A 144179-nucleotide genomic window follows, 5' to 3' on the forward strand; every position below is an offset into this window, starting at 1 on the left:
AGGCTGCAATTACCCACAATGTTTTTTAGTTTTGTTTTTTTAAACAATTAAAATCAACTTTTTCTTGTGGTTGTAAATGTGAAATAACAGTGAGAGCCATGATGACATCACAATGCACATGACATCATAGACATGACAGCTGGAGTAGAATGTATGAAGCTCTGCACCAGAGCCATCTTGTGTCACTAGGATCTGACAGCTGGAAGGGGACGAGTCCAGGTAGGGAGCACATTACTTTTAAGCTTTGGTATACTTATAGCGTATCCCCCGGATTTATCATGGATCTCCAGAAACACTCTGTAATAAGACATTTTCAGGACCACCCCTTACCTAAATGAGGAGTCACTGATGATCTGTTGATATTAACAAGTATGGCAGCTAAACCCCCAGCAATGAGCTGCTATATTGCTGGGGAAGCAGCGTTTTCCATGCCCCCTATAGCAGGAGGATGACAATGTGATGATACATATTTGTTGGGGGTCTTCCAGCTCTTTGCACTGCCCGCCCACTATGGCAGACTACAATGGCGCTCGCCCCCTATGTCACCCCTATGCTCTAGTAAGGCATGTAGATAGGGGGGGCTCAAGTTGGGACATCTTTATGGGGCTCCATTTTTGGATCGTTTCGCCATTGACGTGGTAGAATTACAGCACTTTGTAACAGAAATTTAGTAGCGTATGCCATCATTCTCTGTTGTCAGCTCTTTTGCTCCTGTGAATTCGGGGGGACATTGGAGTTGTAGTTTGGGTGGTCAGGACTGGCAGTATGGGGTCCTGGGTGTTATTTTAGTACATAGAGCAGTAGGTAATATAGATAAAATAAAAGGCTCCTTTTAAATGTGCGTCATAGAATTATAAAATGAGGTCGGGGTTTTGTCTTTTTATTGAATTAATTTTTTGTTGATGTTGTAAACTGGATCCATAAAAAGCAGTGAGAGTTTTAATGACATCACCGGGCGCGTGACATCATCGACATTCCATGACATCACAGATGAAATAGAATGTGCACATTTCTAAACCGGAATCATTTTATGTCTTTAACCCCGGACAGCTTGAAGGAGACTGGTCCAGGTAAGCGTCTCTTCACACAATCTTGGGGTCCTGTTTACACATCATGTAGCTGGGGGTGTCTGTGGTGAAGTTCAGCACTGCACCATTTTGCCCCCCAAAAAATCAGAGCCAACACGTCTGTGTCATGTGCTTATTGCTGTGATTGTCAAGGTGATGCCTTTAGGGATGGCTGACACTGCTGAGTAGCCGGCATATAACTCGGATGAGTATAGCACTCACTCCAATGTTATACTATGGGGCAGTGCCAACTAGTGTTTATTTTCTCATGCCAAGTCGGCATGAGAAAAAAATTGCTGCATGCTGCAATTGGCAGAGTATATCAGACGACGCGCCCATACAAGTCTATGGATACGTGAAAAACATCGGACTGCACTCAGATGTCATCTGAGTGCAGTCCAATATACGCCGGCTGACTCACACAATTGAGAAGATGGAGAAATTAAATGCTCCATCTTCTCCACACCTGTGATCCGAATCTCGCATGCGAGAGAATTGGATCACAAACACAATATTGTTGATATTTTCCATTGAAGTAAGGCCCCCCTAAGGCGAAGGTCTGGACAGTAAGAAACCCTTCCAGTGTCAATGACCACCTAATGGTTCAAAAATATCTACCCCACTTTTTGCTATAAAGTGTAGATTGAGCGTCCCAGAATGCCAAAGGGGATCCAGAAACCAGAATATTTAATACCTTATTTCAATCAGACTTCACCAATCTTTTTTTTTTTTGGTTTGTCCCATAGGGCGGAACGTTAAGTCGTCTGAAGAAACGCAGTGAGAAGGCATTCGTCTTGACTAGCGGAGAGGTTACTCCTTTTCTACAGGAGTCTGACAGGTAAGTGGACATTTTAACTCATCCATCAATTCCTCCCCTTGTACATTTATTGCAGAATTGCCGTTTTAATCACCCAAAAAGCACATTGACCGGATATTTAACCAACTCACCACTTAGTTCAATCTAGCAATTTTAGGACTTCAATCCTGAAATACTTATTGGGTATAATGGCTTCACTGACTTAATTTCTAATATGTCCATTTTCCAACTTCAACCAAGAGGATATGCTGGTCTTGGAATATTTTCACTAGAACCGGTATAACTATGTCCATCATGCTCCTCCAGTTAGGAGGATAGACTGGGACATTGATGGTTTATCAGCCCCACACTGGCGAATCCAGATCCAACTTCCATTAGGAGGGCAGACTGGTATATGGTGGGGAAAAGAAGTAGTTAATACACTGCCGATTTTGCAAGTTTTCCCACCTACAATGAATGGAGAGGTCTGTAATTTTTATCGTAGGTCACTTCACCTGTGAGAGACCAAGTTTAAAAATAAAATCCAGAAAAATCACATTGTATGATTAACATTACATAATTCATTTGCATTTTATTGCATGAAATAAGTATTTGATACAATAGAAAAATAGAACTTAATATTTGGTACAGAAACCTTTGTTTGCAATTACAGAGGTCAGACGTTTCCTGTAGTTCTTGACCAGGTTTGCACGCACTGCAGCAGGGATTTTGGCCCTCTCCTCCATACGGATCTTCTCCAGATCTTTCAAGTTTCGGGGCTGTTGCTGGGCAATATTGAGTTTCAGCTCCCTCCAAAGCTTTTCTACTGGGATCAGGTCTGGAGACTGGCTAGACCACTACAGGACCTTGAAATGCTTCTTATCGAGCCACGCCTTAGGTTGCCCTGGCTGTGTGTTTCGGATCATTGTCATCCTGGAAGACCCAACCACAACCCATCTTCAACGTGCTTACTGAGGGAAGGAAGATACATGACCCCATCCATCCTCCCTTCAATACATTGCAGTCGTCCTGTCCCCTTTGCAAAAAAAAGCACCTCCGAAGTATGAGGTTTCCCCCGCCATGCTTCATGGTTGGGAGAGTGTTCTTGGGGTTGTACTCATCCTTCTTCTTCCTCCAAACAAGGTGAGTGGAGTGGACACCAAAAAGTTCTATTTTGATCTCATCTGACCACATGACCTTCTCCCATGCCTCCTCTGGATCATCCAGATGGTTATTGACAACTTCAAACAGGCCTGGATATGTGCTGGGGTGAGCACTGGACCTTGTGTGCCCTGCAGGATTTTAATCCATGATAGCGTAGTGTGTAACTAATGGTAATGTTTTAGACTGTGGTGCCAGCTCTATTTAGGTCATTGACCAGGTCCTCCCATGTAGTTCTGGGCTGATTCCTGACGTTTCTCAGAATCATCCTTACCCCACGAGGCGAGATCTTGCATGGAGCCCCAGACCGAGGAAGACTTAGTCATCTTGTGTTTCTTCCATTTTCTAATAATTGCGCCAACAGTTGTTGGCGTCTCGTGAAGCTGCTTGCTTATTGTCCTGTAGCCCATCCCAGCCTTGTGTCTTTTATACAGGTAATAAGTTCAAACAAGTGCAATTAATACAGGTAATGAGTGCAGAGTAGGAGGGCTTCTTAAAGAAAAGCTAACAAGTATGTGAGAGCCAGAATTCTTGCTGGTTGGTAGGTGATCAAATACTTATTTCATGCAATAAAATGCAATTTAATTATTTAAAAATCATATAATGTGATTTTCTGATTTTTAGATTTTGTCTCTCACAGATGAAGTGACCTACGATAAAAATGACAGACCTCTACACTCTTTGTAGGTAGGAAAACTTGCAAAATCGGCAGTGTATCAAATACTTATTTTCTCCACTGTAGTGCTGTCCAACATGACACCATCAAGCTCATCTTACCACTCCATACCAGGAGGGTAGATTGGGTCATTAACAGTTTAATCACTTTGTGTCCACAAGGCCATCTCTTCCAACTAGGAGCCTTAACTGGACTTACAGTGGTTTTATTCAGCTTATTGCAGCCATGTCCAGCTTGCACCTCCAACAAGGAGAGTAAACTGAAATGTAGATGTTTATCAGCTTAAATGCTGAGCAGTCCATCCTATGACACCGGACCAGGAGGAGCAGCTGGACTTACACTGGTTTTGCTCAGCTCAGCCATACCCAACTTACAAATCCAACTTAAAGGATAACCTGGAAACTAAATGGTTAACCAACTTAAACGCCAACCAGTCCAATTTATGACTCCAGACCCCGAATATTAATTGAACTTACAATGATTTCATGTGTCTTATGACCAGTGGTGTAACTAGAGTCTGAATATATATATCCCGAATATGTCCCCCATTCTGCCGCTGTTCTTTATTGTATAAAAAAAAAACTAAGCCATTATACTCACCAGGGGTGTACATTCAAGTCATGGGGCTCCAGAGCTTAAGTATAACGCACTCCCCATAGTCCTTCATATAGTATAATGCATCCCATAGTCCTCCATATAGTATAATGCATCCCATTCTCCTCTATATAATATACTGTACAGCCCATAGTCGTCCATAAAGTATAATGCACAGCTCCTAGTCATACATGTAGTATAATGCACCCCATAGTTTTCAATAAAGTATAAAGCACCTCCACAGTCATACATAGTAGTATAATGCACCACATCATAATATATAGCAGTATAATTCACCCCCATAGTCATATATGGTAATATAATGTACCTCCATAGTCATATAAAGTAGTGTAATGCACCCCATAGTCATATATAGTAGTATAATGCACCTCCATAGTCATATATAGCAGTATAATGCACCCCCATCGTCATATATAGCAGTGTAATGCACCCCATCGTCATATATAGCAGTATAATGCAAGCCATAGTCCTATATAGCAGTATAATGCACCCCCAGTCATATATAGTAGTATAATGCACCCCATAGACATGTACAGTAGTATAATGCATCCTCATAGTCATATATAGTAGTATAATACACTTCATAGTCATCCATAGAAGTATAATGCACCCCCATCGTCACATAAAGCAGTATAATGCACTCCATAGTCATATAAGGCAGTATAATGTACCCCCATATAGTTTATATAGTAGTATAATGCACCCCATAGTCATATATAGCAGTATATTGCACCTCCTGGTCATATATAGTTGTATAATGTACCCCCATAGTCATATATAATAGTATACTGCACCCCCATAGTCATATACACTAGTATAAAGCATCCCATAGTCATATATAGTAGTATAAAGCACCCCATAGTCATATATAGTAGTATAAAGCACCCCATAGTCATTTATAGTAGTATAAAGAACCCCATAGTCATTTATAGCAGTATAATGTACCCCCATAGTCATATATAGTAGTATAATGCACCCCACTGTCATATCAGTATAATGCACCCCCATAGTCATATATAGTAGTATAATGCACCCACATAGTCATATATAGTAGTATAATACACCTTTATAGTCATATACAGAAGTATAATGCACCCCTATAGTCATCCGTAGTAGTATAATACAACCCCAATAGTCATCCGTAGTAGTATAATACAACCCCCATAGTCATATATAGTAGTGTAATGCACCTCCATAGTCATAAATAGTAGTATAATGCACCACCATAGTCATAAATGGTAGTAAAATGCACCCTATAGTCATATATAGCACTATATTGCACTTCAGTCATATATAGCAGTATAATGTACCCCCATAGTCATATAAAGCAGTATAATGTACATCATAGTCATATATAGCAGTATAATGCACCCTTATAGCCATATATAGTAGTATAGTATACCCCATATTCATATATAGTAGTATAATGTACCCCATAGTCATATAGCAGTATAATGCACCCCGTAGTCATATATAGTAGTATAAAGCACCTCATAGTCATATATAGTGTTACGGGTCCGGGGGGTGGAACCTCTGTGCTATGGTGCAAGGAGGGACCCAGAGGGGCGTAACTAAGTATCAACCCGGACCGACCCTGGTCGTACGGCGGCTAACGACTCCGTGACCAGGGAGGGACCGAGCCGAGGGACCAGGTGCTACTCTAGGGATGACCTTGTAAGGGAGCAGGTGACCTTCACGGTACAGATGGCAGGGACTGACCGGAATAGCAGGTAGGCACAGCAGGCAGGCTGGCGAGCAGGAGTCTCTAGGTGGGCTGGCAGGTGGTCACGGCAAGTGACAGCAGGAGTCTCTAGGTGGTCACGGCAAGTGACGGCAGGAGTCTCTAGGTGGGCTGGCAAGTGGTCACGGCAAGTGACGGCAGGAGCCTCCAGGAAGGCACGGCAGGTAACAGGCAGGTCACAGGCAAGTGCTCCCAGGTGAGCGGGCTGACAGGCACGGCAGGTACCAGGCAGGCAACAGGCAAGTGCTCCCAGGTGAGCGGGCTGGCAGGCACGGCAGGTAACAGACTGGTAGTCAGGCTAGCAGCGGGACCTGAGGGCTGAAGCAGAAGTCAGAAACACTGTGCAACAACTTTTGCTCGGGCACCTCCATTTTGGAGGAGGTGCCTTATATATGGGAGGACCCTCGGCTATTGGCCGAGGACTCCTTAGGACGGCGCACGCGGCCCCTTTAAGAGGGAGGGAGCGAGCGCGCCCTAAGCACAGTGCCCGGGGAGCTGCGCGCGCCGGCTGCAGGAAGAGGAGCGCTGGTGAACGCAGAGCGGGGAGCGAGGAGGTGAATGGGACGGCGTCTCTGCCTAGCAGGGGGCAGAGACGCCGATGCTACATATAGTAGTATGGCAACTTATTTAAAATAAATATTTAAATACTCTACCCACCTTCCCTTCACTCCCGCTCCGCAAGTCCTGTTGTGAAGCAGGCAGCTGACTTCGGCCTGTGACGGGAGTGCATGACGTTACTGCCATGCGCCCCGTGATGTGCTGGCCTATGATTGGCCGACAGAATGCATTGTCGCTAAAGGACCCAATAGGTATGTCCACAGCAATACACTTCAACTGGATGTGCGTAGGAGGACACACATCTAATTAAAGGTTCTGCTGGTGTCGGCAGGCCCCTGATCCTCCGGGCCTTTGTGACTTGCTGCGACCGCAGTCGTTACTCCCCTACTAATCACAACCATGACCAACTTCAACTAGAAGGATAACTGGGACATAAATATTTTGCTAAGTAAAATGTCGACCAGTCCATTCTGAGACTCCCGACATCAGACTTAAAATAGCTTCATTCTGTTTAAAGCAACCATTTACACCTCCTACCAACAAGAGGCCAAACTGGGACATGGATAGCACATTGAACAGGTCTGCCTTTAACATCTAAGTATGAGGGATGGACTGGAAATTTGTTGGCCTCACCAGCTACCCTCAGGACTGTACTTTATTAAGGCACCTCCTTGTTGTTTGATAGGATCAGCCGTTATCACCCGGAAGTCATTCTTACCAATATCAGCAGAATTGCTAGTTAATGAAGCATTGAGACAGTAAAGAAAAGAAGCCTACAAACCACAATCGGCTGACATACCACTGAAAGTAGCCCGGGGCGGGCGGGCGGGCCCCACAGTCCGGACCCGGGGCGGGCGGGCCCCACAGTCAGGACACGGGGCTGGCTGGCCCCACATTCAGGACACGGGGCGGGCGGGGGGCCCCACAGTCAGGACACGGGACGGGCGGGGGGCCCCACAGTCAGGACACGGGGTGGGCAGGGGGCCCCACAGTCCGGATGCGGGGCTAGTCCCGGGGCAGGCAGCCCCACAGTCCAGGCTCTGGGCTAGACCCGGGGCCAGCCGGCCCCACAGTCCAGACCTGGGGCGGGCGGGGGGCCCCACAGTCCAGGCTCGGGCGGACGGGCCCCACAGTCCAGGCTCGGGGTGGATAGGCCCCACAGTTCACGCTCGGGCCCCACAGTCCACGCTCGGGGCGGACGGGCCCCACAGTCCAGGCTCAGGGCGGACGGGCCCCACCGTCCAGGCCCGGGGCAGACAGGCTCCCCTTTCCCACTCGGGGCGGGCATGTCCCACAGTCCAGGCTCGGGGCGGGCGTGCCCCACAGTCCAGACACAGGGCTAGTCCTGGGGCAGGTGGCCCCACAGTCCAGACCTGGGGCTAGACCCGGGGCAGGCGGCCCCAAGTACGGACACGGGGCGGATGGGCCCCACAGTCTGGACTCGGGGCGGGCGAGCCCTACAGTCTGAAAACGGGGCGGGCGGGCCCCACAGTCAGGACACGGGGCGGGCGGGCCCCACAGTTAGGACACGGGGCGGGCGGGCCCCACAGTCAGGACACGGGGCGGGCGGGCCCCACAGTCAGGACACAGGGCGGGCGGGCCCCACAGTCAGGACACGGGGAGGGCGGGCTCCACAGTCAGGACATGGGGCGGGCGGGCCCCACAGTCCGAACACAGGGCTAATCCCGGGGCATGCGGCCCCACAGTCCAGACCTGGGGCTAGACCCGGGGCAGACGGCCCACAGTCCGGACACGGGGTGGACGGGCCCCACAGTCCGGACACGGAGCAGGCATGCCCCACAGTCCAGACCTGGGGCTAGACCCGGAGAACGCGGCCCACAGTCCGGACACGGGGTGGACGGTCCCCACAGTCCGGACACGGGGGAAGCCACAGTCCAGACATATGGCGGACGGGCCGCACAGTCCAGGCTCGGGGCGGACGGGCCCCACAGTCCGGACACGGGGCTAGTCCCGGGGCAGGCGGCCCCACAGTCCAGACCTGAGGCTAGACCAGGGGCAGGCGGCCCCACAGTCCAGACCTGGGGCAGGCGGCCCCACATTCCAGACTCGGGGCGAGCGGGGGGCCCCACAGTCCGTACCCGGGGCGGACGGGCCCCACAGTCCAGGCTCGGGGCGGACGGGCCCCACAGTCCGGACACGGGGCTAGTCCCGGGGCAGGCGGCCCCAAAGTCCGGATACGGGGCGGATGAGACCCACAGTCTGGACACGGGGCGGGCGAGCCCCACAGTCAGGACACGGGACGGACGGGCCCCACAGTCCGGACACGGGGCTAGTCCCGGGGCAGGCGGCCCCAAAGTCCGGACACGGGGCGGATGAGCCCCACAGTCTGGACACGGGGCGGGCGAGCCCCACAGTCAGGACACGGGGCGGGTGGGACCCACAGTCAGGACACAGTGCGGACGGGCCCCACAGTCAGGACACGGGGCGGGCGGGCCCCACAGTCAGGACACGGGGCGGGCGGGCCCCACAGTCAGGACACGGGGCGGGCGGGCCCCACAGTCAGTACACGGGGCGGGCGGGCCCCACAGTCAGGACACGGGGCGGGCCCCACAGTCAGGACACGGGGCGGGTGGGCCCCGGGTGGGCCCCACAGTCAGGACATGGGGCGGGTGCAGTCAGGACATGGGGCGGGCGGGCCCCACAGTCAGTACACGGGGCGGGCGGGCCCCACAGTCAGGACACGGGGCGGGCCCCACAGTCAGGACACGGGGCGGGTGGGCCCCACAGTCAGGACATGGGGCGGGCGGGCCCCACAGTCAGGACATGGGGCGGGCGGGCCCCACAGTCAGGAAATGGGGCGGGTGGGCCCCACTGTCAGGACATGGGGCGGGCGGGCTCCACAGTCAGGACATGGGGCGGGCGGGCTCCACAGTCAGGACATGGGGCTAGACCCGGGACAGGCGGCCCATAGTCCAGACACGGGGTGGACGGGCCCCATAGTCCGGACACGGGGCGGGCATGCCCCATAGTCCAGACTTGGGGCTAGACCCGGGGCAGGCGGCCCCACAGTCCAGACCTGAGGCTAGACCCGGGGCAGGCGGTCCCATATTCTAGACACGGGGTGGACGGGCCTCACAGACCTGACATGGGGCGGACATGCCCCACAGTCCAGACCTGGGGCTAGACCCGGGGCAGGCGACCCACAGTCCGGACACGGGGTGGACGGGCCCCACAGTCCGTACACGGGTTGGACGGGCCCCACAGTCCGGACACGGGGTGGACGGGACCCTCAGTCAGGACACGGGGCGGGCGGGCCCCACAGTCAGGACACGGGGCGGGCGGGCCCCACAGTCAGGACATGGGGCGGGCGGGCCCCACAGTCAGGACATGGGGCGGGCGGGCCCGCCGGGCCACAAAGTCAGGACATGGGACGGGCGGGCCCAACAGTCAGGACATGGGGCGGGCGGGCCCCCCACAGTCAGGACATGGGGCGGGCGGGCTCCAGTCAGGACATGGGGCGGGCGGGCCCCACAGTCAGGACACGGGGTGGGCGGGCCCCACAGTCCAGACCTGGGGCTAGACCCGGGGCAGGCGGCCCATAGTCCAGACACGTGGTGGACGGGCCCCACAGTCCGGACACGGGGCGGGCATGCCCCATAGTCCAGACCTGGGGCTAGACCCGGGGCAGGCGGCCCCACAGTCCAGACCTGAGGCTAGACCCGGGGCAGGCGGTCCCATATTCTAGACACGGGGTGGACGGGCCTCACAGACCTGACATGGGGCGGACATGCCCCACAGTCCAGACCTGGGGCTAGACCCGGGGCAGGCGACCCACAGTCCGGACACGGGGTGGACGGGCCCAACTGTCCGGACACGGGGTGGACGGGCCCCACAGTCCGGACACGGGGTGGACGGGCCCCACAGTCCGGACACGGGGTGGACGGGCCCCGCAGTCCGGACACGGGGTGGACGGGCCCCGCAGTCCGGACACGGGGTGGACGGGCCCCGCAGTCCGGACCCGGGGTGGACGGGCCCCGCAGTCCGGACACGGGGCGGACGGGCCCCGCAGTCCGGACACGGGGCGGACGGGCCCCGCAGTCCGGACAGGGGGCGGACGGGCCCCGCAGTCCGGACACGGGGCGGACGGGCCTCCCAGTCCGGACACGGGGCTAGTCCCGGGGCAGGCGGCCCCAAAGCCCGGACACGGATGAGCCCCACAGTCTGGACACGGGGCGGGCGAGCCCCACAGTCAGGACACGGGGCGGGTGGGACCCACAGTCAGGACACAGTGCGGACGGGCCCCACAGTCAGGACACAGGGCGGGCCCCACAGTCAGGACACGGGGCGGGCGAGCCCCACAGTCAGGACACGGGGCGGGCGGGACCCACAGTCAGGACACGGGGCTGACGGTCCCCACAGTCAGGACACGGGGCGGGCGGGCCCCACAGTCAGGACATGGGGCGGGCGGGCCCCAGGCGGGCCCCACAGTCAGGACATGGGGGGGGCGGGCCCCACAGTCAGGACATGGGGCGGGCGGGCCCCACAGTCAGGACATGGGGCGGGCCCATGGGCCCCCCCCCACAGTCAGGACATGGGGCGGGCGGGCCCCACAGTCAGGACATGGGGCGGGCGGGCTCCACAGTCAGGACATGGGGCGGGCGGGCTGCACAGTCAGGACATGGGGCGGGCGGGCCCCACAGTCAGGACACGGGGCGGGCGGGCCACACAGTCCAGACCTGGGGCTAGACCCGGGGCAGGCGGCCCATAGTCCAGACACGGGGTGGACGGGCCCCACAGTCCGGACACGGGGCGGGCATGCCCCATAGTCCAGACCTAGGGCTAGACCCGGGGCAGGCAGCCCCACAGTCCAGACCTGAGGCTAGACCCGGGGCAGGCGGTCCCATATTCTAGACACGGGGTGGACGGGCCTCAGAGACCTGACATGGGGCGGACATGCCCCACAGTCCAGACCTGGGGCTAGACCCGGGGCAGGCGACCCACAGTCCGGACACGGGGTGGACGGGCCCCACAGTCCGGACACGGGGTGGACGGGCCCCACAGTCTGGACCCGGGGTGGACGGGCCCCACAGTCCGGACACGGGGCGGACGGGCCCCACAGTCCGGACACGGGGCGGACGGGCCCCACAGTCCAGGCTCGGGGCGGACGGGCCTCACAGTCCGGACATGGGGCTAGTCCCGGGGCAGGCGGCCCCAAAGTCCGGACACGGGGCGGATAAGCCCCACAGTCTGGACACGGGGCGGGCGAGCCCCACAGTCAGAACACGGGGCGGGTGGGACCCACAGTCAGGACACGGGGCGGGCGAGCCCCACAGTCAGGACACGGGGCGGGACCCACAGTCAGGACACGGGGCGGGCGGGACCCACAGTCAGGACACGGGGCGGGCGGTCCCCACAGTCAGGACACGGGGCGGGCGGGCCCCACAGTCAGGACATGGGGCGGGCGGGCCCCAGGCGGGCCCCACAGTCAGGACATGGGGGGGCGGGCCCCACAGTCAGGACATGGGGCGGGCGGGCCCCACAGTCAGGACATGGGGCGGGCCCATGGGCCCCCCCCCACAGTCAGGACATGGGGCGGGCGGGCTCCACAGTCAGGACATGGGGCGGGCGGGCTGCACAGTCAGGACATGGAGCGGGCAGGCCCCACAGTCAGGACACGGGGCGGGCGGGCCACACAGTCCAGACCTGGGGCTAGACCCGGGGCAGGCGGCCCATAGTCCAGACACGGGGTGGACGGGCCCCACAGTCCGGACACGGGGCGGGCATGCCCCATAGTCCAGACCTAGGGCTAGACCCGGGGCAGGCGGCCCCACAGTCCAGACCTGGGGCTAGACCCGGGGCAGGCGACCCACAGTCCGGACACGGGGTGGACGGGCCCCACAGTCCGGACACGGGGTGGACGGGTCCCACAGTCTGGACCCGGGGTGGACGGGCCCCACAGTCCGGACACGGGGCGGACGGGCCCCACAGTCCGGACACGGGGCGGACGGGCCCCACAGTCCGGACACGGGGCGGACGGGCCCCACAGTCCGGACACGGGGCGGACGGGCCCCACAGTCCGGACACGGGGCGGACGGGCCCCACAGTCCGGACACGGGGCGGACGGGCCCCACAGTCCGGACACGGGGCGGACGGGCCTCACAGTCCGGACACGGGGCGGACGGGCCCCACAGTCCGGACACGGGGCGGACGGGCCCCACAGTCCGGACACGGGGCGGACGGGCCCCACAGTCCGGACACGGGGCGGACGGGCCCCACAGTCCGGGCTCGGGGCGGACGGGCCTCACAGTCCGGACACGGGGCTAGTCCCGGGGCAGGCGGCCCCAAAGTCCGGACACGGGGCGGATGAGCCCCACAGTCTGGACACGGGGCGGGCGAGCCCCACAGTCAGAACACGGGGCGGGTGGGACCCACAGTCAGGACACAGGGCGGACGGGCCCCACAGTCAGGACACCGTGCGGGCGAGCCCCACAGTCAGGACACGGGGCGGGCGGGACCCACAGTCAGGACACGGGGCGGGCGGGCCCCACAGTCAGGACACGGGGCGGGCGGGCCCCACAGTCAGGACATGGGGCGGGCGGGCCCCACAGTCAGGACATGGGGCGGGCGGGCTCCACAGTCAGGACATGGGGCGGGCGGGCTCCACAGTCAGGACATGGGGCGGGCGGGCTCCACAGTCAGGACATGGGGCGGGCCGGCTGCACAGTCAGGACATGGGGCGGGCGGGCCCCACAGTCCAGACCTGGGGCTAGACCCGGGGCAGGCGGCCCATAGTCCAGACACGGGGTGGACGGGCCCCACAGTCCGGACACGGGGCGGGCATGCCCCATAGTCCAGACCTAGGGCTAGACCCAGGGCAGGCGGCCCCACAGTCCAGACCTGAGGCTAGACCCGGGGCAGGCGGTCCCATATTCTAGACACGGGGTGGACGGACCTCACAGACCTGACATGGGGCGGACATGCCCCACAGTCCAGACCTGGGGCTAGACCCGGGGCAGGCGACCCACAGTCCGGACACGGGGTGGACGGGCCCCACAATCCGGACACGGGGCGGACGGGCCCCACTGTCCGGACACGGGGCGGACGGGCCCCACAGTCCGGACACGGGGCGGACGGGCCACACAGTCCAGGCTCGGGGCGATCGGGCCTCACAGTCCGGACACAGGGCTAGTCCCGGGGCAGGCGGCCCCAAAGTCCGGACACGGGGCGGATGAGCCCCACAGTCTGGACACGGGGCGGGCGAGCCCCACAGTCAGGACACGGGGCGGGGGGGACCCACAGTCAGGACACAGGGCGGACGGGCCCCACAGTCAGGACACAGGGCGGGCCCCACAGTCAAGACACGGGGCGGGCGAGCCCCACAGTCAGGACACGGGGCGGGCGGGACCCACAGTCAGGACACGGGGCGGGCGGGTCCCACAGTCAGGACACGGGGTGGGCGGGCCCCACAGTCAGGACACGGGGCGGTCGGGCCCCACAGTCAGGACATGGGGCGGGCGGGTGGGCCCCACAGTCAGGACATGGGGCGTTCGGGCCCCACAGTCAGGACATGGGGCGGGCGGGCTCCACAGTCAGGACATGGTGCGGGCGGGCCCCAGGCAGGCCCCACAGTCAGGACATGGGGGGGGTGGCCCCACAGTCAGGACATGGGGCGGGCGGGCCCCACAGTCAGGACATGGGGCGGGCGGGCCCCACAGTCAGGACATGGGGCGGGCGGGCTCCACAGTCACGACATGGGGCGGGCGGGCTCCACAGTCAGGACACGGGGCGGGCGGGTCCCACAGTCCAGACCTGTGGCTAGACCCGGGGCAGGCGGCCCATAGTCCAGACACGGGGTGGACGGGCCCCACAGTCCGGACACGGGGCGGGCATGCCCCATAGTCCAGACCTAGGGCTAGACCCGGGGCAGGCGGCCCCACAGTCCAGACCTGAGGCTAGACCCGGGGCAGGCGGTCCCATATTCTAGACACGGGGTGGACGGGCCTCAGAGACTTGACATGGGGCGGACATGCCCCACAGTCCAGACCTGGGGCTAGACCCGGGGCAGGCGACCCACAGTCCGGACACGGGGTGGACGGGCCCCACAGTCCGGACACGGGGTGGACGGGCCCCACAGTCCGGACACGGGGCGGACGGGCCCCACAGTCCGGACACGGGGCGGACGGGCCCCACAGTCCGGACACGGGGCGGACGGGCCCCACAGTCCGGACACGGGGCGGACGGGCCCCACAGTCCGGACACGGGGCGGACGGGCCCCACAGTCCAGGCTCGGGGCGGACGGGCCTCACAGTCCGGACACGGGGCTAGTCCCGGGGCAGGCGGCCCCAAAGTCCGGACACGGGGCGGATGAGCCCCACAGTCTGGACACGGGGCGGGCGAGCCCCACAGTCAGGACACGGGGCGGGTGGGACCCACAGTCAGGACACAGGGCGGACGGGCCCCACAGTCAGGACACGGGGCGGGCGAGCCCCACAGTCAGGACACGGGGCGGGCGGGACCCACAGTCAGGACACGGGGCGGGCGGGCCCCACAGTCAGGACACGGGGCGGGGCCCCACAGTCAGGACACGGGGCGGGTGGGCCCCACAGTCAGGACATGGGGCGGGTGGGCCCCACAGTCAGGACATGGGGCGGGCGGGCCCCACAGTCAGGACATGGGGCGGGCGGGATGGGGCGGGCGGGCCCCACAGTCAGGACATGGGGCGGGCGGGCTCCACAGTCAGGACATGGGGCGGGCCGGCTGCACAGTCAGGACATGGGGCGGGCGGGCCCCACAGTCAGGACACGGGGCGGGCGGGCCCCACAGTCCAGACCTGTGGCTAGACCCGGGGCAGGCGGCCCATAGTCCAGACACGGAGTGGACGGGCCCCACAGTCCGGACACGGAGCGGGCATGACCCATAGTCCAGACCTAGGGCTAGACCCGGGGCAGGCGGCCCCACAGTCCAGACCTGAGGCTAGACCCGGGGCAGGCGGTCCCATATTCTAGACACGGGGTGGACGGGCCTCAGAGACCTGACATGGGGCGGACATGCCCCACAGTCCAGACCTGGGGCTAGTCCCGGGGCAGGCGACCCACAGTCCGGACACGGGGTGGACGGGCCCCACAGTCCGGACCCGGGGTGGACGGGCCCCACAGTCCGGACCCGGGGTGGATGGGCCCCACAGTCCGGACCCGGGGTGGATGGGCCCCACAGTCCGGACACGGGGCGGACGGGCCCCACAGTCCGGACACGGGGCGGACGGGCCCCACAGTCCAGGCTCGGGGCGGACGGGCCTCACAGTCCGGACACGGGGCTAGTCCCGGGGCAGGCGGCCCCAAAGTCCGGACACGGGGCGGATGAGCCCCACAGTCTGGACACGGGGCGGGCGAGCCCCACAGTCAGGACACGGGGCGGGTGGGCCCCACAGTCAGGACACGGGGCGGGCGTGCCCCACAGTCAGGACACCGGGCGGGCGGGACCCACAGTCAGGACACCGGGCGGGCGGGCCCCACAGTCAGGACACGGGGCGGGCGGGCCCCACAGTCAGGACACGGGGCGGGCGGGCCCCACAGTCAGGACATGGGGGGGGCGGGCCCCACAGTCAGGACATGGGGCGGGCGGGCCCCACAGTCAGGACATGGGGCGGACGGGATGGGGCGGGCGGTCCCCACAGTCAGGACATGGGGCGGGCGGGCTCCACAGTCAGGACATGGGGCGGGCCGGCTTCACAGTCCAGACCTGGGGCTAGACCCGGGGCAGGCGGCCCATAGTCCAGACACGGGGTGGACGGGCCCCACAGTCCGGACACGGGGCGGGCATGCCCCATAGTCCAGACCTAGGGTTAGAACCGGGGCAGGCGGCCCCACAGTCCAGACCTGAGGCTAGACCCGGGGCAGGCGGTCCCATATTCTAGACACGGGGTGGACGGGCCTCACAGACCTGACATGGGGCGGACATGCCCCACAGTCCAGACCTGGGGCTAGACCCGGGGCAGGCGACCCACAGTCCGGACACGGGGTGGACGGGCCCCACAGTCCGGACACGGGGTGGACGGGCCCCACTGTCCGGACACGGGGTGGACGGGCCCCACAGTCCGGACACGGGGTGGACGGGCCCCACAGTCCGGACACGGGGTGGACGGGCCCCACAGTCCGGACACGGGCGGACGGGCCCCACAGTCCGGACACGGGGCGGACGGGCCCCACAGCCGGACACGGGGCGGACGGGCCCCACAGTCCGGACACGGGGCGGACGGGCCCCACAGTCCAGGCTCGGGGCGATCGGGCCTCACAGTCCGGACACAGGGCTAGTCCCGGGGCAGGCGGCCCCAAAGTCAGGACACGGGGCGGATGAGCCCCACAGTCTGGACACGGGGCGGGCGAGCCCCACAGTCAGGACACGGGGCGGGCGGGCCCCACAGTCCAGACCTGGGGCTAGACCAGGGGCAGGCGGCCCATAGTCCAGACACGGGGTGGACGGGCCCCACAGTCCGGACACGGGGCGGGCATGCCCCATAGTCCAGACCTAGGGCTAGACCCGGGGCAGGCGGTCCCATATTCTAGACACGGGGTGGACGGGCCTCACAGACCTGACATGGGGCGGACATGCCCCACAGTCCAGACCTGGGGCTAGACCCGGGGCAGGCGACCCACACTCCGGACACGGGGTGGACGGGCCCCACAGTCCGGACACGGGGTGGACGGGCCCCACAGTCCGGACACGGGGTGGACGGGCCCCACAGTCTGGACACGGGGTGGACGGGCCCCACAGTCCGGACACGGGGCGGACGGGCCCCACAGTCCGGACACGGGGCGGACGGGCCCCACAGTCCAGGCTCGGGGCGATCGGGCCCCACAGTCCGGACACAGGGCTAGTCCCGGGGCAGGCGGCCCCAAAGTCCGGACACGGGGCGGACGGGCCCCACAGTCCAGGCTCGGGGCCATCGGGCCTCACAGTCCGGACACAGGGCTAGTCCCGGGGCAGGCGGCCCCAAAGTCCGGACACGGGGCGGATGAGCCCCACAGTCCGGACACGGGGCGGGCGAGCCCCACAGTCCGGACACGGGGCGGGCGAGCCCCACAGTCAGGACACTGGGCGGGCGGGACCCACAGTCAGGACACGGGGCGGACGGGCCAAACAGTCAGGACACAGGGCGGGCCCCACAGTCAGGACACGGGGAGGGCGAGCCCCACAGTCAGGACACGGGGCGGGCGGAACCCACAGTCAGGACACGGGGCGGGCGGCCCCACAGTCAGGACACGGGGTGGGCGGGCCCCACAGTCAGGACACGGGGCGGGCGGGCCCCACATGGGGCGGTCGGGCCCCACAGTCAGGACATGGGGCGGGCGGGCTCCACAGTCAGGACATGGGGCGGGCGGGCTGCACAGTCAGGACATGGGGCGGGCGGGGCGGGCGGGCCCCACAGTCCAGACCTGGGGCTAGACCCGGGGCAGACGGCCCATAGTCCAGACGCGGGGTGGACGGGCCCCACAGTCCGGACACGGGGCGGGCATGCTCCATAGTCCAGACCTGGGGCTAGACCCGGGGCTGGCGGCCCCACAGTCCAGACCTGAGGCTAGACCCGGGGCAGGCGGTCCCATATTCTAGACATGGGGTGGACGGGCCTCACAGACCTGACACGGGGTCGACGGGCCCCACAGTCCGGACACGGGGCGGACGGGCCCCACAGTCCGGACACGGGGCGGACGGGCCCCACAGTCCGGACACGGGGCGGACGGGCCCCACAGTCCGGACACGGGGCGGACGGGCCCCACAGTACGGACACGGGGCGGACGGGCCCCCAGTCCAGGCTCGGGGCGGACGGGCCTCACAGTCCGGACACGGGGCTAGTCCCGGGGCAGGCGGCCCCAAAGTCCGGACACGGGGCGGATGAGCCCCACAGTCAGGACACAGGGCGGGCGGGACCCACAGTCAGGACACAGGGCGGACGGGCCCCACAGTCAGGACACAGGGCGGGCCCCACAGTCAGGACATTGGGCGGGCGGGCTCCACAGTCAGGATACAGGGCGGGCAGGCCCCACAGTCCGGACACAGGGCTAATCCCGGGGCAGGTGGCCCCACAGTCCAGACTTGGGGCTAGACCCGGGGCAGGCGGCCCACAGTCCAGACACGGGGTGGACGGGCCCCACAGTCCAGATACGGGGCGGGCATGCCCCATAGTCAAGACCTGGGGCTAGACCCGGGGCAGGCGGCCCCACAGTCCAGACCTGAGGCTAGACCTGGGGCAGGCGGCCCCACATTCTAGACACTGGGTGGACGGGCCCCACAGTCCGGATACGGGGCGGGCATGACCCATAGTCAAGACCTGGGGCTAGACCCGGGGCAGGCGGCCCCACAGTCCAGACCTGAGGCTAGACCCGGGGCAGGCGGCCCCACATTCTAGACACAGGGTGGACGGGCCCCACAGTCCTGACACGGGGCGGACATGCCCCACAGTCCAGACCTGGGGCTAGACCCGGGGTAGGCTGCCCCACAGTCCGGACACGGGGCGGACGGGCCCCACAGTCCAGGCTCGGGGCGATCGGGCCTCACAGTCCGGACACAGGGCTAGTCCCGGGGCAGGCGGCCCCAAAGTCCGGACACGTGGCGGATGAGCCCCACAGTCCGGACACGGGGCGGGCGAGCCCCACAGTCAGGACACGGGGCGGGCGAGCCCCACAGTCAGGACACGGGGCGGGCGGGACCCACAGTCAGGACACGGGGCGGACGGGCCCCACAGTCAGGACACGGGGCGGGCCCCACAGTCAGGACACGGGGCGGGCGAGCCCCACAGTCAGGACACGGGGCGGGCGAGCCCCACAGTCAGGACACGGGGCGGGCGGGACCCACAGTCAGGACACGGGGCGGGCGGGACCCACAGTCAGGACACGGGGCGGGCGGACCCCACAGTCAGGACACGGGGTGGGCGGGCCCCACAGTCAGGACACGGGGCGGGCGGGCCCCACAGTCAGGACATGGGGCGGGCGGGTGGGCCCCACAGTCAGGACATGGGGCGGGCGGGTGGGCCCCACAGTCAGGACATGGGGCGGGCGGGCCCCACAGTCAGGACATGGGGCGGGCGGGCTCCACAGTCAGGACATGGGGCGGGCTGCACAGTCAGGACATGGGGCGGGCGGGCGCCACAGTCCAGACCTGGGGCTAGACCCGGGGCAGGCGGCCCATAGTCCAGACACGGGGTGGACGGGCCCCACAGTCCGGACACGGGGCGGGCATGCTCCATAGTCCAGACCTGGGGCTAGACCCGGGGCTGGCGGCCCCACAGTCCAGACCTGAGGCTAGACCCGGGGCAGGCGGTCCCATATTCTAGACACGGGGTGGACGGGCCTCACAGACCTGACATGGGGCGGACATGCCCCACAGTCCAGACCTGGGGCTAGACCCGGGGCAGGCGACTCACAGTCCGGACACGGGGTGGACGGGCCCCACAGTCCGGACACGGGGTGGACGGGCCCCACAGTCCGGACACGGGGTGGACGGGCCTCACAGTCCGGACACGGGGCGGACTGGCCCCAGAGTCCGGACACGGGGCGGACGGGCCCCACAGTCCGGACACGGGGCGGACGGGCCCCACAGTCCGGACACGGGGCGGACGGGCCCCACAGTCCGGACACGGGGCGGACGGGCCCCACAGTCCAGGCTCGGGGCGGACGGGCCTCACAGTCCGGACACGGGGCTAGTCCCGGGGCAGGCGGCCCCAAAGTCCGGACACGGGGCGGATGAGCCCCACAGTCTGGACACGGGGCTGGCGAGCCCCACAGTCAGGACACGTGGTGGGCGGGACCCACAGTCAGGACACAGGGCGGACGGGCCCCACAGTCAGGACACGGGGCGGGCGAGCCCCACAGTCAGGACACGGGGCGGGCGGGACCCACAGTCAGGAAACGGGGCAGGCGGGCCCCACAGTCAGGACACGGGGTGGGTGGGCCCCACAGTCAGGACATGGGGCGGGCGGGGGCGGGCGGGCCCCACTGTCAGGACATGGGGCGGGCGGGCCCCACAGTCAGGACATGAGGCAGGTGGGCCCCACAGTCAGGACATGGGGTGGGCGGGCCCCACAGTCAGGACACGGGGCGGGCGGGCCCCACAGTCAGGACACGGGGCGGGCGGGCCCCACAGTCAGGACACGGGGCGGGCGGGCCCCACAGTCAGGACACGGGGCGGGCGGGCCCCACAGTCAGGACACGGGGCGGGCGGGCCCCACAGTCAGGACATGGGGCGGGCGGGCCCCACAGTCAGGACATGGGGCGGGCGGGCCCCACAGTCAGGACATGGGGCGGGCGGGCTGCACAGTCAGGACATGAGGCGGGCGGGCCCCACAGTCAGAACACGGGGCGGGCGGGCCCCACAGTCCAGACCTGGGGCTAGACCCGGGGAAGGCGGCCCATAGTCCAGACACGGGGTGGACGGGCCCCACAGTCCGGACACGGGGCGGGCATGCCCCATAGTCCAGACCTGGGGCTAGACCCGGGGCAGGCGGCCCCACAGTCCAGGCCTGAGGCTAGACCCGGGGCAGGCGGTCCCATATTCTAGACACGGGGTGGACGGGCCTCACAGACCTGACATGGGGCGGACATGCCCCACAGTCCAGACCTGGGGCTAGACCCGGGGCAGGCGACCCACAGTCCGGACACGGGGTGAACGGGCCCCAAAGTCCGGACACGGGGTGAACGGGCCCCAAAGTCCGGACACGGGGTGGACGGGCCCCACTGTCCGGACACGGGGTGGACGGGCCCCACTGTCCGGACATGGGGCGGACGGGCCCCACAGTCCGGACACGGGGCGGACGGGCCCCACAGTCCAGGCTCGGGGCGGACGGGCCTCACAGTCCGGCCACGGGGCTAGTCCCTGGGCAGGCGGCCGCAAAGTCCGGACACGGGGCGGATGAGCCCCACAGTCTGGACACGGGGCGGGCGTGCCCCACAGTCAGGACACGGGGTGGGCGGGACCCACAGTCAGGACACAGGGCGGACGGGCCCCACAGTCAGGACACGGGGTGGGCGGGACCCACAGTCAGGACACAGGGCGGACGGGCCCCACAGTCAGGACACAGGGCGGGCCCCACAGTCAGGACACGGGGCGGGCCCCACAGTCAGGACACGGGGCGGGCGAGCCCCACAGTCAGGACACGGGGCGGGCGAGCCCCACAGTCAGGACACGGGGCGGGGGGGACCCACAGTCAGGACACGGGGCGGGCGGGCCCCACAGTCAGGACACGGGGCGGACGGGCCCCACAGTCAGGACACGGGGCGGACGGGCCCCACAGTCCGGACACGGGGCGGACGGGCCCCACAGTCCGGACACGGGGCGGACGGGCCCCACAGTCCGGACACGGGGCGGACGGGCCCCACAGTCCGGACACGGGGCGGACGGGCCTCACAGTCCGGACACGGGGCTAGTCCCGGGGCAGGCGGCCTCAAAGTCCGGACACGGGGCGGATGAGCCCCACAGTCAGGACATGGGGCGGGCGGGACCCACAGTCAGGACACAGGGCGGACGGGCCCCACAGTCAGGACACAGGGCAGGCCCCACAGTCAGGACATTGGGCGGACGGGCTCCACAGTCAGGATACAGGACGGGCAGGCCCCACAGTCCGGACACAGGGCTAATCCCGGGGCAGGTGGCCCCACAGTCCAGACCTGGGGCTAGACCCGGGGCAGGCGGCCCACAGTCCAGACACGGGGTGGACGGGCCCCAAAGTCCAGATACGGGGCGGGCATGCCCCATAGTCAAGACCTGGGGCTAAACCCGGGGCTGGCGGCCCCACAGTCCAGACCTGAGGCTAGACCCGGGGCAGGCGGCCCCACATTCTAGACACTGGGTGGACGGGCCCCACAGTCCGGATACGGGGCGGGCATGACCCATAGTCAAGACCTGGGGCTAGACCCGGGGCAGCCGGCCCGACAGTCCAGACCTGAGGCTAGACCCGGGGCAGGCGGCCCCACATTCTAGACAAAGGGTGGACGGGCCCCACAGTCCTGACACGGAGCGGACATGCCCCACAGTCCAGACCTAGGGCTAGACCCGGGGTAGGCTGCCCCACAGTCCGGACACGGGGTGGACGGGCCCCACAGTCCGGACACGGGGTGGACGAGCCCCACAGTCCGGACACGGGGTGGACGGGCCCCACAGTCCGGACACGGGGCGGACGGGCCCCACAGTCCGGACACGGGGCGGACGGGCCCCACAGTCCGGACACGGGGCGGACGGGCCCCACAGTCCGGACACGGGGCGGACGGGCCCCACAGTCCGGACACGGGGCGGACGGGCCCCACAGTCCGGACACGGGGCGGACGGGCCCCACAGTCCGGACACGGGGCGGACGGGCCCCACAGTCCGGACACGGGGCGGACGGGCCCCACAGTCCGGACACGGGGCGGACGGGCCCCACAGTCCGGACACGGGGCGGACGGGCCCCACAGTCCGGACACGGGGCGGACGGGCCCCACAGTCCGGACACGGGGCGGTCGGGCCCCACAGTCCGGACACGGGGCGGACGGGCCCCACAGTTCGGACACGGGGCTAGTCCCGGGACAGACGGCCCCAAAGTCCGGACACGGGGCGGATGAGCCCCACAGTCTGGACACAGGGCGGGCGAGCCCCACAGTCAGGACACGGGGCGGGCGGGACCCACAGTCAGGACACAGGGCGGACGGGCCCCACAGTCAGGACACAGGGCGGGCCCCACAGTCAGGACATTGGGCGGGCGGGCTCCACAGTCAGGATACAGGGCGGGCAGGCCCCACAGTCCGGACACAGGGCTAATCCCGGGGCAGGTGGCCCCACAGTCCAGACCTGGGGCTAGACCCGGGGCAGGCGGCCCACAGTCCAGACACGGGGTGGACGGGCCCCACAGTCCAGATACGGGGCGGGCATGCCCCATAGTCAAGACTTGGGGCTAAACCCGGGGCTGTCGGCCCCACAGTCCAGACCTGAGGCTAGACCCAGGGCAGGCAGCCCCACATTCTAGACACGGGGTGGACGGGCCCCACAGTCCGGATACGGGGCGGGCATGCCCCATAGTCAAGACCTGGGCTAGACCCGGGGCAGGCGGCCCCACAGTCCAGACCTGAGGCTAGACCCGGGGCAGGCGGCCCCACATTCTAGACACAGGGTGGACGGGCCCCACAGTCAGGACACAGGGCGGGCCCCACAGTCAGGACACGGGGCGGGCCCCACAGTCAGGACACGGGGCGGGCGAGCCCCACAGTCAGGACACGGGGCGGGGGGGACCCACAGTCAGGACACGGGGCGGACGGGCCCCACAGTCAGGACACGGGGCGGACGGGCCCCACAGTCAGGACATGGGGCGGGCGGGCCCCACAGTCAGGACATGTGGCGGGTGGGCCCCACAGTCAGGACATGGGGCGGGCGGGCCCCACAGTCAGGACATGGGGCGGGCGGGCTCCACAGTCTGGACATGGGGCGGGCAGGCTGCACAGTCAGGACATGGGGCTTGCGACAGTCCAGACCTGGGGCTAGACCCGGGGCAGGCGGCCCATAGTCCAGACACGGGGTGGACGGGCCCCACAGTCCGGACACGGGGCGGGCATGCCCCATAGTCCAGACCTGGGGCTAGACTCGGGGCAGGCGGCCCCACAGTCCAGACCTGAGGCTAGACCCAGGGCAGGCGGTCCCATATTCTAGACACGGGGTGGACGGGCCTCACAGACCTGACATGGGGCGGACATGCCCCACAGTCCAGACCTGGGGCTAGACCCGGGGCAGGCGACCCACAGTCCGGACACGGAGTGGACGGGCCCCACAGTCCGGACACGGGGTGGACGGGCCCCACAGTCCAGACACGGGGTGGACGGGCCCCACAGTCCGGACACGGGTTGGACGGGCCCCACAGTCCGGACACGGGGCGGACGGGCCCCACAGTCCGGACACGGGGCGGACGGGCCCCACAGTCCGGACACGGGGCGGACGGGCCCCACAGTCCGGACACGGGGCGGACGGGCCCCACAGTCCGGACACGGGGCGGACGGGCCTCACAGTCCGGACACGGGTCGGACGGGCCCCACAGTCCGGACACGGGGCGGACGGGCCCCCAGTCCAGGCTCGGGGCGGACGGGCCTCACAGTCCGGACACGGGGCTAGTCCCGGGGCAGGCGGCCTCAAAGTCCGGACACGGGGCGGATGAGCCCCACAGTCAGGACATGGGGCGGGCGGGACCCACAGTCAGGACACAGGGCGGACGGGCCCCACAGTCAGGACAGAGGGCAGGCCCCACAGTCAGGACATTGGGCGGACGGGCTCCACAGTCAGGATACAGGACGGGCAGGCCCCACAGTCCGGACACAGGGCTAATCCCGGGGCAGGTGGCCCCACAGTCCAGACCTGGGGCTAGACCCGGGGCAGGCGGCCCACAGTCCAGACACGGGGTGGACGGGCCCCAAAGTCCAGATACGGGGCGGGCATGCCCCATAGTCAAGACCTGGGGCTAAACCCGGGGCTGGCGGCCCCACAGTCCAGACCTGAGGCTAGACCCGGGGCAGGCGGCCCCACATTCTAGACACTGGGTGGACGGGCCCCACAGTCCGGATACGGGGCGGGCATGACCCATAGTCAAGACCTGGGGCTAGACCCGGGGCAGCCGGCCCCACAGTCCAGACCTGAGGCTAGACCCGGGGCAGGCGGCCCCACATTCTAGACAAAGGGTGGACGGGCCCCACAGTCCTGACACGGAGCGGACATGCCCCACAGTCCAGACCTGGGGCTAGACCCGGGGTAGGCTGCCCCACAGTCCGGACACGGGGTGGACGGGCCCCACAGTCCGGACACGGGGTGGACGAGCCCCACAGTCCGGATATGGGGTGGACGGGCCCCACAGTCCGGACACGGGGCGGACAGGCCCCACAGTCCGGACACGGGGCGGACGGGCCCCACAGTCCGGACACGGGGCGGACGGGCCCCACAGTCCGGACACGGGGCGGACGGGCCCCACAGTCCGGACACGGGGCGGACGGGCCCCACAGTCCGGACACGGGGCGGACGGGCCCCACAGTCCGGACACGGGGCGGACGGGCCCCACAGTCCGGACACGGGGCGGACGGGCCCCACAGTCCGGACACGGGGCGGACGGGCCCCACAGTCCGGACACGGGGCGGTCGGGCCCCACAGTCCGGACACGGGGCGGACGGGCCCCACAGTTCGGACACGGGGCTAGTCCCGGGACAGACGGCCCCAAAGTCCGGACACGGGGCGGATGAGCCCCACAGTCTGGACACAGGGCGGGCGAGCCCCACAGTCTGGACACAGGGCGGGCGAGCCCCACAGTCAGGACACGGGGCGGGCGGGACCAACAGTCAGGACACAGGGCGGACGGGCCCCACAGTCAGGACACAGGGCGGGCCCCACAGTCAGGACATTGGGCGGGCGGGCTCCACAGTCAGGATACAGGGCGGGCAGGCCCCACAGTCCGGACACAGGGCTAATCCCGGGGCAGGTGGCCCCACAGTCCAGACCTGGGGCTAGACCCGGGGCAGGCGGCCCACAGTCCAGACACGGGGTGGACGGGCCCCACAGTCCAGATACGGGGCGGGCATGCCCCATAGTCAAGACTTGGGGCTAAACCCGGGGCTGTCGGCCCCACAGTCCAGACCTGAGGCTAGACCCAGGGCAGGCAGCCCCACATTCTAGACACGGGGTGGACGGGCCCCACAGTCCGGATACGGGGCGGGCATGCCCCATAGTCAAGACCTGGGCTAGACCCGGGGCAGGCGGCCCCACAGTCCAGACCTGAGGCTAGACCCGGGGCAGGCGGCCCCACATTCTAGACACAGGGTGGACGGGCCCCACAGTCCTGACACGGGGCGGACATGCCCCACAGTCCAGACCTGGGGCTAGACCCGGAGTAGGCTGCCCCAAAGTCCGGACACGGGGTGTACGAGCCCCACAGTCCGGACACGGGGCGGCCACAGTCCAGACATAGGGTGGGCGGGCGCCACAGTCCAGGCTCGGGGCTAAACCCGGGGAAGCCGGCCCCACATTTCAGACCCGGGGCGGGGGGCCACACAGTCCAGGCTCGGGGCGGATGGGCCCCACAGTCCAGGCTCGGGGCGGATGGGCCCCACAGTATTGGCTCGGGGCGAACGGGCCCCACAGTCCAGGCTCGGGGCGGACGAGCTCCACAGTCCAGACCTGAGGCTCGGCCCGGGGCAGGCGGCCCCACAGTCCAAATACGGGGTGGACGGGCCCCACAGTCCTGACACGGGGCGGACATGCCCCACAGTCCAGACCTGGGGCTAGACCCGGGGTAGGCTGCCCCAAAGTCCAGACACGGGGTGACGAGCCCCACAGTCCGGACACGGGGCGGCCACAGTCCAGACATAGGGTGGGCGGGCCCCACAGTCCAGGCTCGGGGCTAAACCCGGGGAAGCCGGCCCCACATTTCAGACCCGGGGCGGGGGGCCACACAGTCCAGGCTCGGGGCGGATGGGCCCCACAGTCCAGACTCGGGGCGGATGGGCCCCACAGTATTGGCTCGGAGCGAACGGGCCCCACAGTCCACGCTCGAGGCAGACGGGCCCCACAGTCCACGCTTGGAGCGGACGCGCCCCACAGTCCAGACTCTGGGCGGACGGGCCCCACAGTCCAGGCTCGGGGCGGGCGGGCCCATAGTTACGACACGGGGCGGGCGGGCCCCACAGTCCATACACGGGGCTAGTCCCAGGGCAGGCGGCCCCACAGTCCGGACACGGGGCGGACAGGCCCCACAGTTCTGACACGGGGCGGGCATGCCCCACAGTCCTGACCTGCGGCTAGAGCCGGGGCAGGCGGCCCCACAGTCCGGACACGGGGTGGACGGGCCCCACAGTCCGGACACGGGGTGGCCATAGTACGGACATAGGGCGGGCGGGCCCCACAGTCAGGACACGGGGCGGGCGGGCTCCACAGTCAGGACACGGGGCGGGCAAGCCCCACAGTCCGGACACTGAGCTAATCCCGGGGCAGGCGGCTTCACAGTCCAGACCTGGGGCTAGACCCGGGGCAGACGGCCCACAGTCCGGACACGGGGTGGACGGGCCCCACAGTCCGGACACAGAGCAGGCATGCCCCACAGTCCAGACCTGGGGCTAGACCCGGAGCACGCGGCCCACAGTCCGGACACGGGGTGGATGGTCCCCACAGTCCGGACACCGGGGGAGCCACAGTCCGGACATATGGCGGACGGGCCCCACAGTCCAGGCTCGGGGCGGACGGGCCCCACAGTCCGGACACGGGGCTAGTCCCGGGGCAGGCGGCCCCACAGTCCAGACCTGAGGCTAGACCAGCGGCAGGCGGCCCCACAGTCCAGACACGGGGTGGACGGGCCCCACAGTCCTGACATGGGGTGGACATGCCCCACAGTCCAGACACGGGGCAGGCGGCCCCACAGTCCAGACTCGGGGCGAGCGTGGGGCCCCACAGTCCGTACCCGGTGCGGGCGGGGGGCCCCACAGTCCAGGCTCAGGGCGGACGGGCCCCACAGTCCAGGCTCGGGGCGGACGGGCCCCACAGTCCGGACACGGGGCTAGTCCCGGGGCAGGCGGCCCCACAGTCCAGACCTGAGGCTAGACCAGGGGCAGGCGGCCCCACAGTTCTGACACGGGGCGGGCATGCCCCACAGTCCTGACCTGCGGCTAGAGCCGGGGCAGGCGGCCCCACAGTCCGGACACGGGGTGGACGGGCCCCACAGTCCTGACATGGGGCGGACATGCCCCACAGTCCAGACCCGGGGCAGGCGGCCCCACAGTCCAGACTCGGGGCGAGCGGGGGGCCCCACAGTCCGTACCCGGTGCGGGCGGGGGGCCCCACAGTCCAGGCTCAGGGCGAACGGGCCCCACAGTCCAGGCTCGGGGCGGACGGGCCCCACAGTCCGGACACGGGGCTAGTCCCGGGGCAGGCGGCCCCACAGTCCAGACCTGAGGCTAGACCAGGGGCAGGCGGCCCCACAGTCCAGACACGGGGTGGACGGGCCCCACAGTCCTGACATGGGGCGGATATGCCCCACAGTCCAGACCCGGGGCAGGCTTCCCCACAGTCCAGACTCGGGGCGAGCGGGGGGCCCCACAGTCCGTACCCGGGGCGGGCGGGGGGCCCCACGGTCCGTACCCGGGGCTGGCGGGGGGCCCCACAGTCCAGACCTGAGGCTAGACTCGGGGCGGGCGGCCCCACCGTCCGGACCTGGGGCAGGCGGGGGGCCCCACAGTCCAGACCTGGGGCTAGACCTGATGCAGGCGGCCCCACAGTCCGGACACGGGGCGGATGGGCCCATAGTCCGGACACTGGGCGGCCGCAGTCCGGATATAGGGCGGCCGGGCCCCACAGTCCAGGCTCGGGGCTAGACCCGAGACGGACGGGCCCCACAGTCCAAGCTTGGGGCGGGCGTGCCCCACAGACCGGAAACGGGGCTAGACCCGGGGCAGGCGGCCCCAAAGTCCAGACACGGGGCGGATGAGCCCCACAGTCTGGACACGGGGCGGATGAGCCCCACAGTCAGGACACGGGGCGGGCGAGCCCCACAGTCAGGACACGGGGCGGGCGAGCCCCACAGTCAGGACACGGGGCGGGCGAGCCCCACAGTCAGGACATGGGGCGGGCGGACACGGGGTGGACCCCACAGTCAGGACACGGGGCGGGCGGGCCCCACAGTCAGGACATGGGGCGGGCGGGCCCCACAGTCAGGACATGGGGCGGGCGGCCCCACAGTCAGGACATGGGGCGGGCGGACCCCACAGTCAGGACATGGGGCGGGCGGACCCCACAGGCAGGACATGGGGCGGGGGGCCCCACAGTCCAGACCTGGGGCTAGACTCGGGGCGGGCGGCCCCACCGTCCGGACCTGGGGCGGGCGGGGGGCCCCACCGTCCGGACCTGGGGCTAGACCCGATGCAGGCGGCCCCACAGTCCGGACACGGGTCGGACGGGCCCATAGTTCGGACACTGGGCGGCCGCAGTCCGGATATAGGGCGGCCGGGCCCCACAGTCCAGGCTCGGGGCTAGACCCGGGACGGACGGGCCTCACAGTTCAAGCTTGGGGCGGGCGTGCCCCACAGACCGGAAACGGGGCTAGACCCGGGGCAGGCGGCCCCAAAGTCCTGACACGGGGCGGATGAGCCCAACAGTCTGGACACGGGGCGGATGAGCCCCACAGTCTGGACACGGGGCGGATGAGCCCCACAGTCTGGACACGGGGCGGGCGAGCCCCACAGTCTGGACACGGGGCGGGCGAGCCCCACAGTCAGGACACGGGGCGGGCGAGCCCCACAGTCAGAACACAGGGCGGGTGAGCCCCACAGTCAGGAAACGGGGCGGGCGGACACGGGGTGGACCCCACAGTCAGGACACGGGGCGGGCGGGCCCCACAGTCAGGACATGGGGCGGGCGGACCCCACAGTCAGAACATGGGGCCCGCCCCTCATTCAGGACAAGGGGCGGGCGGGCTCCACAGTCAGGATATAGGGCGGGCGGGCGGCCCGCCCCACAGTCAGGACATGGGGCGGGCGGGCCCCACAGTCAGGACATGGGGCGCACAGTCAGGACATGGGGCGGGCAGTCAGGACATGGGGCGGGCGGGCCCCACAGTCAGGACATGGGGCGGGCGGGCCCCACAGTCAGGACATGGGGCGGGCGGGCCCCACAGTCAGGACACGGGGCGGGCGGGCCCCACAGTCCAGACCTTGGTCTAGACCCCGGGGCAGGCGGCCCACAGTCCGGACACGGGGTGAACGGGCCCCACAGTCCGGACACGGGGTGGACGGGCCCCACAGTCCGGACACGGGGTGGAAGGGCCCCACAGTCCGGACACGGGGTGGACGGGCCCCACAGTCCGGACACGGGGTGGACGGACCCACAGTCCGGACACGGGGTGGACAGGCCCCACATTCCGGACATGGGGTGGACGGGCCCCACATTCCGGACACGGGGTGGACGGGCCCCACAGTCCGGACACGTGGTGGACGGGCCCCACAGTCCGGACACTGGGTGGACGGGCCCCACAGTCCGGACACGGGGAGGACGGGCCCCACAGTCCGGACACGGGGAGGACGGGCCCCACAGTCCAGACCTGGGGCTAGACCTGATGCAGGCGGCCCCACAGTCCGGACACGGGGCGGACGGGCCCATAGTCCGGACACTGGGCGGCCGCAGTCCGGATATAGGGCGGCCGGGCCCCACAGTCCAGGCTCGGGGCTAGACCCGAGACGGACGGGCCCCACAGTCCAAGCTTGGGGCGGGCGTGCCCCACAGACCGGAAACGGGGCTAGACCCGGGGCAGGCGGCCCCAAAGTCCAGACACGGGGCGGATGAGCCCCACAGTCTGGACACGGGGCGGGCGAGCCCCACAGTCAGGACACGGGGCGGGCGACCCCACAGTCAGGACACGGGGCGGGCGAGCCCCACAGTCAGGACACGGGGCGGGCGGACACGGGGTGGACCCCACAGTCAGGACACGGGGCGGGCGGGCCCCACAGTCAGGACATGGGGCGGGCGGGCCCCACAGTCAGGACATGGGGCGGGCGGCCCCACAGTCAGGACATGGGGCGGGCGGACCCCACAGTCAGGACATGGGGCGGGCGGACCCCACAGTCAGGACATGGGGCGGGGGGCCCCACAGTCCAGACCTGGGGCTAGACTCGGGGCGGGCGGCCCCACCGTCCGGACCTGGGGCGGGCGGGGGGCCCCACCGTCCAGACCTGGGGCTAGACCCGATGCAGGCGGCCCCACAGTCCGGACACGGGTCGGACGGGCCCATAGTTCGGACACTGGGCGGCCGCAGTCCGGATATAGGGCGGCCGGGCCCCACAGTCCAGGCTCGGGGCTAGACCTAGACCCGAGCTGGACGGGGCCTCACAGTTCAAGCTTGGGGCGGGCGTGCCCCACTGACCGGAAACGGGGCTAGACCCGGGCAGGCGGCCCCAAAGTCCAGACACGGGGCGGATGAGCCCCACAGTCTGGACACGGGGCGGGCGAGCCCCACAGTCAGGACACGGGGCGGGCGACCCCACAGTCAGGACACGGGGCGGGCGAGCCCCACAGTCAGGACACGGGGCGGGCGGACACGGGGTGGACCCCACAGTCAGGACACGGGGCGGGCGGGCCCCACAGTCAGGACATGGGGCGGGCGGGCCCCACAGTCAGGACATGGGGCGGGCGGCCCCACAGTCAGGACATGGGGCGGGCGGACCCCACAGTCAGGACATGGGGCGGGCGGACCCCACAGTCAGGACATGGGGCGGGGGGCCCCACAGTCCAGACCTGGGGCTAGACTCGGGGCGGGCGGCCCCACCGTCCGGACCTGGGGCGGGCGGGGGGCCCCACCGTCCAGACCTGGGGGCTAGACCCGATGCAGGCGGCCCCACAGTCCGGACACGGGTCGGACGGGCCCATAGTTCGGACACTGGGCGGCCGCAGTCCGGATATAGGGCGGCCGGGCCCCACAGTCCAGGCTCGGGGCTAGACCCGGGACGGACGGGCCTCACAGTTCAAGCTTGGGGCGGGCGTGCCCCACTGACCGGAAACGGGGCTAGACCCGGGCAGGCGGCCCCAAAGTCCTGACACGGGGCGGATGAGCCCAACAGTCTGGACACGGGGCGGATGAGCCCCACAGTCTGGACACGGGGCGGATGAGCCCCACAGTCTGGACACGGGGCGGGCGAGCCCCACAGTCTGGACACGGGGCGGGCGAGCCCCACAGTCAGGACACGGGGCGGGCGAGCCCCACAGTCAGAACACAGGGCGGGTGAGCCCCACAGTCAGGAAACGGGGCGGGCGGACACGGGGTGGACCCCACAGTCAGGACACGGGGCGGGCGGGCCCCACAGTCAGGACATGGGGCGGGCGGACCCCACAGTCAGAACATGAGGCCCGCCCCTCATTCAGGACAAGGGGCGGGCGGGCTCCACAGTCAGGATATAGGGCGGGCGGGCGGCCCGCCCCACAGTCAGGACATGGGGCGGGCGGGCCCCACAGTCAGGACATGGGGCGGGCGGGCCCCACAGTCAGGACATGGGGCGGACAGTCAGGACATGGGGCGGGCGGGCCCCACAGTCAGGACATGGGGCGGGCGGGCCCCACAGTCAGGACATGGGGCGGGCGGGCCCCACAGTCAGGACACGGGGCGGGCGGGCCCCACAGTCCAGACCTTGGTCTAGACCCCGGGGCAGGCGGCCCACAGTCCGGACACGGGGTGAACGGGCCCCACAGTCCGGACACGGGGTGGACGGGCCCCACAGTCCGGACACGGGGTGGAAGGGCCCCACAGTCCGGACACGGGGTGGACGGGCCCCACAGTCCGGACACGGGGTGGACGGACCCACAGTCCGGACACGGGGTGGACAGGCCCCACATTCGGACATGGGGTGGACGGGCCCCACATTCCGGACACGGGGTGGACGGGCCCCACAGTCCGGACACGTGGTGGACGGGCCCCACAGTCCGGACACGGGGTGGACGGGCCCCACAGTCCGGACACGGGGAGGACGGGCCCCACAGTCCGGACACGGGGAGGACGGGCCCACAGTCCGGACACGGGGCGGACGGGCCCCACAGTCCGGACACGGGGCGGACGGGCCCCACAGTCCGGACACGGGGCGGACGGGCCCCACAGTCCGGGCTCGGGGCTCGGGGCGGACGGGCCTCACAGTCCGGACACGGGGCTAGTCCCGAGGCAGGCGGCCCCAAAGTCCGGACACGGGGCGGACGGGCCCCACAGTCCGGACACGGGGTGGACAGGCCCCACAGTCCGGACACGGGGTGGACAGGCCCCACAGTCCGGACACGGGGTGGACGGGCCCCACAGTCCGGACACGGGGCTAGTCCCGGGGCAGGCGACCCCAAAGTCCGGACACGGGCGAATGAGCCCCACAGTCTGGACACGGGGCGAATGAGCCCCACAGTCTGGACACGGGGCGGGCGAGCCCCACAGTCTGGACACGGGGCAGGCGAGCCCCACAGTCAGGACACGGGGCGGGCGGGACCCACAGTCAGGACACGGGGCGGACGGGCCCCAAAGACAAGGCTCGGGGCGGACGGGCCTCACAGTTCGGACACGGGGCTAGTCCCGGGGCAGGCGGCCCCAAAGTCCGGACACGGGGCGGACGGGCCCCACAGTCCAGACACGGGGCGGACGGGCCCCACAGTCCGGACACGGGGTGGACGGGCCCCACAGTCCGGACACGGGGCTAGTCCCGGGGCAGGCGGCCCCAAAGTCCGGACACGGGGCGAATGAGCCCCACAGTGTGGACACGGGGCGGGCGAGCCCCACAGTCTGGACACGGGGCAGGCGAGCCCCACAGTCAGGACACGGGGCGGGCGGGACCCACAGTCAGGACACGGGCGGACAGGCCCCACAGTCCAGGCTCGGGGCGGGCGGGCCCCACAGTCAGGACATGGGGCGGGCGGACCCCACAGTCAGAACATGGGGCGGGCGGGCCCTACAGTCAGGATATGGGGCGGGCGGGCTCCACAGTCCGGATATGGGGTGGGCAGTCAGGACATGGGGCGGGCGGGCCCCACAGTCAGGACACGGGGCGGGCGGGCCCCACAGTCAGGACACGGGGCGGGCGGGCCCCACAGTCAGGACACGGGGCGGGCGGGCCCTACAGTCAGGACACGGGGCGGGCGGGCGGGCCCCACAGTCCAGACCTTGGTCTAGTCCCGGGGCAGGCGGCCCACAGTCCAGACACGGGGTGGACGGGCCCACAGTCCGGACACGGGGCGGGCATGCCCCATAGTCCAGACCTGGGGCTAGACCCGGGGCAGGCGGCCCCACAGTCAGACCTGAGGCTAGACCCTTGGCAGGCGGTCCCATATTCTAGACACGGGGTGGACGGGCCTCACAGACCTGACACGGGGCGGACATGCCTCACAGTCCAGACCTGGGGCTAGACCCGGGGCAGGCGACCCACAGTCCGGACACGGGGTGGACGGGCCCCACAGTCCGGACACGGGGTGGACGGGCCCCACAGTCCGGACACGGGGTGGACGGGCCCCACAGTCCGGACACGGGTGGACGGGCCCCACAGTCCGGACACGGGGTGGACGGACCCACAGTCCGGACACGGGGTGGACGGGCCCCACAGTCCGGACACGGGGTGGACGGGCCCCACATTCCGGACACGGGGTGGACGGGCCCCACAGTCCGGACACGTGGTGGACGGGCCCCACAGTCCGGACACGGGGTGGACGGGCCCCACAGTCCGGACACGGGGCGGACGGGCCCCACAGTCCGGACACGGGGCGGACGGGCCCCACAGTCCGGACACGGGGCGGACGGGCCCCACAGTCCGGACACGCGGCGGACGGGCCCCACAGTCCGGACACGCGGCGGACGGGCCTCACAGTCCGGACACGGGGCTAGTCCCGGGGCAGGCGGCCCCAAAGTCCGGACACGGGGCGGACGGGCCCCACAGTCCGGACATGGGGTGGACGGGCCCCACAGTCCGGACACGGGGCTAGTCCCGGGGCAGGCGGCCCCAAAGTCCGGACACGGGGCGAATGAGCCCCACAGTCTGGACACGGGGCGGGCGAGCCCCACAGTCTGGACACGGGGCAGGCGAGCCCCACAGTCAGGACACGGGGCGGGCGGGACCCACAGTCAGGACACGGGGCGGACGGGCCCCACAGTCCAGGCTCGGGGCGGACGGGCCTCACAGTCCGGACACGGGGCTAGTCCCGGGGCAGGCGGCCCCAAAGTCCGGACACGGGGCGGATGAGCCCCACAGTCCGGACACGGGGCGGATGAGCCCCACAGTTTGGACACAGGGCGGCCCCCCCACAGTCAGGACACAGGGCGGGCCCCACAGTCAGGACATTGGGCGGGCTCCACAGTCAGTATACAGGGCGGGCAGGCCCCACAGTCCGGACACAGGGCTAATCCCGGGGCAGGTGGCCCCACAGTCCAGACCTGGGGCTAGACCCGGGGCAGGCGGCCCACAGTCCAGACACGGGGTGGACGGGCCCCACAGTCCGGATACGGGGCGGGCATGACCCATAGTCAAGACCTGGGGCTAGACCCGGGGCAGGCGGCCCTACAGTCCAGACCTGAGGCGAGACCCGGGGCAGGCGGCCCCACATTCTAGACACAGGGTGGACGGGCCCCCCCAGTCCTGACACGGGGCGGACATGCCCCACAGTCCAGACCTGGGGCTAGACCCGGGGTAGGCTGCCCCAAAGTCCGGACACGGGGTCTACGAGCCCCACAGTCCGGACACGGGGCGGCCACAGTCCAGACATAGGGTGGGCGGGCCCCACAGTCCAGACTCGGGGCTAAACCCGGGGAAGCCGGCCCCACATTTCAGACCCGGGGCGGGGGGCCACACAGTCCAGGCTCGGGGCGGATGGGCCCCACAGTCCAGGCTCGGGGCGGATGGGCCCCACAGTATTGGCTCGGGGCGAACGGGCCCCACAGTCCAGGCTCGGGGCGGACGGGCTCCACAGTCCAGACCTGAGGCTCGGCCCGGGGCAGGCGGCCCCACAGTCCAGATACGGGCCCCACAGTCCTGACACAGGGCGGACATGCCCCACAGTCCAGACCTGGGGCTAGACCCGGGGTAGGCTGCCCCACAGTCCGGACACGGGGCGGCCACAGTCCAGACATAGGGTGGGCCCCACAGTCCAGGCTCGGGGCTAATCCCGGGGAAGCCGGCCCCACATTTCAGACCCGGGGCGGGGGGCCACACAGTCCAGGCTCGGGGCGGATGGGCCCCACAGTCGAGACTCGGGGCGGATGGGCCCCACAGTATTGGCTCGGAGCGAACGGGCCCCACAGTCCACGCTCTGGCCCCACAGTCGACGCTCGGGGCGGACGGGCCCCACAGTCCACGCTTGGAGCGGACGGGCCCCACAGTCCAGACTCGGGGCGAACGGGCCCCACAGTCAGTTACGACACGGTGCGGACGGGCCCCACAGTCCGTACACGGGGCTAGTCCCGGGGCAGATGGCCCCACAGTCCGGACACGGGGCGGACGGGCCCCACAGTTCTGACACGGGGCGGGCATGCCCCACAGTCCTGACCTGGGGCTAGAGCCGGGGCAGGCGGCCCCACAGTCCGGACACGGGGCGGCCATAGTACGGACATAGGGCGGGCGGGCCCCACAGTCAGGACACGGGGCGGGCGGGCTCCACAGTCAGGACACGGGGCCGGTGGGCCCCACAGTCCGGACACTGAGCTAATCCCGGGGCAGGCGGCTTCACAGTCCAGACCTGAGGCTAGACCTGGGGCAGGCGGCCCACAGTCCGGACACGGGGTGGACGGGCCCCACAGTCCGGACACGGGGCGGGCCACAGTGGGGACATAAGGCGGCCGGGCCCCACAGTCCAGGCTCGGGGCTAGACCCGGGGGCAGTCGGCCCCACAGTCCAGACCCGGGGAGGGGGGCCCCACTGTCCGGACCTGGGGCAAGCGGGGGATCCCACAGTCCTGACCCGGGGCGGGCGAGGGGCCCCACAGTCTGGAATTAGGGCGGGCGGGGGGCCCCACAGTCCGGACCTGGGGCTACACCCGGGGCAGGCGGCCCCACAGTCCGGACACGTGGCGGCCGCAGTCCGGATATAGGGCGAGCTCCACAGTCTGGACTCGGGGTGGCCACAGTCCAGACATAGGGAGGGCGGGCCCTGGGTGGGCGGGCCCCGGGTGGGCGGGCCCCACAGTCCAGGTTCAGGGCTAGACCCGGGGCGGGGGGAACACACAGTCCAGGCTCGGGGCTAGACCCGGGGAAGCCGGCCCCACATTTCAGACCCGGGGCGCGGGGCCCCACAGTCCAGGCTCGGGGCGGACGGGCCCCACAGTCCAGGCTCGGGGCGGACGGGCCCCACAGTCCGGACATGGGGCTAGACCCGGGGCAGGCGGCCCCACAGTCCGGACACGGGGCGGCCGCAGTCCGGATATAGGGCGAGGCCCACAGTCTGGACTCGGGGCTGCCACAGTCCAGACATAGGGTGGGCGGGAGCCACAGTCCAGGCTCGGGGCTAGACCCGGGGCAGCCGGCCCCACATTTCAGACCAGGGGCGGGGGGCCCCACAGTCCAGGCTCGGGGCCAGACCCGGGGCAACCGGCCCCACAGTCCAGACTCGGGGCGGGCGGGGGACCCCACAGTCCGTACACGGGGCGGGCGGGCCCCACAGTCCGTACCCGGGGCTGGCGGGGGGCTCCACAGTCCAGACCTGGGGCTAGACTCGGGGCGGGCGGCCCCACCGTCCAGACCTGGGGCTAGATCCGAAGCAGACGGCCCCACAGTCCGTACACGGGGCGGACGGGCCCACACTCCAGACACGGGGCGGCCGCAGTCCGGATATAGGGCGGACGGGCCGCACAGTCCAGGCTCGGGGCTAGACCCGGGGCGGACGGGCCCCACAGCCCAGGCTCGGGGCGGACGGGCCCCACAGCCCAGGCTCGGGGCGGATGGGCCCCACAGTCCAGGCTCGGGGCGGACGGGCCCTACAACCCAGACACGGGGCGGACGGGCCCCACAGTCCAGGCTCGGGGCGAACGGGCCCCACAGTCCAGGCTCGGGGCGGACAGGCCCCACAGTCCAGACCTGAGGCTAGACCCGGGGTTGGCGGCCCCACAGTCCAGATACGGGGTGGACGGGCCCCACAGTCCAGACCTGGGGCTAGACCCGGGGTTGGCAGCCCCAAAGTCCGGACACGGGGTGGACGAGCCCCACAGTCCGGACACGGGGAGGCCACAGTCCAGACATAGGGTGGGCGGGCCCCGTGGGCGGGCCCACAGTCCAGGCTCGGGGCTAGACCCGGGGTAGCCGGCCCCACATTTCTGACCTGGGGCGGGGAGCCACACAGTCCAGGCTTGGGGCGGACGGGCCCCACTGTCCAGGCTCGGGGCGGATGGGCCCCACAGTACTGGCTCGGTGCGAACGGGCCCCACAGTCCACGCTCGGGCCCCACTGTCCATGCTCTGGATGGACGGGCCCCACAGTCCACGCTTGGAGCGGATGGGCCCCACAGTCCAGGCTCGGGGCGGACGGGCCCCACAGTCCAGGCTCGGGGCGGGCGGGCCCATAGTTACGACACGGGGTGGGCGAGCCCTACAGTCCGGACACGGGGCTAGTCCCAGGGCAGGCGGCCCCACAGTCCGGACACGGGGTGGACGGGCCCCACAGTCCGGACATAGGGCGGGCGGGCCCCACAGTCCAGGCTCGGGGCTAGACCCGGGGGCAGCTGGCCCCAAAGTCCAGACCCGGGGCGGGCGGGGGGGCCCCACAGTCCAGGCTCGGGGCGGACGGGCCCCACAGTCCAGGCTCGGGGCGGACGGGCCCCACAGTCCAGGCTCGGGGCGGACGGGCCCCACAGTCCAGGGACGGGGCGGACGGTCCCCACAGTCCAGGCTCGAGGCTGACGGGCCCCACAGTCCAGGCTCGGGGCTGACGGGCCCCACAGTCCAGGCTCGGGGCTGACGGGCCCCACAGTCCAGGCTCGGGGCGGACGGGCCCCACAGTCCACTCCCGGGCCCCACAGTCCATGCTCGGGGTGGACTGGCCCCACAGTCCAGGCTCGGGGCGGACGGGCCCCACAGTCCAGGCTCGGAGCGGATGGGCCTCCCTTTCCCGCTCGGGGCGGGCGTGCCCCACAGTCCAGGCTCGGGGCTAGTCCCGGGGCAGGTGGCCCCACAGTCGAGACCTGGGGCTAGACCCGGGGCAGGCAGCCCCAAGTCAGGACACGGGGCGGATGGGCCCCACAGTCTGGACTCGGGGCGGGCGAGCCCTACAGTCAGGACATGTGGCGGGCGGGCCCCACAGGCCGGACACGGGGCTAATCCCGGGACAGGCGGCTTCACAGTCCAGACCTGGGGCTAGACCCGGGGCAGGCGGCCCACAGTCCGGACAAGGGGTGGACGGGCCCCACAGTCCGGATACGGGGCGGGCATGCCCCACAGTCCAGACACGGAAGGGGCACAGTCCGGACATAAGGCGGGCGGGCCCCACAGTCCAGGCTCGGGGCTAGACCCGGGGGCAGTCGGCCCCACAGTCCAGACCCGGGGCAAGCGGGGGATCCCACAGTCTGGACCCGGGGCAGGCGAGGGGCCCCACAGTCTGGAATCAGGGCGGGCGGCGGGCCCCACAGTCCGGACCTGGGGCTAGACCCGGGGCAGGCGGCCCCACAGTCCGGACACGGGGCGGCCGCAGTCCGGATATAGGGCGGGCCCCACAGTCCAGGCTCGGGGCTAGACCCGGGACGGATGGGCCCCACAGTCCAGGCTCAGGGCGGACAGGCCCCTCAGTCCATCCTCGCTGCGGACGGGCCCCACAGTCCAGGCTCGGGGCGGACGGGCCCCACAGTCCAGGCTCGGGGCGGACGGGCCCCACAGTCCAGGCTCGGGGCGGACGGGCCCCACAGTCCAGGCTCGGGGCGGACGGGCCCCACAGTCCGGACACGGGGCGGACGAGCCCTACAGTCCGGACACGGGGCGGCCACAGTCCGGACATAGGGTGGGCGGGCTGCACATTCCACGTTCGGGGCTAGATCCGGGGCAACCGGCCCCACAGTCCTGACATGGGGCGGACATGCCCCACAGTCCGGACATGGGGTGGACGAGCCCTACAGTCCGGACACGGGGCGGCCACAGTCCGGACATAGGGTGGGTGGGCCGCACATTCCAGGTTCGGGGCTAGACCCGGGGCAACCGGCCCCACAGTCCGGACACGGGGCGGCCGCAGTCCGGATATAGGGCAGGCCCCACAGTCCAGGCTCGGGGCTAGACCCGGGACAGGCGGGCCCCACAATCCAGGCTCGGAGCGGACGGGCCCCGCAGTCTAGGCTCGGAGCGGACGGGCACCACATTCCAGGCTCGGAGCGGACGGGCCCCACAGTCCGGACACGGGGCTAGTACCAGGGCTGGCGGCCCCACAGTCCAGACCTGAGGCTAGACCATGGGCAGGTGGCCCCACAGTTCAGACACGGGGAGGATGGGCCCCACAGTCCTGACACGGGCTTGACATGCCCCACAGTCCAGACCTGGAGCTAGACCCGGGGCAGGCAGCCCCAAAGTCCGGACACGGGGTGGACAAGCCCCACAGTCCGGACACGGGGCGGCCACAGTCCGGACATAGGGTGGGCCCCACAGTCCAGGCTCGGGGCTAGACCCGGGGCAGCCGGTCCCACAGTTCAGACCCGGGGCGGGTGGGGGCCCCACAGTCCGTGCCCGGGGCTGACGCGGGGGCCCACAGTCCAGACCTGGGGCTAGACTTGGGGCGGGCGGGGGGCCCCACCATCCGGACCTGGGGAGGGGGGCCCCACAGTCCAGTCCAGGGGCTAGACCCAATGCAGGCAGCCCCACAGTCCGGACACGGGGTGGACGGGCCCCACAGTCCAGATGCAGTGCGGCCACAGTCCGTACATAGGGCGGGCCCCACAGTCCAGGCTCGGGGCGGACGGGCCCCACAGTCCAGGCTCGGGGCGGACGGGCCCCACAGTCCAGGCTCGGGGCGGACGGGCCCCACAGTCCAGGCTCGGGGCGGACGGGCCCCACAGTCCAGGCTCGGGGCGGACGGGCCCCACAGTCCAGGCTCGGGGCGGACGGGCCCCCCTTTCCCGCTCGGGGCGGGCGTGCCACACAGTCCAGGCTCGGGGCGTGCGGTGCCCACAGTCAGGACACGGGACGGGCGGGCTCCACAGTCAGGACACGGGGCAGGCGGGCCCCACAGTCCGGACACGGAGCTAATCCCGGGGCAGGAGGCCCCACAGTCTAGACCTGGGGCTAGACCCGGGGCAGGCGGCCCACAGTCCGGGCAGGCGGCCCACTGTCCGGACACGGGGTGGACGGGCCCCACAGTCCAGACACGGGGCGGGCATGCCCCACAGTCCAGACCTGGGGCTAGACCCGGAGCAGGCAGCCCACAGTCCGGACACGGGGTGGACGGTCCCACAGTCCGGACACGGGGGAGACCACAGTACGGACATAAGGCGGGCGGGCCCCATAGTCCAGGCTCGGGGCTAGCCCCCGGGGCAGTCGGCCCCACAGTTCAGACCCGGGGCGGGGGGCCCCACAGTCAGGACACAGGGCGGGCTGGCCCCACAGTCAGGACACTCTGCGGGCGAGCCCCACAGTAAGGACACGGGGCGAACGGGCCCCACAGTCAGGACACGGGGTGGGCGGGGGTGGGCGGGCCCATAGTTAGGACACGGTGCTAGTCCTGGGGCAGGCGGCCCAACAGTCCAGACCTGCGGCTAGACCCGGGGCTGGCGGCCGCAAAGTCCGGACACGGGTCGGACGGGCCCCACAGTCCTGACACGGGGCGGGCATGCCCCACAGTCCAGAGTTGGGGCTAGACCCAGGGCAGGCAGCCCCACAGTCCGGACACGGGGTGGACGGGCCCCACAGTACGGACACGAGGCGGCCACAGTCCGGACATAGGGCGGGCGGTCCCCACAGTCCAGGCTCGGGGCTAGACCCGGGGGCAACCGGCCCCACAGTCCAGACTCGAGGCGGACGGGCCCCACAGTCAGGACACAGTGTGGGCGGGCCCATAGTTAGGACACGGGGCGGGACCCACAGTCCGGGGACAGGGCTTGTCCCGGGGCAGGCGGCCCCACAGTCCGGACACGGGGCGGACGGGCCCCACAGTCCTGACACGGGGTGGGCATGCCCCACAGTCCAGACCTGGGGCTAGACCCGGGGCAGGCGGCCCCACAGTCCAGACATGGGGCGGCCACAGTACGGACATAGGGCGGGCGGGCCCCACAGTCTAGGCTCGGGGCTAGACCCGGGGGCAGCCGGCCCCACAGTCCAGACCCTGGGCGGACGGGGGGCCCCACAGTCCAGGCTCGGGGCGGAGAGGCCCCACAGTCCACGCTCGGGCCCCACAGTCCAATCTCGGGGTGGACGGGCCCCACAGTCCAGGCTCGGGGCGGATGGTCCCCACAGTCCAGGCTCGGGGCGGACGGGCCCCCCTTTCCCGCTCGGGTCGGGCGTGCCCCACAGTCCAGGCTCGGGGCGCGCGTGCCCCACAGTCCGGACACGGGGCTAGTCCTGGGACTGGTGGCCCCACAGTCCAGACCTGGGGCTAGACCCGGGGCAGGCGGCCCCAAAGTTCGGACTCGGGGCGGATGTGCCCCACAGTCTGGAGTTGGGGCGGGCGAGCCCCAAAGTCGGGACACGGGGCGGGCGGGCTCCACAGTCAGGACACTGGGCGGGCAGGCCCAACAGTCTGGATACGGGGTGGACGGGCCTCACAGTCAGGACACGGGGCGGGCGGGCCCATAGTTAGGACAAGGGGTGGACGGGCCCCACAGTCCTGACACGGGGTGGGCATGCCCCACAGTCCAGACCTGGGGCTAGACCCGGGGCAGGCGACCTCACAGTCCGGACATGGGGCGGCCACAGTACGGACAAAGGGCGGACGGGCCCCACTGTCCAGGCTCGGGGCGGACAGGCCCCACCTGCCAGGCTCGGGGCGGACGGGCCCCACAGTCCACGTTCTGGCCCCACAGTCCACGCTCGGGGGCGGATGGGCCCCACATTTCACGCTCGAGGCGGTCGGGCCCCACAGTCCACGCTCGGGCCCCACAGTCCAGGCCCGGGGCAGACGGGCCCCAAACTCCAGGCTCGGGGCGGACGGGCCCCACAGTCCAGGCTCGGGGCGGACGGGCCCCACAGTCCAGGCTCGGAGCGGACGGGCCCCACAGTCAAGGCTCGGGGCGGACGGGCCCCACAGTCCAGGTTCGGGGCGGACGGGCCCCACAGTCCAGGTTCGGGGCGGACGGGCCCCACAGTCCAGACACGGGGATAGTCCCGGGGCAGGCGGCCCCACAGTCCAGACCTGGGGTTAGACCCAGGGCAGGCGGCCCCAAAGTCCAGACACAGGGCGGACGGGCCCCACAGTCCAGACCCAGGGCGGGCGGCCCAACAGTCCAGACCCAGGGCGGGCGGCCCAAGAGTCCAGACCCAGGGCGGGCGGCCCAACAGTCCAGACCCGAGGCGGGCGGCCCAACAGTCCAGACCCGAGGCGAGCGGCCCACCAGTCCAGACCTGGGGCTAGACCCGGGGCAGGCGACCTCACAGTCCGGACATGGGGCGGCCACAGTACGGACAGAGGGCGGACGGGCCCCACAGTCCAGGCTCGGGGCGGACAAGCCCCACCGGCCAGGCTCGGGGCGGACGGGCCCCACAGTCCACGTTCTGGCCCCACAGTCCACGCTCGGGGGCGGATGGGCCCCACAGTTCACGCTCGAGGCGGTCGGGCCCCACAGTCCACGCTCGGGCCCCACAGTCCAGGCCCGGGGCAGACGGGCCCCAAACTCCAGGCTCGGGGCGGACGGGCCCCACAGTCCAGGCTCGGGGCGGACGGGCCCCACAGTCCAGGCTCGGAGCGGACGGGCCCCACAGTCAAGGCTTGGGGCGGACGGGCCCCACAGTCAAGGCTCGGGGCGGACGGGCCCCACAGTCCAGGCTCTGGGCGGACGGGCCCCACAGTCCAGGCTCTGGGCGGACGGGCCCCACAGTCCAGGCTTGGGGCGGACGGGCCCCACAGTCCAGACACGGGGATAGTCCCGGGGCAGGCGGCCCCACAGTCCAGACCTGGGGTTAGACCCAGGGCAGGCGGCCCCAAAGTCCAGACACAGGGCGGACGGGCCCCACAGTCCAGACCCAGGGCGGGCGGCCCAACAGTCCAGACCCAGGGCGGGCGGCCCAACAGTCCAGACCCAGGGCGGGCGGCCCAACAGTCCGGACCCAGGGCGGGCGACCCAACAGTCCAGGCCCGAGGCGGGGGGCCCAACAGTCCAGACCCAGGGCGGGCGGCCCAACAGTCCAGACCCAGGGCGGGCGGCCCAACAGTCCAGACCCAGGGCGGGCGACCCAACAGTCCAGGCCCGAGGCGGGCGGCCCAACAGTCCAGACCCAGGGCGGGCGACCCAACAGTCCAGGCCCGAGGCGGGCGGCCCAACAGTCCAGACCCGAGGCGAGCGGCCCACCAGTCCAGAACCAAGGTGGGCGGCCCAACAGTCCAGATCTGAGTCGGGCGGCCCAACAGTCCAGACCCGAGTCGGGCGGCCCAACAGTCCAGACATGGGGCCAGACCCGAGGAGGGTGGCCAATTGGTGCAACATGTGCAGTTCCACAGGGACCCAAGATGTAAAGGGGCCACCACCACCTCCTAATCAGGTCAATTGTGCATTATGATGAGCTATGCCAATATACTGATAGAGGGGAACTGTCCAGACCCGAGGCGGGCGGCCCAACTGTCCAGACCCGAAGTGGGAGGTCCAACAGTCCAGACTCAAGGCGGGAAGTCCCTCAGTCCAGACACGAAGCCAGGCCCGAGGTGGGCGGCCCAACAGTCCAGACACGGGGCCATGCCCGAGGCGGCCCGCCCAACAGTTCAGACACGGGGCTAGATATACTGTTCTGATAGAGGGGCCCTCTTCTGGCTGTGTCCGCCCCTGACGTACAGATATACAGCAATATGCAGCAGGAGAGACAAGATCCAGGGAGATATCCGATCGCCAGAACTGGGGTCAGGAAGGAATTTTTTTCCCCCCTAGGGGGTTTTCTTCGCCTTCCTCTGGATCTTTGGTTCCAGTGGCTCTCATCAGGTCTGCACTATCCGCAGCAAGTTCTGTAGTCTCTATCGGGCCTGACCTGAGAGTCATTGTGAACTTTAATTTATTAAAGGGCCAGTAATATTTTTATTACAATGTGGCTTATTGCTATTCCAATAAAAAAAATAATAATAATATATTGTGTTGTGTGTTTTATTTGTGTGGACTTCACCCTACAGAAACAATGATGAGAGTGAACGCTGACGCTCAATATTCCAGAACTAGAACCAGACTTGGCTCATCCGGCATATAATAAAGTGTCTGTCTCATCTGCTGTATACATGATGGCAGCTGCTGCAGGACCAGGGAGTATAGAGGGTGCTACATACAGGAGCATCTCACAAAATTAGAATATCATCAAAAAGTTAATTTCAGTTCTTCAATATAAAAAGTCAAAGTCATATATTATATAGAGTCATTACAAACAGAGTGATCTATTTCAAGTGTTTATTTCTGTTAATGTTGATGGTTATGGCTTACAGCCAATGAAAACACAACAGTCATTATCTCAGTAAACTTAAATAATTAACAAAAAACACCTGCAAAGGCTTCCTAAGCATTTAAAAAGTCCCTTAGTCTGTTTCAGTAGGCTCCGCAATCATGGGGAAGACTGTTGACTTGACAGATGTCCAGAAGGCAGTCATTGACACACTCCACAAGGTCCCAGAGTTCCAATTTTAATTTGTTTCATTTCATTTGTTTAGCTGCTGGAGGTCTAGTGTGAAGTTTCCACCATCAGTGATGGTTTGGGGAGCCATGTCATCTGCTGGTGTAGTTCCACTGTGTTTTATCAAGACCAAAGTCAGCGCAGCCGTCTACCAGGACATTTTAGAGCACTTCATGCTTCCCTCTGCTGACAAACTTTTGGAGATGGAAATGTCATTCTCCAGCAGGACTTGGCCCCTGTCCACACGGCCAGAAGTACCAATACCTGGTTTACACACAACAGTATCACTGTGCTTGATTGGCAGCAAACTCGCCTGACCTTAACCCCATAGAGAATCTATTATAGGGAATCTATGGGGTATTGTCAAGAGAAAGATGAGAGACACCAGACCCAACAATGCAGACGAGCTGAAGGCTTCTATCAAAGCCACCTGGGCTTCCATAACCCCTCAGCAGTGCCACAGGCTGATCGCCTCCATGCCACACCGCATTGATGCAGTAATTGATGCAAAAGGATCCCCGACCAAGTATTGAGGGCATTTACTGAATATACATTTCAGTAGGCTGAAAAAACGGATGGAGAGCACCTCCAAAAACATACGTTGATCTAATGCCTCTCGGCAAAAACATATAAAACTGAACATGAGGTTCTTAGTTTAACATTCTGATCAGACTGTATGAAGCCCACTGCCACGTCAAGGCAAACCTCATAGTGGGTCCATGCTCCTTGGAGGTGCGGTCCATGCTCCTTTTTTTTGCAATACATTTCAGTAGGCCAACATTTCCGATTTTAAAATAATTTTTCAAGCTGTTATAAAGTATTCTAATTTACTGAGATAATGACTTTTGTGTTTTCATTGGCTGTAAGCCATAATCAACATTAACAGAAATAAACACGTGAAATAGATCACTGTGTGTGTAATGACTCTATATAATATAGAAGTTTCACTTTTTGTATTGAAGAACTGAAATAAAGTAACTTTTTGATAATATTCTAGTTTTGTGAGATGCACCTGTACATAGAGCAGGTCACATATAACTCCAGCCCAAGTGACATCACCAGTGTTTTGGGGGTCGGTCTCTGTGATGGGGGCACTTATATTGTATTGGTCCTATAAAACACACTACCTGAAAGACTGATGACCAGATCACAGCAAAGCAGAATGCAGGAAACCCAGGAAAATGGCTAAATAGGTGTCACAGGGGGCAATAAGTAGCCATGGGCCCCAAGACAAAACTAGGGCCTCACTCAGAAATGAGCACAATAGCCCATTTACCAAGGCTGGCTATAGGTAGGAAAGCAGATACTTGGAGGGATTTGTGCCAAATCCACCTATTTATTAGAACGAAGAAAATAGCGTTACAGGGTCAGGATAGGGTTAAAAATCTTGTGAGTTTATTTGTAGCAAAAAATATATAAAAACATCACCATAGGTCACGATCCTAACCAGAATAATGTTTAACCGCAAATGCGTTTCCGACTTGCATCTATAGTTATTGCAATAGGATAGGAGAGATACACAATTCCAGTTAAAGGGAATCTGTCAGAAGGTTTTGCTACGTAATCCGAGATCAGCATGATGTAGGGGCAGAGAGCCTGATTCCAGCGATGTATCACTTACTAGACTGCTTGGTGCAGTTTTGATAGAATCCCTGCTTTCTCTGTTGTAAATGAAGCAGTGCTCAGAATGTTAAGCCCTGTGTAACCCCGCCCACACGGGCAGATTCCTGTGTACAAACTGCAAATCAGTGGTGGGGGCGGGGTTACACAGATTAGCCTGACTGGCCTGTACCTGAGACCTAGTCAGGCAGTGATCATCTCCTGTTGATAAAACATGGATTGTATTGAAACTACAACACACAGCCTAATAAGTGACACATCCCTGGAATCAGGATATCTTGCTCTACATCATGCTGCTCTCAGATTAAGTAGCAAAAATCTGCTGACAGATTCCCTTTAATAAAGTACATGTCCTGTTTTGTATCTCCCAGAGCAATGTCATCAGTGTCGCTCACCACCAATGCAGATGTGAGTGGTGCCGGACAACCTCTTTATGTCAAATAATTACCTGCAGAGCTGGCATCCATCTGAGGAGATGTAACATATCTGCCTGACAGGTGGGTGGAGATGAATTGGTTGATATATCCCACTCTTAGTCCACTTGGCTAAAAAGATGATTTACATCCAGGGAAGAGCGACAGAGGGGCAGGAACACAAGAAAAGCAACGCCGTATTCAGAACAGGGGCATTTACACCAGGTAAAAAATTACATCGTTATGGAAAGTGACAGGTTCTCTTTAAAGGGATTTCAGAAGACTGAGAACACCTACAACACCTGAAATGGACGACCCACATCTCTGGTTCACTCTATTATGACCGGCTATTAATGGAAAAAGTATGGAAATGGGAGCAGTCGTGTGCAGGGTCCTCACATACAAAGGTTGAAAAAAAGATGATGGGGCTGGTATCTACTATAGACAAGTTGTGGGGCCGCACATCAACTAGTCCATAAACCTCCTGCAATCAGCAGCAAACCAAAGACAAGTGCGAAGCATCATGCTCCGTGTGCATTACCTAATTCCCTATTAGTTATTAATTTGTGGGGATAATTTGGGACATTAATTTGACTGCTGGTTCTATTAGCTCAATAGGTCCACAGGAATCCTTGATTAGTTTAGGAAAGGGCATCCACTATGGTTACTGGACACATGAAGTCTCCCACAACCACGATCCCCATACACAATAGATACAAGGTAGAAAGTCTTGCCCTGTTGAACACTACACCTGACTTGAGGCCACCACCTCTTGGTTGTCCAATGTTCTTGCTTCTCTAGGGCTCTTCTCAGATATTCATTATACCAGCTCCCCAGAATACCAAAGCTAGGGTGGGTGACCGCGAGCCCTGGTGGATGTCATAACTGCGGCCACCCAGAGGCAATACTCCATAACAACAATCCCCTGAGGTGGTGTAGGATGTAAGGACCTATTCACACTACATTCAGCGCTGCATTCAGGTCTTTACACAAGGCTTACAACTGAATCCCTGAAATTCAGGATTGTGCTGTCTGAAATGAGACATCTGAAAGCAGAGCAAATGGAGCCTGAAGATTCATACTTTAGGCTCGGTTTGCCTTTGTTCAAATCAATGGAAAAAATCCCCATCTCTACATGTCTGACAGCCATTCCATTCCAGCGTCAGTTGAATTCCAACCACAGTCCACCTCATTCTACTTAATGTGCTTCTGATTGGGTGATCACCTGAACCAAATCTTATGTAACCAGGGAAAGTATAAAAAACACTGCTGTTTTCTTCACAATCCTCTTGCAATAGGACAAGCTGGATGGCAAAACAAGTGCTAGGAATAGCCCAAAAGTAATTTGAATGAAAAACTAACTTTTAACCATGCCAAAGGAGTTGAAAAGAAAAGTCTTGAGTGAGGAAAAGAAGGGCTCAATTCTGGCTTCTCTAGCAGAGGGATACAGTGAGCGTCATGTTGCCTCCATCCTTAAAATTTCAAAGACGGCAGTCTATTACAACAAGGTCAAGCAGCAGACATTGGGGACAACAAAGCTACAGACCGGCAGAGGGCGAAAGCGACTCTCCACTGACCGGGATGACCGTCATCTTATTCTAATGTCACTCAGCAACCGCAGGATGACATCAAGTGACCTACAGAAGGAATGGCAAATGGCAGCTGAGGTGAAGTGTATGGCAAGAACAGTTCATAACGGGCTCCTAGAGACCTCAAGTCATGTAAAGCTAGAAAAAAGCCTTTCATCAATGAGAAGCAAAGGAGAGCCAGGCTGAAGTTTGCCAAAGACCATAAGGATTGGACCATAGAGGACTGGAGTAAGGTAATCTTCTCTGATGAGTCTAATTTTCAGCTTTGCCCAACACCTGGTCTTCTAATGGTTAGACGGAGACCTGGAGAGGCATACAAGCCACAGTGTCTTGCACCACTGTGAAATTTGGTGGAGGATCGGTGATGATCTGGGGATGCTTCAGCAAGGCTGGAATTGGGCAGGTTAATCTTTGCAAAGGACGTATGAATCAAGCCGCATACAAGGTTATCCTTGAAAAACCACTTGCTTCCTTCTGCTCAGGCAATGTTCCCCAACTCTGAGGACTGTTTTTTCCAGCAGGACAATGCCCCATGCCACACAGCTAGGTCAATCAATGTGTGGATGAAGGAGCACCACATCAAGACCCTGTCATGGTCAGCCCAATCTCCAGACCTGAACCCCATTGAAAACCTCTGGAATATAATCAAGAGGTAGATGGATAGTCACAAGCCATCAAACAAAGAAGAACTGCTTACATTTTTGTGCCAGGAGTGGCATAAGGTCACCCAAAAGCAGTGTGAAAGACTGGTGGAAAGCAGCCAAGACACATGAAAGCTGGGATTAAAAATCATGGTTATTCCACCAAATATTGATGTCTGAACTCTTCCGGAGTTAAAACATGAGTATTGTTGTTTCTAAATGAATAAGAACTTGTTTTCTTTGCAGTATTTGAGGTCTGACAGCACTGGTTCTCTGGTTCTCTGTTTCTTTTTTATTATTTTGACGATTTCTCATTTGCTGCAAATAAATACAAAATGTTTAGCTTTGAATTTCGGAGACATGTTGTCAGTAGTTTATAGAATAAAACAACAATGTACATTTTACTCAAAAATAGACCTAGAAAGAGAAAAATCAGAGAAAATGAAAATGAGCTGTGTATATATAGATATATATAGATATATACACACACACATTATATACATACACACATATTATATACACACACATGTATATGTGGCGCCCCTGAGGGTTCGGTCACCACAGAGGTACTGCATCTCACCCAGAGCTGTGGTATCTCACTCTCAGGTAAGGAAGGAGTACAGCTCAGGACCCTAACACCTGCATTCATTACACCACACTTCAGAGGGCGGGGCGAGATTGCTCCTATGGGAGAGCACAGTCCCTGGTCCCTGGCTGGAGTGGGGGGAACCTAGTAAAGGGGTGTGGGTGGAGGACGTAGTTAAGGGGAGCACATAGAAGGAAGATATAAAAAGAGAAACCATCTTAGAAAGACAGATTAGTCTGAGGAGGAAAGTGCCAGGAGCAGAGGCTCTGTAGGAGCTCTTTTGCAGAGGCGGGCCTAGCCAGTGAGGCCCAAGGCTGAGAGGAAGAAGAGAAGGAGAGGAGAGGGAGCAGGAAGGCTCCAGGAACCAGAAGAAAGGATCCCAGGGGTACAGGCAGTGCGAGAGGCCACCCGCACGCCCGAATCTGCCGGGAGGTGGAGGGGTCAGGCTGCATACAGGGAACTGGTCCCTCAACTAGTAGAAGATTGCACGTCTTAACTAGAAACCGGAGGCTGCAGTATTTCATGTTCAGTAGCCAACATTCCATACCAGTCTCACCAGGAAGGTAGCTATATAGGACCCAGGGGACGGAACAGACGTCGCCCGCCAAGGCCCGCAGGTACTGGACTGGGACACTTGGTATGAGGTTCGGGGAGACAGCCAGAGAGAGTACACAGAAGGGGGTCCTGCTATGAACTCCGGAGTTACCTGGGGGTGGACTGAACCCCTCACTGAGTAAATGCAGCACGGCACGGGAAGTTACCTTGACGTCTGTAACTTGGACTGCAATAACCGTGAGTAAAGATCCAGAGGACTGCACCACCTTGTCTGTGTTTCTTGCAGCGCCATCACTCCCTGCACTACAACGCCCAGCGCAACCTACAACAACATCTACACTGCCCTGGAGCTAGCTCTTCCTGTGGAGAGCCACACCATCCCTGCTGCAGTAACATGAGCTTCAGAGGACGGCTCCACAGCGGACGCTCCCTTTAGCCGCAATCCACAGGTGGCGTCACAAACTTTAACATCCTACTAATATTATAAATGCGAAAGTTTGTGAGTATGTATGTCAGGAACAGGTTACTAGGGAACTACACGTCCCAGCACGGCCTGCCCGCGCCCACAGCCCGGGGGGAGTGTGAGGCTTCCTCCTGCAGGTTGCCCTGGGGCACCGGGCCGTCATTGTCCTCACACAGGGGGTCCCCGCCGCCATTGTCCCCCCACATAACACCATATAATAAAACATGCGCTCACCTGCGCCAGCTGCTGCAGCCGGGAAAGTTCCGAGCGCCTCACCTGGGCGGAGGGGAAGTGACTCACACACGGGGAGGGGCAGTAACCTGAGCGCGGCTCCATGGAGGATGCACACACTGCAGCCTGACAGCACCAGCAGCAGCGCTACACAAATGGCGTCCTCCCCTCCTGTGTGCAGCACAGCCCTGTGTGTGTGCAGCGCAGCATGTCACCCACAGCACCAGCAGGCTGCTCTCAGCTCCCACAGAGCACTGGGAATGGTTGCTATGGGTAACCGCGCCACAGCTGCTCCTCATAGACCATGTCACCCACAGCACCAGCAGGCTGCTCTCAGCTCCCACAGAGCACTGGGAATGGTTGCTATGGGTAACCGTGCCACAGCTGCTTCTCATAGACCAGTCATATACAACTGATATCGTCTGTACAGTGATCGTAATATAACTAATTAGATTGTTTTAGTATTTTGTTTGAACTTTACTAAGTACCTATTTTGTAATTAGTACTTAGAAAAATGCCGCAAAAGCGTAAGTCTAACATTTCGCAAAGCTCTAATAAAGCCCGAGCTCTGAAAATAATTAGACGTGATGAGACGTCTCAACAAGCCGAGCAACGAAGGCTTGAGCAGGCGGTGCGTTGTGCGGCACATAGAGCTGCAGAGACTCCAGAACAATCCCAAGCCCGACGTAAACGGAATGAGGAGTTTTTGGCATCTCAACGGGCTGCTGAAACTCAAGAACAGTCCCAAGCCCGACGTGAACAGCATGCGGAGTATCTGGCGTCTCAACGGGCTGCTGAAACTCAAGAACAGTCCCAAGCCCGACGTGAACAGCATGCGGAGTATCTGGCGTCTCAACGGGCTGCTGAAACTCAAGAACAGTCCCAAGCCCGACGTGAACAGCATGCGGAGTATCTGGCGTCTCAACGGGCTGCTGAAACTCCAGAACAGTCCCAAGCCCGACGTGAACAGCATGCGGAGTATCTGGCGTCTCAACGGGCTGCTGAAACTCAAGAACAGTCCCAAGCCCGACGTGAACAGCATGCGGAGTATCTGGCGTCTCAACGGGCTGCTGAAACTCCAGAACAGTCCCAAGCTCGACGTCAGCAGCAAGCGACTTACATGACGTCCCAAAGAGCCACTGAAACTTATGAAATGGCCGAATCTCGCAGACGCACTGTTGCTGAAAGGGCAGCACAGCAACGTCAAACATTTACAAGAAATACATGGATATTGTTTAATAAAGCTGCATTTGAGTACGACGAGACTCTTGATTATGAAACTCACAAGCTTATAAAAATAGAAGCAATGACCATAGATTGCAAATATTGCGGAGCTCTTAAGTGGAAAGAGGAAGCAGCAGGTATGTGTTGTTTGGGCGGGAAAGTAGCTCTTCCTTATATAGACGAGCCAGTTCAACCTTTAAAAGAGCTTTTCTCTAATGAAACTGATGAATCTCGCCTTTTTCTAAATAATATAAGAAAATACAACATGTGCTTTCATATGACGTCTTTTGGAGCAGATCAAATTGTCTCAATGCCAGGGTTTTGCCCGACCTTTACAATACAAGGACAAGTATACCACCGTATCGGTTCTTTAATTCCTACGTCCATTTCGCAACCACAATTTTTACAAGTTTATTTCATAGGTGACGAAGAAGAACAAATCAACAGGCGTACTGAGTGCGTGCAAAGCGTAGATAGAAACATAGTTAAAAAATTACAACGAGTACTTCAAGACCACAACATTTTGGTGCATGAATTTAAAACGGCTAGAGACAGAATGATCAATGACGATCATTTCAAAGTAGTGATTCATCCAGACTGTGTACCACGTGGTCAACATGAGAGACGATTCAATACCCCTACTACAAATGAAATAGCTGCTGTAATAGTTAGTAGCGAACAAACTATGTCTCGGGACATCGTTGTGCAGCCGCGCGATGGCATGCTCACTAGGGTTCCCGATACACATAGATTCTATGACGCTCTCGAGTACCCAATAATTTTTTGGAAAGGACAAGAGGGGTACAGCATTGATATTCCTCAGATAAATCCAATTACCAAACAAGCAATGCCAAGCAAAAAGGTGTCCTGCAAAGATTTTTATGCCTTTTACTTGATGGTCCGTCGCAGCGATTTTAATTTGATGCTTAAGTGTAGGCTCCTACTTCATCAGTTTCTGGTCAACATGTATGTAAAGATGGAAAGTGAGCGCTTAAGGGTCATTTCTTTAAATCAAAAAAAACTGCGCGCAGAAAATTATATTCACTTGCAAGATGCAATAAGAAATTATGCGGATTTGGATCCAAATAACTTAGGTCAGATGGTGATTCTCCCGTCATCATTTGTAAATAGCCCGAGATACCTACACGAATACACACAAGATGCGTTCACATACGTACGTAATTATGGGAGGCCTGATTTATTTATTACAATGACTTGCAACCCCGCTTGGCCAGAAATCACCAAAGAGCTTATGGCTGGTCAAAATTCAACGGACAGACAAGACTTAACAGCTCGAGTATTTAGAATAAAAGTACAGAAGTTGGTAGCTCTACTTACAAAAGGTAACATATTTGGTGATATGCAATGCTTCATGTACTCGATCGAGTGGCAAAAGCGAGGTTTGCCTCATGTGCACTTACTGCTGTGGTTAAAGGAAAAATTGCATCCGAACCAAATTGACGAAATCATATGTGCTGAGATACCAAACCCAGAAATCGATCAAAAGCTCTATGATACAGTGACAAAGAATATGATTCACGGGCCATGTGGTACATTCAATTCTTCATCGCCATGCATGAAGGAAGGAAAATGTGTAGCGCCGGCGTCCCTGCCCTCTGCTAGGCAGGGACGCTGTTCCCCTCACCCCTCTGCTCCGAGCCCGGCGTCCTCCTCCCGCTCTGCTGGCAGCGCGCGCTCCTTCCCGGACACTGTGCTTAGGGCGCGCGCGCGCTCCCTCCCTCTTAAAGGGGCCGCGCGTGCCGTCCTAAGGAGTCCCCGGCCAATGGCTGGAGGACTTCACCATATATAAGGCACCTCCTCCAAAATGGAGGTGCCCGAGCAATGTTGTTGCACTGTTCACTACTCTGCTTCAGCCCTCAGGTCCTGTTGCCAGTTACCAGCCAGTTACCTGCCAGAATCCTGCCAGTTTGCTGTCTGTTTCCTGCCTAACATTCCTCCTACCTGCTTGCTAGCCTGAGGTCCGACGGTCTGCCTTCCTACTCCTGTCAGTCTGTCTATGGACCAGCTTGCCCGCTCACCTGGGAGCGCACATCTGCTACCTGCCTGCTAGCCTACCTGGAGGCTCCGCCGTCACGTGCTGTGACCACCTGCCATTCCAGAGACTCCTGCCCGCTCACCTGGGAGCGCACATCTGCTACCTGCCTACTAGCCTACCTGGAGGCTCCGCCGTCACGTGCTGTGACCACCTGCCATTCCAGAGACTCCTGCCCGCTCACCTGGGAGCGCACACCTGCTACCTGCCTGCTAGCCTACCTGGAGGCTCCGCCGTCACGTGCTGTGACCACCTGCCATTCCAGAGACTCCTGCCCGCTCACCTGGGAGCGCACACCTGTTACCTGCCTGCTAGCCTACCTGGAGGCTCCGCCGTCACGTGCTGTGACCACCTGCCATTCCAGAGACTCTCGCTTGCTCACCTGGGAGCACACATCTACCATCTGCCTGCTAGCCTACCTGGAGGCTCTGCCATCACAGGTCGTACCTACCCTTTACCCAGAGACTGCCCCGGTCACTTGCCGTGACCTCCTGCCCGTTCATCCAGAGACTGCCCCGGTCACTTGCCGTGACCTCCTGCCCGTTCATCCAGAGACTGCCCCGGTCACTTGCCGTGACCTCCTGCCCGTTCATCCAGAGACTGCCCCGGTCACTTGCCGTGACCTCCAGCCCGTTCACTCAGAGACTGTCCCGGTCACCTGCTGTGACTGCCTGCCCGTCTTCCCTGGTCGCCACCCGCTCCCTTACAAGGACCGCCCCCTTGTATAGTAGCTCAGAGGTTCCGCCTCCCAGACCCGTTACAGTTTGCTCGGGCCATGGAACCCGGTGGCACCCAAGCTCCCTCACTCTCGGACCTGTGTCATGAACTGTCCCGTCAGAGGTCCCAACAGGAGTCCATCCTGGGTCACCTGCGGAATGTCAATTCTCGCCTGGACACTCTGACTGCTCCACCAGCAACCACCGCCAGTGCCATGACTCGCAATCCGGCAGCTCCGCTGCCCACCAATACTATGGTATCCTACCCCGGACCCCGGCTTTCTGCACCTCCTCGCTTCGGAGGCGACTCCGCTCAGGCTCGGGGCTTTATAAATCAGTGCACCCTGCACTTTGAACTCCTGTCCCACCAGTTTAACTCCGACCGGGCCAAAATTGCCTTCATCATGTCCCATCTCACCGGGGAGGCCCTGGCCTGGCTAAATCCTCTATGGGAGAGAGGAGACCCCCTGGTGTCCGACTTGCCTGCCTTTCTCACGGCTTTCCGGAAAGTCTTCGACGAACCTGGACGGAAGACCTCATCCGCATCATCTCTGCTACGCCTACGTCAGGGAAGTCTCACCGTGGGCCAATATGCCATACGGTTCCGTACCCTTGCCTCGGAGCTGGCCTGGGATAACGACGCTCTGGTATCTGTCTTCTGGGAGGGTCTGTCCGGCCGTATTAAAGATGAACTTGCCGGTCGAGACATTCCTACCACTCTCGATGACCTAATAACTCTTGCCACCCGGATTGACCTACGGTTCCAGGAGCGTGCCAAAGAAGTCACCCGTGAGAGGAGGTTTCCACGTCTAGCTCCTACTTTTCAGAAATCCATCACTCCCTCCGTTTCTCCCCAGGTACACTCTCCTGAGCCTATGCAGGTCGACCAGACCAAGATGGTCAAAACCCGTCAGGACTTACGCCGTGCCGAGGGGAGCTGCTTCTACTGTGGCAGTAAGGAGCACCGGATCCGTACCTGTCCGGAGAGGTCGGGAAACGCCTGTGTCTAGGTTCGCTCAGAGAGGTCGACCTAGACAAGAATAAATCCTCTCCATCTCTGCTGCTGTCAGTCTCAATTATCTGCGGGGAGAATCGTTTTTTCGAACTAGCCCAACTTGACTCTGGAGCGGCCGGGAATCTTATTTCACAGGCCCTGGTAGAAAAATACCGCATTCCCACCAAACCTCTGGCTATACCATTATCTGTCGCTGCTGTGGATGGGGGCCTCTTACCACGTCCCATCCAACTCATCACCGAATCCGTAACTCTGCAGGTGGGAATGCTGCATTCTGAGAGCATCTCTTTTCATGTTCTGCCTGGACTCTCTCACGCCCTCTTACTAGGTCTACCTTGGCTCCAGAGACATGCACCCGTGCTTGACTGGCAGACCGGAGAAGTCTTTCGCTGGGGACAGGACTGTCATAAGACTTGTTTGGTTCCTGTTCATCCCGCCCGTCCTTGTCCTACCCCAACTAATCTACCTGGACTTCCGATTCCCTATTGGTCATTTGCTGATGTCTTTAATAAAAAGGAGGCAGAGACATTACCCCCTCATAGACCATACGACTGTCCTATCGACCTGTTACCCGGTGCTACGCCTCCCCGTGGGCGTATTTACCCATTGTCCGCTGCGGAGACCCGGTCGATGTCCGAATATATTGAGGAGAATTTGGCCAGGGGATTCATCCGGAAATCCACCTCCCCGGCGGGAGCAGGCTTCTCTTTCGTAAAAAAGAAGGACGGCTCTCTCCGTCCCTGCATAGACTATAGAGGCCTTAACCAGATCACGGTGAAGAATAAGTACCCCCTTCCGCTCATTCCAGAATTATTTGATCGTCTGAGGGGGGCTAGAATCTTCACCAAACTGGACCTCCGTGGGGCGTACAACCTGGTCCGTATCCGTCAAGGGGATGAATGGAAGACTGCATTCAACACCCGGGACGGCCACTATGAATATCTGGTAATGCCCTTTGGTCTCTGTAACGCTCCTGCCGTCTTTCAAGAGTTGGTCAATGACATCTTCCGGGACCTTCTCTACTCCTGCGTAGTGGTGTACCTGGACGACATCTTGGTCTTCTCTCCGGATCTCCAGACTCACCGGATAGACGTTCGTCAGGTCCTGCTCAGGCTCAGGCAGAATCACCTCTTCGCTAAATATGAGAAGTGCCTCTTTGAGCAGACCTCGCTTCCGTTTTTGGGCTACATTATTTCTCAGACCGGCCTACGAATGGATCCAGAGAAACTGTCTGCCATCGAGAAATGGCCCCGACCGGAGGGGTTGAAGGCCATTCAGCGGTTCCTGGGCTTTGCCAACTACTACCGCCTCTTCATACCGCACTTCTCTTCCCGGACTGCCCCAATTTCCGCGCTCACCCGTAAGGGCACTAATCCCAGAGAGTGGCCGCCCGAAGCAGAGGAGGCCTTTCTTTCCTTAAAACAGGCCTTCTCTTCCTCCCCGGTGCTGCATCGTCCAGATGGCAACAAGCAGTTCTTCCTGGAGGTTGACGCCTCCTCCTCTGGAGCCGGAGCGGTACTTACCCAAAAATCATCTTCCGGGAGAATGATAACTTGTGGCTTCTTCTCCAAACTCTTTTCCTCTTCTGAGCGCAACTATTCCATTGGAGATCGAGAGTTATTGGCCATCAAGCTGGCATTGGAGGAGTGGCGTTACCTGCTCGAAGGGGCTCTTCACCCGGTAATAATTTGCACTGACCACAAGAACTTGGCTTACCTCCAGCATGCCCAGAGACTTAACCCGCGCCAAGCTCGGTGGTCCTTGTTTTTTGCTCGCTTTGATTTTATTCTTCATTTTCGCCCGGCTGACAAAAACATCAAGGCGGACGCCTTATCCCGATCCTTTCTGGTGTCTGATCTCGAGGAGGAACCGAAACACATCATCGATCCCGCCAGAGTAATGCAGGTGGCTCCCGTGAGTCTAAATCGTCTCCCTCCCGGTAAGACGTTCGTATCAGTACCTGATCGGGAGAAGATCCTACACTGGGGTCACTCGTCTAAACTAGCTGGCCACGCCGGTCAGAAAAAGACCCTCCAGCTTATTACCCGGCACTACTGGTGGCCTACCCTGCACAAGGACGTAATAGACTTTGTTTCTGCCTGTGTGTCCTGCGCCCGCAACAAGGTTCCGACACATCTGCCAGCCGGTCGCCTCCTTCCGCTCCCAGTACCTGCTGCCCCCTGGCAGCATATAGCAATGGACTTTATAACTGATCTCCCCGTCTCTGCCGGTTGTACGGTCATTTGGGTGGTCGCTGACCGCTTTTCCAAGATGGCTCATTTCGTTCCCCTGCCAGGCCTCCCGTCTGCACCCAAGCTGGCTAAAGACTTTATCCGCCACATCTTCCGTCTTCATGGCCTGCCCCTCCACATCGTGTCGGATCGTGGGGTACCGTTCACCTCACGCTTCTGGAGAGCCACTTGTAAACTGCTAGACGTCACCCTGGACTTCTCCTCCGCTTACCACCCACAGTCTAATGGTCAAGTGGAGCGGATCAATCAGAACCTGACCAGTTACCTCCGGCACTTTGTTAATGCCCACCATTCAGACTGGGTGGATCTCCTGCCATGGGCCGAATTTTCTTACAACAATCACGAGAGCGAATCTTCCTCCAAATCCCCGTTTTTTGTTGTCTTCGGTCAGCATCCTCGGATCCCATTTCCCGTCTCCACCTCGGTGGACAATCCGGCTGCGGAATCTCTTGTTAACAAATTTTCCTCCATATGGGAGAGTACCCGATCCGCACTCCTTCTGTCATCCGAGCGTATGAAAAGACATGCTGACAAAAAACGTCTGGATCCTCCTCAATTCCGTCCAGGGGATAAGGTCTGGCTCTCGTCCAAGTATGTCCGGCTCAAGATTCCTTCCTATAAGTTAGGGCCTCGGTTCATCGGTCCTCTGGAGGTCATCAGTCAGATCAACCCGGTGGCCTATAAATTGAAACTCCCGGCCAACTTGCGGATCCCTAACTCCTTCCATGTATCTCTCCTCAAACCTGTGGTACTTAACTCTTTTTCCAAGTCTACAGGTACGCCTCCTGCTCCGGTTTCCGCTGAAAACGAATTTGAGGTAGAGAACATTCTGGCCACCAAAAGGGTAAGAGGGAAGACCCTTTTTCTAGTAGATTGGAAGGGGTTTGGTCCTGAAGAGAGAACGTGGGAGCCCCGGGAGAACATCCATGCCCCTCTCATCCTAGCTAAATTTCTCTCTGGCCTAAAAAAGGGGGGGCCTAAAGGGGGGGGTACTGTAGCGCCGGCGTCCCTGCCCTCTGCTAGGCAGGGACGCTGTTCCCCTCACCCCTCTGCTCCGAGCCCGGCGTCCTCCTCTCGCTCTGCTGGCAGCGCGCGCTCCTTCCCGGCCACTGTGTTTAGGGCGCGCGCGCTCCCTCCCTCTTAAAGGGGCCGCGCGCGCCGTCCTAAGGAGTCCCTGGCCAATGGCCGGAGGACTTCACCATATATAAGGCACCTCCTCCAAAATGGAGGTGCCCGAGCAATGTTGTTGCACTGTTCACTACTCTGCTTCAGCCCTCAGGTCCCGTTGCCAGTTACCAGCCAGTTACCTGCCAGAATCCTGCCAGTTTGCTGTCTGTTTCCTGCCTGACATTCCTCCTACCTGCTTGCTAGCCTGAGGTCCGACGGTCTGCCTTCCTTCTCCTGTCAGTCTGTCTATGGACCAGCTTGCCCGCTCACCTGGGAGCGCACATCTGCTACCTGCCTGCTAGCCTACCTGGAGGCTCCGCCGTCACGTGCTGTGACCACCTGCCATTCCAGAGACTCCTGCCCGCTCACCTGGGAGCGCACACCTGCTACCTGCCTGCTAGCCTACCTGGAGGCTCCGCCGTCACGTGCTGTGACCACCTGCCATTCCAGAGACTCCTGCCCGCTCACCTGGGAGCGCACACCTGTTACCTGCCTGCTAGCCTACCTGGAGGCTCCTCCGTCACGTGCTGTGACCACCTGCCATTCCAGAGACTCTCGCTTGCTCACCTGGGAGCACACATCTACCATCTGCCTGCTAGCCTACCTGGAGGCTCTGCCATCACAGGTCGTACCTACCCTTTACCCAGAGACTGCCCCGGTCACTTGCCGTGACCTCCTGCCCGTTCATCCAGAGACTGCGCCGGTCACTTGCCGTGACCTCCTGCCCGTTCATCCAGAGACTGCCCCGGTCACTTGCCGTGACCTCCTGCCCGTTCATCCAGAGACTGCCCCGGTCACTTGCCGTGAGCTCCAGCCCGTTCACTCAGAGACTGTCCCGGTCACCTGCTGTGACTGCCTGCCCATCTTCCCTGGTCGCCACCCGCTCCCTTACAAGGACCGCCCCCTTGTATAGTAGCTCAGAGGTTCCGCCTCCCAGACCCGTTACAAAATGTACCAAAAAATATCCGAGGAAGCTTTTAAAAGATACTCAAACCAATGACAAAGGTTATCCTTTCTTTGTACAGGCGCAGAGCACCAGAGAATGGTGGATGCACGACGATTATAAAAACCCGTAGAGGAACACAGGAAATATTGGTGGACAATAGCTGGGTGGTCCCATATTCTCCACTCTTATCAAAAAATTTTAATTTTCATTTAAATGTAGAGTTCTGTAATACGGTACAGGCGATAAAATATATTTGTAAATATATTAATAAGGGTAGCGACAAGGCTATTTTTAACATCCGCCAGATAGGGAATGTTAACATTGACCCAAGAGATGAGGTGCAGACCTTTAGAAACGGCCGATATGTTAGTAGTAACGAAGCAACGTGGCGGATCTTAGGTCTGCCTCTGCACGATAGACACCCAACCGTCACTCATCTCGTGATTCATTTACCCAATGGCGAGAGGGTTTACTTTATGGAAAATAATTTTAGAGAGAGATTAGAAGCACCACCTAAAACTACACTAACTGCATTTTTCCTGTTGTGCCAAAGTGATACGTTTGCAAAAACATTACTTTACATTGACGTGCCTCACTACTATACTTGGAATGTGGCTCGGAAGCAATGAAAACGTCGTTTATAAGGAACACCTGTCGATGGCTGGCCAGGTGTGAAGGCAGGAGACGCTCTAGGTCGCATGTACACGGTGCACGTTAGCAATTTTGAATGTTATTGCTTGCGTATGCTGCTGAATGTAATAAGGGGTCCAACCAACTTCTCGGATTTAAAAACATTTGAAGGTCAAGAACTTGCAACTTTTCGGCAGGTGTGTGAGAAGATGGGGTTGTTGGAAGATGATAACCACTAGGATACCACCTTAGAAGAGGCCGTGCTATGTCGCTCCCCGGCGCAAATAAGAGAGCTGTTTGCCATATTGATATGCACTTGCGGTTTATCCAATCCTCTACAACTCTGGCACAAGTATAAAACTGCGTTATCAGAGGATATCATGCACAGATTTGAAAGAATGGATCACGTTAACGATGATCTCTGTTTCAATGAGGCGTTGGGGCTTATCGAGGACAAAATATTAATAATTTCTGGAAAGAAATTGTCCGATTTTAGTCTATCCTCACCGCGGCGTAGAGGAGAGCTGTCGAACGAGTTGATAAAAGAGCTAAGCTATGATACCAACCAGTTAGACGCTCACGTTTGCGAAACTGAGCCACGTTTGCTACCTGATCAAAGAGAGATTTATCACAAAATAGTAGGACGAGTTGAGAATGGTGAAGGCGGACTTTTTTTCCTTGATGCCCCGGGTGGTACAGGAAATACTTTCTTGCTTAATTTACTTTTAGCAAAAATTCGTAGCGGTCATAACGTTGCATTAGCTGTGGCTTCCTCTGGAATTGCTGCAACATTGCTAAGCGGTGGACGGATGGCACATTCAGTCTTTAAATTACCTCTTAATCTGGTGAACGAAGAAACCCCATCGTGTAATATCAGCAAGAGCAGCGCCCGTGGCCTCCTGTTGCAACAGTGCAAACTAATCGTGTGGGACGAGTGCACAATGTCACACAAACGCGCCATCGAAGCTCTTGATCGTTGTCTACAAGACTTACACAGTAAACAAACAATAATGGGTGGTGTGGTTGTTTTATTGGCTGGGGACTTTAGGCAAACTTTGCCTGTCATCGAGCGAGGCACTGCAGCAGACGAAATTAACGCATGTCTGAAATCCTCATATTTATGGACCAAAGTTGAAAAGCTGCACCTCACCACCAACATGCGTGTCCAGTTATTCAGTGATCTAGAGTCGGGCGCGTACGCTGAGAAACTGCTCGAGATCGGTGAAGGTCGAATCGAAACTGACGAAGAAGGTATGGTTCTATTCACTAACCAATTTTGTCATGTTGTGGATTCGGAAGACGCACTTATTGCTCAAGTTTTTCCAAATTTGCAACAAAACATCCACGATGAAAATTGGCTATGTGAAAGAACTATAGTAGCACCAAGAAATGAAACAGTTGCGAAAATCAATAAAATTATCTTGGACCAAGTAACCAGCGATGCAACAACCTACAACTCCATCGACACAGTCATGTCATCTGAAGACTGCACGAGCTACCCCATCGACTATCTTAACTCTTTGGAGCTATCCGGGGTCCCATCTCATAAGCTCGAATTAAAGGTCGGTATACCCGTTTTTTTAATGCCCAACTTGGACGCCCCGAGATTATGTAATGGCACTAGATTGCGAGTCACTGAACTAGGCAGGCACATTGTAAAGGCCACAATTTTAACTGGAGAAGCTAAGGGTGAAAATATTCTTATACCACGCATCCCAATAATACCCAATAACTTACCCTTTAATTTCAAACGTTTGCAGTTCCCACTTAAAGTTGCATTTTCAATGACCATCAATAAATCGCAAGCGCAAACTTTGAAGGTAGCGGGGATACATTTAGGCACGCCCTGTTTTTCCCACGGTCAGCTATACGTAGCTTGCTCACGTGTTTCTAAATCGCAAAATCTACATATTTTCGCTGAACGAAAGAAATCAAATAACATAGTTTACAGGAGTATATTGCAGTAAAAACACATAGATAAATTACCTGCAGATGTCCATTATTCCAATTACATACTAATTCTTTACTAACACGAACAATATTAAACGCAAGTAACTTCAGTCCGTCCTGTTTATTAATCAGTGTTTAGTAATCCGTTTGTGATGAAATTTGATATGGATAATTTCAAGCCTGGGGAAGGACATAGGGCTACTTTTTATAAACACACCATACAGGCGAAGATTATATAAAACTGTAAACCTGATTGACTGACACACCTAGCGGTCAACGCACAGCCGAAACCATTGAACTTAGCATCTTGAAATTTGCAGATAGGTTCTATTATAGCTTAAATGAGCACTAAGAAAGGAATTTTGATAATTCCACCCTCAAGAGTTTCCCTCTTCATATTATAGGGGTTCAAAGATTGTATGGAATCCGTCAGTTTTGAAGTTAGACATCTGAAATTTTGGATGTACGAGTAACTAAATAAGATTATTTTTTTTTACTCTTAAGATTATTTTTTTTTACTATTAAGATTTTTTTTTTTTACTATTAAAATGATCTGTCATGAAACTTAATGTGGCAGACCAAATTAAGCTAGTGTTTTAATATTTTAATAAAGGCTGTGGCCAATCTTTTATCCACCAAGTCAATGTGTCAAGCAGTATTTGTTATGCGCTGTTTCGGTAGAGAGTTAGATTAATGTGTAATGCCTTTGCAATGTATCTGTAAAAATCGAAAGCTATACTATGGCTCTGTATGGCATCTGATTTTTTTTACGCACCCAGACTTGAATGTGCGAGTCTCATCTGATTTATAGAAGAAACCAGAGCACGCTGCACTATTTTTCTCACACAAATTCAGTGAAAAAAAATGTCTCATCTGCACTGTGTCACTGAATAACAATGGTCCGAGTGTGGTCCGTTATTTCAACAGACAGCACCCGGACCAAAAATACAATCCTGTGAATGAGCCCCAATCCTGGCTAGAAATCAGACATGAATTGCAGCAGCTGCTTACTGATGGTCTCCTGGCCAATCTCCTGCCAGCTTCCAGGATTTAAACCACAGAGAGGAAGCAGTCAGCAGATTGTGTGCTGTGATGAGGGCCTTTATGAGAGGGTGTAAAGATGGCAGCTGTGATGACCAGGGTAAGTGGAAGGGCTCTGGCGGGTGCAAGGGTTAAGTTACTTGCATGTTGTCTGGTTATAGGTAAATTCCACTTTTACATTGTGCTGCTGTTTTATGAGATTTGCATTGCTGGGTTCTTCATGGTTTATGTGGAGGCATGTCATTGTATGATTTTCCAATTTTCTTTTTTTTGTCTTATTGCTGAAACTAGAACTTGGCTTCTTCACTCTTTTTAGGCCATTTAAAAAAAAAAAAAACCCTTGTTGCTTACTGAAATTCCTGCTGTGACTTTGCTGCTTGCCTACAGGACTGAATACTGGGCTAGCTGAGGCCTAACCCTGACAGCACATGTAACTCCTTTAGTGATATGGGTTAGGATTAGTGATGAGCGAGCACAAAAATGCTCGGGTCGAGCAAATTGGAATACTCAGGTGCTCGACCCGAGCAACGAGCCCAATGTAAGTCTATGGGAAACTCGAGCATTTTTCAGGCGGCTCCCCCCCGGCGGTCTGCCGAGGGCCTAAAAATTGCCCAAATCGATGGGAACAGTGCTCAAATGACATGGGGAAGACCCCTGGAAGCATTTCTGACTCCCAGGTCACTGGTGTCTACAACGTTGTCAGAGAATTACACCACTTTTACGGACTCACAATAAAACATACAAAAACAAAACCAAAATGGATTTTCCTTGGAAATATATTAAGGAACATCCTTTCCAGGGTAATGATTGTATATAAGGCAAAATAAATAACAAAAAATACTCCTCCACACCTTGGGCTATGTTCACACGTAGCGTTTTTGATGCGTTTTTGCACTTTAGCATTGCTTTCAACAAAGACAAATGCATTCACTGGGAAATGTAATTTTAACATTTTACAACCTTATCTGGCCATGTGGTGTATGACACATCATCAGACACATGCATACAGTGCTGAAAAGACATGGGAACAGCATGGGGAAGACCTCTGGAAGCATTTCTGACTCCCAGGTCACTGCCTAAAAGTGTGGCCATCATAAGTGATCCTTGGCACATGCGAAGATGCCTCCCGCCATGCACCTGTCGTTGCAGACTTGCAACAATCACTGTCCACGTCCTTGTCCCAGTGCAGCGTTCAGTTGTCCCTACCCCATTCCTTGGAATGCAAGCGCAAGTATGCAGCCACCCACCCACAGGCTGCAATACTATACTGCCAAATTTTTCACAGCTGCTTGCACTTGAAAATGTGGCCTTTTAGGCTCGTGGAGGCGGAAGCTTTTGATAACCTCATGCAGGAGGCGGCCGGGTGTCCATACTCCTCTCCCCAGCCGCCACTGTTTCTCCCGGTGTCGTCTCCTCCTTCCACAAGCACGGTTACCACAACATTACCCGTGCCCTCCCCAGTGCACTTACTGGGAAGGACCGCCTAACCACAAACACGTGGACAGGTGAATGTGGCCAGGGAAGGTACGGAGCCAGTCCACAGCTTTTTCTGCTGAGTTGTATTTCACCACAGCCATATTCTTTAGCTTGGTGAAAGGACTTGGGAAACCACATCTACCCAGCTGTCATTTCTCCCAAGAAGTCCTCTAAAGCTGCTTTCACTTGAAATGTGGCCTTTTAGGCTCGTGAAGGCGGAAGCTTTTCATAACCTCATGCCAGCAGCGGCCGGGTGTCCAAACTCGGTCCCCAGCCGCCACTGTTTCTCCCGGGGTCGTCTCCGTCTTCCACAAGCACGGGTCCCACAACATTACCCGTGCCCTCCCCAGTGCACTTACTGGGAAGGACCGCCTAACCACAAACACGTGGACAGGTGAATGTGGCCAGGGACAGTACAGAGCCAGTCCACAGCTTTTTTTGCTGAGAGCTGTATTTAGCTCGGTGAAAGGACTGGCATAGAGGGAAATCGAATTTAAAGACACATAGAGCAGGGCCACAATAAAGACAAATTCCCATAAGAAAAGAGAGAGTTTGCTATACAGTTATAGGGTATGCAGTGAGTCCAACGGCTGACCAATTTTAGGAAAAACCCCACTAAGAATTTAAAGACACATGGAGCAGGGCCACAGTAACAAGGTACTGTTAGAACCTTGCTGTTAGGTTTTTTTTCCTTTGCTGGTCACGTGACTTTGTTGGCCTATTTAATCCTGCTCCGCCCTTCTGGCTTTGCTGGACTTCATTGTATATCTACTTTCTAGCTAGCCTGTGCTCTGTATCTACTCTGTTAGTTTGCTTGGTCTACGGACCTCTATGTTCTATCTATTTTGTTTGTTCGTCTGTCTGCTACTATTTCTGTTAGGAGGTGTCCCATATTCCTCCCAGTCCTTAGTACTTGTAGGGATTCCCTCCCCACATCTATAGGTCTTCGTACAGACTAGATTAGGACTTTAGCAGGTCTGATCGCAGGATCAGGTTCCCTGTTACATCGTAGGGATTCAGCTGAGTCTTATAGTAGGGACAGATCTCCTCTCTTTCCTTAGCTTTGGTAGCAGAACATAACAGTAAGTCCAGCCTGCAAATTCTCTAAGGAAAGATTTTTCTGTTCCATCATGGTGTCGGTTCAGGATTTGGCTCATCGCCTGCAGGGACTCTCTCTGGAAGTGGCCGAGCTCCGTCAGCACGTGAGTAACTGTCCTGGAGCACATTTCTTGGAGCCTAAGGTATGTTTGCCGGATTTATTTTTTGGTGAACACCGAGAATTTTTTTCATTTAAAAATGCTTGCTTATTGTATTTTCGTTTGAGACCTAAGTCCTCTGGGGATGAATCCCAGCGCGTAGGGTTCATAATGTCACTTTTGCGCAAAGAGCCTCAGGAGTGGGCCGTTTCTTTGCAACCTAGTGATTCATGCTTCAGATCAGTGGATAGTTTTTTTTCTGCTTTGGGACTATTATATGATGATCCTGACCGTGTCGCATCAGCTGAGACTGAGTTGAGACGTCTAAAACAAGGATCGGGTAATGTGGAAAAATATTGTACACATTTTCGTCGTTGGTCCACTCAAACAGGGTGGAACGATTCTGCTCTGAAAAGTCTATTTCTTGCTGGGCTCAGTGAAAGGGTTAAAGACCTGCTAATTGCTTATCCTACACCTGAGGATTTGCAACAGGCTATGCAATTAGCTATACGGGTGGATAGAAGACTGCGTGCTAGGGTTAATGAGAGCAAATCCTCTGCTATGTCAGTTTCTGGTTATGATAATGTGTGTACTAACAGTGGTGAACCGATGGAGATTGGATCGGTGGCACCTCGCTCTCAAGAAAAAGACCGTCGTTTTTCGGAAGGCTTGTGCTTCTATTGTGGAAAATCTGGTCATTTGATTAAAGGCTGTGAGCTTCGGATGAAGAAAGAAAAAAAAATGGTCAGTCACGCCCGTATTGCCTGTTTAAATTCCAAGGGTATATTTTTAGCTGCTTCCACGATTGCTCAGGAAAAATTAATGGAATTTCGGGTGTTTGTTGATTGCGGGTCTACACTGAATGTAATTGATGGGGGATTCGTGGAAAAACTCAATTTAAAACCTGAACCTTTATCATCCCCCATTGCTGTGGTTTCTGTGGATGGCTCCCCTTTGAAGAATATTACTCTCAAGGTCAGTGAATTTCCTCTCACTATTAATGGTGTTCACCATGAGAAATTGGATTTGGTAGTGTTGAATAACTTGCCTTCTCCAGTAATATTGGGTTTGCCCTGGTTAAAATTTCACAATCCTGTACTGGATTGGTCTACCAGTGAAATTAAATCCTGGAGCCATAAATGTTATGACAAGTGTTGTAATGGGCGTATTGCAGCTTTGGATAGGGGAGAATTGCCTGTTCCTATTCAGGATTTTTGGAGAGTTTTTTCTGAGAAGGAATCGCAGGTTTTGCCTCCCCATAGAGACTATGATTGTTCTATTGAATTTGTCCCTGGAGCGACTCTTCCTAAAAGTCGTTTATTTAACCTTACTATTCCTGAGAGGAAGGCTTTGGAGGAATACATACAGACAAGTTTGGCCGCCGGTCACATTAGGCCCTCTAAGTCTCCTGTGGCGGTTGGATTTTTTTTTGTAAAAAAAAAGGACAGCGGTTTACGTCCTTGTCTGGATTTTCGTGAGATTAACAAAATTACGGTACGCAATCCTTACCCACTGCCATTGATTCCTGATCTGTTTAACCAGTTATTGGGGGCCAAGTGGTTCTCTAAAATTGACCTTAAGGGGGCATACAATCTGTTGCGCATGAAGGAGTGTGATGAATGGAAGACTGCTTTTAACACTCCTGTGGGTCATTTTGAGAATCTGGTTATGCCTTTTGGTCTTACTAATGCTCCTGCATTTTTTCAGAATCTGATTAATGACATCCTTAGACCTTTGATCGGTAAAAATGTGGTTGTGTATTTGGATGACATTTTGATTTATTCGCCAGATCTGGAGTCTCATTGGCGGAGCGTGCGTGAGGTATTACAGTTATTAATGGACAATTCGCTTTTTGCTAAGCTGGAGAAATGTGAGTTCGCTGTACAGAGAATTAGTTTTTTGGGCTACATTATCTCCAGCAAAGGTTTTGAGATGGATCCGGTTAAGGTTCAGGCTGTGCAGGAATGGCCTAGGCCTATTGGTTTGAAATCGATACAGAGGTTTTTGGGTTTCGCCAATTACTACAGAAAATTCATAAAAAATTTTTCTAGTATTGTCAAACCTCTGACTGATCTCACCAGGAAAGGTGCTGATGCGGTTCAGTGGTCTTCTGAGGCCATTGAAGCTTTTGTGTATCTCAAGGAGAGGTTCACCTCTGCTCCCATCCTTATGCAGCCTGATGTTACTAGGCCGTTTTTGGTTGAGGTTGATGCTTCCTCTGTGGGGGTTGGTGCAGTATTGTCTCAGGATAATGGGGATGGATTACATCCCTGTGCCTTTTTTTCAAAAAAATTTTCGGAGACTGAACTGAATTACGATATTGGTAATCGGGAATTATTGGCTATTAAACTCGCATTTGAACACTGGCGCCACTTCTTGGAAGGTGCGGAATTTCCCGTTCAGGTTCTTACGGATCATAAAAATCTGATATATCTTGATGCTGCCAAGCGCCTGAATGCCCGTCAGGCTAGGTGGGCACTGTTTTTCTCGCGGTTTAATTTCTCCGTTACTTACATCCCTGGTACTAAGAATGTTAAGGCGGATGCCTTATCTCGCAGTTTTTCTCCCATAGTCGGTGCTGAGAAAGAGGAAAACATTTTACAAGAAGGTGTTGTGATAGCTGCTTTAGACTCCGTTTTGGAAGATGAGATTCTTAAAGCTCAGGAGAATGCCCCATCTAACACTCCTCATGGGAGGTTGTTTGTGCCTGGGACCTTTAGGAGAGATTTGTTTGTTGAGTGTCACGAATCTCGGTTGGCAGGTCATCCCGGAATCTCTGAGACCAAGAGACTGGTGGGTCGCAGTTTTTGGTGGCCTGGATGGCAGAAGGAAGTCATTAAGTGGGTGCGCCAATGTACTATATGTGCTAGATCTAAGTCCTCACATACTCCTGCTGCGGGGTTGCTTTGTCCTTTGGAGGTCCCCAGTGCTCCTTGGACACATTTGGCTATGGACTTTATAACTGACCTTCCCCCCTCTGAGGGTTTTACTGTCATCTGGGTGGTCGTGGACCGTTTTAGCAAGATGTGTCACTTGGTTCCCTTCGTCAAACTGCCCTGCGCTAAAACTCTCGCTAAGGCCTTTGTCAAGGAAATTGTCAGACTTCATGGCGTTCCTACTGACATTGTTTCTGATAGGGGTCCTCAGTTCGTGGCTCGTTTTTGGCGTGCCTTTTGTGACAGGTTGGGAATTCATTTGTCGTTTTCGTCCGGATATCATCCTGAATCTAATGGCCAGACAGAAAGGAAAAACCAGGATGTTGAGCAGTTCTTGCGTTGTTTTGTGGCAGACAATCAAGAGGGGTGGTCTGAGTTTCTGCCACTTGCCGAATTTGCTCTGAACAATCATACATCTTCTTCTGCTGGTTGTTCGCCTTTTTTTTGTTGTTCTGGGAGACATCCGTCGTTTGGGTCGTTCTCCAAGTTGGGATCTGCCGTGCCTGAGGAGGAGAATTTTTCCGGTGATTTGGAAAGAGTTTGGACGGATGTGCGTGGTAATCTTCAGGAGGCCAACAGAAAATCTAAAGACTACTTTGATAGGAAGCGACAGGAGATTTTGTTCGCTGTTGGTGACATGGTTTGGTTGTCCTCTAGGAATCTGCGGTTGAGGATTCCTTCTAAGAAATTGGGTCCCAAGTTTGTAGGGCCCTTTAAGGTGCTTCAGGTTGTCAACCAATCTGCTGTTAGGTTGGAGGTTCCTACCTCCTGGAGAATTAATCCGGTCTTTCATGTCTCTCTGTTAAAAAAAGCTGTTGTGTCGGATGGTGACGCCTCTGCCTCTGTTCCTCCGGTGGTGGAGGACGGGGAATATGAAATTTCTCGCATCCTTGACTCTAGACGGTATAGAGGTAGTTTGCAGTATCTTGTGGCCTGGAAAGGTTTCGGACCCGAGGATAACTCTTGGGTGAGGTCAGATGATGTTTCCGCGTCCAGACTTATCAGAGCGTTTCACAGGAGATTTCCTGATAAGCCTGGTCCTAGGGGATCCGGAGGATCCTCTTAGAAGGGGGGGTACTGTTAGAACCTTGCTGTTAGGTTTTTTTTCCTTTGCTGGTCACGTGACTTTGTTGGCCTATTTAATCCTGCTCCGCCCTTCTGGCTTTGCTGGACTTCATTGTATATCTACTTTCTAGCTAGCCTGTGCTCTGTATCTACTCTGTTAGTTTGCTTGGTCTACGGACCTCTATGTTCTATCTATTTTGTTTGTTCGTCTGTCTGCTACTATTTCTGTTAGGAGGTGTCCCATATTCCTCCCAGTCCTTAGTACTTGTAGGGATTCCCTCCCCACATCTATAGGTCTTCGTACAGACTAGATTAGGACTTTAGCAGGTCTGATCGCAGGATCAGGTTCCCTGTTACATCGTAGGGATTCAGCTGAGTCTTATAGTAGGGACAGATCTCCTCTCTTTCCTTAGCTTTGGTAGCAGAACATAACAGGTACGACATGTTCCCATTAGAAAGGAGAGGGTCTGCTATACAGTTATAGGGTATACAGTGAGTCCAACGGCTGACCAGTTTTTAGGAAAAACCCCACTAAGAATTTAAAGACACACGGAGCAGGGCCATAGTAACGACAAATTCCCATTAGAAAAGAGAGAGTCTTCCATAGTGTTGGCCTATGCAGTGAATGCAAGGGCTGCCAAAAATTTGGAGGCACTTCAATGCCCCTTGGAAGAGACGTGGAGGAGGGCCTCATAAAAAAAAAATGTTTCCATTAGAAAGGAGCGGGCCTCCTATACTTGTAATGCCCATGCACTAAGTGTATGGGCTGACAAACATTTACCCCTGGGGGGTATACATGAACATACTGTATAAAAAAATTTTTTAACGGGCATCATAAACACCCTCTAAGAAAATTTTGTGGGTGTTGCATCACGGACCACGGTCACCATGGAGATATGGTGGTGGAGGATGAGGAGAAGGAGGAGGAAAAGAACAAATAGCCAAAATCAGGAAGCGTATACCCATGTGTGGGTGTGAAAAGGTGCATGGGAATACACCTCCCAAGAAAAGACACTGGATTTGAGTTTCTTATGCTGCTATCATTCGGTGTTGTTGAGAAGCCTGGCCCAATCCAGCCCTTGTTCATTTTTATAAGAGTCAGCCTGTCAGCATTTTCAGTTGACAGGCAGATCATTGATTTTTGGGCCTTCTGTGTAACTGCCAGGTACCACTGACCTAGATGCTGTACCGAAATCTCGCACATCAATCTGCTCATCTCTAGTGTCTAGCAGTGGCTGTCCCTATTGACTACACGTAAACCCTCAGTCATACTGATCATTCTATTATAATGGGAAGTCGGAAAAGATAAGTGTTGGCAGGACAAGTGTCTTGTCAATAGCCAACTCATGTCTATGGCCACCTTAGCATCCGGAAAGCCATTCTCCAACCTACCATAAAAATGGAGGATAGGTAAAGGCTGTTAGAGCCTCAGCTAAACCTCACGTAAAAGAAGTCATGTAACAGTTATTTTAAAATAATAATGTAAATAAAACACAAGTCCGGATAGATGTCATTTTCCAAAACTTTATTTAGCATTGACTTTTTAATTAAAATCATTAAAGTATAAACTCTATTTTAAATGTAAAAATAGCTGCAGGGGCAACAGTTTTTCTTCTGAAACTCCTTTGTGGTCAAGTTGTTCTGCTGTCAAAGGCCCTGCTTGTTCTTGGTCTTCCCCATCGTGCAAATTCTGAAGACCAGGATTGCTCCTCGGGGTCAGGCTTTTGTTGACCAGTCATGAGGTCAGAATGCCATGGAGATATATAGCCTTCAGTTTAGGAAAGCAAGAAGGGAATAAGATGAATGTGATGTACTGACAAGACAGAGCTAAAAAAACAATATGTATGAAATAATATGTGACGTTGCAAGTTGCACAAAAACTGGGCCACAATGACCAAAGTGCAGTAGCATTTAAGAGCTTACAAAATGCATGTTTTAAAGAGAAGCTGTCATTTGCCATTAATATGATTTTTTTTTCCAAAACAACTTCAGGGAAACAAAATCATTTAGACCAGGTAAAATATTTCCATATTTATGGCAAGTGACAGATCCTCTTTAAAGAAGAACTCCCGACAAACATATTATCTTGTAAACCTTTCTAGATACAGGGAAGGAAATAATTATTTGATTAATTGCTGTTTTTGTAAGTTTGCCCACTGACAAAGACATGAACAGTCTATAATTTTAAGGGTAGGTTAATTTTAACATTGAGAGATAGAATATCCCCCCAAAAAATCAAGAAAATCACATTGTATAAATTAGATACATTTATTTGCATTTTGCAGTGAGAAATAAGTATTTGATCCCCTACAAACCATTATGAGTTCTGGCTCCTACAGACTAGTTAGACGCTCCTAATCAACTTGTTACCTGCATTAAAGACAGCTGTCTTATATAGTCACCTGTATAAAAGACTCCAGTCCACAGACTCAATTAATCCGTCAGACTCTAACCTCTACAACATGGACAAGACCAAAGAGCTTTCTAAGGATGTCAGGGACAAGATCATAGACCTGCACAAAGCTGGAATGGGCTAAAAAAAACAAAAGTAAGACGCTGGGTAAGAAGAAGACAACTGTTGGTGCAATAGTAAGAAAATGGAAGAAGTACAAAATGACTGTCAATCGACATCGATCTGGGGCACCATGCAAAATCTCACCTCGTGGGGTAGCCTTCATCATGAGGAAGGTGAGAGATCAGCATAAAACTAGGGGAGGAGGGAACTTGTTAATGATCTCAAGGTAGCTGGGACCACAGTCACCAAGAAAACCATTGGTCGGGCGAGTACAGAGTATCTTCAGCATGCTCGGTGATATGTTTGAATCACTCCCATGTGCATGATTTGCGACTGTTTGACAGCTTTAATACATGTGAAGAATGCTTGTTTCTTAAGCATTCCTCACATGTATTAAAACTGTCAAAGAAGCACGCTGAAGATACTTGGTACTCGCCCGAGCATACTCGTCGAAAGGGTTAACTGAACATACTCGCTCATCACAAGTGCAGGCCCATCTGAAGTTCGCCAATGAACAACTGTATGATTCTGTGAGTTATTGGGAGAAGGTGCTGTGGTCAGATGAGACAAAAATTGAGCTCTTTGGTATTAACTCAACTCGCTGTTTTTGGAGGAAGAGAAATGCTGCCTATGACCCAAAGAACACCATCCCCACTGTCAAGCATGGAGGTGGAAACATTATGTTTTGGGGGTGTTTCTTTGCTAAGGGCACAGGACTACTTCACCGCATCAATGGGAGAATGGATGGAGCCATGTACCGTAAAATCCTGAGTGACAACCTCCTTCCCTCCACCAGGACATTAAAAATGGGTCGGGGCAGGGTCTTCCAGCAAGACAATGACCCAAAACATACAGCCAAGGCAACAAAGGAGTGGAGGGAGTTGAAACTCCGAGTTGCCAATCGACAGCCTCAAAATCTGAATGATTTAGAGATGATCTGCAAAGAGGAGTGGACCAAAATTCCTCCTGACATGTGCGCAACCCTCATCATCAACTACAAAAAAAGTCTGACTTCTGTGCTTGCCAACAAAGGTTTTGCCACCAAGTATTAAGTGTTGTTTTCCAGAGAAATCAAATACTTATTTCTCACTGCAAAATGCAAAGAAATTTATCTAATTTATACAATGTGATTTTCTTGATTTTTTGGGGGGATATTCTATCTCTCAATGTTAAAATTAACCTACATGCGGCCCGGCGTCTCTTTGCCACCAAAACACACGGCCTGGCATCGCGTGCCACCAGAGCACACGGCTCAACTCCCACGTGCCAACAAAACACGTAGCCTGGTTTCCGCTTGTCACCGAAGCATATGACCCAGCATCCGTATGCCACTGAAGCATATGGCCACATAATTGAATGTCACTGAAACATATGGCCCCGTGTCCATGTGCCACCAAAGTACATGGACCAACATCCACATGCCACCGAAGCTCATTGACCGACATCTGCCTGACACCGAAGCACATGGCTAAATGTTTGCAGCACAGTTAAATCCACTGATAGAGAATATAATGTCATGCTATGGGTCATCTATGTACGTATATAAGAATATGACAAGCTATCAACATATGAAATTATAACCAAACTGTAGATAATAATACAACCGCTAACATACAGTATGTTATCAGAAAATGAATTACTGGAGAGCTTACCCTCCAGGTCACACTCATTGGCAATTGGTCTGCCTCTGATTTTTTTTTCCACCAAAGCACAAGGCCTGACATCCGAGTACAAACGAAGCACACTGCCCAAAGTCCATGTGCTATTGAAGCACAAAGTCCGACGTCCGCGGGCCACCGAAGCACAAAGAACAGCGTCCATGTGCCATAGAAGCACAAGGTCCTCGAGTTTGAGTCCCACTGAAGCACAGGGCTCGGCATCCGGGTGCCACCGAAGCACACGGCCCCACGTCCAGGTACCACCGAAGCACACAATCCCATGTACGGGTGCCACCGAAGAACACGGCCCGGCATCTGGTTGCCACCAAGGTGCATGGCCCCGCGTACATGTGCCATTGAAGCACAAGGCACCGCGTACGGGTGTTAGAACTCTCCTGTTAGGTTTTTTCTATCTTGCTGGTCACATGACCTTTTTTGCCTATTTAGTCCTGCTCCGCCCTCCTGGCCTTGCTGGACTTCATTGTAATTTCTACTCTTAAGCTAGCTTGGTGCTTAGTTACCTTTCTCAGTCAGTTTTCCTAGGTCTTCGGACCTTTGTTCTATGTTGTGTGTTTGTCTTTTACTGCTACAATTTCTGCTAGGAGGTGTCCAACTTTATCCCAGTCCCTAGTTCTTGTAGGGATCCCTTTCTTGCATCTATAGGTCTTCGTACAGACTAGCGAGGACTTTAGCGGGTCTGATCGCAGGATCAGGTTCCCCGTTACATCGTAGGGATCAAGCTTATTTCTATTGTAGGGACAGATCTCCTTTCTTTCCTTAGTACTTGTAGCAGATCATAACAGTAAGTCCAGCCCAAAATTATCTCTAAGGAAAGACTTCCAGTTTCCATCATGGTGTCGGTTCAGGATTTGGCTCAACGCCTGCAGGGACTCTCTCTGGAGGTGGCCGAGCTCCAACAACACGTGAGTAGCTGTTCTGGAGCACATTTTGTGGAGCCAAAGGTACGTTTGCCTGATTTATTTTTTGGTGATCAACAAGAATTTTTTTCCTTTAAAAATGCTTGTTTGTTGTATTTTCATTTGAGACCCAGATCCTCTGGTGATGAATCACAGCGCATAGGGTTCATAATGTCACTTTTGCGCAAGGAGCCACAGGGATGGGCCTTTTCTCTCCAACCTAGTGATCCATGCTTTAGATCAGTGGATAGTTTTTTTTCTGCTTTGGGTTTGTTGTATGATGATCCTGATCGTGTCTCATCAGCTGAGACTGAATTGAGACGTTTGAGGCAGGGATCAGGTAATGTGGAAAAATATTGTTCTCACTTCTGTCGGTGGTCTGCCCAGGTGGGGTGGAATGATTCAGCTTTGAAAAGTTTGTTTCTTGCGGGGCTAGGTGATAGGGTTAAGGATTTGCTGATTGCTTATCCCACACCTGGAAACTTGCAGGAGGCAATGCAATTAGCTATACGGGTGGACAGGAGACTGCGTGCAAGGGTTAATGAGAGTAAATCCTCTGCCATGTCAGCTCCGAGTCTTGAGAGGGTCTGTACTGACATTGGAGAGCCGATGGAGATTGGGGCGATGGCACCCCGCTCTCAGGAAAAAGACCGCAGGTATTCTGAAGGTTTGTGCTTTTATTGCGGGAAATCTGACCATTTTATTAAGAACTGTGTGCAACGTATGAACAAAGAAAAAAAAAAGGTCATGTGACCAGCAAGATAGAAAAAACCTAACAGGAGAGTTCTAACAGTACCCCCTCTTCTATGAGGATCCTCCGGATCCCCTAGGCCCAGGCTTATCAGGAAACCTCTTGTGAAATGCTCTGACAAGTCTGGAAGCAGAAACATCATCCGCCCTCACCCATGAGTTATCCTCGGGTCCGAAACCCTTCCAAGCGACGAGATACTGCAAACTCCCTCTATACCGTCTAGAATTTAGGATGCGGGAAATTTCGTATTCCCCGTCCTCCACCACCGGAGGAACAGTGGCAGAGGCGTCACCATCCGACACACAAGCTCTTTTCAACAGAGAAACATGAAACACCGGATTAATCTTCCAGGAGGTAGGAACCTCCAACCTAACAGCAGATTGGTTAACTACCTGAAGCACCTTAAAGGGCCCTACAAACTTGGGACCCAATTTTTTAGAAGGAATCCTCAACCGCAGATTCTTAGAGGACAACCAAACCATGTCACCAATAGCAAACAAAACCTCTTGCCGTTTCCTATCAAAGTACCTCTTAGATTTTTTGTTAGCCTCCTGAAGATTACCACGCACATCCGTCCAAACTCTCTCCAAATCACCGGAAAAACTCTCCTCCTCAGGCACAGCCGATACCAATTTGGAGAATGACCCAAAAGACGGATGTCTCCCAGAACAACAAAAAAAGGCGAACAACCATACATCCTCTTCTGCTGGTTGTTCGCCTTTTTTTTGTTGTATTAAAACTGTCAAACAAGCACGCTGAAGATACTTGGTACTCGCCCGAGCATACTCGTCGAAAGGGTTAACTGAACATACTCGCTCATCACAAGTGCAGGCCCATCTGAAGTTTGCCAATGAACAACTGTATGATTCTGTGAGTTATTGGGAGAAGGTGCTGTGGTCAGATGAGACAAAAATTGAGCTCTTTGGCATTAACTCAACTCGCTGTTTTTGGAGGAACAGAAATGCTGCCTATGACCCAAAGAACACCATCCCCACTGTCAAGCATGGAGGTGGAAACATTATGTTTTGGGGGTGTTTCTTTGCTAAGGGCACAGGACTACTTCACCGCATCAATGGGAGAATGGATGGAGCCATGTACCGTAAAATCCTGAGTGACAACCTCCTTCCCTCCACCAGGACATTAAAAATGGGTCAGAGCAGGGTCTTCCAGCAAGACAATGACCCAAAACATACAGCAAAGGCAACAAAGGAGTGGAGGTAGTTGAAACTCCGAGTTGCCAATCGACAGCCTCAAAATCTGAATGATTTAGAGATGATCTGCAAAGAGGAGTGGACCAAAATTCCTCCTGACATGTGCGCAACCCTCATCATCAACTACGAAAAAAGTCTGACTTCTGTGCTTGCCAACAAAGGTTTTGCCACCAAGTATTAAGTGTTGTTTTCCAGAGGAATCAAATACTTATTTCTCACTGCAAAATGCAAATACATTTATCTAATATATACAATGTGATTTTCTTGATTTTTTGGGGGGATATTCTATCTCTCAATGTTAAAATTAACCTACCCTTAAAATTATAGACTGTTCATGTCTTTGTCAGTGGGCAAACGTACAAAAACAGCAAGGGATCAAATAATTACTTCCTTCACTGTATGTACAGTATGCTATGTAGTATTATCGTGTTACAATACTTACTGATCACCTTCTACCCCAGTTTTCAGTGCCGCCTAGGTTCATGAAAAGCTGTTAGAATTTTTTTGGGCACCGCCAAATCTTTGTTGAATTAGTCCATAACCCCAATCTTATGAAACCTTTTCTTCATCCCAATTGAGCTTAATGGCATATGGCTGAAAGAGATCTTCCCCATCAGAATCACCCTACATATAAACTTCAGGGAATCCAACAATGGCTAAAAATTTCTGACCATCACATCACACCGCATTCACCTTTCCATCTTCCGGTAATCAACTTGACAGCCGGCAGCCTACACTGCCCTATTAGCGAGTCCACTTGTATTCCTATATAGGACAGTCTTGAAAATGGAAAATATTTTTTTTGTGAATTCCATTAATAATTTCTCCTCTGCTTCCTCACTACCTGTCTAAGTCTGTCTTCGCTGCCAAGACTTAGGTTAAAAAAAACAAAAAACATCCACGTACTCTCCTTCCCTGATGCTCTTACTACAAATGTATAAGTGGATGACAATGAACACACCCTGCGCTGTGACTAGTATCTCACTGTTCTGAGCTTTCAGCCATGTAGTGATCACCTCTTTCTTATAACACTTCACAGCTTTCAAACACTTTATTAACGTGTTAAACATATTTCCTTCCTTACTGCATGCATCTTCATCTGACAATACAGCCCCATCCAATGAATTAGAATAAGACTTACTTGGCTACTGCGGTGCTGCTTGGATTGTGTCCTTGCTGTGACTTGCTCTTGTTTGGCCACTGTTTGCTGCGTGAGACCTCCATGCCCCGGCCACCTCTTATCGTCTAGTGTCCACATCTTGTTGCACCTTTTCGCTGCTTTGATCTCTGCAACAACAGACACTATGCGAGTATGCGTTCACATGTGATTTCACTGAGGACGCAACAAATTCCTGCCCACGCCAATTACTCCCTGTACGTGGCCTGTGCTGTGAGTACTTACCTAATCCTGGATGCTGTCCATGCTTCCCAACCTAAATTTGTCCTGGCCTCTGTTCCTCACATCTCCTAGTTCTGAATCCATGATCTGCTCCTGCTATATACTGGTTATGTCCAAGGCCTATTTCTAGTTATAGCTTGTGGTCATGAACCTGATCCCGGCTGTGTCCCTGGTGCCATGATCCTGGATGCAGCTCTTTGCTGTGTCCTAGTTATCCGTCACTCTGCTTACAGCTCCACATCTGGTACTTAAAGGGGTTTTCCAATGAACAAAAGTTCATTTTAATCAATACATCTTGGAATAATAATAATTTCCACAATTGGATGTGTTTAAATAAAATGTTCCTGTGCTAAGATAATCTTATAATGTGCCCCTGCTGTATATGGTGTAATGACCCGACTTCTGTGTGCCACTGAAGCACATGGCCCGAACAGATGCCACAGAAGCACATGGTCTGATGTCCACATGCTGCTGAAGCATGCGGCCTGGCATCTCTTTGCCACCAAAACACACAGTCTGGCATCTGCGTGCCACCAGAGCACACAGCTCAACTTCCACGTGCCAACAAAGCACGTAGCCCGGTTTCCGCTTGTCATCGAAGCATATGACCCAGCATCCGTATGCCACTGAAGCATATGGCCACGTAATCGAATGTCACTGAAACACACGGCCCCGTGTCCATGTGCCACCAAAGTACACGGACCAACATCCACGTGCCACCGAAGCACATTGACCGACATCTACCTGACACCGAAGCACATGGCTAAATGTTTGCAGCACAGGTAATGGATGAATAAAAAAAAGGGAAAAGGAGAAAAGAAAGGGGGGCGCAGATCTAAGTGTAATATTTTAACAATATCGAATTAGAATTAAAAATTGCTCTCACCTTTGTGGTGTCTTGTTATCCAGCATGTATCCCTGTCTTTAGGGAGTGGAGTAGTTGTCTGGATCTGCTGGCCTGCAGCTCAAAAACAGGTAAAACGAGCTCCTTTGCAGGAGACTCGTCAGAAAGTGCAAGAAAAAGTTTCCAGTTTGTCAGGGAGCGCTTCCAGGTGATTCATTACTTACTCCAAATCTTTCAGGAATAATCCAGTTTATTTTTATATAAACAACGCGTTTCGGCTATACATAACATTAGCCTTCATCAGGTAAAATGAAGGCTAATGTTATGTATAGCCGAAACGCGTTGTTTATATAAAAATAAACTGGATTATTCCTGAAAGATTTGGAGTAAGTAATGAATCACCTGGAAGCGCTCCCTGACAAACTGGAAACTTTTTCTTGCAGCACAGGTAAAGAATATAATGCCATGCTATGGGTCATCTATGTACGCATATAAGAATATGACAAGCTATCAAAATATGAAATTACAACCAAACTATAGATAATAATACAACCACTAACATACAGCATGTTATCTGAAAATGTATTACTGGAGAGTTTACCCTCCAGGTCACACTCATTGGCAATTGGTCTGCCTCTGTTTTTCTTTTCCACCAAAGCACAAGAACTGACATCCGGGTACAAACGAAGCACACTGCCCAAAGTCCATGTGCTATCGAAGCACAAAGTCCGACGTCCGCGGGCCACCGAAGCACAAAGAACAGCGTCCACGTGCCACAGAAGCATAAGGTCCTCGAGTTTGAGTCCCACTGAAGCACAGGGCTCGGCATCCGGGTGCCACCGACGCACACGGCCCCACGTCCGGGTGCCACCAAAGCACACAATCCCGTGTACGGGTGCCACCGAAGAACACGGGCCCGGCATCCGGTTGCCACCAAGGCGCACGGCCCTGCGTACATATGCCATTGAAGCACAAGGCACCGCGTACGGGTGCCCCGACACACACGGTCCCGCTTACAGGTGCCATTGAAGCACATATCCCGGCATCTGGGTGTCACCGAAGCACACGGCCCAGCGTATGGGTGCCATTAAAGCACATGGCCCTGCTTCGGGGTGCCACCGAAGCACACGGCCCCACCTCACGGTGCCAAGGAAGCACACGGCCTCGCGTCTGGGTGCCACTTAAGCACACGGCCTCCCTGTACGGGTGCTACCGAAGCACACAGACCCATGTCTGTGCACCACCGAAGCACAGAGACCCATGTCTGTGTGCCACCGAAGCATATGGCCCCGCTTCTCAGTGCTATGGAAGCACAAAGACCAGCGTCCGGGTATCACCAAAGAACACGACTCCACGTACGAGTGCCCCTGAAGCACATGGCCCCTTGTCTAGGTGCCACCGAAGCACACAGACCCACATTCGGGTGCAATCGAATCACACGGCCCCACGTACTAGTGCCACCGACGCACGCAGACATGTGTGTGGGTGCCACCGAAGCACACAGATCCACATCCATGTGCCATAGAAGCACATGGCCCTGCGTCCGGGTGCCACCGAAGCACATGGCCCCGCTTTTCGGTGCTACTGAATCACAAAGACCAGCATCCGGGTACCTCCGAAGCACACTGCTCCATGTACGAGTGCCCATGAAGAACACGGTCTAGTGTCTGGGTGCCACTGAAGCACACAGACCCGCATCCGAGTGCCACCGTAGCACTCTGCCCCGCGTCCGTGTGCCACAGAAGCACATGACCCCTCGTCCAGGTGCCACCGAAGCACACAAACCCGCATCCAGGTGCCACCGAAGCACACGGCCTACTCTTTACGGGTGCTACCGAAGAACACTGCCCCACGTACGAGTGCCACAGAAGCACATGGACCTGGGTCCGTGTGCCACCGTAGCACATGGCCCCGCTTCTCAGTGCTACTGAAGCACTAAGATCGGCGTCTGGGTACCATCGAAGCACACGGCTCTATGTACGAGTGACCGTGAAGCACAAGGCCTCGAGTTTGGGTGTCACCGAAGCACTCTGCCCCACGTCCGGGTGCCACCAAAGCACATGGCCGCGCATCTAGGTGCCACCTAAGCACGCAGACCCGCATCCGTGTGCCACCAAAGCACATGGCCCCTTGTCTAGGTGCCACAGAAGCACACAGATCTGCATTCGGGTGCAACTGAAGCACACAGCCCCACATACGAGTGCCACCGAAACACATCCGCGTCCGTGTGCCCCTGAAGCATACAGACCCGCGTCCGTGTGCCACCGAAGAATACAGACCCGCGTCCGTGTGCCACCGAAGCACTCTGCCCCGCGTCTGGGTGCCACCGAAGCACATGGCCCATGTCTAGGTGCCACCGAAGCATACAGACCCCCATCTCGGTGCCACCGAAGCACACAGAGCCGCGGTCCGTATGCCACCGAAGCACATGGCCCCGCATCCGGGTGCCACCGAAGCACATGGTCCTGCGTCTGGGTGCCACAGCACACAAACCCGTGTCCAGGTGCCACCGAAGCACATGGCCTCCCTATGTGGGTGTCACCGAAGCACAAAACCAGTGTCTGGGTGCCACCGAAGCATACACACCCACATCAGGGTGCCACCGACGCATACGGCCTACCTGTACGGATGCAACAGAAGCACATGGCCCCACATGCGAGTGCCACCGAAGCACACATACCCGTCTCTGGTTGCCACCGAAGCACACAGATCCGCGTCCGGGTGCCACCGAATCACATGGCCCCACTTCTAGGTGCTACCGAAGCACAAAGCTTGGCGTCCAGGTACCACCGAAGAACACGGCTCCACGTACGAGTGTCCCTGAAGCACACGGCCCCACGTCTAAATGCCATCTAAGCACACAGACCCGCGTCCGTGTGCCACCGAAGCATACAGACCGGCGTCTGTGTACCACAGAAGCACACAGACCCGTGTCTGGGTGCCACCGAAGCACACAGACCAGCGTCCGGGTGCCACCGAAGCACATAGCCCCACTTCTCAGTGCTACTGAAGCACAAAGACCGGTGTCCAGGTACCACGGAAGCACACGGCTCTGTGTACGAGTGCCCCTGAAGCACAAGGCCTTGTGTCTGGGTGCAACCAAAGCACACAGTCCTGCATCCGTGTGCCACCGAAGTACTCTGCCCCGCGTCCGGGTGCCACTGAAGCACTTGGCCCCATGTCTAGGTACCAGCGAAACACACTTCTCGGTGCTACCGAAGCACACAGACCCGCATTCGTGTGCCACCGTAGCTTTCTGCCCCGCGTCTGTGTGCCACCAAAGCACATGACACCTTGAACGGGTGCCACTGAAGAACACAGCCCTGCATAAGAGTGCGACCGAAGCACATGACCCCATGTCTAGGCGACACCGAAGCACAGACCCGTGTCTGGGTGCCACCGAAGCACACGGCCCCGCAACCGGGTGCCACCGAGCACACGGCCCCGTGTCTGGGTGCCACCTAAGCACACAGACCTGAGTCCGTGTGCCACTGAAGCACATGGCCCCTCGTCCGGGTGCCACCGAAGCACATGGACCCGTGTCTAGGTGCCACCGAAGCACACAGACCCGTGTCCGGGTGCCACCGGAGCACATGGCCCTGCCTCTCGGTGCTACCGAAGCACAAAGACCAGCGTCTGGGTACCACCGAAGCACACGGCTCCACGTATGAGTGCCCCTGAAGCATGCAGCCTCGTGTCTGGGTGCCACCGAAGCACACAGATCCGTGTCCGTGTGCCACAATAGCACTCTGTCCCGCGTCCGCGTGCCACCGATGCAAACGACCCCCTGAACAGGTGCCACTGATGCACAAAGCTCCACATACGAGTGTCACCTAAGCACACGGCCCCGTGTCTGCGTGCCACCAAAGCACACAGACCCGCATCTGGATGCCACCAAAGCACACGGCCCCGCTTCTCGGTGTTACCGAAGCACAAAGACCGGCGTCTCTGTACCATTGAAGAACACGACTCCACGTATGAGAACCACCGAAGCACATGGCCCCTCGTCCGGGTGCCACCGAAGCACATGGACCCGTGTCTAGGTGCCACCGAAGCACACAGACCCGCGTCCGGGTGCCACCGGAGCACATGGCCCTGCCTCTCGGTGCTACCGAAGCACAAACACTGGCGTCCGGGTACCACCGAAGCACACGGCTCCAATTATGAGTGCCCCTGAAGCACACGGCCTCGTGTCTGGGTGCCACCGAAGCACACAGACCCATGACCATGTGCCACCGAAGCACTCTGCCATGCGTCCAGGTGCCACCGAAGCACATGGGCCCATCTCTAGGTGCCATCATAGCACACATACCCGTGTCTGGGTGCCACTGAAGCGCACAGACTAACGTCCATGTGCTACCGAAGCACATGGCCCCACGTCCGGTTTCCACCGAAGCACATGGCCCCACTTCTCGGAGCTACCGAAGCACAAAGACCGGTGTCCGGGTACCTCCGAAGTACACGGCTCCACGTACAAGCGCCCCTGAAGCACACGGCCTCGTGTCTGGGTGCCATCGAAGCACACGGCCCCACATACGAGTGCCACCGAAGCACACGGCCTCGTGTCTGGGTGCCACCGAAGCACACAGACCCATGTCCGTGTGCCACCGAAGCACTCTGCCCCGTGTCAGGGTGCCACCGAAGTACATGGCCAATGTCTAGGTGCCACCGAAGCACACAGACCCGCGTCCGGGTGCCACCGAAGCACACAGCCCCACATCCGGGTGCCACCAAAGCACACAGCCCACATACGGGTGCAACCGAAGCACACAGGCCCGCGTCCGGGTGCCACTGAAGCACAAGGCCCCACGTCCGGGTGCCGCCAAAGCACACGGCCCCGCGTCTAGTTGCCACCAAAGCACTCTGCCACGCGTCCATGTGGCACCGAAGCACATGGCCCCTTGTCTAGGTGCCACCAAAGCACACAGACCCGCATTTGGGTGCCTCTGAAGCACACGGCCCCGCTTCCGGGTGCCATCGAAGCACACAGCTCACATACGGGTGCCACCGAAGCACACAGACCGGCGTCCAGGTGCCCCCGAAGCACACGGCCCCACGTCCGGGTGCCGACAAAGCACACAGACCCGCGTGTAGGTGCAAACGAAGCACACAGACTCGCGTCCATGTGCCACCGAAGCACTCTGCCCCACGTCCGGGTGCCACCGAAGCACATGGCCCCTTGTCTAGGTGCCACAAAAGCACACAGACCCGCATTCGGATGCCTCTGAAGCACATGGCCCAGCTTCCTGAACGGGTGCCACTGAAGCACATAGCCCCACATACGAGTATCATTGAAGCACACACCCCTGTGTCTGGGTGCCACCGAAGCACACAGACCCACGTCCATGTGCCAAATAAGCACAGGGCCCTGCGCACGGGTGCCACCGAAGCACATGGCTCCCACTTTTCGGTGCTACTGAAGCACAAAGACCGGCGTCCGGGTACCTCCGAAGCTCACGGCTCCACGTACGAGTGCACATGAAGAACACGGCTTCGTGTCTGGGTGCCACCGAAGCACACTGACCCGTTGAATGGGTGCCTATGAAGCACACAAAGCTGAGTCCAGGTGCCACTGAAGCACACAACCTGCCTGTACAGGTGCCACCGAAGCACACGGCCCCAAGTACAAGTGTCTGGGTGCCACCGAAGCACACAGACCAGCGTCCATGTGCTACAGAAGCACACGGCCCTGCATCCGGGTGCCACCAAAGCACGCGGTCCCGCTTCACGGTGATACCGAAGCACAAAGATCAGTGTCCGAGTACCACCGAAGCACACGGCTCCACGTACGAGTGCCCCTGAAGCACACAGCCTAGTGTCTGGGTGCCACCGAAGCACACAGACCCATGTCCGTGTGCCATTGAAGAACTCTGCCCCGCGTCCGGGTGCCACCGAAGCACATGGCCCCGGTGTCTAGGTGCCACCGTAGCACACAGACCCGTGTCTAGGTGCCACCGAAGCACACAGACCAACATTCATGTGCCACCGAAGCACATGGCTCCTCGCCCACTTTCCACCGAAGTACTTAGCTCCGCTTCTCGGTGCTACCGAAGCACAAAGACCGGCGTCCGGGTACCTCCAGAGCACAAGACTCCACGTACGAGTGCCCATGAAGAACACGGCCTCGTGTCTGGGTGCCACCAAAGTACAGTGCCTCGTTGAATGGGTGCCACCGAAGCACACAAACCTGCATCCGGGTGCCCCCGAAGCACACAACCTCCCTGTACAGGTGCCACCGAAGCACACAGATCAGCGTCCAGGTGACACTGTAGTACAAGGCCCCAGTTCTCGGTGCTACTGAAGCACACAGACCGGCGTCTGGGTACAACCGAAGCACACGGCTCCGCATACGAGTGCCCCTGAAGCACAAGGCCTTGTGTTTGCATGCCGGCATGCCACCGAAACACAGACAAGCGTCCGTGTGCCACCAACGCACTCTGCCCCGCATCTGGGTGCCACCAAAGCACATGGCCCATGTCTAGGTGCGACCGAAGCTCATGGCCCCACGTCCGGATGCCGCCAAAGCACACAGCCCACATACGGGTGCCACCGAAGCACACAGACCCGAGTCCGGGTGCAACCAAAGCAGACGGCCCCAAGTCCGGGTGCCACCAAAGCACACGGCCCCGCATCTAGGTGCCACCGAAGCACACAGACCCGCGTACATGTGCCACTGAAGCACTCTGCCCCGCGTCCGGGTGCCACCGAAGCACACAGACCCGCATTCGGGTGCCACTGAAGCACACGGCCCCGCTTCCGGGTGCCATCGAAGCACACAGCCCCACATACGAGTGCCACCGAAACACATGCCCCGTGTCTGGGTGCCACCGATACACATGGCCCGGCATCTGGGTGCCACCAAATCACACAGACCCGCGTCCATGTGCCACCGATGCACTCTGCACCGCGTCCGGGTGCCACCGAAGCACATGGCACCATCTCTAGGTGCCACCATAGCACACATACCCGTGCCTGGGTGCCACCGAAGCACACAGTCCATGTGCCACCGAAGCACATGGCCCCACGTCCGGGTGCCACCGAAGCCCATGACCCCGCTTCTCAGTGCTACCGAAGCACAAAGAACGGCGTCCGGGTACCTCCGAAGTACACGGCTCCACGTATGAGGGTCCCTGAAACACACGGCCTCGTGTCTGGGTGCCACCGAAGCACATAGACCCGCGTCCGTGTGCCACCATAGCACTCTGCCCCGCGTTCGGGTGCCACCAAAGCACACGGCTCCACATACGGGTGCCACCGAAGCACATAGCCTGGTGTCTAGGTGCCACCGTAGCACACAGACCCGTGTCTGGGTTCTACCGAAGCACACAGTCCACCGTCCATGTGCCACCGAAGCACATGGCCCCTCGTCCGGTTTCCACCGAAGCACATGGCCATGCTTCTCGGTGCTACCCGAGCACAAAGGCCGGCATCCGGGTACTTTCGCAACACATGGCTCCACGTACGAGTGCACTTGATGCACACGGCTTCGTGTGTGGGTGCCACCGAAGCACTCAGACCCATGTCCGTGTGCCACCGAAGCACTCTGCCCCACGTCCGGGTGCCACCGATGTACATGGTCCGGTGTCTAGGTGTCACTGTAACACAAATACCTGTGTCTGGGTGCCACCGAAGCGCACAGACCAAAGTCCATGTGCCACCGAAGCACATGGCTTCACGTCCGGTTTCCACCGAAGCACATCCTCCGCTTCTTGGTGCTACTGACGCACAAAGACCGGCGTCCGGGTACCTGCAAGTCACACAGCTCCACGTACGAGTGCCCCTGAAGCACACGGCCTCGTGTCTGGGTGCCACCAAAGCACACAGACCTGCGTCCAGGTGGCATCGAAGCACACGACCCACTGTACGGGTGCCATTGAAGCACACAGCCCAGCATACGAGTGCCACCGAAGCACATGCCCCCGTGTCTGGGTGCCATCGAAGCACACAGACTCCCTTCCGTGTGCCACCGAAGCACGTGACCCCACGTCCGGGTGCCTCCGAAGCACATGGTCTCGTGTCTAGTTGCCACCAAAGCACACAAACCCGCGTTAGAGTGCCATCAAAGCACACAGCCTACCTGTACGGGTGCCACCGAAGCACATGGCCCCACATGCGAGTGCCATCAAAGCACACAGACCCGTGTCTGGTTGCCACCGAAGCTCACAGACCCACGTTCATGTGCCACAGAAGCACATGGCCCTGCGTCCGTGTGCCACCGTAGCACATGGCCCCGCTTATCGGTGCTACCGAAGCACAAAGACCAGCTTCCGGGTACCACCGAAGTACACGGCTTCACGTATGAGTGCCCCTGAAGCACGCGGCCTCGTGTCTTGGTGCCACCGAAGCACACAGACCCACAACTGTGTGCCACCGAAGCAAATGGCCCCATATCTAGGTGCCACCGAAGCACACAGACCCGCGTCCAGGTGCCACTGAAGCACACGGCTTCACATACGAGTATCACCCAAGCACACGGCCCCGTGTCTGGGTGTCACCGAAGCACACAGACTTGCGTCCGTGTGCCACCGTAGCACTCTGCCCCGCCTCCGAGTGCCACCGAAGCACATGGCGCACATACGAGTGCCACCGAAGCACGCGGCCCCGAGTCTGGGTGCCGGCGAAGAACACAGACCCGCATCCATTTGCCACCAAAGCACATGGCCCTGTGTCTAGGTGCCACAGAAGCACACAGACCCGAATCCGGGTGCCACCAAAGAATACAGCTCCATGTACGAGTGCCCCTGAAGCACACTGCCTCATGTCTGGGTGCCACCGAAGAACACAGAACCACGTCCGTGTATACCACCGAAGCACACAGACCCCAGTCTGGGTGCCACCGAAGCACATGGCCCCGTGTCTAAGTGCCACCGTAGCGCACTGACCTGTGTCTGGGTGCCAGCGAAGCACACAGACCAACGTCTATGTGCCACCGAAGCATATGGCCCCGCTTCTTGGTGCTACCGAAGCACAAAAACCGGCGTCCGGGTACTTGCGAAGCACAAGGCCCTACATACAAGTGCCACAAAAGCACATGGCCCCGAGTCTGGGTGCCACCGAAGCTCACAGACCCGCATCCGTGTGCCAACGAAGCACATGGACTTGTGTCCGGGTGCCACCGAAGCACATGCCCCCTGTCTAGGTGCCACCGAAGCACACAGACCCGCATCCGGGTGTCACCAAAGAATACAGCTTCATGTACGAGTGACCATGAAGCACACGGCCTCATGTCTAGGTGCCACCGAAGCACACAGACCCGTATCCGTGTACCACCGAAGCACACAGACCCCAGTCCGGGTGCCACCGATGCATATGGCCCCGTGTCTAGGTGCCACTATAGTGAACAGACCCGTGTCTGGGTGCCACGGGAAGCACACAGACCCGTGTCCATGTGCCAATGAAGCACTCTTCCCCGCGTCCGGGTGCCAACGAAGCACATGGCCCCATCTCTAGGTGCCATCATAGCACACAGACCCGTGTCTGGGTGCCACCGAAGCACACAGACTAACGTCCATGTGCCACCAAAGTACATAGCCCCACGTCTGGTTTCCACCGAAGCACATGGCCCCGCTTCTTGGTGCTACCGAAGCACAAAGACCGGCGTCCGGGTACTTCCGAAGTACACGACTCTAAATACGAGTGCCCCTGAAGCACACGGCCTTGTGTCTGGGTGCCACCGAAGCACACAGACCCACGTCCGTGTGCCACCGTAGCACTCTGCCCCGCATCCGGGTGCCAACGAAGCACACGGCCCCACATACGAGTGCCACCAAAGCACACGGCCCCGTGCCTGGGTGCCACAGAAGCACACAGACCCGCATCCGTTTGCCAACGAAGCCTATGGCCTTGAGTCCGGGTTGCACCGAAGCACATGCCCCCTGTCTAGGTCCCACCAAAGTACAGACCCGCATCCGGGTGCCACCAAAGAATACTTCTCCATGTACCAGTGACCAAGAAGCACACGGCCTCACGTCTGGGTGCCACCAAAGTAGACAGACCGGCGTCCATATACCACCAAAGCACAAAGACCCCAGTCCGGGTGCAACCGAAGCACGTGGCCCCGTGTCTAGGTGCCACCGTATCACACACACCCGTGTCTGGGTGCCACCGAAGCACAGAGACCAACGTCCATGTGCCATCGAAGCACATGACCCCTGCGTCCGGTTTCCACCGAAGCACATGGCCCAGCTTCTTGGTGCTACCGAAGCACAAAGACCGGCGTCCGGGTACCTCTGAAGTACACGGCTCCACGTACGAGTGCCCCTAAAGCACACGGCCTCGTGTCTGGGTGCTACTGAAGCACACAGACCCGCGTCTGTGTGCCACCGAAGCACTCTGCCCCGCCTCCGGGTGCCATCGAAGCACATGGCCCCGTGTCTAGGTGCTACCGAACACACAGACCCGCGTCCGGGTGCCACCGAATCACACGGCCCCGCTTCTCGGTGCTACCGAAGCACAAAGCTTGGCGTCCAGGTACCACCGAAGAACACGGCTCCACGTACGAGTGCCCCTGAAGCACATGGCCCTGCTTCTAGGTGCCACCTAAGAACACAGACCCACGTCCGTGTGCCACCGAAGCACATGGCTCCTCGTCCGGGTGCCACAGAAGCACATGGCCTGTGTCTAGGTGCCACCAAAGCACACAGACCCACGTCCGTGTGCCACCGAAGCACATGGCCCCGCTTCTCGGCGCCACTGAAGCACAAAGACCGGCATCCGGGTACCTCCCAGGCACACTGCTCAATGTACGACTGCCACTTTAGCTCTCTGCCCTGCGTCTGAGTGCCACCGAAGCATACGACCCCCTGAATGGGTGCCACTGAAGCACACAGCCCCACATAAGAGTGCCATTGAAGCACATGCCCGTGTCTGGGTACCACCGAAGCACACAGACCCACGTCCATGTGCCAAATAAGCACAGGGCCCTGCGTACTGGTGCCACGGAAGAACATGGCTCCTGCTTCTCGGTGCTACTGCAGCACAAAGACCAGAGTCCGGGTACCTCCGAAGAACACAGCTCCACGTACCATTGCTCATGAAGAACACGGTTTCGTGTTTGGGTACCACCGAAGCACACGGCCCCGTTGAATGAGTGCCACCGAAGCACACAAACCTGCATCCGGGTGCCACCGAAGCACACGACCTCCCTGTACAGGTGCCACAGAAGCACACGGCCCCACATGTGAGTGCCACCGAAGCACACAGACCCGTGTCTGGGTGCCACCGAATCACACAGACCAGCGTCCGGGTGCCACCAAAGCACATGGCCCTGCTTCTCGGTGCTATCGCAGCACAAAGACTGGCGTCCGTGTACCACCGAAGCACACAACTCCACATACGAGTGCCCCTGAAGCACATGGCCTAATGTCTGGGTGCCACCGTAGCATACAGACCCGCGTCCGGGTGCCACCGAAGCACATGGCCCCGGTGTCTAGGTGCCACCGTAGCACACAGACCCGTGTCTAGGTGCCACTGAAGCACACAGACCAACGTTCATGTGCCACCGAAGCACATGGCTCCTCGCCCGGTTTCCAACGAAGCACATGACCCCGTTTCTCGGTGCTACCGAAGCACAAAGACCGGCGTCCGGGTACCTCCAGCGCACAAGACTCCACGTACCAGTGCCCATGAAGAACACGGCCTCGTGTCTGGGTGCCACTGAAGTACAGGGCCCCGTTGAATGGGTGCCACCGAAGCACACAAACCTGCATCCGGGTGCCCCCGAAGCACACAACCTCCCTGTACAGGTGCCACCGAAGCACACAGATCAGCATCCAGGTGCCACCGTAGCACAAGTCCCCGCTTCTCGGTGCTACCGAAGCACACAGACCGGCGTCTGGATACAACCGAAGCACAGGGCTCCGAATACGAGTGCAACTGAAGCATAAGGCCTTGAGTCTGCTTGCCACCGAAACACACAGACCCACATCCATGTGCCACCGAAGCAAATGGCCCATGTCTAGGTGCCAACGAAGCACACAGACCCGCGTCCGGGTGCCACCAAAGCACACGGCCCCACGTCCGGATGCCGCCAAAGCACACAGCCCACATACGGGTGCCACCGAAGCACACAGACCTGAGTCCGGGTGCAACCGAAGCACACAGCCCCACGTCCGGGTGCTGCCAAAGCACACGGCCCTGCATCTAGGTGCCACCGAAGCACACGGCCCTGCATCTAGGTGCCACCGAAGCACACAGACCCGTGTCCATGTGCCACCGAAGCACTCTGCCCATGCGTCCGGGTGCCACCGAAGCACACAGACCTGCAATCGGGTGCCACCGAAGCACACAGACCCGTGTCCATGTGCCACCGAAGCACTCTGCCCCTTGTCTAGGTGCCACCAAAGCACAAAGACCTGCAATCGGGTGCCACCGAAGCACACGGCCCCGCTTCCGGGTGCCATCGAAGAACACAGCCCCACATACGAGTGCCAACGAAACACAAGCCCCGTGTCTGGGTGCCACCGAAGCACATGGCCCCACATCTGGGTGCCACCAAATCACACAAACCCGCGTCCATGTGCCACCGATGCACTCTGCCCCGCGTCCGGGTGCCACCGAAGCACATGGCACCATCTCTAGGTGCCACCAAAGCACACATAGCCATGTCTGGGTGCCACCGAAGCACACAGACTAACGTCCACGTGCCACCGAAGCACATGGCCCCATGCCCGGGTGGCACCGAAGCACATGACCCCGCTTCTCAGTGCTACCGAAGCACAAAGAACTGCGTCCGGGTACCTTTGAAGTACACGGCTCCATGTATGAGGGCCCCTGAAGCACACAAGCTCGTGTCTGGGTGCCACTGAAGCACACAGACCCGCGTCCGTGTGCCACCATAGCACTCTGCCCCGCGTCCGGGTGCCACGGAAGCACATGGCCCTGTGTCTAGGTGCCACCGAAGCACACAGACCCGCGTCCGTGTATACCACCGAAGCACACAGACCCCAGTCTGGGTGCCACCGAAGCACATGGCCCCGTGTCTAGGTGCCACCGTAGCGCACACACCCATGTCTGGGTGCCAGCGAAGCACACAGACCAACGTCTATGTGCCACCAAAGCATATGGCCCCACATCCGGTTTCCACCGAAGCACACGGCCCTGCTTCTCGGTGTTACCGAAGCACAAAGACCGGCGTCCGGGTACCTCCGAAGTACACAGCTCCACAAACGAGTGCCCCTGAAGCACATGGCCTCGTGTCTGGGTGCCACCAAAGCACTCAGCCCCGCGTCCGGGTGCCAACGAAGCACATGGCCCCGTCTCTAGGTGCCTCCATAGCAGACAGACCCGTGTCTGGGTGCCACCGAAGCACACAGACTAAGGTACATGTGCCACTGAAGCACATGGCCCCACGTCCGGTTTCCACCGAAGTACATGGCCCCGCTTCTTGGTGCTACCGAAGCACAAAGACCGGCGTCCGGGTACTTCCGAAGCACACGGCCCCACATACGAGTGCCACAAAAGCACACGGCCCCACGTCTAGGTGCCACAAAAGCACATGACACCGCTTTTTAGTGCTACCGAAGCACAATGAACGGCGTCCGCGTAACTCCGAAGTACACGGCTCCACGTACGAGGGCCCCTGAAGCACACGGCCTCGTGTCTGGGTGCCACCGAAGCACACAGACCCGCGTCCATGTGCCACCATAGCACTCTGCCCCGCGTCCGGGTGCCACGGAAGCACACAGCCCCACATATGAGTGCCACCGAAGCACACGGCCTCGTGTCTGGGTGCCACCAAAGCACATGGCCTGGTGTCTAGGTGCCACCGTAACACACAGACCCGTGTCTAGGTGCCACTGAAGCACACAGACCAACGTTCATGTGCCACCGAAGCACATGGCTCCTCGCCCGGTTTCCAGCGAAGCACATGACCCCGTTTCTCGGTGCTACCGAAGCACAAAGACCCACTGAACAGGTGCCATCGAAGGACACAGCCCAGCATACGAGTGCCACCGAAGCACATGCCCCCGTGTCTAGGTGCCACCGAAGCACACAGACTCGCTTCCGTGTGCCACCTAAGCACGTGACCCAGCGTCCGGGTGCCCCCGAAACACATGGTCCCGTGTCTAGGTGCCACCGAAGCACACACACCCGCGTTAGAGTGCCATCACTCGCGTTAGAAGCCTACCTGTACGGGTGCCACCGAAGCACATGGCCCCAAATGCGAGTGCCATCGAAGCACACAGACCCGTGTGTCGTTGCCACCAAAGCACACAGACCCACGTCCATGTGCCACAGAAACACATGGCCCTGCGTCCGTGTGCCACCGAAGCACATGGCCCCGCTTATCGGTGCTACCGAAGCACAAAGACCGCCTTCCGGGTACCACCGAAGTACTCGGCTCCAAGTATGAGTGCCCCTGAATCACATGGCCTCGTGTCTTGGTGCCACCGAAACACACAGACCCACATCCGTGTGCCACCGAAGCAAATGACCCCATGTCTAGGTGCCACTGAAGCACACAGACCCGCGTCCGGGTGCCACCTAAGCACACGGCCCCGCATCCGGGTGCCACTGAAGCACACGGCTTCACATACGAGTATCACCGAAGCACACGGCCCCGTGTTTGGGTGCCGCCGAAGCACACAGACTTGCGTCCGTGTGCCACCGTAGCACTCTGCCCCGCCTCCGGGTGCCACCGAAGCACACGGCGCCACATAGGAGTGACACCGAAGCACACGGCCCCGTGTCTGGGTGCCACCAAAGCACATGGCCTGGTGTCTAGGTGCCACCGTAACACACAGACCCGTGTCTGGGTGCCACCGCAGCACACAGACCAACGTCCATGTGCCACCGAAGCACATGGCCCCTCGTCCGGTTTCCACCAAAGCACATGGCCAAGCTTCTCGGTGCTACCGGAGCACAAAGGCCGGCGTCCGGGTACCTCCGCAACACATGGCTCCACGTACGAGTGCCCCTGAAGCACACGGCTTCGTGTGTGGGTGCCACCGAAGCACTCAGACCCATGTCCGTGTGCCATCGAAGCACATGGCCCCTAGTAAGGCTTCCACCGAAGCACATGGCCCCACTTCTCAGTGCTACCGAAGCACAAAGACCCACTGAACAGGTGCCATCGAAGGACACAGCCCAGCATACGAGTGCCACCGAAGCACATGCCCCCGTGTCTGGGTGCCACCGAAGCACACAGACTCGCTTCCGTGTGCCACCTAAGCACGTGACCCAGCGTCCGGGTGCCCCCGAAGCACATGGTCCCGTGTCTAGGTGCCACCGAAGCACACACACCCGCGTTAGAGTGCCATCAAAGCACACGGCCTACCTGTACGGGTGCCACAGAAGCACATGGTCCTGCGTCCGTGTGCCACCGAAGCACATGGCCCCGCTATTCGGTGCTACCGAAACACAAACATCAGTGTCCGGGTACCACCGAAGCACACGGCTCCAAGTATCAATGCCCCTGAAGCACACGGCCTCGTGTCTGGGTGACACCGAAGCACACAGTCCCACATCCATGTGCCATCGAAGCACATGGCCCCATGTCTAGGTGCCACCAAAGCGCACAGACTCGCGCCAGGGTGCCACCGAAGCACAAGGCCCCGTGTCTGGATGCCAACGAAGCACACGGCTTCACATGCGAGTTCCACCGAAGCACACGGCCCCGTGTCTGGGTGCCACCGAAGCACACAGACCCACGTCCGTGTGCCACTGTAGCACTCTGCCCTGCCTCCGGGTGCCACCGAATCACACGGCCCCATGTCTAGGTGCCACCGAAGCACACAGACCCGCATCCGGGTGCCGCCAAATAATACAGTTCCATGCACGAGTGCCCCTGAAGCACACGGCCTCATGTCTGGGTCCAACCAAAGCACACAGACCCACGTCCGTGTACCACCGAAGCACACAGACCCCAGTCCGGGTGCCACCGAAGCACAGGGCCCCGTGTCTAGGTGCCACCATAGCGCTTAGACCCATGTCTGGGTGCCACCGAAGCACACAGACTAACGTCCATGTGCCACCAAAGAACATGGCCTCGCGTCCGGTTTCCATTGAAGCACATGGCCCTGCTTCTCGGTGCTACCGAAGCACAGAGCCGGCGTCCGGGTACCTCCGCAGTACACGGCTCCACGTACGAGTGCCCCTGAAGCACACGGCCTCGTGTCTAGCAGCCACCGAAGCACACAGATCCGTGTCCGTGTGCCACCGAAGCACATGGCCCCACTTCTCGGTGCTACCGAAGCACAAAGATCGGCATCCGGATATTACCGAAGTACACGGCTTCACGTACGAGTGCCCCTGAAGCACACAGCCTTGTGTCTGGGTGCAACCGAAACACACAGACCCGTGTCCGTGTGCCATCGAAGCACTCTGCCCCGCGTCCGGGTGCCACCGAAGCACATGGCCCCCGTGTCTAGGTGCTACCGAAGCACACAGACACGCGTCCGGGTGCCACCGAATCACATCGCCCCGCTTCTCGGTGCTACCGAAGCACAAAGCTTGGCGTTCAGGTACCACCGAAGAACACGGCTCCACGTACGAGTGCCCCTGAAGCACAAGGCCGCGCATCTAGGTGCCACCTAAGCACACAGACCCGCGTCCTTGTGCCACCGAAGCACATAGCCCCTCGTCCGGGTGCCACCGAAGCACACGACCCCCTGAATGGGTGTCACCGAAGCACACAGTGCCACATGAGTGCCATTGAAGCACACGCCCCCGTGTTTGGGTGCCACTGAAGCATACAGACCCTCGTTAATGTGCCAACGAAGAACTCTGCCCCACATCCAGGTGCCACCGAAGCACATGGCTCCGTGTCTAGGTGCCACTGAAGCACACAGACCCACGTCTGTGTGCCAAATAAGCACAGGGCCCTGCGTATGGGTTCCACCGAAGCACATGGCTACTGCTTCTCGGTGCTACCGAAGCACAAAGACAGGCATCGGGGTACCTCCGAAGCACACGGCTCTACGTACGAGTGCCCATGAAGCACACGGCCCCGTTGAATGGGTGCCACCGAAGCACACAAACCTGCGTCCGAGTGCCACCGAAGCACACGACCTCCCTGTACAGGAGCCACTGAAGCATACGGCCCCACATACGAGTGCCAACGAAGCACACAGACCCGTGTCTGGGTGGCACCGAAGCACACAGACTCGTGTCCGGGTGCCACCGAAGCACAAGGCCCCGCTTCTCGGTGCTACCGAAGCACAAAGACCGGCGTCCGGGTACCACCGAAGCACACGGCTCCGCGTATGAGTGCTCCTGAAGCACAAGGCCTTGTATCTGCGTGCCACCAAAACACACAGACCCGCGTTCGTGTGCCACCGAACCACTCTGACCCGCGTCTTGGCGCCACTGAAGCACATGGCCCGTGTCTAGGTGCCTCCAAAGCACACAGACCCGCATCCGGGTGCCACTGAAGCAAACGGCCCCATGTCCGGGTGCTGCCAAAGCACACGGCCCACATACGAGTGCCATCTGGGTGCCACCGAAGCACATGGCCTCCCTGTACAGGTGCCATTGAAGCACACAGACCCGTGTCTGGGTGCCACCAAAGCACACAGACCCGTGCCCATGTGCTACAGAAGCACACAACCCTGCGTCCGGGTGCCACCGAAGCACGTGGCCCCGCTTCTCGGTGCTACCGAAGCACAAACATCGGCGTCCGGGAACCACCGAAGAACACAACTCTACGTACGAGTGCCCCTGAAGCACACAGCCTCGTGTCTGGGTGCTACCGAAGCACACAGACCAGCGTCCGTGTGCCACCGAAGCACTCTGCCCCGCGTCCGGGTGCCACCGAAGCACACGGCTTCACATACGAGTACCACCGAAGCACATGGCCACGTGTCTGGGTGCCACCAAAGCACATGGCCCCGCGTTGGGGTGCCACCGAAGCACATGACCCCGTGTCTGGGTGCCACCAAAGCACACAAACCCGAATCCAAGTGCCACCGAAGCACATGGCCCCGCTTCTCGGTGCTACCGAAGCACAAAGGCCGGCGTCCGGGTACCAACGAAGCACACGGGTCCGCGTACAAGTGTCCCTGAAACACACGGCCTCGTGTGTGGGTGCCACCGAAGCATACAGACCGCTGTTCATGTGCCACCGAAGCACTCTGCCCCACGTCCGGGTGCCACCGAAGCACATGGCTCCGTCTCTAGGTGCCACCGAAGCACACTGCTTCACGTCCAGGTGCCACTGAAGCACATGGCCCACATACGTGGGCCAACGAAGCACACGACCCCATGTCTGGATGCAACTGAAGAACACAGACCCGTGTTCGAGTGCCATCAAAGCACACGGCCCTGCGTATAGGTACCGCCGAAGCACACGGTCCGACGTCCGGTATCCACTGAAGCACATGGCCCTCCTTCTCGGTGCTCCCGAAGCACAAAGCCGGCGTCCGGGTACCTCTGCAGTACACGGCTGCACGTACGAGTGCCCCTGAAGCACACAACCTCGTGTGTGGGTGCTACCGAAGCACACAGACCTGCGTCCGTGTGCCACCGAAGCACTGTGCCCCGCATCCGGGTGCCACCGAAGCACACGGCTTCACATACGAGTACCACCGAAGCACATGGCCACATGTCTGGGTGCCACCAAAGCACATGGCCCCGCGCTGGGGTGCCACCGAAGCACATGACCCCGTGTCTGGGTGCCACCAAAGCACACAAACCCGAATCCAAGTGCCACCGAAGCACATGGCCCCGCTTCTCGGTGCTACAGAAGCACAAAGGCCGGCGTCCGGGTACCAACGAAGCACACGGGTCCGCGTACAAGTGTCCCTGAAACACACGGCCTCGTGTGTGGGTGCCACCGAAGCATACAGACCACTGTTCATGTGCCACCGAAGCACTCTGCCCCGCGTCCGGGTGCCAACGAAGCACATGGCTCCGTCTCTAGGTGCCACCGAAGCACACTGCTTCACGTCCAGGTGCCACTGAAGCACATGGCCCACATACGTGGGCCAACGAAGCACACGACCCCATGTCTGGATGCAACTGAAGAACACAGACCCGTGTTCGAGTGCCACCGAAGCACACGGCCCTGCGTATAGGTACCACCGAAGCACACGGTCCGACATCCGGTATCCACTGAAGCACATGGCCCTACTTCTCGGTGCTCCCGAAGCACAAAGCCGGCGTCCGGGTACCTCTGCAGTACACGGCTGCACGTACGAGTGCCCCTGAAGCACACGGCCTCGTGTCTAGGTGCCACCGAAGCACACAGACCCATGTCCGTGTGCCACCGAAGCATATGGCCCCGCTTCTCGGTGCTACCGAAGCACAAAGATCGGCGTCCGGGTACCTCCGAAGTACACGGCTTCACGTGCGAGTGCCCCTGAAGCAAACGGCCTTGTGTCTGGGTGCAACCGAAATACAGACCCGCGTCCGGGTGCCACTGAAGCACATGGCCCCGTGCCTAGGTGCTACCGAAGCACACAGACCCGCGTTCGGGTGCCACCGAATCACATGGCCCCGCTTCTCGGTGCTACCGAAGCACAAAGCTTGGCATCCAGGTACCACCGAAGAACACGGCTCCACATACGAGTGCCCCTGAATCACAAGGCCGAGTATCTAGGTGCCACCTAAGCACATAGCCCCTCGTCCGGGTGCCACCGAAGCACACTACCCCCTGAATGTGTGTCACCGAAGCACACAGCCCCACATGAATGCCAATGAAGCACACGCCCCCGTGTCTGGGTGCCACCGAAGCACACAGACCCACGTCTGTGTGCCAAATAAGCACAGAGCCCTGCGTACGGGTTCCACTGAAGCACATGGCTACCGCTTCTCGGTGCTACCGAAGCACAAAGACCGGCGTCTGGGTACCTCCGAAGCACGCGGCTCTACGTACGAGTGCCCATTAAGCACACGGCCCCGTTGAATGGGTGTCATCGAAGCACATGACCTCCCTGTACAGCTGCCACCGAAGCACACGGCCCCACGTACGAGTGCCACCGAAGCATACAGACCCGTGTCTGGGTGCCACCGAAGCACACAGACTCGCGTCCGGGTGCCACCGAAGCACAAGGCCCCGCTTCTCGGTGCTACCAAAGCACAAAGACCGGCGTCCGGGTGCCATCGAAGCACACGGCCCCGTGTTTGGGTGCCACTTAAGCACACGTCCCCGGTTACTGATGCCACTGAAGCACACGGTCCTGCATACGGATGCCACCGAAGCATTTGTCCCCAAGTACAGGTGCCACCGAAGCACATGGCCCTGCGTCTGGGTGCCACCGAAGCACACGGTCCCGCATACGGATGCCACCAAAGCACATAGCCCCGCGTACGGGTGTCACCGAAGCACACAGTCCAGCTTCTCAGCGCCACCGAAGCACACGGACCGGCGGGTGCCACCGAAGCACATGGCTCCACATACGGGTGCCACCGAAACACACGGCCTGGCATCCGGGTGCCACCGAAGCACATGGCCCCACATACGCGTGCCACGAAACACATGGCCGTGCATCCACGTGCCACCGAAGCACACGGCCCTGTGTCCGGGTGCCTACAAAGAACAAGCCCCATGTACCGGTGCCACCGAAGCACAGGGCTCCATATCTGAGTGCCCCAAAGCATACGGTCCTGTGTCCAGGTGCCACTGAAGCACAAGACCCGGCGTCCACGTGCCACTGAAGCACAAGACCCGATGTCTGGATGTCGCTGAAGCACACGGCCCGGCATTTATTTGCCATCAAAGCACATGCATCAGCTTCCGCATTCCAGTGAAGCACCAGGCCCGACATCCACATGCCACCGACGCACATGGACCGATGTCCGTGTGACACCAAAGCATCTACTGGTACAGAATATATTATCATGATATAGGTCATCTACGTATATAAGAATATATATATATTCCTCCTATACCCTGTTTACAATGCTTTTGTTGGACAGAAAAAATGCATCAACAATTTGATTAGTAATGTAATAATGGCAATGGAGAACAGATGGGCATGTTAGCATTTATACTGGATTCCTGACAGATGCCACACAGACTAACGATTAGATTTGTTAATCCAAGGGAAATACACTATTGTGTTTCTGTTGACTTGTTATGTATGAGCATTTCTGTTACTGGTCAAGGGCAGACCAGTATTTGTATAACCCTGATTGTTGTCTTTTATTAGTCTGTGGAACAATTAATGTTGATTACGCTTTGTGTGGACACTGTGGCTTGTTGACTCCCAAGACAGGAGGACAAACTATGCAAATTCATTAAATGCTCAAACATTGAGACCTGAGCGCTGCCCTTTCCCCCAAACCTGTGAATGTGTACTTGCATGGAGAACTGTGACTATTTTAAGGGACATGTGCTTTTGTAGGAGAGACATGGGACAGAGATTGAAAGAGACTTGGAACATCAGCTTGGTAGTATGGCTTTACCTAAAGAGACCCAGATTTGGATTCTACATGATTCTAGCCTAAGGGTACATAGCCCTGGCTGGAAAGATACGGATCTGCTCCACTAACCATCAGAGAGCCCATGGATACATTTGTGGAGACCAGGTTGGGACGATGAAGTCACCTGGCCCCATGGATATGTTGTTTGGGGTTGCCAGGAGGGACCCATTGGTCGCCTGGAACTCATGGAGACATTCATAAAAGCCAGATTGGGACTCACCAGTCATCTGGCCCCATGGAAACTCTCGGAGAGGCCAGGGTGGGACCCTCAGGTCTCTTGACCTTGCACCTTGATGGACTGCTAACTTCCTAAGCTTGCCGCTACCTTCTCTATGTGGGAGTCCGCCAGTAGCCGGGGCCAACTGATTGAGGTAGTTGACCCTGGAAGTCTCAAAGTCGCAGCTGTTCTATCCCAGGCAGGCGGAGCGGAAGGGTGAGACTGTGTAATGTTGTACCATCTTGGGTATTTGCTGGGACTGTTCTATGTGTTTATTGTCCTATTTTGTGGTTCAATAAAGTATTGCCACGCTATTTTACCCTCACCCCTGTGTTGTCTGAGTAGCATTACGCCCACTGAAGACCCCGGAACTTCACACCATACATTAAATGTTGGATAACAGTTGCTTAACTCCTTAAATGCCGTGGTGAAAAACAAGCATGGTATCTAAGTTGATAGACATAGGGAGGATCTCCTTTTCTCTCAGTATCTCTAAAATGCGCAATAATGGAGTATTCAGAAGTACAAAAAAAATAAAGTGAAAACCACAAAAATAACTTTTTTTACATTAAAACGTGTTTTGACAAAAAAATCACAAGGAAAAAAAATATAAACCTACGGTAATTTATATTGCAGCATCTGTAACTACCCAAACTATAAAGCCATCACATCATTTATCTTGACTGAAAAATGGCATAATAATAATAACACCACAATTGCTATTATTGATCATTTTGGCCTCACCCTAAAAAAAATCCACCAGAATATATTACCTATACTGCATTATAAACTCTGTACAGTTATATAAATAACCAAATGGAAAAGTTCATACCAGTCATCACCCCCCATGGATGAAGCGGAGAACGCTCCGGTGGTCTGCATCAGATCCGGAAGTGATGATTTCGCCATCCGGATGTTACTTGATCTCTGATTCACTGCACAGGTCAGGAAAGATCTAATGACACACTGGTTCAGACGCCTGTCCGGCCAATCTCAGGCTTCAGTATCGGTCACATCTGGGCGGCTTAGTCATCGTTTCTATCTAGAGTGAGTATAGCAGGGGGACGCACATTTGTTTGTTATTTTTAAAAGATCAACGCCAAAGAAAAAATATTGGATAACTCATTTAAAAGTAAAATAATGGTAGCTCTCAGAAAATGTAGACAGAAAAAATATTTTTATTTTTACAAAGTGATTTTATTGAGCAAAGCTTGAAAGCTTCAAAACCTTCTAAATTAGGTAAAGTGCTAAAAATAAAATAAATAACATTTTTTTTTTCACAAAATGCAGCTTTTTTTGTTCATCTTTCCTACAAATAAATGGAATTAAAAAGTGATCAAAATGTTGTCTGTACCCTAAAATAGTACCACTTCTTTTTCCCTTTCCAGATTTCTGACGCACTTGTACGACGTACGTGGGGTGATTGTGTACGTGGCCCACTCGTTACAGGGTGGGTGCTGGCTGTGTTATACAGATGGCACCGGCCTCTAAACAGCAGCTGCTGAAAATAGCACCGATTGTTACTGTCAATTTATGATAGCGGCATTTAAATAGTTTTTCACCATGTGGAGAAAAACTATGGGCGACTATTGCTACCAGCCCCCACCACGCACAATAGAATAGTGGATGCTACTGGATTTGACATTGTTCAATATCTCCAAACAAATTACAAAACATTTGCATGCTGAAATCCCCTAAAGGAAAAATATATAAGTTAAAAAAATAAAGAGATATTGAAAGAATAAAAAAATTAAAAACTCAAATCATACCCTCGTCTCCTCGTTTTCAGCAAAGAAATGTAAAATAAATAAATAAATATATGTATATATATATATATATATAGGAAACATATACTGGAACAGCACCATTTCACATTCACTCACGGTGGGTGCCAGGCCTCCAAGCAACCTGTCCAAATTGCATCTGAATAGAAACATGTAAGAAGGCAGCACTCCAGATATATTACATTTTTAGAAAAAATGGACTTTATTGAGCCCAAATGGCGACGTTTCGGTTCATAGAACCTTTCTCAAGCCTTGAATTTATCTGTAGTGCTGCCTTATTATATTTTATATATATATATATACATATATATATATACATAACAGCACATTTGGTAATGTTGCATTTGTAACACATATGATAAACGCTGTAAATAAAAAAAAATGTTAAAAGCCCAAAATTTGGAATAGAAAGCAATCAACAAGCCGTAAGCAGCCCCCCTTGGTATTACTAAAACCAATAGCTTACGCTGGAAAAAAACAAGTCCTCATACAGCTCAAAAAAATGCATTGGTCTCTGAAAATGGCGACACAAGGCAATTTATTTTTACAAGATTCCGGCTTTCTTAACCCCCATCTCCCTGTCTTTGACACGGGCAAGCTGAGCCTATATTTTTGACAGCAGATGATGGCTGTGTTATTCAGCCATCACTTGCCTCTAACAGCTGCGAATGGAGCAGAGCTCCGCCCATAGCTATTAACCATCTAAATGCTGCTGTCAATCTGTGACAGCGCCATTAACAGCACGGTCTGGGGAAGAGCTCTTCTTACTGCCCACTGGCATCACCACGACGTGATCGTGAGGCGCTGGGTTGCCATGACAGCTGGGGGTCTGCTGAAGACCCCAGTTGCTCGCCAGTACTGACAGTACTCCGGTGAACGCCAGATTCTAGTTGGCGTTCATAGGAGATCGGAGACAGTGATTTTTTTCTATATACAGCAATATAGCGGCATTGCTGTATAAAGTACAAGCGATCAGAAGATCAGACTAACAATTACAATGAAAAGAAAAAATATTAAAAAAAAAATAAAATAAAAAAATAAAAGTTCCAATCACCCTCCTTTTCCCTCATTAAAAATAAATAAAAAAATCAAAATTTACACATAGTGTGATATCGTGATTTCTGTATCAAAATATAAAATGAATTCATCTGATCAGTAACAGCGTAATGAGAAAAAAATGCAACATGAGGCGATCGAAACATCATATGTACCCCAAAATTGTATCAAAAAAAACATCAGCTCAGGGCGCAAAAAGCGAATCCCTCGCACAGCCCCATCCACCAACACTTGGAAACCTATCGGGTCTCAAAAAATGACAACACAAGGGATTTTTTTTATTTTACAAATTTCTGATTTGTTTTCTACACTTAAAGGAAAAAACGATGTATGTTTGGTATTGGTGAAATGGTACTGCCCCGGGAATCATATTGTCAGGACATTGTGACCATATAATGAACGCTGTATATAATAAATACTGAGTTGGGGGATTGCGCTTTTTTCACTGCAGTTGGAATTTATCAGAAGATAAAATGGTGACATTCAATAGCAGAACTCGTCCCCAATAAACAAGTCGTCATACGGCGATATCAGCGGAAACATCAGAAAGTGACGGGAAGAAGGGAGGAGAACAGCGAAAACGCAAGAACTGATAATCGCCGGGAAGTGAAGGGGAAGCAGGAAATTCTACTAATCAGTTGGTAACAGCCGCCATCATGCCACCGGAGAACCAGCACCGGACATTATTACCGGCCAATAAACCCCCAAACACAACGATCTGTTATTATTCCTTTATTCCTCGGCCCCTGGATGCAGATTATATGGACAAGTGACTGGAGCCATTAATAAGAGGAGATCACTCAGCAGATAACGAGCCGCCGTACGGATCCACCGACAGAAGAAGGAAAAGTGATGGAGGAGACATAACAGGGCGGAAATCAGAGCTGTCAGGAAGGGGTTAAAGGGCATTTATTCCATTAGTAGGAATATGGTATCTATAGATTTGGTGTCAGCTGAATCCCCCAGAATAACCCAGCAGTGCAGAGACCCCCATCCTCCATGTATGTATGTACACTGCTATCTATAGACACACATACATCCACAATGCCCACAGCTCGTACATCGCACAGCCTCAGCCGGGGGCTCCACCACCCGGCAGCACAGACCCCGCTCACCACCTCAGACCCCCGGGGTGAGCGCTCATATCGCTGCTGGCTCTGCTCCTCCGTCCTCAGCAATTTGGTGACATCCGCGGTGATGGGAACACTGCGCGCAGGGCGTGGCTTCTCACTGTAACAGACACTGACGTGTTGTCATGGAGAACTCAGGGGCGTGGTCTCTATAACGGGCGGAGTCTCCTGGGAATGGGCGGGGCCTCCGGCTTATAGTGTTCCGCACATAATAGGAAGTAGCAGCAGTGCATGCTGGTCTATACAGTCTAAGATCCGTCCTGCTGCTGCTGCTCGGGGAAGATGGAGAGGGACAGAGAGCAAAAGGACAGATCTGTGAGAGGAGAGAGAGATGAGAATCTGTGTGAGAGGGGAGATCATGGGGGCAGTCTGTAATAGTGGGGGGACTATGAGGAGCCTGCTGTATGAGAGGGGACTATGGGGAACAGGCTGTGTGAGAGGGGACTATGGGGAGCAGGCTGTATGAGAGGGAGCTATGGGGAAAGTGGGGGGCTATGAGGAACAGGCTGTATGAGAGGGGAGTATGGGGAAAGTGGGGGGCTATGAGGAGCTGGCTGTATGAGAGGGAGCTATGGGGAAAGTGGGGGGCTACGAGGAGCTGGCTGTATGAGGGGAGTATGGGGAAAGTGGGGGGCTATGAGGAACAGGCTGTACGAGAGGGGAGTATGGGGAAAGTGGGGGGCTATGAGGAACAGGCTGTATGAGAGGGGAGTATGGGGAAAGTGGGGGGCTATGAGGAACAGGCTGTACGAGAGGGGAGTATGGGGAAAGTGGGGGGCTATGAGGAACAGGCTGTATGAGAGGGGAGCTATGGGGAAAGTGGGGGGCTATGAGGAACAGGCTGTATGAGAGGGGAGTATGGGGAAAGTGGGGGGCTATGAGGAACAGGCTGTACGAGAGGGGAGTATGGGGAAAGTGGGGGGCTATGAGGAACAGGCTGTATGAGAGGGGAGCTATGGGGAAAGTGGGGGGCTATGAGGAGCTGGCTGTATGAGGGGAGTATGGGGAAAGTGGGGGGCTATGAGGAACAGGCTGTATGAGGGGAGTATGGGGAAAGTGGGGGGCTATGAGGAGCTGGCTGTATGAGAGGGGAGTATGGGGAAAGTGGGGGGCTATGAGGAGCTGGCTGTATGAGAGGGGAGTATGGGGAAAGTGGGGGGTCTATGGGGAACAGGCTGTATGAGAGGGGAGTATGGGGAAAGTGGGGGGCTATGAGGAGCTGGCTGTATGAGAGGGGAGTATGGGGAAAGTGGGGGGTCTATGGGGAACAGGCTGTATGAGAGGGGACTATGGGGAGCAGGCTGTATGAGAGGGGAATATGGAGAAAGTGGGTGACTGTGGCGCAGGCTCTATGAGATGGGACTATGGGGAAAGAGGGGTGACTTTTGGGAGCAGGCTGTATGAGAGGGAGCTATGGGGAAAGTGGGGGGCTATGAGGAGCTGGCTGTATGAGAGGGGACTGTGGGGGGACTACGAGGAGCAGGCTGTATGAGAGGGGACTATGGGGAGCAGGCTGTATGAGAGGGGACTATATAGAAAGTGGGTGACTATGGAGCAGGCTGTATGAGAGGGGACTGTGGGGGGCTATGAGGAGCTGGCTGTATGAGAGCGGAGTATGGGGAAAGTGGGGGGTCTATGGGGAACAGGCTGTATGAGAGGGGACTATGGGGAGCACGCTGTATGAGAGAGAGCTATGGGGAAAGTGGGGGGCTATGAGGAGCTGGCTGTATGAGAGGGGAGTATGGGGAAAGTGGGGGGCTATGAGGAACAGGCTGTACGAGAGGGGAGTATGGGGAAAGTGGGGGGCTATGAGGAGCTGGCTGTATGAGAGGGGAGTATGGGGAAAGTGGGGGGCTATGAGGAGCTGGCTGTATGAGAGGGGAGTATGGGGAAAGTGGGGGGTCTATGGGGAACAGGCTGTATGAGAGGGGAGTATGGGGAAAGTGGGGGGCTATGAGGAGCTGGCTGTATGAGAGGGGAGTATGGGGAAAGTGGGGGGTCTATGGGGAACAGGCTGTATGAGAGGGGACTATGGGGAGCAGGCTGTATGAGAGGGGAATATGGAGAAAGTGGGTGACTGTGGCGCAGGCTGTATGAGATGGGACTATGGGGAAAGAGGGGTGACTTTTGGGAGCAGGCTGTATGAGAGGGAGCTATGGGGAAAGTGGGGGGCTATGAGGAGCTGGCTGTATGAGAGGGGACTGTGGGGGGACTACGAGGAGCAGGCTGTATGAGAGGGGACTATGGGGAGCAGGCTGTATGAGAGGGGACTATATAGAAAGTGGGTGACTATGGAGCAGGCTGTATGAGAGGGGACTGTGGGGGGCTATGAGGAGCTGGCTGTATGAGAGCGGAGTATGGGGAAAGTGGGGGGTCTATGGGGAACAGGCTGTATGAGAGGGGAATATGGGAAATGTGGGGGGACTATGAGGAGCAGGCTGTATGAGAGGGGACTATGGGGAGCAGGCTGTATGAGAGTGGACTATGGAGAAAGTGGGGGGACTATGAGGAGCAGGCTGTATGAGAGGAGAATATGGAGAAAGTGGGTGACTGGAGCAGGCTGTATGAGATGGGACTATGGGGAAAGAGGGGTGACTATTGGGAGCAGGCTGTATGAGAGGGAGCTATGGGGAAAGTGGGGGGCTATGAGGAGCTGGCTGTATGAGAGGGGATTGTGGGGGGACTACGAGCAGCAGGCTGTATGAGGGGATTATGGGGAGCAGGCTGTATGAGAGTGGACTATGGAGGAAGTGGGGGACTTTGAGGAGCAGGCTGTATGAGAGGGGACTATGGGGAAAGTGGGGGGCTATGAGGAGCTGGATGTATGAGAGCGGAGTATGGGGAAAGTGGGGGGTCTATGGGGAAGAGGCTGTATGAGAGGGGACTATGGGGAGCAGGCTGTATGAGAGGGGAATATGGAGAAAGTGGGTGACTGTGGCGCAGGCTGTATGAGATGGGACTATGGGGAAAGAGGGGTGACTTTTGGGAGCAGGCTGTATGAGAGGGAGCTATGGGGAAAGTGGGGGGCTATGAGGAGCTGGCTGTATGAGAGGGGACTGTGGGGGGACTACGAGGAGCAGGCTGTATGAGAGGGGACTATGGGGAGCAGGCTGTATGAGAGGGGACTATATAGAAAGTGGGTGACTATGGAGCAGGCTGTATGAGAGGGTGCTGTGGGGGGCTATGAGGAGCTGGCTGTATGAGAGCGGAGTATGGGGAAAGTGGGGGGTCTATGGGGAACAGGCTGTATGAGAGGGGAATATGGGAAATGTGGGGGGACTATGAGGAGCAGGCTGTATGAGAGGGGACTATGGGGAGCAGGCTGTATGAGAGGGGACTATGGAGAAAGTGGGGGGACTCTGAGGAGCAGGCTGTATGAGAGGAGAATATGGAGAAAGTGGGTGACTGGAGCAGGCTATATGAGATGGGACTATGGGGAAAGAGGGGTGACTATTGGGAGCAGGCTTTATGAGAGCGAGCTATGGGGAAAGTGGGGGGCTATGAGGAGCTGGCTGTATGAGAGGGGATTGTGGGGGGACTACGAGCAGCAGGCTGTATGAGAGGGGATTATGGGGAGCAGGCTGTATGAGAGTGGACTATGGAGAAAGTGGGGGACTTTGAGGAGCAGGCTGTATGAGAGGGGACTATGGAGAAAGTGGGTGACTATGTGTAGCAGGCTTTATGAGAGGGAACTATGGGGAAAGTGGGGGGACTATTGGGAGCAGGCTGTATGAGAGGGAGCTATGGGGAAAGTGGGGGGCTATGAGGAGCTGGCTGTATGAGAGGGTACTGTGGGGGGACTGCGAGGAGCAGGCTGTATGAGAGGGGAGTATGGGGAGCAGGCTGTATGAGAGGGGACAATGGAGAAAGTGGGGGGGACTACGAGAAGCAGGCTGTATGAGAGGAGACTATGGAGAAAGTGATGGGACTATGAGGAGCAGGCTGTATGAGAGGAAACTGGGGAAAGTGGGGGGACGATGAGCATCAGGCTGTATGAGAGGGGACTATGGGGAAAGTGAGGGGATATGAGGAGCTGGCAGTATGAGAGAGGACTGTGGTGTCGATGAGCATCAGGCTGCATGAGAGGGGACTATGGGGAAAGTAGGGAGATTATGAAGAAAAGGCTATATGAGAATGGACTATGGGGAAAGTGGGAGGACTATGGGGAATAGGCTGTATGACGGGACTATGGGGAAAGTGGGGGGACTATGGGGAGCACACTGTATGAGAGGGAACTATGGGGAAAGTGGGGGAACTATGAGGAGCAGGCTGTATGAGAGGGGACTATGGGGAAAGTGAGGGACTATGAGGAGCAGACTGTATGAGAGGGGACTATGGGGAAAGTGGGGAGATTTTGAAGAAAAGGCTATATGAGAAGGGACTATGGGGAAAGTGGGGGACTGTGAGGAGCAGGATGCATTAGATGGGACTGTGGGGGTACAATAGGGAACAGGCTGTATGAGAAGTGACTATGGGGAAAGTAGGGGGACTATGGGAAGCAGGCTGTATGAGAGGGAACTATGGGGAAAGTGGGGGGACTATGGGGAGCAGGCTGTATGAGAGGGGACTATGGGGAAAGTGGGAGGACTATGAGGAGCAGACTGTATGAGAGGGGACTCTGGGGAAAGTAGGGGGACTGAGGAGCAGGCTGTATGAGAGGAAATTGAGGCAAGTAGGGGGGACTATGAGGAGCAGGTTGTATGAGGTGACTTTGGGGAAAGTGGGGGAACTACAAGGAGCAGGCTGTATGAGAGGACTACGAGGAAAGTGGTAGGACTATGTAGAGCAGGCTGTATGAGAGGAGACTATGGGGAAAGTGGGGGGACTATAAGGAGCAGGTTGTATGAGGGGACTATGGGGAAAGTGGGGGGACTATGAGGAGCAGGCTGTATGAGAGGGGACTATGAGGAAAGTGGGAGGACTATGAGTAGCAGGCTGTATGAGAGGGGACTATGGGGAAAGTGGGGGGACTATGAAAAGCAGGCTGTATGAGGGAACTATGGAGAAAGTTGGGGACTATGAGGAACAGGCTGTATGAGAGGGGACTATGGGGAAAGTGGGGGAACTATGAGGAGCAGGCTGTATGAGGGAACTGTGGGGGGATTATGGGGAGCATGCTGTATGAGAGGGGACTATGGGGAAAGTGGGAGGACTATGAGGAGCAGGATGTATGAGATGGGACTATGGGGAATTGGGGGGACTGAGGAGCAGGCTGTATAACAGGGGACTAAGGGGAAGGAGGGGGGACTATGAGGAGCAGGATATATGAGAGGGAAGTGTGAGGCTCCATTGGGAGTTCTCTGAGAGGAGGGACTAAAGGAAAAATGAATGGAGGGTATATGGGGAGTTTTCTGTGAGAAGAGGGACTATGGAGCATGTGGGGAACATTAGGGAGTGGTATGTGAGTAAAAAGCTTTGGGTAAATTGAGGGACCATAGCTGGTGTTCTGTGAGAGATGGGATTATGGAGAAAGTGGGGGAACTATGAGGAGTGGTCTGATAGAGCGAACTATGGGGAAAGTGAAGGGACCATGTGGAGGGGTTTGTGAGAGACGGCACTATAGGGAAACCATAGGATATGGTCTATGAGACGAGGCCTATAGAGAAGTGGAAGATGAGGGTCTGTAAGAGATCAAAGACTTGGCGGACACTCTGTAAAAGTAGGGGTACCACAGGGAGCCGTCAGTTAATTTGGCCAGTGCGGAATGAGGGAAACCATGGTGAGCTGTCTCTGATGGGGACCGTTGGAAGCAGTTTGTGTTAAATGAGAGACAATCGGGATCACAAGATAAGAGGAGTGACTGAGAAGAGCGGTCAGGTGCCCATCATATAGATTAATGGCGGAGTGTACAGCATGTGCTGTGATGAATATAAAGTCTGCACTGTTGCATCATGATGTTGTTTATGGGGGTCTGTCTGATAAGTGACAGTGAGCCCTGGACCCAGAGGTACAAACCCACTGCCCGCCGCCCCTGTTCCCCAGTTCTAAATTATCCTAGGTACAAGCCCCCTGCACACAGCTCCTGCCCCCAAGTTCTGCATTACCCAAAGTACAAGCCCCCTGCACACAGACCCTGCCCCTCATTTCTGCAAGACCCCTGCACACAGCTTCTGCCCCCATTTCTCCATTACCCAAGGTACAAGCAAGCCCCCTACACACAGTCCCTGCTTGCCAGTTCTGTATTACCGAAGGTAAAAGCCCCCTGCACACAGCTCCTGCCCCTCAGTTCTGCATTACCCAAGGTACAAGCCCCTGCACACAGCCTCTGTTTGTCAGGGCACGGAAAACCCACCAGGAGGCAGTAAACCTCATATGCTATCCAGGGGTGTACATAGAAATCATGGGGCCCCATAGCAGAAGTTCTAATTGGCTTCCCCCCCTCCCAAAAAAAAAAAATTGTTTGGGTCACAGGGGAGCATATCTCATAATTTCCAGCCTTTACATAGTAATTTCCTCCTGCTGAAGTCCTAGATTCCTTTTGCGTTACCCCCATAAAGTCAACAAAACAACCCCCCCCCCCAAACACAGAATGATACCCCCATGGTAAATTCCTCTACATTAGCCTCCACATGCACAGTATAATTACTCTATTGTACCCCACCTCAACTCCCAAGGCAATGTATGGTGACCCCAACACAGTATGATCCTCCAGCTGTGACCCCCATACAGCCCTTCATGCAGTATAATGGACCTACATACAGTATGATGGCCCCACACCTCTCCACACTGTATAATGGCCCGCACTAGCCCTCCACACAGCATGATGGTACCCACACAGGGCAGCTACTAGGAATTACAGGGCCCCATACTGGCTAAATTTTTAGGCCCCCTTGAGACTCTGCCCAGGCTCCACGCCAGCTCCGCCTCAACCCCTCGAACGTTCCACAGTCCCACCGCCCACTCTTGGAAAAACTCTACTTTCTGCACCACGTCTTCACCAATCACACATTAACAGTACCCATTGAACACCAGCATACTGTATAGCCAGCAGCCTTTGTTTTGGCCAGAAGATTTTTTAAGCCGCCACCACCACGACAAGGAGACTCTTCTCTAACATATTAAACATTTCTTATAATACTCAATACTCTTTTAGGTATATTTTATTCATGGGAATGTGTCACACACATTTTTTAAAATGACCAATAATACCACATACAAGGGATAAATACCACCACACTATGACTATATCACATATTACCTCCACATAGTGACCGAATAATACCACATACAAGGGACAAATATCGCCACACCATGACCAGACCACATATTACCACCACATAAAGACCGAATAATACCACATACAGTACAGACCAAAAGTTTGGACACACCTTCTCATTTAAAGATTTTTCTGTATTTTCTTGAAGCTCATCAAGAGAATGCCAAGAGTGTGCAAAGCAGTCATCAAAGCAAAAGGTGGCTACTTTGAAGAACCTAGAATATAAGACATATTTTCAGTTGTTTCACACTTTTTTGTTAAGTATATAATTCCACATGTGTTAATTCATAGTTTTGATGCCTTTAGTGTGAATGTACAATTTTCATAGTCATGAAAATGCAGAAAAATCTTTAAATGAGAAGGTGTGTCCAAACTTTTGGTCTGTACTGTATACAGGGTGGTCCAAAAGTAGGTGGACAGAAAGTGTAATAAGGTTATGAAGGGGGAGATTTAAAAAACATGGTGTAAAGTGAAACTGGCTCATTTGCCCTTAGCAACCAGTCAGATTCCACTTTTCGTTCCTCACAGACTCTTTGGAAAATGAAAGGTGGAATCTGATTGGTTGCTAAGGGCAACTGAGCCAGTTTCACAGATCTAGTTTTCAAAGATAGATCTCCCCCCAAATCTGTTTTCTTTTCAGATAACACATAATGGCAAATAATTTAAATACAGATCAAAGAAAATGGATTTTAACAGAGTATTGGAAATCTCAAAATGCTGCAACCGTTACAGCAAATTGGGTTGAAACATTTGGTACTCAAGCCCCAAAGAGACAAACCATTTACCGCATTCGTGACAAATTCAATGCCACGGGCTCAATCCTTAATGCTCCAAAAACTGGTCGACCCAAAACAGTCTGTACAGAAGATAATAAACAACTTGTTGCTGAAACATTTGTTCAGAGTCCAAAAAAGTCCACCAGAAGAGCCTCTTTGGAATTGGGAATTTCACGAGCTTCTATCATGCGAATCCTGAAATCTATTGGGTGGAAAGCTGATCGTCCACGTCTAATTCATGGTTTATTGGAGGATGATCCAGACAGGCGGCTGCAATTTAGTGTTTGATAAATCTCCCCCTTCATAACCTTATTACACTTTCTGTCCACCTACTTTTGGACCACCCTGTGTGTATATATATATATATATATATATATATATATATATATATATATACTGCTCAAAAAAATAAAGGGAACACTCAAATAACACATCCTAGATCTGAATGAATGAAATATTCTCATTGAATACTTTGTTCTGTAGAATGTTGAATGTGCTGACAACAAAATCACACAAAAATCATCAATGGAAATCAAATTTATTAACCAATGGAGGCCTGGATTTGGAGTCACCCCCAAAATTAAAGTGGAAAAACACACTACAGGATGATCCAACTTAGATGTAATGTCCTTAAAACAAGTCAAAATGAAGCTCAGTATTGTGTGTGGCCTCCACGTGCCTGTATGACCTCCCTACAACGCCTGGGCATGCTCCTGATGAGGTTGCGGATGGTCTCCTGTGAGATCTCCGCCCAGACCTGGACTAAAGCATCTGCCAACTCCTGGACCGCCTGTGGTGCAACGTGACGGTGGATGGTGCGAGACATGATGTCCCAGATGTGCTCAATCGGATTCAGGTCTGGGGAACGGGCGGGCCAGTCCACAGCTTCAATGCCTTCATCTTGCAGGAACTGCTGACACACTCCAGCCACATGAGGTCTGGCATTGTCCTGCATTAGGAGGAACCCAGGGCCAACCGCACCAGCATATGGTCTCACAAGGGGTCTGAGGATCTCATCTCGGTACCTAATGGCTGTCAGGCTACCTCTGGCGAGCACATGGAGGGATGTGTGGCCCTCCAAAGAAATGCCACCCCACACCATTACTGACCCAGTGCCAAACCGATCATGGTGAAGGATGTTGCAGGCTGCAGATCGCTCGCCACGTCGTCTCCAGACTCTGTCACGTCTGTCACATGTGCTCAGTGTGAATCTGCTTTCATCTGTGAAGAGCACAGGGCGCCAGTGGCGACTTTGCCAATCCTGGTGTTCTGTGGCAAATGCCAAGCGTCCTGCACGGTCTTGGGCTGTGAGCACAACCCCTATCTGTGGACGTTGGGCCCTCATACCACCCTCATGGAGTCGGTTTCTAACCGTTTGTGCAGACACATGCACATTTGTGGCCTGCTGGAGGTCATTTTGCAGGGCTCTGGCAGTGCTTGTCCTGTTCCTCCTTGCACAAAAGCGGAGGTAGCGGTCTTGCTGCTGGGTTGTTGCCCTCTTACGGCCCCCTCCACATCTCCTGGTGTACTGGCCTGTCTCCTGGTAGTGCCTCCAGCCTCTGGACGCTACGCTGACAGACAAAGCAAACCTTCTTGCCACAGCTCGCATTGATGTGCCATCCTGGATGAGCTGCACTACCTGAGCAACTTCTGTGGGTTGTTGAGTCCGTCTCATGCTACCATGAGTGTGAAAGCACAACCAACATTCAAAAGTGACCAAAACATCAGCCAGGAAGCATTGCTACTGAGAAGTGGTCTGTGGTCCCCACTTACAGAGCCACTCCTTTTATTGAGTGTCTCTTGATAATTGCCAATAATTTCCATCTATTGTCTATTCCATTTGCACAACAGCATGTGAAATTGATTGTCAATCAGTGTTTCTTCCTAAGTGGACAGTTTGATTTCACAGAAGTTTGATTTACTTGGAGTTATATTCTGTTGTTTAAGTGTTCCCTTTATTTTTTTGAGCAGTGTGTATATATATATATATATATATATATATATATATATATGTATGTATATATAAAACCATATATTATAGCATGAGAGATCCTGTAGCCAGGAGCCAATTCAGTCAGTGCATATAACTTTATATATCTGTGGACAGTATAACACATCCAGTGTACATATTGTTATATACCATCTGGTGTCTGTAGCCATGGTATATTATATATTGGTGATCCCGGACCCTGAGGAGGGGAACACATGGCATTACCAGGATTGCTATGTGTTCTGCTTAGTTAAGGGTTAAATGGCGGGAGAATGGCTTTCCCGCCGCTTTCAGATGGTCATGTAGCTAGGAGAAGTTAGGAAATTGATTGGATCTAAGGCTCGGCCATTCAGGGCACCATAACAGGGGAGATATGTTTTTTACCCTGTAGATGGACCGTGATTGGAGCGGGTATCAGCTGGGGGATATAAGGGAGCAGTGCCGGAGGTTCATGTCTGTCCTCCGGTACTATCATACCTGAAGTGCTGCCCTGCCCTCCCTCCATGAATTTTTGGCACGGCCTAGCGTTAGTCGTCCAGGTATCTGGATGGACAGGTAGTTGATTAACGGGCTTAAGCCTCATGGCCGAGCTGCGGTGTTGGAAAAATGGTTTAAACCTTTTAAGAAATTATGTTAATATGGTTATATTTATATGATATGTTTTAATATTTTAATAAAGGCTGTGGCCAATCTTTTATCCCCAAGTCAATGTGTCAAGCAGTATTTGTTGTGCGCTGTTTAGGTAGAGAGTTAGATTAATGTGTAATGCCTTTGCAATGTATCTGTAAAAATCGAAAGCTATACTATGGCTCTGTATGGCATCTGATTTTTTTTACGCACCCAGACTTGAATGTGCGAGTCTCATCTGATTTATAGAAGAAACCAGAGCACGCTGCACTATTTTTCACACACAAATTCAGTCAGCGAGAAAAAAAAAGTCTCATCTGCACTGTGCCACTGAATAACAACGGTCCGAGTGTGGTCCGTTATTTCAACAGACAGCACCCGGACCAAAAATACGATCATGTGAATGAGCCCCAATCCTGGCTAGAAATCAGACATGAATTGCAGCAGCTGCTTACTGATGGTCTCCTGGCCAATCTCCTGCCAGCTTCCAGGATTTAAACCACAGAGAGGAAGCAGTCTGCAGATTGTGTGCTGTGATGAGGGCCTTTATGAGAGGGTGTAAAGATGGCAGCTGTGATGACCAGGGTAAGTGGAAGAGCTCTGGCGGGTGCAAGGGTTAAGTTACTTGCATGTTGTCTGGTTATAGGTAAATTCCACTTTTACATTGTGCTGCTGTTTTATGAGATTTGCATTGCTGGGTTCTTCATGGTTGAGGCATGTCATTGTATGATTTTCCAATTTTCTTTTTTTTTGTCTTATTGCTGAAACTAGAACTTGGCTTCTTCACTCTTTTTAGGCCATTTAAAAAAAAAACCCTTGTTGCTTACTGAAATTCCTGCTGTGACTTTGCTGCTTGCCTACAGGACTGAGTACTGGGCTAGCTGAGGCCTAACCCTGACAGCACATGTAACTCCTTTAGTGATATGGGTTAGGATTAGTGATGAGCGAGCACAAAAATGCTCGGGTCGAGCAAATTGGAATACTCAGGTGCTCGACCCGAGCAACGAGCCCAATGTAAGTCTATGGGAAACTCGAACATTTTTCAGGCGGCTCCCCCCGGCGGTCTGCAGAGGGCCTAAAAATTGCCCAAATCGATGGGAACAGTGCTCAAATGACATGGGGAAGACCCTTGGAAGCATTTCTGACTCCCAGGTCACTGGTGTCTACAACGTTGTCAGAGTATTACACCACTTTTACGGACTCACAATAAAACATACAAAAACAAAACCAAAATGGATTTTCCTGGGAAATATATTAAGGAACATCCTTTCCAGGGTAATGATTGTATATAAGGCAAAATAAATAACAAAAAATACTCCTCCACACCTTGGGCTATGTTCACACGTAGCGTTTTTGATGCGTTTTTGCACTTTTGCATTGCTTTCAACAAAGACAAATGCATTCACTGGGAAATGTAATTTTAGCATTTTACAACCTTATCTGGCCATGTGGTGTATGACACATCATCAGACACATGCATACAGTGCTGAAAAGACATGGGAACAGCATGGGGAAGACCTCTGGAAGCATTTCTGACTCCCAGGTCACTGCCTAAAAGTGTGGCCATCATAAGTGATCCTTGGCACATGCGAAGATGCCTCCCGCCATGCACCTGTCGTTGCAGACTTCCAACAATCACTGTCCACGTCCTTGTCCCAGTGCAGCGTTCAGTTGTCCCTACCCCATTCCTTGGAATGCAAGCGCAAGTATGTAGCCACCCACCCACCCACAGGCTGCAATACTATACTGCCAAATTTCTCACAGCTGCTTGCACTTGAAAATGTGGCCTTTTAAGCTCGTGGAGGCGGAAGATTTTGATAACCTCATGCAGGAGGTGGCCGGGTGTCCATACTCCTCTCCCCAGCCGCCACTGTTTCTCCCGGTGTCGTCTCCTCCTTCCACAAGCACGGTTCCAACAACATTACCCGTGCCCTCCCCAGTGCACTTACTGGGAAGGACCGCCTAACCACAAACACGTGGACAGGTGAATGTGGCCAGGGAAGGTACGGAGCCAGTCCACAGCTTTTTTTGCTTAGTTGTATTTCACCACAGCCATATTCTTTAGCTTGGTGAAAGGACTTGGGAAACCATATCTACCCAGCTGTCATTTCTCCCAAGAAGTCCTCTAAAGCTGCTTTCACTTGAAATGTGGCCTTTTAGGCTCGTGAAGGCGGAAGCTTTTCATAACCTCATGCCAGCAGCGGCTGGGTGTCCAAACTCGGTCCCCAGCCGCCACTGTTTCTCCTGGGGTCGTCTCCGTCTTCCACAAGCACGGGTCCCACAACATTACCCGTGCCCTCCCCAGTGCACATACTGGGAAGGACCGCCTACCCACAAACACGTGGACAGATGAATGTGGCCAGGGATGGTACGGAGTCAGTCCACAGCTTTTTTTGCTGAGAGTTGTATTTAGCTCGGTGAAAGGACTGGCATAGAGGGAAATCGAATTTAAAGACACATAGAGCAGGGCCACAATAAAGACAAATTCCCATAAGAAAAGAGAGAGTTTGCTATACAGTTATAGGGTATGCAGTGAGTCCAACGGCTGACCAATTTTAGGAAAAACCCACTAAGAATTTAAATACACACGGAGCAGGGCCACAGTAACAAGGTACGACATGTTCCCATTAGAAAGGAGAGGGTCTGCTATACAGTTATAGGGTATGCAGTGAGTCCAACAGCTGACCAATTTTAGGAAAAACACCACTAAGAATTTAAATACACATAGAGCAGGGCCACAGTAACAAGGTACGACATGTTCCCATTAGAAAGGAGAGGGTCTGCTATACAGTTATAGGGTATGCAGTGAGTCCAACGGCTGACCAATTTTAGGAAAAACCCCACTAAGAATTTAAAGACACACGGAGCAGGGCCACAGTAACGACAAATTCCCATTAAAAAAGAGAGAGTCTCCCATAGTGTTGGCCTATGCAGTGAATGCAAGGGCTGCCAAAAATTTGGAGGCACTTCAATGCCCCTTGGAAGAGACGTGGAGGAGGGCCTCATAAAAAAAAAATGTTCCCATTAGAAAGGAGCGGGCCTCCTATACTTGTACTAAGAGTATGGGCTGACGAACATTTACCCCTGGGGGGTATACATGAACATACTGTATAAAAAAATTTTTTAACGGGCATCATAAACACCCTTTAAGAAAATTATGTGGGTGTTGCATCACGGACCACGGTCATCATGGTGATATGGTGGTGGAGGATGAGGAGAAGGAGGACAAGAGCAAATAGCCAAAATCAGGAAGCATATACCCATGTGTGGGTGTGAAAAGGTGCATGGGAATACACCTCCCAAGAAAAGACACTGGATTTGAGTTTCTTACGCTGCTATCATTCGGTGGTGTTGAGAAGCCTGGCCCAATCCAGCCCTTGTTCATTTTTATAAGAGTCAGCCTGTCAGCATTTTCAGTTGACAGGCAGATAATTGATTTTTGGGCCTTCTGTGTAACTGCCAGGTACCACTGACCTAGATGCTGTACCGAAATCTCGCACATCAATCTGCTCATCCCTAGTGTCTAGCAGTGGCTGTCCCTATTGACTACACGTAAACCCTCAGCCATACTGATCATTCTATTATAATGGGAAGTCGGAAAACATTAGTGTTGGCAGGACAAGTGTCTTGTCAATAGCCAACTCATGTCTATGGCCACCTTAGCATCCGGAAAGCCATTCTCCAACCTACCATAAAAATGGAGGATAGGTAAAGGCTGTTAGAGCCTCAGCTAACCCTCACTTAAAAGAAGTCATGTAACAGTTATTTTAAAATAATAATGTAAATAAAACACAAGTCCGGATAAATGTCATTTTCCAAAACTTTATTTAGCATTGACTTTTTAATTAAAATCATTAAATGTAATTTTAAATGTAAAAAAAGCTGCAGGGGCAACAGTTTTTCTTCTGAAACTCCTTTGTGGCCAAGTTGTTCTGCTGTCAAAGGCCCTGCTTGTTCTTGGTCTTCCCCATTGTGCAAATTCTGAAGACCAGGATTGCTCCTCGGGGTCAGGCTTTTGTTGACCAGTCATGAGGTCAGAATGCCATGGAGATATATAGCCTTCAGTTTAGGAAAGCAAGAGGGGAATAAGATGAATGTGATGTACAGACAAGACAGAGCTAAAAAAACAATATGTATGAAATAATATGTGACGTTGCAAGTTGCACAAAAACTGGGCCACAATGACCAAAGTGCAGTAGCATTAAAGAGCTTACAAAATGCATGTTTTAAAGAGAAACTGTCATTTGCCATTAATATGATTTTTTTTTTCCAAAACAACTTCAGGGAAACAAAATCATTTAGACCAGGTAAAATATTTCCATATTTATGACAAGTGAGAGATCCTCTTTAAAGAAGAACTCCCGACAAACATATTATCTTGTAAACCTTTCTAGATACAGGGAAGGAAATAATTATTTGATTAATTGCTGTTTTTGTAAGTTTGTCCACTGACAAAGACATGAACAGTCTATAATTTTAAGGGTAGGTTAATTTTAACATTGAGAGATAGAATATCCCCCCAAAAAATCAAGAAAATCACATTGTATAAATTAGATACATTTATTTGCATTTTGCAGTGAGAAATAAGTATTTGATCCCCTACAAACCATTATGAGTTCTGGCTCCTACAGACTAGTTAGACGCTCCTAATCAACTTGTTACCTGCATTAAAGACAGCTGTCTTACATAGTCACCTGTATAAAAGACTCCTGTCCACAGACTCAATTAATCCGTCAGACTCTAACCTCTACAACATGGGCAAGACCAAAGAGCTTTCTAAGGATGTCAGGGTCAAGATCATAGACCTGCACAAAGCTGGAATAGGCTAAAAAACCATAAGTAAGACGCTGGGTAAGAAGAAGACAACTGTTGGTGCAATAGTAAGAAAATGGAAGAAGTACAAAATGACTGTCAATCGACATCGATCTGGGGCACCATGCAAAATCTCACCTCGTGGGGTAGCCTTGATCATGAGGAAGGTGAGAGATCAGCATAAAACTACAGAGGGGGAACTTGTTAATGATCTCAAGGTATCTGGGACCACAGTCAACAAGAAAACCATTGGTCGGGCGAGTACAGAGTATCTTCAGCATGCTCGGTAATATGTTTGAATCACTCCCATGTGCATGATTTGTGACTGTTTGACAGCTTTAATACATGTGAAGAATGCTTGTTTCTTAAGCATTCCTCACATGTATTAAAACTGTCAAACAAGCACGCTGAAGATACTTGGTACTCTCCAGAGCATACTCGCCGAAAGGGTTAACTGAACATACTCGCTCATCGCAAGTGCAGGCCCATCTGAAGTTTGCCAATGAACACCTGGATGATTCTGTGAGTTATTGGGAGAAGGTGCTGTGGTCAGATGAGACAAAAATTGAGCTCTTTGGCATTAACTCAACTCGCTGTGTTTGGAGGAAGAGAAGTGCTGCCTATGACCCAAAGAACACCATCCCCACTGTCAAGCATGGAGGTGGAAACATTATGTTTTGGGGGTGTTTCTTTGCTAAGGGCACAGGACTACTTCACCGCATCAGTGGGAGAATGGATGGAGCCATGTACCGTAAAATCCTGAGTGACAACCTCCTTCCCTCCACCAGGACATTAAAAATGGGTCAGGGCAGGGTCTTCCAGCAAGACAATGACCCAAAACATACAGCCAAGGCAACAAAGGAGTGGAGGGAGTTGAAGCTCCGAGTTGCCAATCGACAGACTCAAAATCTGAATGATTTAGAGATGATCTGCAAAGAGGAGTGGACCAAAATTCCTCCTGACATGTGCGCAACCCTCATCATCAACTACAAAAAAAAGTCTGACTGCTGTGCTTGCCAACAAAGGTTTTACCACCAAGTATTAAGTGTTGTTTTCCAGCGGAATCAAATACTTATTTCTCACTGCAAAATGCAAATAAATTTATCTAATATATACAATGTGATTTTTTGGGGGGATATTCTATCTCTCAATGTTAAAATTAACCTACCCTTAAAATTATAGACTGTTCATGTCTTTGTCAGTGGGCAAACGTACAAAAACAGCAAGGGATCAAATAATTACTTCCTTCACTGTATGTATGCTATGTAGTATTATTGTGTTACAATACTTACTGATCACCTTCTACCCCAGTTTTCAGTGCCGCCTAGGTTCATTAAAAGCTGTTAGAATTTTTTTGCACACCGCCAAATCTTTGTTCAATTAGTCCATAACCCCGATCTTATGAAACCTTTTCTTCATCCCAATTGAGCTTAACGGCATATGGCTGAAAGAGATCTTCCCCATCAGAATCACCCTACATGTAAACTTCAGGGAATCCAACAATGGCTAAAAATTTCTCACCATCACATCACACCGCATTCACCTTTCCATCTTCCAGTAATCAACTTGACAGCCGGCAGCCTACACTGCCCTTTTAGCGAGTCCACTTGTATTCCTATATAGGACAGTCTTGAAAATGGAAAATATTTTTTTCGTGAATTCCATTAATAATTTCTCCTCTGCTTCCTCACTACCTGTCTAAGTCTGTCTTCGCTGCCAAGACTTAGGTTAAAAAAAAACAAAAAACATCCACGTACTCTCCTTCCCTGATGCTCTTACTACAAATGTATAAGTGGATGACAATGAACACACCCTGCGCTGTGACTAGTATCTCACTGTTCTGAGCTTTCAGCCATGTAGTGATCACCTCTTTCTTATAACACTTCTCAGCTTTCAAACACTTTATTAACATGTTAAACATATTTCCTTCCTTACTGCATGCATCTTCATCTGACAATACAGCCCCATCCAATGAATTAGAATAAGACTTACTTGGCTACTGCGGTGCTGCTTGGATTGTGTCCTTGCTGTGACTTGCTCTTGTTTGGCCACTGTTTGCTGCGTGAGACCTCCATGTCCCGGCCACCTCTTATCGTCTAGTGTCCACATCTTGTTGCACCTTGTCGCTGCTTCGAGCTCAGTAACAACAGACACTGTGTGAGTATGCGTTCACATGTGATTTCACTGAGGATGCAACAAATTCCTGCCCACGCCAATTACTCCCTGTACGTGGCCTGTGCTGTGAGTACTTACCTAATCCTGGATGCTGTCCATGCTTCCAAACCTAAATTTGTCCTGGCCTCTGTTCCTTACATCTCCTAGTTCTGAGTCCATGATCTGCTTCTGCTATATACTGGTTATGTCCAAGGCCTATTTCTAGTTATAGCTTGTGGTCATGAACCTGATCCCGGCTGTGTCCCTGGTGCCATGATCCTGGATGCAGCTCTTTGCTGTGTCCTAGTTATCCATCACTCTGCTTACAGCTCCACATCTGGTACTTAAAGGGGTTTTCCAATGAATAAAAGTTCATTTTAATCAATACATCTTGGAATAATAATAATTTCCACAATTGGATGTGTTTACATAAAATGTTCCTGTGCTAAGATAATCTTATAAATGTGCCCCTGCTGTGTACTGTGTAATGACCCGACTTCTGTGTGCCACTGAAGCACATGGCCCGAACAGATGCCACATAAGCACATGGTCTGATGTCCACATGCAGCTGAAACATGCGGCCCGGCGTCTCTTTGCCACCAAAACACACGGCCTGGCATCTGCGTGCCACCAGAGCACACGGCTCAACTTCCACGTGCCAACAAAGCACGTAGCTTGGTTTCCGCTTGTCACCGAAGCATATGACCCAGCATCCGTATGCCACTGAAGCATACGGCCACGTAATCGAATGTCACTGAAACGCATGGCCCCGTGTCCATGTGCCACCAAAGTACACGGACCAACATCCACGTGCCACCGAAGCACATTGACCGACATCTGCCTGACACCGAAGCACATGGCTAAATGTTTGCAGCACAGTTAATTCCACTGGTAGAGAATATAATGCCATGCTATGAGTCATCTATGTACGTATATAAGAATATGACAAGCTATCAAAGTATGAAACTACAACCAAACTGTAGATAATAATAAAACCACTAACATACAGTATGTTATCTGAAAATGAATTACTGGAGAGTTTACCCTCCAGGTCACAGTCATTGGCAATTGGTCTGCCTCTGTTTTTTTTTTCCACCAAAGCACAAGGCCTGACATCCGGGTACAAACGAAGCACACTGCCCAAAGTCCATGTGCTATCGAAGCACAAAGTCCGACGTCCGCGGGCCACTGAAGCACAAAGAACAGCGTCCACGTGTCACAGAAGCACAAGGTCCTCGAGTTTGAGTCCCACTGAAGCACAGGGCTCGGCATCCGGGTGCCACTGAAGCACACGGCCCCACGTCCGGGTGCCACCGAAGCACACAATCCCGTGTACGGGTGCCACCGAAGAACACGGCCTGGCATCCGGTTGCCACCAAGGCGCACGGCCCCGCGTACATGTGCCATTGAAGCACAAGATACCGCGTACGGGTGCCACCGAAACACACGGTCCCGCTTACAGGTGCCATCGAAGCACATATCCCGGCACCTGGGTGTTACCGAAGCACACGGCCTGCGTATGGGTGCCATTGAAGCACATGGCCAGCCTGTTTGGGTGTCACCGAAGCACACAGACCCGTGTCTGGGTGCCACCGAAGCATACACACCCGCATCAGGGTGCCACCGACGCATACGGCCTACCTGTACGGGTGCAACTGAAGCACATGGCCCCACATGCGAGTGCCCCTGAAGCACACAGACCCGTGTCTGGTTGCCACCGAAGCACACAGACCCGCATCCGTGTACCACTGAAGCACATGGCCCCGCTTCTCGGTGCTACAGAAGCACTAAGATCGGCGTCTGGGTACCATCGAAGCACACGGCTCCATGTACGAGTGACCCTGAAGCACAAGGCCTCGTGTCTGGGTAGCACCGAAGCACTCTGCCCCGCGTCTGGGTGCCATCGAAGCACATGGCCCTTTGTCTAGGTGCCACATAAGCACACAGATCTGCATTCAGGTGCAACTGAAGCACACGGCCCCATGTCTGAGTGCCACCGAAACACACGCCCCATGTCTGAGTGCCACCGAAGCACATGGCTCCACCTCCGGGTGCCACCGAAGCACATGGCCTTGCATCTGGGTGCCACAGAAGCACACAAACCCGTGTCCTGGTGCCACCGAAGCACATGGCCTCCCTGTATGAGTGTCACCGAAGCACAAAGACCCGTGTCTGGGTGCCACCGAAGCATACACACCCGCATCAGGGTGCCACCGACGCATACGGCCTACCTGTACGGGTGCAACCGAAGCACATGGCCCCACATGCGAGTGCCACCGAAGCACACAGACCCGCGTCCATGTGCTACAGAAGCACACGACCCTGCGTCCAGGTGCCACCGAACCATGTGGCCCCGCTTCTCGGTGCTACAGAAGCACAAAGATCGGCGTCTGGGTACCACCAAAGCACATGGCTCCACGTACGAGTGCCCATGAAGCACACAGCCTCGTGTCTGGGTGCCACCAAAGCACACAGACCCGCATCCGTGTGCCATCGAAGCACTCTGCCTCGCGTCCGGGTGCCACCGAAGCATGTGGCCCCGCTTCTCAGTGCTACCGAAGCACAAATATTGGCATCCGGGTACCACCGAAGCACACGACTCCACATACGAGTGCCCCTGAAGCACACAGCCCCGTGCCTGGGTGCCTCCGAAGCACACAGACCCGCATCCATGTGCCACAGAAGCACATGGCCCCTCGTCCGGGTGCCACCGAAGCACACAGACCCGCGTCCGTGTACCACAGAAGCACATGGCCCTGCGTCCATGTGCCACCGAATCACATGGCCCCGCTTCTCGGTGCTACCGAAGCACTAAGATCGGCGTCCGGGTACCATTGAAGCACACGGCTCGATGTACAACTGCCCCTGAAGCACAAGGCTTCGTGTCTGGGTGTCACCGAAGCACTCTGCCCCGCGTCCGGGTGCCACCGAAGCACATGGCCCCGCATCTAGGTGCCACCTAAGCACGCAGACCCGCATTCGTGTGCCCCCGAAGCACATGGCCCCGCATCCAGGTGCCACTGAAGCACATGGTCTCCCGGTATGGGTGTCACCGAAGCACACAGACCCATGTCTGGGTGCCACCGAAGCACACACACCAGCGTCAGGGTGCCACCGAAGCATACGGCCCCGCGTCCGGTTTCCACTGAAGCACATGGCCATGCTTCTCGGTGCTACCGAAGCACAAACACCGGCGTCCGGGTACCTCCGAAGTGCACGGCTCCACATACGAGTGCCCCTGAAGCACACGGCCTCGTGTCTGGGTGCCACCAAAGCACACAGACCCGCATCCGTGTGCCACCGAAGCACATGGCCTTGCGTCCGGGTGCCACCGAAGCACTTGTCCCCTGTCTAGGTGCCACCGAAGCACACAGACCCGCATCCGGGTGCCACCAAAAAATACAGCTCCATGTACGAGTGACCCTGAAGCACACGGCCTCATGTCTGGGTGCCACCGAAGCACAAAGACCAGCGTCCGCGTACCACCGAAGCACACAGACCCCAGTCCGGGTGCCAACGAAGCACATGGCATCGCGTCCGGTTTCCACCGAAGCACATAGCCCAGCTTCTCGGTGCTATCGAAGCACAAACACCGGCGTCCGGGTACCTCCGAAGTACACGTCTCCACGTACGAGTGCCCCTGAAGCACACGGCCTCGTGTCTGGGTGCCACCAAAGCACACAGACCCGCATCCGTGTGCCACCGAAGCACATGGCCTTGCGTCCGGGTGCCACCGAAGCACTTGTCCCTTGTCTAGGTGGTACCGAAGCACAAAGACTGGCGTCCGGGTACCTCCGAAGTACACGGCTCCACGTACGAGTGTCCTGAAGCACACAGCCTCGTGTCTGGGTGCCACCAAAGCACTCTGCCTCGCATCCGGGTGCCATCAAAGCACATGGTCCCATGTCTAGGTGCTACCGAAGCACACAGACCCACGTCCGGGTGCTACCGAATCACATGGCCCCGCTTCTCGGTGCTACCGAAGCACCAAGCTTGGCGTCCAGGTACCACCGAAGAACACGGCTCCACGTACGAGTGTCCCTGAAGCACACGGCACCGTGCCTAGGTGCCACCTAAGCACACAGACCCGCATCCATGTGCCACCGAAGCACATGGCCCCGCGTCCGGGTGCCACCAAAGCACATGTCCCTTGTCTAGGTGCCACCGAAGCACACAGACACACGTTCGTGTGCCACCGAAGCACATGGCCCCGCTTCTCGGTGCTACCGAAGCACACGGCTCAGCGTACGACTGCAACTGAAGCACACGGCCTTGTGTCTGGGTGCCACCGACCAACACGGACCCGCGTTCGTGAGCCAACGTAGCTCTCTGCCCCGCGTCTGGGTGCCACCGAAGCACACGACCCCCTGAACGGGTGCCACTGAAGCACATAGCCCCACATACGAGTGTCATTGAAGCACACACCCCTGTGTCTGGGTGCCACCGAAGCACACAGACCCACATCCGTGTGCCAAATAAGCACAGGGCCCTGCGCACGGGTGCCACCGAAGCACATGGCTCCCGCTTCTCGGTGCTACTGAAGCACAAAGACCGGCGTCCGGGTACCTCCGAAGCTCACGGCTCCACGTACGAGTGCTCATGAAGAACACGGCTTCGTGTCTGGGTGCCACCGAAGCACACTGCCCCGTTGAATGGGTGCCTCCGAAGCACACAAAGCTGAGTCCAGGTGCCACTGAAGCACACAACCTTCCTGTACAGGTGCCACCGAAGCACACGGCCCCAAGTACAAGTGTCGCCGAAGAACACAGACCCGTGTCTGGGTGCCACCGAAGCACACAGACCAGCGTCCGGGTGCCACCGAAGCACATGGCCCCTCTTCTCGGTGCTACCGAAGCACAAAGACCGGCATTCGGGTACCACTGAAGCACGCGGCTCCACGTACGGGTGCCCCTGAAGCATGTCTGGGTGCCCCCAAAGCACACAGACCCGCATTCGGGTGCCACCGAAGCACACAGCCCCGCTTCCGGGTGCCTCCGAAGCACACAGCCCCACATACGAGTGCCACCGAAACACGCGCCCCGTGTCTGGGTGCCACCGAAGCAAATGGCCCCGCATCTGGGTGCCACCGAAGCAAGCGGCCCCGCTTCTCGGTGATACCAAAGCACAAAGATCGGTGTCCGAGTACCACCGAAGCACACAGCTCCACGTATGAGTACCCCTGAAGCACACAGCCTTGTGTCTGGGTGCCACCGAAGCACACAGACCCGCGTCCGTGTGAAACCGAAGCAATCTGTCCAGCGTCCGGGTGCCACCGAAGCACATGGCTTCACATACGAGTACCACCGAAGCACACGGCCACGTGTCTGGGTGCCACCAAAGCACAAAGACGAGCGTCTATGTGCCACCGAAGCACATGGCCCCGTGTCTACGTGCCACCGAAGAACACAGACCCGCATCTGGGTGCCACCGAAGAGCATGGTCCCACTTCTCGGTGCTACCGAACCACAAAGACCGGCGTCCGGGTACCTCCGAAGCACACGGCTACACATACGAGTGCCCCTGAAGCACACGGTCTTGTGTCTGGGTGCCACCGAAGCACACAGACCCACGGTCATGTGCCACCGTAGCTTTCTGCCCCGCGTCCATATGCCACCGAAGCACATGACCCCCTGAACAGGTGCCACAGAAGCACACAGCCCTGCATAAGAGTGTGACTGAAGCACATGACCCCATGTGTAGGTGATACCGAAGCACACAGACCCGCGTCCGGGTGCCACCGAAGCACATGACCCCATGTCTAGGTGCCACCGAAGCACACGGCTTGACATACGAGTACCACCGAAGCACATGACCCTCGTCCGGGTGCCACTGAAGCACATGGTCCCGTGTCTAGGTGCCACCGAAGCACACAGACCCGCATCTGGATTCCACCGAAGCACATGGTCCCACTTTTCGGTGCTACCAAAGCAGAAACACCGGCATCCGGGTACCTCCGAAGCACACAACTGCACTTACGAGTGCCCCTGAAGCACATGGCCTTGTGTCTAGGTGCCACCGAAGCACACAGACCCACGTTCGTGTGCCACCGTAGCTTTCTGCCCCGTATCCGTGTTCCACCAAAGCACATGACCCCCTGAACAGGTGCCACCGAAGCACACAGCCCTGCATAAGAGTGCGACTGAAGCACATGACCCCATGTCTAGGTGACACCAAAGCACACAGACCCGCGTCAGTGTGCCATCGAAGCACATGGCCTTGCGTCAGGGTGCCACCGAAGCACATGGCCCCGTGTCTAGGTACCACCGAAGCAAACAGACCTGCATCCGGGTACCACCGAAGCACACGGCCCCGCTTCTCGGTGTTACCGAAGCACAAAGACCGGCATCCAGGTACCACTGAAGAACACAGATCCATGTACGAGTGCCCCTGAAGCACACTGCCTCGTGTCTGGGTGCCACCGAAGCACACAGACCTATGTCCGTGTGCCACCGAAGCACATGACCCCCTGAACAGGTGCCACCGAAGCACACAGCCCTGCATAAGAGTGCGACTGAAGCACATGACCCCATGTCTAGGTGACACCGAAGCACACAGACCCGCGTCCGGGTGCCACCGAAGCACATCACCCCGTGTCTAGGTGCCGCCGAAGCAGACGGCTTGTCATACGAGTACCACCGAAGCACATGGCCCTCGTCCGGGTGCCACTGAAGCACATGGTCTCGTGTCTAGGTGCCACCGATGCACACAGACCCGCATCTGGATTCCACCGAAGCACATGGTCCCACTTTTCGGTGCTACCAAAGCACAAACACCGGCATCCGGGTACCTCCGAAGCACATGGCTGCACTTACGAGTGCCCCTGAAGCACACGGCCTTGTGTCTAGGTGCCACCTAAGCACACAGACCCACGTTCGTGTGCCACCGTAGCTTTCTGCCCCGTGTCCCTGTGCCACCAAAGCACATGACCCCCTGAACAGGTGCCACCGAAGCACACAACCCTGCATACGAGTGCGACTGAAGCACATGACCCCATGTCTAGGTGACACCGAAGCACACAGACCTGCGTACGGGTGCCACCGAAGCACATGACCCCGTGTCTAGGTGCCACCGAAGCACATGGCTTGACATACGAGTACCACCGAAGCACATGGCCCTCGTCCGGGTGCCACTGAAGCACATGGTCCCGTGTCTAGGTGCCACCGAAGCACACAGACCCGCATCTGGATTCCACCGAAGCACATGGTCCCACTTTTCGGTGCTACCAAAGCACAAACACCGGCATCCGGGTGCCTCTGAAGCACACGGCTGCACTTACGAGTGCCCCGGAAGCACACGGCCAAGTGTCTAGGTGCCACCGAAGCACACAGACCCACGTTTGTGTGCCACCGTAGCTTTCTGCCCCGTGTCCGTGTGCCACCAAAGCACAGGACCCCTGAACAGGTGCCACCGAAGCACACAGCCCTGCATAAGAGTGCGACTGAAGCACATGACCCCATGTCTAGGTGACACCGAAGCACACAGACCCGCGTCCGGGTGCTACCGAAGCACACGGGCCCGCAACCGGGTGCCACGGAAGCACACAGACCCACATCAGTGTGCCATCGAAGCACATGGCCTTGCGTCCGGGTGCCACCGAAGCACATGGCCCCGTGTCTAGGTACCACCGAAGCAAACAGACCCGCATCCGGGTACCACCGAAGCACACGGCCCCGCTTCTCGGTGTTACTGAAGCACAAAGACCGGCATCCAGGTACCATTGAAGAACACAACTCCATGTACGAGTGCCCCTGAAGCACACTGCCTCATGTCTGGGTGCCACCGAAGCACACAGTCCCATGTCCGTGTGCCACCGAAGCACTCTGCCCCGCGTCCGGGTGCCACCTAAGCACATGGCTCGGTGTCTAGGTGCCACCGTAGCACACAGTCCCATGTCTAGGTGCCACCGAAGCACACAGACCAAAGTTCATGTGCCACCGAAGCACATGGCTCCTTGCCCGCTTTCTACCGAAGCACATGGCCCCGCTTCTCGGTGCTACCGAAGCACAAAGACCGGCGTCCGGGTACCTCCAAAGCACAAGACTCCACGTACGAGTGCCCATGAAGAACATGGCCTCGTGTCTGGGTGCCACCAAAGTACAGGGCCCCGTTGAATGGGTGCCACCGAAGCACACAAACCTGCATCCGGGTGCCCCCGAAGCACACAACCTCCCTGTACAGGTGCCACCGAAGCACACAGATCAGCGTCCAGGTGCCACTGTAGCACAAGACCCACTTCTCGGTGCTACCGAAGCACACAGACCGGCGTCTGGGTACAACCGAAGCACACGGCCCTGCATACGAGTGCCCCTGAAGCACAAGGCCTTGTGTCTGCATGCCTGCATGCCACCAAAACACACAGACCCGCGTCCGTGTGCCACCAACGCACTCTGCCCCGCATCTGGGTGCCACCGAAGCACATGGCCCATGTCTAGGGGCCACCGAAGCACATGGCCCCACGTCCGGATGCCGCCAAAGCACACAGCCCACATACGGGTGCCACCGATGCACACAGACCCGAGTCCGGGTGCAACCAAAGCAGACGGCCCCAAGTCCGGGTGCCGCCAAAGCACACGACCCCGCATCTAGGTGCCACCGAAGCACACAGACCCGCGTCCATGTGCCACCGAAGCACTCTGCCCTGCGTCCGGGTGCCACCGAAGCACATAGCCCCTTGTCTAGGTGCCACCAAAGCACACAGACCCGCATTCGGGTGCCACCTAAGCACACGGCCACGCTTCGGGGTGCCATCAAAGCACCCAGCCCCACATACGAGAGCCACCGAAACACATGCCCCGTGTCTGGGTGCCATCAAAGCACATGGCCTCGCATCTGGGTGCCACCAAATCACACAGACCCGCGTCCATGTGCCACCGATGCACTCTGCACCGCGTCCGGGTGCCAGCAAAGCACATGGCACCATCTCTAGGTGCCATCATAGCACACATACCCGTGTCTTGGTGCCACCGAAGCACACAGTCCATGTGCCACCGAAGCACATGGCCCCACGTCCGGGTGCCACCGAAGCACATGACCCCGCTTCTCAGTGCTACCGAAGCAAAAAGAACAGCGTCCGGGTACCTCTGAAGTACCCGGCTCCACGTATGAGGGCCCCTGAAACACACGGCCTCGTGTCTGGGTGCCACCGAAGCACACAGACCTGCGTCCATGTGCCACCATAGCACTCTGCCCCGCGTCCGGGTGCCACCAAAGCACACGGCCCCACATATGAGTGCCACCGAAGGACACGGCCTCGTGTCTGGGTGCCACCGAAGCACACAGACCCATGTCCGTGTGCCACCGAAGCACTCTGCCTCGCCTTCGGGTATCACCGAAGCACATGGCCTGGTGTCTAGGTGCCACCGTAGCACACAGACCCGTGTCTGGGTGCCACCGAAGCACACAGACCAACATCCATGTGCCACTGAAGCACACGGCCCCTCTTCCGGTTTCCACCGAAGCACATGGCCACGCTTCTCGGTGCTACCCGAGCACAAAGGCCGGCATCCGGGTGCCTCCGCAACACATGGCTCCACGTACGAGTGCCCCTGAAGCACATGACCTCGTGTCTGGGTGCCACCGAAGCACACAGACCCATGTCCATGTGCCACCGAAGCACTCTGCCCCGCGTCCGGGTGCCACCGAAGCATATGGTCCGGTGTCTAGGTGCCACCATAGCACAAATACCTGGGTCTGGCTGCCACCGAAGCACACAAACCAATGTCCATGTGCCACCGAAGCACATGGCTTCCCGTCCGGTTTCCACCGAAGCACATGGCTCCGCTTCTCGGTGCTACCGACGCACAAAGACCGGCGTCCGGGTACCTGCAAATCACACAGCTCCACGTACGAGTGCCCCTGAAGCACACGGCCTCGTGTCTGGGTACCACCTAAGCACACAGACCAGCGTCCAGGTGCCATCGAAGCACACGACCCACTGAACGGGTGCCATCGAAACACACAGCCCAGCATACGGGTGCCACCAAAGCACATGCCCCCGTGTCTGGGTGCCATCGAAGCACACAGACTCCCCTTCCGTGTGCCACCGAAGCACGTGACCCCACGTCCGGGTGCCTCCGAAGCACATGGTCCCGTGTCTAGGTGCCACCGAAGCACACAAACCCGCGTTAGAGTGCCATCAAAGCACACAGCCTACCTGTACGGGTGCCACCGAAGCACATGGCCCCATATGTGAGTGCCATCGAAGCACACAGACCCGTGTCTGGTTGCCACCGAAGTACACAGACCCACGTCCATGTGCCACAGAAGCACATGGCCCCGCTTATCGGAGCTACCGAAGCACAAAGACCGGCTTCCGGGTACCACCGAAGCACACGGCTTCACGTATGAGTGCCCCTGAAGCACACGGCCTCGTGTCTTGGTGCCACCGAAGCACACAGACCCACATCCGTGTGCCGCTGAAGCAAATGGCCCCATGTCTAGGTGCCACCGAAGCACACAGACCCGCGTCTGGGTGCCACCGAAGCACACGGCCCCGCATCTGGGAGCCACTGAAGCACACGGCTTCACATACGAGTATCACCCAAGCACACGGCCCCGTGTCTGGGTGTCACCGAAGCACGCAGACTTGCGTCCGTGTGCCACCGTAGCACTCTGCCCCGCCTCCGGGTGCCACCGAAGCACACGGCGCACATACGAGTGCCACCGAAGCACACGGCCCCGTGTCTGGGTGCCACCAAAGAATACAGCTCCATGTACGAGTGCCCCTGAAGTACACGGCCTCATGTCTGAGTGCCACCGAAGCACACAGACCCACGTCCGTGTATACCACCGAAGCACACAGACCCCAGTCTGGGTGCAACCGAAGCACATGGCCCTGGGTCTAGGTGCCACCGAAGCACACAGACCCGAATCCGGGTGCCACCAAAGAATACAGCTCCATGTATGAGTGCCCCTGAAGCACACGGCCTCATGTCTGGGTGCCACCGAAGCACACAGACCGACGTCCGTGTATACCACCGAAGCACACAGACCCCAGTCTGGGTGCCACCGAAGCACATGGCCCCGTGTCTAGGTGCCACCGTAGCACACTGACCTGTGTCTGGGTGCCAGTGAAGCACACAGACTAACGTCTATGTGCCACCGAAGCATATGGCCCCGCGTCCAGTTTCCACCGACGCACACGGCTCTGTTTCTCGGTGTTACCGAAGCACAAAGACTGGCGTCCGGGTACCTCCGAAGTACACGGCTCCACGTACGAATGCCCCTGAAGCACACGGCCTCGTGTCTGGGTGCCACCGAAGCACACAGACCCGCATCCATGTGCCACCAAAGCACTCTGCCCCGCGTCCGGGTGCCAACGAAGCACATGGCCCCGTCTGTAGGTGACTCCGTAGCAGACAAACCCGAGTCTGGGTGCCACCGAAGCACACAGACTAACGTCCATGTGCCACTGAAGCACATGGCCCCACGTCCAGTTTCCACCGACGCACATGGCCCCACTTCTTGGTGCTACCGAAGCACAAAGACCGGCGTCCGGGTACTTGCGAAGCACACGGCCCCACATACAAGTGCCACAAAAGCACACGGCCCCGAGTCTGGGTGCCACTGAAGAGCACAGACCCGCATCCGTGAACCACCGAAGCACATGGCCTTGTGTCCAGGTGCCACCGAAGCACATGCCCCCTGTCTAGGTACCACAGAAGCACACAGACCCGCATCCGGGTGTCACCAAAGAATACAGCTTCATGTACGAGTGACCCTGAAGCACACGGCCTCATGTCTAGGTGCCACCGAAGCACACAGACCCACGTCCGTGTACCACCGAAGCACACAGACCCCAGTCCGGGTGCCACCGATGCACATGGCCCCGTTTCTAGGTGCCACCATAGCGAACAGACCCGTGTCTGGGTGCCACCGAAGCACACAGACCAACATCCATGTGCCACCGAAGCACATGGCCCCACGTCCGGTTCCCAACAAAGCACATGGCCCCGCTTCTCGGTGCTACCGAAGCACATAGACCGGCGTCCAGGTACCTCCGAAGTACACGGCTCCACGTACGAGTGCCCCTGAAGCACACGGCCTCGTGTCTGGGTGCCACCAAAGCACACAGACCCGCATCCGTGTTCCATCGAAGCACTCTGCCCTGCCTCCGGGTGCCATCGAAGCACATGGCCCCGCTTCTCGGTGCTACCGAAGCACAAAGCTTGGTGTCCAGGTACCACCGAAGAACATGACTCCACGTACGAGTGCCCCTGAAGCACACGGCCTCATGTCTGGGTGCCACCGAAGCACACAGACCTGTGTCCATGTGCCACTGAAGCACTCTGCCCCGCATCCGGGTGCCAACGAAGCACATGGCCCCATCTCTAGGTGCCACCGTAGCACACAGACCCGTGTCTGGGTGCCACCGAAGCACACAGACTAACATCCATGTGCCACCAAAGCACATGGCCACACATCCGGTTTCCACCGAAGCACATGGCCCCGCTTCTTGGTGCTACCAAAGCACAAAGCTTGGCGTCCAGGTACCACCGAAGAACATGGCTCCACGTACGAGTGCCCCTGAAGCACACGGCCGTGCGTCTAGGTACCACCTAAGAACACAGACCCGCGTCCTTGTGCCACCGAAGCACATGGCTCCTCGTCCGGGTGCCACCGAAGCACATGGCCCGTGTCTAGGTGCCACCAAAGCACACAGACCCACGTCCGTGTGCCACCGAAGCACTTGGCCCCGCTTCTCGGCGCCACCGAAGCACAAAGACCGGCGTCCGGGTACCTCCCAAGCACTCGGCTCAACGTACGACTGACACTTTAGCTCTCTGCCCCGCGTCTCGGTGCCACCGAAGCACACAACCCCTGAACGGGTGCCACTGAAGCACACAGCCCCACATAAGAGTGCCATTGAAGCACATGCCCCTGTGTCTGGGTACCACCGAAGCACACAGACCCACGTCCATGTGCCAAATAAGCACAGGGCCCTGCGTACTGGTGCCACCGAAGCACATGGCTCCCGCTTCTCGGTGCTACTGAAGCACAAAGACCAGCGTCCGGGTACCTCCGAAGAACATGGCTCCATGTACGATTGCTCATGAAGAACACGGCTTCGTGTCTGGGTGCCACCGAAGCACACGGCCCCGTTGAATGGGTGCCACCGAAGCACACAAACCTGCGTCCGGGTGCCACCGAAGCACACAACCTCCCTGTACAGGTGCCACAGAAGCACACGGCCCCACATGCGAGTGCCACCGAAGCACACAGACCAGCGTCCGGGTACCACCGAAGCACATGGCCCTGATTCTCGGTGCTATCGCAGCACAATGACTGGCGGCCGTGTACCACCGAAGCACACAAGTCCACATACGAGTGCCCCTGAAGCACATGGCCTGGTATCTGGGTGCCACCGTAGCACACAGCCCCGCATCCGGGTGCCACTGAATCACATGGCCCGGTGTCTAGGTGCCACCGTAGCACACAGACCCGTGTCTAGGTGCCACTGAAGCACACAGACCAACGTTCATGTGCCACCAAAGCACATGGCTCCTCGCCCGGTTTCCAACTAAGCACATGGCCCCGTTTCTCGGTGCTACCGAAGCACAAAGACCGGCGTCCGGGTACCTCCAAAGCACAAGACTCCACGTACGAGTGCCCATGAAGAACACGGCCTCGTGTCTGGGTGCCACCGAAGTACAGGGCCCCGTTGAATGGGTGCCACCGAAGCACACAAACCTGCATCCGGGTGCCCCCGAAGCACACAACCTCCCTGTACAGGTGCCACCGAAGCACACAGATCAGCGTCTGGATACAGCCGAAGCACACGGCTCCGCATACGAGTGCCCCTGAAGCACAAGGCCTTGTGTCTGCATGCCACCGAAACACACAGACCCGCGTCCGTGTGCCACCAACGCACTCTGCCCCGCGTCTGGGTGCCACCGAAGCACATGGCCCATGTCTAGGTGCCAACGAAGCACACAGACCCGCATCCGGGTGCCACCAAAGTGCACGGCCCCACGTCCGGATGCCGCCAAAGCACACAGCCCACATACGGGTGCCACCGAAGCACACAGACCCGAGTCCGGGTGCAACCGAAGCACACGGTCCCATGTCCGGGTGCCGCCAAAGCACACGGCCCCGCATCTAGGTGCCACTGAAGCACACAGACCCGCGTCCATGTGCCACCGAAGCACTCTGCCCCGCGTCCGGGTGCCACCGAAGCACATAGCCCCTTGTCTAGGTGCCACCAAAGCACACAGACCCGCAATCGGGTGCCACCGAAGCACACGGCCCCGCTTCCGGGTGCCATCGAAGCACACGGCCCCACATACGAGTGCCACCGAAGCACACGGCCTCGTGTCTGGGTGCCACCGAAGCACACAGACCCATGTCCGTGTGCCACCGAAGCACTCTACCTCGCGTCCGGGTGCCACCGAAGCACATGGCCTGGTGTCTAGGTGCCACCGTAGCACACAGATCCATGTCTGGGTGCCACCGAAGCACACAGACCAACGTCCATGTGCCACCAAAGCACATGGCCCCTCGTCCGGTTTCCACCGAAGCACATGGCCACGCTTCTCGGTGCTACCGGAGCACAAAGGCTGGCATCCGGGTACTTCCGCAACACATGGCTCCACATACGAGTGCCCCTGAAGCACACGGCTTCGTGTGTGGGTGCCACCGAAGCACTCAGATCCATGTTCATGTGCCACCGAAGCACTCTGCCCCGCGTCCGGGTGCCACCGAAGCACATGGTCCGGTGTCTTGGTGCCACCGTAGCACACATACCTGTGTCTGGGTGCCACCGAAGCACACAGACCAACGTCCATGTACCACCGAAGCACATGGACCCTCGTCCGGTATCCACCGAAGCACATGGCCCCGCTTCTCGGTGCTACCGAAGCACAAAGACCGGCGTCCGGGTGCCACCGAGGCACATGACCCTGCTTCTCGGTGCTATCGCAACACAAAGACTGGCGTCCGTGTACCACAGAAGCACACAGCTCCACATATGAGTGCCCCTGAAGAACATGGCCTGGTGTCTGGGTGCCACCGTAGCACACAGACCCGCATCCGTGTGCCACCGAAGCACTCTGTCCCACGTCCGGGTGCCACCGAAGCACATGCCCCCTAGTCTAGGTGCCACCAAAGCACACAGACCCACATTCGGGTGCCACCGAAGCACACGGCCCCGCTTCCGGGTGCCACCCAAGCACACAGCCCCACATAGGAGTCCCACCGAAACACATGCCCCGTGTCTGGGTGCCACCGAAGCACGTGGCCCTGTGTCAAGGTGCCACAGCACACAAACCCGCGTCTAGGTGCCACCGAAGCACATGGCCTCCCTGTACGGGTGTCATTGAAGCACACAGACTCGTGTCTGGATGCCACCGAAGCACAAAGACCCGCATCCATGTGCTACAGAAGCACACGGCCCTGCATCCGGGTGCCACGAAGCACGTGGCCCCACTTCTCGGTGCTATCGAAGCAACAAAGATCGGCGTCCGAGTACCACCGAAGCACACAGCTCCGCGTCTGGGTGCCACCGAAGCACACAGCCCCGCGTCTGGGTGCCACCGAAGCACACGGCTTCACATACGAGTACCACCGAAGCACACGGCCACGTGTTTGGGTGCTACCGAAGCACACAGACTTGCATCCATGTGCCACCGAAGCACATGGCTCCTCATCCAGGAACCACCGAAGCACACAGACCAACATCTGGGTGCCACCGAAGAACATGGTCCCACTTCTCGGTGCTACCGAAGCACAAAGACCGGCGTCCAGGTACCTCCGAGGCACACGGCTGCACATACGAGTGCCCCTAAAGCACATGGCCTTGTGTCTGGGTGCCACTGAAGAACCTGGTCCTACTTCTCGGTGCTGACGAAGTACAAAGACCTGCGTCCGGGTACCTCCGAAGCACACAGCTGCACGTACGAGTGCCTCTGAAGCACACGGGCTTGTGTCTGGGTGCCACCGAAGCACACAGACCCACGTTCGTGTGCCACCGTAGATTTCTGACCCGCGTCCGTGTGCCACCGAAGCACATGACCCCCTGAATAGGTGCCACCGAAGCACACAGCCCTGCATAAGAGTGCGACCATAGCACATGACCCCATGTCTAGGTGACACCGAAGCACACAGACCCGCGTCCGGGTGCCACCGAAGCACACGGCCCCACAAACTGGTGCCACCGAAGCACATGGCTTCACATATGAGTACCACCGAAGCACACGGCCCCATGTCTGGGTGCCACCGAAGCACACAGACCTGCGTCCGTGTGCCACCGAAGAATATGGTCCCTCGTCCGGGTGCCACAGAAGCATATGACCTTGTGTCTAGGTGCTACCGAAGCACACAGCTTCACATACGAGTACCACCGAAGCACATGGCTATGTGTCTGGGTGCCACCGAAGCACACAGACCTGTGTCCATGTGCCACCGAAGCACATGGCCCCTCGTCCGGGTGCCACCAAAGCACGTGGCCCCGTGTCTAGGTACCACCGAAGCACACACACCCGCATCTGGGTGCCACTGAAGAACATGGTCCCACTTCTCGGTGCTACCGTAGCACATAGACCGGCGTCCGGGTAACTCCGAAGCACACAGCTGCATATACCAGTACCACCGAAGCACACGGCCCCGTGTCTGGGTGCCACCGAAGCACACAGACCTGTGTCCGTGTGCCACCGAAGCACATGGCCCCTCGTCCGGGTGCCACCGAAGCAAAGACTGGCGTCCCTGTACCATTGAAGAACACGGCTCCACGTACGAGTGCCCCTGTAGCACACGGCCTCGTGTCTGGGTGCCACCAAAGCAAACAGACCCGCATCCGGGTGCCACCGAAGCACACGGCCCCGCTTCTCAGTGTTACCAAAGCACAAAGACCGGCATCCAGGTACCACTGAAGAACACGGCTCCATGTACGATTGCCCCTGAAGCACACTGCCTCATGTCTGGGTGCCACCGAAGCACACAGACCCATGTCCGTGTGCCACCGAAGCACTCTGCCCCGCGTCCGGGTGCCACCGAAGCACATGGCCCGGTGTCTAGGTGCCACCGAAGCACTCTTTCCCGTGTCTGGATGCCACCGAAGCACACGACCCACTGAAAGGATGCCACCGAAGCACATAGCCCAGAATACGGGTGCCACCGAAGCACATAGACTCGCGTCCGTGTGCCACTGAAGCACGTGACCCCCCTGTCCGGGTGCCCCCAAAGCACATAGTCCCTTGTCTAGGTGCCACCAAAGCACACAAACCCACATTAGGTTGCCATCAAAGCACACAGCCTACCTGTACGGGTGCCACTGAAGCACATGGCCCGACAAGCGAGTGCCACCGAAGAACACAGACCCATGTCTGGTTGCCACCGAAGCACACAGACCCACGTCCATGTGCCACAGAAGCACATGGCTCTGCATCCGTGTGCCAAAGAAGCACATGTCCCCGCTTATCGGTGCTACTGAAGCACAAAGATCGGCGTCTGGGTACCTCCGAAGCACACGGCTCCATGTTCGCGTGACCATGAAGAACATGGTCTCGTGTTTGGGTGCCACCGAAGCACACAGACCCGTGTCCGGGTGCCACCGAAGCACACGGCCCTGCATCCGGGTGCCACTGAAGCACACGGCTTCACGTACGAGTATCACTGAAGCACACGGCCCTGTGTCTGGGTGCCGACGAAGCACACAGACCCGCATCCATTTGCCACCGAAGCACATGGCGTTCCATCCGTGTGCCACCGTAGCACTCTGCCCCACCTCCGGGTGCCACCGAAGAACACGGCCCTGTGTCTGGGTGCCGACGAAGAACACAGACCCGCATCCATTTGCCACCAAAGCACATGGCCTTGCATCCGGGTGCCACCGAAGCACATGGCCCTGTGTCTAGGTGCCCACGAAGAACACAGACCCGCATTCGGGTGCCACGAAAGAATACAACTCCATGTACTAGTGCCCCTGAAGCACACGGCCTCATGTCTGGGTGCCACCGAAGCACACAGACCCGCGTCTGTGTATACCACCGAAGCACACAGACCCCAGTCTGGGTGCCACCAAAGCACATGGCCCCATGTCTAGGTGCCACCGTAGCACACTGACCCGTGTCTGGGTGCCAGCGAAGCACATAGACCAACGTCTCTGTGCCACCGAAGCATATGGCCCCGAGTCCGGGTTCTACCGAAGCACACGGCCCTGCTTCTCGGTGTTACCGAAGCACAAAGACTGGCATCCGGGTACCTCCGAAGTACACGGCTCCACGTACTAGTGCCCTGAAGCACACGGCCTCGTGTCTGGGTGCCACCGAAGCACACAGACCCGTGTCCATGTGCCACCAAAGCACTCTGCCCCGCGTCCTGGTGCCAACGAAGCACATGGCCCCGTCTCTAGGTGCCTCCGTAGCAGACAGACCTGTGTCTGGGTGCCACGGAAGCAAACAGACTGACGTCCATGTCCCACCGAAGCACATGGCCCCACGTCTGGAATCCACCGAAGCACATGGCCCCGCTTTTTGGTGCTACCAATGCACAAAGACCGGCGTCCGGGTACTTCCGAAGCACACGGCCCCACATACGAGTGCCACAAAAGCACACGGCCCCGCGTCTGGGTGCCACCGAAGCGCACAGACCCGCATCCGTGTGCCACCGAAGCACATGGCCTTGTGTCCGGGTGCCACCGAAGCACATGACCCCTGTCTAGGTGCCACTGAAGCACACAGACCCACATCAGGGTGTCACCAAAGAATACAGCTTCATGTACGAGTGACCCTGAAGCACATGGCCTCATGTCTAGGTGCCACCGAAGCACACAGACCCGCGTCCGTGTACCACCGAAGCACACAGACCCCAGTCTGGGTGCCACCGATGCACATGGCCCCGTGTCTAGGTGCCACCATAGCAAACAGACCCGTGTCTGGGTGCCACCGAAGCACACAGACCAACGTCCATGTGCCACCGAAGCACATGGCCCCACGTCCGATTCCCACCAAAGCACATGGCCCAGCTTCTCGGTGCTATCGAAGCACAAAGACCGGCGACCAGGTACGTACGAAGTACACGGCTCCACATACAGACGGCCTTGTGTCTGGGTGCCACCGAAGCACACAGACCCACGTCTGTGTGCCACCGTAGCACTCTGCCCTGCATCCGGGTGCCACCAAAGCACACGGCCCCGTGTCTGGGTGCCACCGAAGCACACAGACCCGCATCCGTTTGTCACCGAAGCACAAGGCCTTGTGTCCGGGTGCCACCAAAGCACATGCCCCCTGTCTAGGTGCCACCGAAGCACAGACCCGCATCCGGGTGCCACCAAAGAATACTTCTCCATGTACGAGTAACAAAGAAGCACATGGCCTCATGTCTGGGTGCCACCGAAGCACATAGACCAATGTCCATGTGCCACCGAAGCACATGACCCCGCGTCCGGTTTCCACCGAAGCACATGGCCCAGCTTCTCGGTGCTACCGAAGCACAAGGACCGGCGTCCGGGTAACTCTGAAGTACACGGCTCCACGTACGAGTGCCCCTGAAGCACACGGCCTCGTGTCTGGGTGCCACCGAAGCACACAGACCCGCGTCCATGTGCCACCGAAGCACTCTGCCCCGCATCCGGGTGCCATCAAAGTACATGGCCCCGTGTCTATGTGCTACTGAACACACAGACCGGCGTCCGGGTGCCACCGAATCACACGGCCCCGCTTCTCGGTGCCACCTAAGCACACAGACCCGCATTTGTGTGCCACCGAAGCACATGGCTCCTCGTCCGGGTGCCACCGAAGCACATGGCCCGTGTCTAGGTGCCAGCAAAGCACACAGACCCACATCCGTGTGCCACCGAAGCACATGGCCCTGCTTCTCTGCGCCACCGAAGCACAAAGACCGGCGTCCGGGTACCTCCCAAGCACACGGCTCAACGTACGACTGCCACTTTAGCTCTCTGCCCCGTGTCCGGGTGCCACCGAAGCACACGACCCCCTGAACGGGTGCCACCGAAGCACATAGCCCCACATAAGAGTGCCATTGAAGCACATGCCCCTGTGTCTGGGTACCACCGAAGCACACAGACCCACGTCCATGTGCCAAATAAGCACAGGGCCCTGCATACTGGTGCCACCGAAGCACATGGCTCCCGCTTCTCGGTGCTACTGAAGACCGGCGTCCGGGTACCTCCGAAGAACACGGCTCTACGTACGATTTCTCATGAAGAACACGGCTTCGTGTCTGGGTGCCACCGAAGCAC

This window comes from Phyllobates terribilis, unplaced genomic scaffold (genome assembly GCF_046119375.1).
Source record: "Phyllobates terribilis strain yellow unplaced genomic scaffold, ASM4611937v1 Scaffold_216__1_contigs__length_3321164, whole genome shotgun sequence".
Taxonomy (NCBI): domain Eukaryota; kingdom Metazoa; phylum Chordata; class Amphibia; order Anura; family Dendrobatidae; genus Phyllobates; species Phyllobates terribilis.